The following is a 144,179-nucleotide window of genomic DNA, read 5'->3' as shown; positions in this document are numbered from 1 at the left end:
GGGATTGAGGTGGGGGGGCTGGAACCTAGGCTAGCTACAAATTTCTTTGACTGGGAGAGAACGGGTCTTGAGGGCACTCACGCTAGCTCGCCATTGCTTTCCTACGATTCTCACTAGTCTCTCGAAGACACCACACAAAAGCGGCTAGCTTCGATAGCCGATGACCAACAGCTACCTTTTGTTTGATGTCCCAAGTAGGCACCCATATTTGGCACACACACACACACAAAGAGAGAGAGAGAGAGAGAGAGAGAGAGAGAGATCTGCGGGAAGACCAAAATGGCTAGTGTGACCCAAAACATTGCACAATGAGACCCAAGTAAAATAGGAGAACAAAATCCTGTAGATTCTTTATTTCTTTGTAAGAACTATTGTATGGTTTCCTAACCTCACTCTTATCTTATTGCAGACATAGCGAGAACCATGAACATAATTGTCAATCCATGGGACGAAGCTCACTCGACTAGTGCATAGAGGCTACAAGAGGGTGTTAATCTCTTGGAAAACAACAAACAACTCGCATCTAATACAAGCTACACTCAAATGGCCTAAGTCATCAAAACCTAATCACTAATGGGCAAACAAAACACGACCGTTACATCATCAAAGGACATCCGAATGCTATGAAACTTCTAGGAAAAGTGTATAAGACCTAAGCAAACATGTTTATGGTCTCAAATCTCACTTTCAATGAAGTGCAAAAAATGCTATTATTAACAGGAGTGAGATTTTGACCTAGTCATTTCTGACCCCGAATGCATCTAAATGCTTAGCAATGATGCCCCAATACCCCGCCTATACTTCTTTTGTGATTTCCTAGCTTAAATTCCTACTTATGAAGAAATTAGGCTGCAGGTCAGCGATGTCAAAAGATACGATTTATCATGATATTGAGACGGTCCGGGGTGGGCAACAAGAGAGGCGACCTCTAAACACCCCTCAAGGCTCCCGTGTTGCTCAATTGGGGCTGGGGCAACCACAAGCACAAGCACAAGCACAACACAACAAAAAACCCACAACCAAATTCAAACAAGATAGGGGCACCACCTAGTTATGGTATGCAAACTAGGACGCAAGAGAGATTTTGTGACAACCAAGAAGATGCACCACAAAACACACACGACACCCTCACACCAAGACACACACAAAATGGACTAGAGAGAGGTAGAGCAAAGGGAAGAGAGAGAGGAATGGATCTTGCGTAATACCTTATTTGTAATTTGCAAATGGATATGGTTTGTTATGATGCTATCGTAGAGCTTGTACAAAACTAACTCAATGCTTAGTGAATGCTAAACATTACCAACACACACACACACTGTCTTAGGGTGTGCGAGACACACACGCACAAGTGGAAGGACGAAGATTTGAACATCAAATCACGCCTTTGATACACCAAACCTCAATTCATTGATGATGGAGGAACATATACAATAGTGGTTTTGAGATTTTGAACTCACGCTCTCTCACTTGTAATGTGTAGCTTGAAAGCTTCTCTCACACCAAAAGTGAAGCTCACAAAGCGGTTGCTCCACAAGTCTCTCCTCACGCATAGAGTGTTGGGGTGCTATGTGAGATATTGGGGGTTGTTTTTACAAGAAGGAGAGGGCCATATTTATAGGTTGGAGACTCGCATTAAGATTATTTGGAAATCCTAATTTACAAGCTACAAATCAAGATTATGATTTTTTTTTAATATCAAAACATTGCGGGCCTTCTTTGTCTGCTTGAGTCATGGATATGGGCTCAAAAGAGAGCATTGTTGATGGTAGATAAGGTGAAAGTAGAGTTTTAAGTAAGGAAGGAGAGAGAGAGAGAGAGAGTTACTATGCACATGTATTGAGGTGAGGTGTCTTTTATGGTTAGGTCAATGGCTATTTTGTGTTAGTATGTTAGTGGTTAGTGTTAGTAATCACTAGAAAGTTAATGATATATTTACAATGGGTAGAATGGGATGGATGGTTGAAGTAAGATGGTTGAATGAAGTGAGAAAATCCTTGTGATGGTGAAGCTTGAAGAAGTTTTTGACTTACTTGTGTAGGTTCTCAAAATGATTATCGATCTTCTTCTTCGGCTTCTCTTCTTTATGCCACTGCCGCCAAGGTTGATTATCGCAATGAAATGAAAATTTGGTTGATGAGATCTCTTAATTTTCAGAGGTTAAGCATGGTTTTACATGCTGAATTTTATGTATATAGAGAAGGGGTAAGATGGAATTGTAGTTTGGAAGTAATAGAGAGAGGCATAGAGATGGTGTATGTACATGGAGAGCTCATATGAGAGCTATGGGAGTAAGAGGGGAGGTTAATGGTGAAGAAGGTGAGAGAAACCATGAAAGGTACAGGTTTGAGTGAGGGATTGAGAGGAATGAGTGTGTGTGTGTGTGTGTGTGTGTGTGTGTGTGTGTGTGTGTGTGTGTGTGTGTGTGTGTGTAGAAGTGTGGAAAGAGGTGAGAGAAGACTATGGGCTACTTGTGAGAAAAGTGGGCAGATTGGGGTCCACTCAAAAAATCCTAGCTCAAAGGTGGTTGCTCCAAAATCACCAAAAAATTTGAGGTGATTATTAAGCTCTTAGTCCACATTTTCTCTTTTGACCACCGCTTGAAATTCGGAGTGGAGATGGATATAAAAAATCCCACCAAAATACCTATTTTTCTTCACAAAAAAGTTTTCAGTGGCCCCCCTTTTGTTGAATTTGCATATGGCTCCAAAGGTGAGCCTCTCCTTGCATGAGAGCATGACCTAATTGATTCTTAGGGGTTTGAAAATAGTCACGGTTGTGGATTATGCATAAATATAATATATGGAATATTATGAAAAAAACAGGTTAGTGTATAAACAATTCGTGGAATCTAGAATAGTGTCACCTATATATAAATATAAAATAAAAAAAAGAGATATATGAAAATATAAAGAATCAAATGAGGGGACCCTCATTTGGTTTTATTGAAGTATATTTATTTACAAGAGATAAGAAAAAAGTACCTCTAAGAAATAGGAATTTCGTGAAAGGCAACGACTGATGGTGAAAGGTATTTTTGAGGTTTTTCCTTGGAGTGGATTCTCACCAAAAATAAGATAAGCTTGCATGAAAATATATTTATATGGACTTAAGAGTATGTAAAATGGTAAGAAAAATTGTGATAATGATGAGTCAATGTACATAGCATACATAGGAAAATAACGCACACCTAGGTGAAATATTTTAATAAATACCAAAATAATTACGAAAATTCTCTATATTTAAGCCCTATATACAATGAGATATTTACACACCATTGGGTCATAATATACTTTGGATTTTGTTTTTATTTATTTTTTTGGCTCAACTAGTGTAGTGACTAGTTAGCTGAGGGTTTTAAGAAGATATGGAAAAAGTCCTCTAACTCACACACGCCTATGTACAATGAAAAGGTAAGAATAACCACAGTGTTTATGTGATTTTGGTAGGGTGAGGTAACTCACTATGGAAATTACGGAGAGCCAAAAAACAACTATCAATATGTTTACGTCAATGCGTAGAGCTCTTACATGTGGTTGCAACACAACAGACGACATTGCAATGTGACAACCGACAAGGGAGATAGAAGCATGAGAAGAAGAGAAGTGAGTGCCATAAGCTCACTCTGTGTATTTCTTATCCAAAGACTTAATAATAACTTTATAAGATTAGCTTTAATATCTTAGCCAAGGTTTCTTAGGTCAAAAACCAATCATCTGGGAGCTCTAACTAAGGATAAATTGATACAATTTGGAAGCTTATAGCTCTGGCTCATAGATTACAATATCCACTCGTCAAATAGGAGTTACAATATCCACTCATCAAATAAGAGTTACAATATTCTCGATTTATCAAAAGAATAAGTGTTTTCTGAAATAAAGCTCCCGAAAAATGTTACATGAGTTAGCTTGCTACTAACATTCCCCCCTCCTCGACTGTGCCGTCCCTTGACATAGTTTCATGGACTAAAATAGTCTTCGGGTTGACGGTTGACGAGACGGCCTTTAAGTGCTTGAAGCGCTTTTTGATATCTGATATGTCGTTCTTTCTCAAGGACTTGCAGAAACTGAATAGTAACTTTATTTTGGAGTTCTATGGCTAAATATCCAACGACCCTTGCTGTTAAATTGTTGATCACTGGTTTAAAAATCTTTACACGCCATGTGAAGAACCCAGTGTAAAAAGCTTCTTCAAATGCCAACATATTGCTTGATGGCAAGAACATGCATCTGGCATAGAAGCCATAAAGGAATTCTTCTGAAGGTTTCCCACTCAAATCATAGCATAAGTCTTGGTTACCTTCTAAAAAGCACATCCATGGGGCTCCTGCTTGTTCAGGCTCATGAAAAACTTGGATGCATGTGAGCAGCATTCTGCAAATTTTATAAATCATTGCATATGAGAGGTCAGGGAGGCTCCTGAAGAAGTTTGTGGCACTCGTTAGGATTTTCACCATGTATTCTTCAGTTGCCAGTTCTTGCTCTGGAGCTGGCAGTTTTGGGTAGTTGAGCCAAGTCGGCCTTTTCATCTTTAGTGTTCCATGTGCTTGCCATGTCCTTACCCTTGGTACAAGACATAATATTGGGTCCTTCTAAATTGATGTTGGTGTCCTTGTAAACAAGATGAGATACCTTGAGTTTTTGTTAAGCCAATTCTTCCTCCATTTGGGGTGGAGAGCATCTGACCCCTCTTCTTGCATATCCTTGTAGAGTCTTTCTTTTACTTGTAATAGCTTCACCTTTATCAAAGGATAAGGCAGCAAGTGTTGATGCCACTGAAAAATGATTTGATTGGGAGTGAGTTGTGTTACATTGACAGAGTGAAGAACCCTCAACTCCCAATACACAGCCGCTTTCCATTCAGCATGCACTTCATGAACAATCTGCTTTTTAAGTGTATCTTCTTCAGTTTTAGAGAGTTGGAGCATTGGAACTTGTTCCTCTTCGGTGATTGGTACGTGGAATTCAAAACCTCTTGTCTGCCCTTCTGTTGGTTGTGTTTCCATTTTTGCAAAGGAGACTGATGGTATCTCTAGATTTGGCTGATCAGATGTACATGTCTCCTCCTAAGCTTCCAAATTCCCTTCTCTCAACAACTGATTGGCTCTCTTAAATTCTTCTATCTCTTTAAGAAATTGCTCTTCTCTTTGTACATGCATTAGAGCGAGGGCCCTTCTTTGTGCTTGCTCCAGCTTCAACTCAAGTTCCAAGTCTTTGTTTCTCTTTTCCAAAGTCTTGTAAAATTCATATGTCCCCTTGAGTGAAGCTACTGTTGGGTTTTCTTTGATTTGCTTTAAAAATTCCGCTTCAAATCATTGATTCACTACTCTAAGTATTGCAAAGAGACATTCGCCATATGCAAATGTACCTGGAGCTTTTGTACTGACTGAGTAGTGCTCGTAAGTTTATTTGTTACTTCAGTCAACTATTGGTCCTTGGTTTTACAAGCATCTGATAACTTGGTGAGGAGCTTCCCTAATTCTTCCATCTCCTTTTGTTGCTTTTCCTTGACGCTTTGGTGTCATTCTGCTGCATTTTTGAGCCCTTTGATCTGGCCTTGAAGATTTTCAATGATATTCATCCTATCATCAAGCTCACCTTGGAGAGCATCAATCACTTCTTCCAGTTCTCTAGCTTTAGCATTGTGGCTAAGAGTTGTTGTTCGCATTTTCTCCGTCATCATCTGCATATGCTTTGCATATTCATTAACTTGCATGATAACTTGATCCGTTGTTCCCACTCTTCAGATTGTGCTTGAGGCTCTTTAGATGGTTTGGCGTATTCTGCTTGAGGCTTTTTAGAAGGTCCAATGGATTCTGCTTGAGACTCTTTAAAAGGTCCAGCCTTATCTTTGGTTCTTTCCTTAGGTTGTTGTTGATTTGCTTCCTCCTCTTTTTTCTCATCTCCTTTTATTTCCCCACCTTCATCTGATTGGTTAGTTGAAAAAGGGTTTGGACTAGGAAAAGGTTGATCTTCTTGTTCGGTATTGGGTGAGGGTGAGGGTGGTCTTGGAGACACCTCGGAGACATCTCTCCCTTTTCTTGTTGTGGTTCAATTGGTTTCCCAACTTCAGCTTCCTGTGGTTGTTGAGCAGTTGACTCTTCTCTGGCTTTTCTTTGAGCTTCCAAAGCCTCTTGTATCTTCAGGGCTTTGTCTTTCGCATACATCCTTTCTAGCAGGTCCCGGGGTTTTTGGTTCTAGGACCCTTGAATTCCCTTGGACTCCATAAATCCGGATTCTGTCCTACAGCTTGTCGACTTCGTTCATAAGATTCTTTTTCTCTCTCAAACCTTGCCTTTTTCTGTTGAGGTTCTTCCTAATGGGCGATGACTTCCTTTCTTTTCATTTCTTCTCTCCTTGCTCTTTTCTCCTCATTGTCCAAACTCTCTTCGCTGCTATGGACTTCAGGTGAGGTTCTCACTGACTCTTCATTTGATTTATAATTCCTTTCTTCTTTGATCTAGTGGCTCGTGGAGAGGGATGAGCTATGATTATCCATGTGTTCTGACATGGGGCTGGCGGCAAGTTATGGGCCATCCCAATAGCATGGTATGCAATTGGGGTTAGAACTTCTGGAGCTCCTATATATGTTACTCTTCCTTCCTTCTTTGTGCTCTTGAGTGTTGTAAGCACATACTGAGCATGATCTATTGATTTTCTTGTTGTTGACTTCAATACCTGCTTGAAGGTGGTTATTAAAAAAATCAAAGAAAATAATCAAATACACTACAGAGTAAATTGAAAGATCAATATTTAAGAAAATCCATTGAAAAACATCGTTTTATTACTTTTTGGTGGATTTCTCTATTTTTAAGCTCCAATATCAAGAAAAATTAATGAAAATAAAAAAGGCTATTTTTTATGTATATAATATATACACTATTTACACTCATGGGAGAGATGTTATCAGTTGAAATTCCCCTGTGATGATTTTTAAGGACATTATTAGGTAATTTAAAAAAAAACCACACGTTAACATCCAACTTTTTCTCCCTCTTCAAACATTGCCCTTAATTAATGAAGTTTCCTCTTAGATAGAGTACTCCAGGACGACTGTGTGCATGGGTTGAACAATCGTGTCTATGCATAGCCGTGGTTGGCTCTATCATGCTTTGAAGGTCACTGCAATTCAAACCAGTATACGCTGCAAGAGTTGGGTCTTGAGTAGTTAACTCAGGGGATTTTGTGGTCGAGATTTCTTGTTGATGTTTTCTAAATAGCAGATTTTGTAATTTATGTGCTCTTTGCTTGATTGTACCGTCTGGATGCTTTGGCACACCGATTTCCTCATCTGTAGGTATCAATGATGACGGTTGTTGAGATTTAACTCTCCATTGGTATTTTGGTTTTTCGTTGATAAATTGTTGTGGTGGAGTTTTTTGAGATTTAACTTTCCATTGATTCATCGGCTTTAAAGCTTGTGGAGAAGATAAACGCTCCTTTGGTTTCCAAACCCATCTAGTGTTGTTTTCTCTTTTGAAAGATGTTTTTCTTTGAGTTGTTAGATGTGAAACTTTCTTTAGTATGGTAGGTGAGTTTTTGGGCAGCCAAATTTGAGACCAATTGTCCTTGATTTGTGCTTTTGGTACCCAAAATTTTTTGACTCCTTGCATGCTACTTGTAGCATTTTCTTGTCTAGAGGTTGACGTAAAACTATGATTCCCTTGTTTCTTTTGTGGGTGACCTTTTTTCCATTCCCCTTTGCTCAGTGCAATTGGAACTAAGACTTGTCCTCCTTTAAGTGATAACTTGAGTTGATTGGTGACCCAATCTGGTACTGCCTTGTGTTGGGGTATAAAGCCCAATGTGGTCACCCAGGTAAGTGGGCGGGCCGCCAGGTATGTACACATATTCTTTTGTAAAAACCTAATAAGAACTCACTATGCTCTACACATTACAGTAGACCAAGCTCACCATATCGTCGTGATCTTCTTCTCGCACTCTCTCTCGCGTCGCACTTCCGCTCATACTCCTTCAACTGGTATCAGAGCTCAGATCGAGGCTCGGGGCAGCACTGCAGGAGGCTAGAGTCACCAACTCAGATTGGAGTGAAATTCGACAGGCGAAGACACGGCCCCAAATCTCGTGGGCAAGCCCAAAGGGCTTGGTGTTGTCAGAATTTCATTCTGAGGTCATCTCGGCCACCGTTCGGCTTCTATAAAGGTCTGTGCAGGCCATTTTCGACTACGTGGTCTCGACGGGTGCAGATCCGACTCTGCAAATTTGGGGTTTTTCGGCCTACGACTGCAGGTGCTGAGGATATCGACACTCCCAGAGTGTTGATTTGTGGCTATCTACACATCGAAGGACGGCTCACAGTTCTTGGAGGCGTGTCACATACGACACGGGCGTATCTACACACAGACTGTAGGCGACATCCACTAGTTCATCAGGTAGCTTGTGTTTGCTGCTTGATATTCCAGATTTCATCCTGACATTGCAGGTACTTCCACATGGGATGTATTGTCAGAGATGATGTATGTCTGTTGAGGGTTTGATGGCTGTGAGTCACGCAGCAAACAACCGCCGCAGTGATTACAACATACAGTGGGAAATTTGTGGATGTATGACTTTGTGGGAAGTCTATGTACTGTAAGATTTAATGCAGCCTTTGTTGAGGGTCGAGTGAGGTTTTATTGAGCTGAGGGATTCTCGAATGTTGAGATCCTTTCGGTGATACAGGTCTTGGAGCGATCCCTCGAGCACCCTTAGATAGGCAGCTAGGATGTATTGATTGTGAGTTAGACAGTTGGGATTGCATCTTTGCTTTACTGCCGTTGAGGCATTGTCGCAGTCTATGCTTACAGGACAGTCAGAGACAGTACAGGTGCAGGACAGGTTTACCCACAGCTTACAGTGTTAGAGAGACAGTGCTTTTTGGAGCTGTTTTTTGGTCTGTTTTTAGTACAACGGTGACATTTTACAAAGGAGACTCTGCCGAAATTTATGCAGAATATGAAGCTTTCTTGGTTCATTTGACAGGTTGATATTGGTTCAGAGGTCAGTTTACAGGGGAAACTCTGCCGAATTTTTCCAAGGAAAGTAAACTACTGTGAAGCGTAGCTATGGCTGGATCACAGGACACTGCTCTTTACAATATCAAGAAGCTGGATGGAACCAATTTCCCATTGTGGAAGAAGCAGATTTGGCACGTGTTGGTACAAAAGAAGCAAATAAAACCTATAAAGCTCAAGGGGATAAAACCAGAAGATATGGACGAAGATGAATGGAGCGAAATGGATGAATTGGCACTTTCTATCATTATGCTGACTTTGGCAGAAAGCGTTTACTTCAATGTAGAAGACGAGATGTCGGCTTACCAAGCATGGTTAAAGTTGAGTGATCTTTATGAGAAGTAGAGTGCAGCTTCACAGGCATACTGGCTTAAGAAGCTTGTTGACTTGAAGATGAAAGAAGGGACACCTATGTCCAATCATCTGAATGAATTCAACACAATCTACAGTCAGTTGTCAGCTCAAGGTGTCAAGTTTGATGAACCTGTTAGAGCTATGTTCCTGTTGATCACATTGCTAGAAAGTTGGGACACTTTTCGCACAGCTTTGAGTAATTCTGCACCTCCAGATGGTTTGAACATAGCAGGTGTAGAAGGAAGTCTGCTTACTGAAGAAACCAATAGAAAGACAATGGACAAAGGCAAAGGAACAGCCTTAGTCGTTAGGGGAAGGACCAAAGAAAAGTACAAAGGTGGAAAGAGGAATCAGTCTCGTAGCAAGTCCCGCAGTGCTAAAAGCAAGAGTGACATAGAATGCTACCATTGTGGCAAGAAGGGTCACATGAAAAGAGACTGCAGAGAATTTAAAGCAGAAAAAGGCAAAGAGAAAGCTGAAGACTATGGTGAGAAGAACAAGTCCTCACTGAAGATTCAAGAAATAAATGTGACAAACACTGTTGCAGAGGATGACAGTCTAGTGTCAGGAGACATCTACTTCTTTAAGAATACAATGGACTCAGCTCTTCTTACAGCATCTGATGGAAATGCACTGAGTGACCGGATTATAGACTCAGGGGCATCACTTCATGTGTCTCCAAACAAGGAGTGGTTTACGTCTTATGTGACCACTAAAGATCATGTTCGGCTAGGCAATGGGCAGACATGTGAGATCTTAGGTGTTGGAGATGTTCAATTGAAGTTTCAGAATGGCTCTTCTTTCACGCTGAAGAATGTGAGACATGTTCCCGCAATTACAAAGAGCTTGATCAGCACAAGTTTACTTGATGATGCTGGCTACGTCACCACTTTTGGACAGAACATGTGGAAGATATCCAAGGGTTCTATGACAGTAGCACATGGAGTAAAGTCTGGAGGACTTTACATGATTTATGTATCAAATGTCTCTAAAAATGTAATCAATGTAACCGAGCAACCGAACGTTTCTTTGTGGCATAGCCGGTTAGGACATATGTCCAAGAAGGGAATGGAAATCTTGTCTCGTTCTGGTTATTTGCCTGGATTTTCATTTAATGATTTTGAATTCTGTGAACATTGTCTGTATGGTAAGCAAACACAACATCCACATAAGCATAGAAGCAGTAGAAGAGATACACAGTTGGCAGTTGTTCATAGTGATTTGTGTGGACCTATGCCTAACGTATCTCTAGGGGGAGCTTCTTACTTTATGACATTTATAGATGATTACTCGAGGAAAGTATGGGTTTACTTTCTCAAGCACAAGGATGAAGCGTTTAGTGTTTTCAAAACGTTTGTGACACTTGTGGAGAATCAGAGTGGCAAGAAGCTTAAATGCTTACGCACTGACAATGGTGGAGAGTATGTTTCAAAGGCCTTTCAGGTTTTTTGTGAGTCAAAAGGTATAAAACGTGAACTTACTGCTCCTTACAATCCTCCTCAAAATGGTGTTGCTGAGAGGATGAATAGGACCATACAAGAGAAGGTCAGAAGTATGTTGTCTAATGCACAGCTGCCAAATGGGTTTTGGGCTGAAGCTTATCAACAGCTGTTCATCTTGTAAATAGATCTCCTAGCAAGGTTTTGCAGAAGGATTCAGTGCCAGAGATGGTATGGTCAGGCAAAATGCCCTCATACAAGCATCTCAGAGTCTTTGGCTGTGAGGCATATACTCACGTTCCAAAGGAATTTAGGAACAAACTTGAGCCAAAGAGTAGAAAGTGCATCTTTCTAGGCTATGGTAATTCTGGTGAGATGGGGTACAGACTTTGGGATCCCGAATCCAAAAAGGTTGTCCGCAGCAATGATGTTCACTTTAATGAATCCAAATATCATTCTAAACCAGAGAGGGTTGAGGAGATTAGAAGAGTTGTCTTCCAAGAAGATGGACCTGCACGTGCAAGACAAAATTTCAGGGCTCAAGAGGAGCAAGACCAGGATAGAGTGGAACTACAGGTTGTGGCTAAGCCTGAGCCACCTATTGTGCGTAGATCTGGACGTGTCACGCAACCTCCTGATAGGTTTGTTCCATCTATGAACTATGTCATGTTGACTGATTGCAATGAGCCTTCATGTTACAAGGAAGCAGTGCAAATGAAGGACTCCGGGAATTGGCAATTGGCCAATTCCCGGAGGAATTGGCCAGAGCCTTCATGTTACAAGGAAGCAGTGCAAATGAAGGACTCCGAGAATTGGCAATTGGCCATGCAGTCAAAGATGACAGCTCTGCATAAAAACAAGACATGGAAGCTAGTTAAATTACCACAGGGCAAAAAGGCTCTACCTTGTAAATGGGTTTACAGGTATAAGATCACCGCTCATGATAGTCAGCCAAAGTACAAAGCAAGGCTTGTTGCCAAGGGCTTTAAGCAAGAACAAGGCATTGACTTTGATGAAGTCTTCTCTCCGGTGGTCAAGATGACTACATTGAGATGCTTTCTTGCATTGGTTGCCATATTAGATTTGGTGTTGCACCAAATGGATGTCAAGACAGCGTTCTTGCATGGTGATTTAGATGTGGAAATTTACATGCAGCAGCCAGAAGGGTTTGTTGAGAAAGGCAAGGAAGATTGGGTATGCCAGTTGTTAAAGAGTCTTTATGGCTTAAAACAATCACCGAGGGAATGGTACCATAAATTCCACAAGTTTATGCTTTCTCAAGGCTACAAACGTAGTGAGTTCGATCACTGTCTATATACAAAGAAGGCTAAGGATGGTAGTTGGCTGATCCTTATTTTGTATGTGGATGACATGTTGATTGCTGGCAAGCACTTGGAAGAAATTTCAGCTTTGAAGTCAAAGATGGCAAAATCGTTTGACATCAAAGACATGGGTGAGGCAAGTCATATACTTGGTATGCGCATTGAGAGAGACAGATCAAAGAAGTTGATTTGGTTATCTCAAACAGAGTATATTGACAAGGTTTTGCAACGTTTCAATATGGAGAAGGGAAAGGCACTGAGTGTTCCATTGCCACCATATGTGAAACTTAGCAAACAAGATTGTCCTGTGTCTGAGGAAGAACATGCTGAAATGGCTAAGATTCCATATGCGTCTGCAGTGGGTAGTTTGATGTATGCAATGATTGCTACTCGCCCAGACATTGCATTTGCAGTGGGAGTAGTAAGTCGATACATGTCAAACCCAGGCAAGAAACATTGGGAGGCAGTGAAAGGAATATTGAGATACCTGAAAGCTACAAAGAGTATGCGTATATGCTATGGGAGTCAGGAGCTAAGTGTAAAGGGTTTTACAGACTCAGATTATGCAGGTGACTTAGACAACCGAAGGTCTACGTCAGGGTATGTCTTTACATTGGCTGGTGGAGCGGTATCATGGCGTTCTAGATTACAAGATTGTGTTACTCAGTCTACTACAGAGGCTGAATATGTTGCAGCATCAGAGGCATGCAAAGAATCAATTTGGCTTAATCGACTAGTAACAGACTTGGGAATCAAAGAAGAGTTGCCTGTGTTATATTGTGATAGTCAAAGTGCTATACAATTGGCTCGCAATCCAGTTTATCACTCAAAGACAAAGCATGTGGATGTGAAGTATCATTTCATCAGGGAAATGCTCGAGGATAAGCAACTTCAGCTTGTCAAAGTTCACACCATAGAAAATCCTGCTGATCTACTTACAAAAGGACTTCCCTCAGAGAGCTTTGCGCATTTTCGCAAGTAGTTAGGTGTAGGGTAGTACATCACTTCTCTACATCTCTTGAATATTAGCTTGTATAGTAGCTTCTCTCACACTTAAAGTACCACATTGGACTTTAAGTGGGAGGTTGTTGGGGTATAAAGCCCAATGTGGTCGCCCAGGTAAGTGGGCGGGCCGCCAGGTATTTCTTTTGTAAAAACCTAATAAGAACTCACTATGCTCTACACATTACAGTAGAGCGAGTTCACCATATCGTCGTGCTCTTCTTCTTGCACTCTCTCTCGCGTCGCACTTCCGCTCGTACTCCTTCACCTTGTATGTTCACATCCATAAGATTCCAAGAATCATCGTTTCATTCATATGTTCATCTATGCATATAAATTGATGAGGGCATGAAAATCCATTTACTATCACATTCAAGTTGACTACTCCCAGTGCCAATGTTGGGTTTTTGTTGCATCCTTTGATAGCAGATATTCCCGATGCTAAGGACTGATTCGTAGCTTTCTTGTAAATGGAATAACTGAGTGCATTCATTCGAGCGGAGGTATCTACTAATGCATTTGTGCTATGATTGTTCAATTGTATTGTGATGTGAAGGTCAATTCCATCTAATCATTCATCATCCATTGATACTGCATCATTCTGTGATTCCCCATAGTCTTTCATATGGGAATAGGTGTCTGTTGATTTCTGAAAGCAGCTTTCCTCTTGATTTCTCGAAGTCGAGCTTCCTCTTGAGCTTCATCAATAACCTAGCTAACTATAATCACCTTGCCCTCATATTAATTTCCTTGACTTGCTACATCACAAAACACATCATTTATAAGACTGTCAGGATATCAACATATTCATATCCCATCAACCTTTCCATCCATTCATGCATTGCATATAATATACCCCAAGGTTAAAAAGGCAACTGACCTACGGTTGCACATAATAAAATCCAATGATCTGGTGGGCTAGTTCCACATATAATTTGTCATGAAGAGTCATGCCTCAATAAGCGTAGCAGCTCTAATACATGGAATCTCTTTCCAAGGGATTGTTGGGATAGGTAAGGGCATGAGAAGTCCATGAATTTTACCATGGGGCCTCTTAACACATTAACAGACAATGCATTATGGCACAAATTGTGTGATATCATGCTTCACCAAAAGAGAGAATCATTACATGCAGAGTGAGTACTTTGAATTCTACCATGACACATGTAATTAGGTGTTGCATTTCATGGATAGTTAATTCTCTAAAATATGATGTGGCACAAAGCTTATTGCGATATAATAGATGACCATTGGGAAAAGAGCAATCATCAAGAGGCAAATAGTTATTAAAAATCCATAGTAGTCTCATATGCATCAATCATAACATCAAATGATTTAATTTCAACAATAGAAATCAGGTTAAGGTACACTTCTCAAACGTTATCAAATGTGTGAGACCAAAGATCAAGGGTGTTCTCATATTCAAGTCTACGGCTATGGGCATTGGCTAGAACATTAGCCTTATCAGGCTAGTACTAAATCATGGGATGAAAATTTTGAATCAAACTAGCTCATTTAATATGCCTATCAAAGGTGGTAGACTAAGAAAGGAGATGCTTAATAGCCTACTCGCCGGTCTTAATAAGGACCTCTAAACCCATGAGATAATGCTTCCGAATGTCTAATGCATGGACTACAGCTAGAAGTCCCTTATCATAGTCACTATAATTGGCCTCACTTAGTTTTAGTTTCCTACTCTCAAATGCAATGGGATAATCATCTTGCATTAACATAGCACCTATACTTGAGCCACTAGCATCAATGAAAACGACAAAGAAAGCTTGTGCAAAATTAGGTAATTGTAAAATAGATGCGTGTGTGAGTAAATACTTACTGTGTGTCGAATGCTTTTAGTTGACTTTTGTCCCATTTAAAAAATGTGCGCTTATGTGTGAGAATAGTGTGAGGAAGTGCAATCCGATAATAATTCTTAACAAACTTGCAATAGAACCATATGGTCAAGGAGAATATCTTCACTAGAGCCAATGTGACCTCAATACTCTATTTCATGTTGAAAGAAGTGACTCCTTTTAGGGTTAGCATAGAGTTCATTGTCACATGATAATTCGATTAGAGTGTGCAAATGCTTTACATGTTCTTCCTTTGACTTAACTGAAAATTAAAATGTCATTTAAAAAAGGCTAACAAAATGCCAGTGATCCACAAAGATCATCATGTGAGAGAATGTGACGGGTGCATTGGTGAGACTGAACTAAAGTACTACAAATTTGTATGCCCAAACTGCGTGTAAAACACTAAAATATCGTGTGAACCGTGCATGCAAGTTTGATTGTACCTCGACTTTAGGTCTATCTTAGAAGCACCTTTCAACTTGTGGAGTGAATCATCTACACATAAGATTGAGTAGCACTTCTTTATAATAACCTTATAAAAAACCCTACAGTTGATGCACATTGTAACATTTAACGGTCTAGTAACTTGTGTTTAGCGGAAAATAACATAGACATAGTGAGCATTTCATTAGAATAGATTTCCTACTGAGCATAGCAAGAGTGCTTGGATGGAGAGAGCAACAATAGCATAACACCTAGTTAGATAGGCATGAACAATACTTCAAAAAGGAGAGAAATTAAGCTATTGACAACAGTTGAAGACCGATTTACATGGAGCCGGTTCCCCCTCCAAAAGGCTTTGTATTATAGGTTTCCCCCATCAAGGGAGACATTGTACAATACAATACTTTGTGTTCCTTCAATAACTTGCTGGTGCAATGAAGATGGAAGCTTCAAGCACCAAGCTTTACACTTGAAAATACAACATCAATTCCCTCACAGTCTCAGACCCAAGACCTCACACACCTTCGAAGATGGTGAGAGCTAGCGGGGTATGAGAGTAGATCGAGAGGAAGAAGGAGTATTCTTACGAGAAAGAAGTATGCCTCCTCACATAATCACTCATAATAGCTTAGTAATTAGCATGGTAGAGGAGATGAGTATGCATTGGAGCTTGGATCTTGGTTGGATTTGTTTCACAAAGCCAAGAGTTCTTGGTGTAGGCCTCCCTTCTCACAAGCTTGGAGTAGATGATGAGCTTTCCATTAAAGCTTGAGAAGGACATATAGTCTTCTTTACCTAACACATGAGCTTGTGTGAGTGTGTATGTGATAATTCCTTGCAAAAATTTTAGCCCCCTCTTTCTCATGGTCGACCCCTCTTGCTATTTGCACATGCTTGCATTCTATTGGACCCTGCAAAGCTTAGCCAATGACAATCAAGAAGCGTAAGTGATAGCCTTGTGACATGTGTCCCCCTTTCCCCTTTTCTAAGTTCTGAGAGCTTTAGGTATTTAAATAATGCAATTAAACTCTCATTGGACCCCTTAGTCTTGGCCAATAGGAATCAGGCAAGCCATTGGGCTGCTGAATGCTCATTGGACCCCTTGGGAGACTGTCCAATAGTCTTCTAGAGAGCTTAATTTCTATAGGTTCTTTTATTAAGCGTTTTTAAATGAAGTAAACTAAATTTACTCTTACCCAATTCTCATTGTTCCACCTCTATGGCCATCCAATAGGATTTGAATGCACCTTCTTAGGGGCAACTGGGCTAGGGAGCTGACACGTGTCCACTATGCCCTTTGTGTAAAGGGAGCTTGCAAGCGTGTGTGTGCTTCTCTCTCATCCCCTACTAAAAGGGCTCACCCTCTCAAGGATAGGGATGTGGGAAGACTTTTGAATCTTCCCACAAGCATCCAATTTACCCGAAGCTTGACCATTGGACATAACTTTTGAATTTTGGAACCTTAGCATTTTGGAACTCTTAATGGGCTGAACCTTAGGGTCTTTGAAGCCCATTGTTGCACATTGCTCTTTTGCAGATGGCCCCTCCTTTGGATCCCTATTTTCCCTCCTTTGGATCCCTACTGTGACCGGTTTGCCAGCCTAACCAATATTCTAGCTTTTTCTCCCTTGGTACTTCCCCATATTAAACGATCAGTTTAACATGAGAAAATCATTTAGGAGAATTAGATATTAGTTATTATGACACACATATCGAAAGACTTATATTTCTTTTTAACTAAAAGTAATGGTGAACCAAATGATGAGGAGTGAGGCCTAATAAGTCCTTTTTTCTAGAAGCTCCTAAACTTGTCTTTGAATTTGGTGCTAAAGAAAAGGAGTATGACAATATGGCACGCAACAAGTTAGGATATGGAGCGAGCTTTTCAAAGTGAGATTTTTTTTTGGAGGGGAGGGCCATCTGTGCACCACTATTGTTGACCTCCTTGGCACCAAAGCCACCTACTCTTCTCTTCCACCACTCCACCTATCCCCTCTCATTTCTCCCTATCCTTTGTCCTCCACTCTCTCTCTCTCTCTCTCTCTCTCTCTCTCTCTCTCTCTCTCTCTCTCTCTCTCTCATCGTACCCATTCTTGATTTCATCCACTCCCTCAATCTCACCACCACCATGTTCTCTACCCATTATGTACCTTTGTCCTCCCTTGGCCTCCACGTGTCTTTTTAACTTACTTCTTTTCTCTCTCTCTCTCTCTCTCTCTCTCTCTCTCTCTCTCTCTCTCTCTCTCTCTCTCTCTCTCTCTCACACACACACACACACACACACACACACACACACACCTATTTTCTCTCTTGCCCTCCCTTGCATAATCCTCTTGTTAGGATAAGCCCACGCTAGTGGCATGACATGGGAAAAGTCCCTAGTCTACTAGGATGGATGAAATGATGAATTGGTCCAACAGGAAAGTGGTGCAATGTCTCTAGCCAATGAATGTAAATCACTATGTCTATATGAGGCTCTCTCGTGTACCCAATTTAAAAGAATGCATTATAGTTTTTCTCATATGGCTAGCTATCACTTTTATCCACAATTGGTATTAGAGCTGGTAAGGCACTATAGCTATCACTTTTATCCACCCTAGATCGCAAAACTGGTATCAGAGTTGGTAGGGCACTATTGCTCTTTAGTGCTCTCTTTTCCCTAGCTTTTAAATATCCCAAGGGGCATCGTTTTTGAATGGTCAGTAATTATCTTTAGCTAAAGGACAAACTTCAACTACAGTGCACACAAAATCTCCTACCAAATCCACCTTCTGCAGGTCCTCATTGTGTAGCCCATTCATCATCGGCTTGCAACTCGCCAAATTTTTTTTTTGGAAGCCTTTGTTTCCAACCTCAATAATAAGGGCGTTCCCATAGAGTTTGAAAGTTGACAATTGTTGTCTTCTAAAGCCTTTTCCCACATGCATTAACATTGGAGAGCATTTGAGTTCCTTTGCCTCCAAGGTTAAGAGGCTCTTCGTGTGCAGCTTCAACTATCCAAAGGCTCCACAACTTAGAGTTTTCACAAGCACTGGTGCTTATCCACTATAGAGTCCGAGTAGAGATAGCAACGGAAGAGGAATACCAAGTGTTTTGGGAAGCTCAAAGCTTACACATGTTTCTCATTTGAATTTGTACAAGCATGCATTTCGCTTCTGATGAGCATTATTGACCAAAAGGCATGTTTTATGTTATGTATGCCAGATCCATCATCCAAGGATGTACGAGGGCTAGACAATGCCTCTTATAAGGACAGTAAGACCTTCCTCCACACGAGCATGAGCACATGAATATGCACCACACTTTTGAAATGTATGCGTGGTTTACACCATTAGCCATGAAGGCCGCATCCTGGACAAAATGGACCAACAACTTTAGTGAAGATCCACATCAACATGAAAACAACGATGAAGATGAAGAGCGATGACCACAAAAAATTGATCAAAAGTTTGAAGGAGAACACATGAAGACCTCTTCACACACAAATGAACGAATGAATGAAATTTCTTGTACTACTTAGGACTACCTTGTAAGCCTAGGATGAGTACTATTGAACCATGGACGATGAATCCATTACGAGAACCGCCATGATAAATCATGTACTAGACCTAGATGTATCTGTAGAACCTAGGAGTACACTATGACATGAAGATTATGACATCTTTGTATTTTGCCCCAAGCGTTGGCTTAAGGGGGCGATTGTTAGGATAGGCCCACGCTAGTGGCATGACATGGAAAAAGTCCCTAGTCTGCTAGGATGGATGAAATGATGAATTGGTCCAATAGGAAAGTGGTGCAATGTCTCTACAAATCACTATGTCTATATGAGGCTCTCTCTTGTACCCAATTTGAAATAATGCATTAGAGTTTTTCTCATATGGCTATCTATCACTTTTATCCACCCTAGATCCCACCTCTCTCTCTCTCTATCTCTCTCTCTCTCTCTCTCTCTCTCTCTCTCTCTCTCTCTCTCTCTCTCTCTCTCTCTCTCTCTCTCTCTCTCTCTCTCTCTCTCTCTCTCTAAGAGGCTCTTCCCTCTTCCCCTTCCGCTAGCTCGCTGCAGAAGAGTTGTGGTGAGCATTCAATGGGTCTGTGCATTGTTCCTATCCCCTCATACCTCTATGGCATATACCGATGCTCCCTTTCCATATCCAATACCTTTGCCAATCCCTAATTCACCATGGGAGAGCATATCCATGGATTTTATCTTTGGATTGCCTAAGTCTATCCTTGGAAATATGGGAATATGGACGATAGTAGACAGGTTCAGTAAACAAGCTCATTTTATACCTGTCAAAAAGACTATCAAAGCCCATCAAATGGCAACCCTCTTCATTTCACAAATCTTCAAGTACCATGGCTTACCAATGTCCATACTGTCGGATAGAGATCCTAAAATGACTAGTGATTTCTGGAAGGGTCTCTTTGAGAATTTAGGAACAAGGCTAAATTTCTCTTCGGCCTATCACTCGCAAACGGATGGCCAAAGTGAAATAGCTAACCTAACAATTCTCGATCTACTACAAGCCTATATAACAAAAGTAGATCAAAGATACCAATGGGAGTATGCTTACAATAACACTGTACATACTTCCACTGGAAAAGCACCTTTTGAGGTAATAGAGGGAAGATAAAAAAGTCCCTTGCTACTTAAGGTATACGGGAAGATCTTCACTGCAGATGAGTATAGCAGAGACCTACAAGAATCTTTCCAAAAGATTAAGAATGTTATCTCTATCTCACAGCAAAGGCAAAAGGCTGCTACTGACTGTGAGACAAGGGGAACTAGAACCTAGGAGTCCACCACCCAACCACCCACTATATAGCATGTCCCCTGGCACTTTGCCCTAGTTGGACTCCCTTTCCACATTGCCTAGCCCAGCCTTGCCCTTGTCTAGTCTGGCCTTGTCGTTGTCTTGACATTACCCCCCCCTTAAAGAAGATTTTTCGTCCTCAAAAACAAAAGTGGGGAACTTCTTCTTAAGAACACTAATGTTTTCCCAAGTGGCACCTTCCTCAAGTGGTTCTTTCCACTTGATTAAGGCTTGTTGATGTACATGATGACGCGTACGTAACTCATGATAGTCGAGAACACGTTCAGTTCATCCGGTAAGGTAGGAGGTTTAACGAATTCAACCAAAATCTGTTGGTCAATGTCATTGTCGTCCACATGTAGCGGCTTACATGAAACACCGGATGAATACAAGAATGTGTAGGTAGCAATAATTTGTAGGCACGATCACCTACTTGCTTGAGTTTTTTGAAAGGCCCGTAATACTGGGGAGATAATTTAGGTGTTGGTCTAGTATTCAGACTTTCTGAATGTTCTGGCACACGTAAAAATACTTCCTCCCCTTCTTCGAGGATAACTTGCCGACATTGCTCATCAGTAGTAAACAACCCCACCATAACTAGTGTTCAAGGTTGAGAACTTGATTTATACATGAAGAGACTACTCTTAGTCGCAAACATGCTTTAACTGATGGTAAGCAGACTCCAAGTAGAGCAATAAATGCTTACTGATTGGATCGCTTGGTGCTAACATACGCACTTTGCATATCCTTCAGCACAAGATTACACTTTGTAATATGCCTATCCCCTTGGATAATTGACATTATTGAGGTGCGTTTTCCCTCACGGTTTACAGGAGTCTTCCCAGATGGCTAGTAAATGGGAATCACAATATCGTGTAACACTATTGAGGAATCAACAATGTCCGGAAGAACCATCGTGGTTAACTTGAAAAAATCCACAAACACCCAAACCGAGCCATGACCTCTATTGGTGATTAGTAGACCCAAAATTAATCTCATAGATACTGCACATAGAGTGCAAAATGCTTCATAAGCAACAACTTGAGGAATATGCATGTCGTTCCAAATCAGCCTTTGCTAAACACTAGGGCCCATAACACCTAGTGTGCATGCATTTAGCAAAAAACAAATCCGAACCTGTATATCCATGGTGATCCTTGCCAATACTTATGGCAAATGTGATGTGCGTAGCACACAGTAAAGAGGAATGTAAATAGTTCCGAAAAGAAACTAAATACTTGCAGTGGTAATCATCTTCAAGCCTTGCTGAAATGTTTGAACCATAATAGAAGATGAAACATTAATCACTTCTAGGGACAACAATGAAACTTTTTCATTAACCACTCAGAGCCTTGCTATATGTATAAACAACCATCTATAATGTTGTTTAGCAATACTTGTAGCTGATCAAGTCATTCTAAGTATCCGACAATTTTTGGCCACTGAAATTGCTCCTGATACATCGTGCTGAAAATGGTCAAGAAAACAGATTTGACCAGCACCTAGGGACTTGTCGTGACACATAAATGAAATAATGGCGTCAGTGTCAGTCCAGAGACTCATATTCTCCACATGTGGAATATGTCTCATGTAAGGATGTGTAAAAAAGAACATCCTTCAAGTACAAGATGTACTTGTGTGTGGAGGTAACTCTAAACACTTTGCGACAAGAGTGAGAGGACCCTCATTCATTGCTCCACACTGGCTAAACCGAACTCTTGAGTCCTTAGACCATGTTGTATCCCATGTGACAACATGTGCCAAATCGAATCCTACAAGTGGATTCATAACATCATAATGTACATTGGACATTACGGCCCAAAATACTTGTTTCGACATGCCCTTGGCATGGCCTTGGAGATTGAACTGAAGGTTCACTCACCCTTATTCAAATACAGAGGAGCACGTCGTCCACCTATGAAAAAACAGGCAACATTGCACCGGAAACCCTGGGTGTTGCCTTTGCAATCCAAACCCTTCGATTAGAATCGACGTAGTCAAACCCCTTGGTAAGACCCTTTGTAGAAACTGCTTGACTAGCAGGCAACGGTGACCGACATAGGCAACCGTGTACAGAATGAGTGGAATCAACTTTAGAAGTTGAATTCATATGCTACTGCGTGGTATATTGCGGATCGTTTTCCTTGAAAGTATAACGAGAATAGATCAAACTGTGATCCTCCATGATGATGGGGTGATTTAGAAAGCACCCACGGGGTCTTACCCCAAAACAATGCGTCCATAGACACTCGTAGTGCTAAGGAGAGAGCAGGAGATCCACATAAGTGGAAAGTGCAGGTCTTATGGACAGCCATGCTGTCGCAACGGTATGTTGCATCTAAAATCCATGGTAGAAATCAACTGAGTTGAGTTTATGGTTATCAAAAACTCGTCTCGAGTGTCGCACTGAAACTATGTTGTGGAGAAATGACACCATAAACATCCATAATGACAAGACGCTTGCTTGTCCATTAATGTTGTTGTGTAGTCCAATGGGTAGATCTATTCGATCTTAAGAACAATCACCCAAGGAATGCCAACAGTTGGTTCATACTCGAGATCTAACAATGACTCTTAGCCAACGTGCGTGGCTCCTAGCCCTTATGGAAATTAGTGTTCAATCGATGAACCAATGAAGACTAATGTGAATGGCATCTTGGCCAAGCACCTTGGCTGAAACTGACTCAAAAGCAAAACATGTATCAAAGAGCTTCTTAGAAAGTTTTCTTTATTCTTCGAAAGAGAGAGAGAGACAAGGAGAGAGTAGAAGAGCATGCTGGGCTGAGGAACTTTCCGTAAATTTCTAGAGTGGGTGCCCAATCAGTGTGCTCTTACACATCTTATGCCTGACTTGCAACTTATCCTATAGGCATGCAACAATTTGCCTGTATAATGCTCTCATTGAGAGAGGTAACAGAAAACACAAGCCACATCTTGACCTACTTACCATGTATGGGGTCGTGACTTTACAAAAATGAATTAAAAATGGCACTTTTCCTGTGAAAGAAGTCTAAATTTTCAGTTCTTTTTAGTGTTGTTGTGTGTTGACAGCAACCGACAATCAAATTAAACAATCCCTTTTTTAGTCTGTCCGTGAGACAGGGTTGCAAATGTGATAGCGGAAGCGTAATTCATGAGGCGGTAGAATTGAATCCACCCAAGTAGCATGCCTTGCATCCAGTATGGTAAGCCCTTGCTGAGAGTGATGGTCTCAATCGTGAGAACCAAAACCATGAGTGCCTTGCACAGTTTAGACTGGTAGGGATTCTGTGAGCTGATATTCCCTATTTTGCTAGTTCCCCGAAGCCTTTCTTCATATGAAATTGCCAAAGCACTTTGCTTTGCACAATGCAAGTAATTGCCAAGTAAAGCTTAAACAGGAAAAAACAAGAAAAAATTAAACTTGGCTAACCTAGTCGTTGTTGCTGCAAACAGTTGTCATGAAATTTGAAAGGAAAAACTCGTTCCAAAACAGCTTATAACCATATCTGCATAGACGCCATCGTATATCCTATACACCTGTTTGGTACAAAATGAAATAACCTGCAATATGAAATAATCTACAAACAAATTGCCTATTTCTTCCCAATTTTGTATGGTCATACCATATGCCAAACGTGGGGAGTCGCAATGCATATAATGTCATCTTGCCTCGTTGCCAACAAACGCTATTGGCGATAGATGTCATAGCAAAACAAAGTCGACCGTGTCGACCATTCACAAAAAATAGACCTTGTCCATTTGTAGATCTGCTGGAAAAAACGGAATTATGTGTGCAAAGTATGTGCATATCGTACATACTTTAAGTCTTATGAATGATACCCCTGATCAATCGTATACTATAGTGGTCAAGTACATGCTGAATAAACAAATATCAATTGCGTACCTCATTAAGTACACTTGCTGATGAAGCTTGTCGTCGGAAGAATCAAATGAGTTGCCAGCAAGAAGAAAACCAAGAAATGATTTTCCGGATACTGATGTTTGGTTCAATAGACATGGCCGACAATGGATTCAACTTCACCATGTCGGATTGCCTATTGCTTAAAATGAAAGAATGATCGGCCTTGCCAATCACCAATGCCTTATAAGGCACAAGCCATGCCTGAGCTGCCTTCACTACGAGACACTTGTGCATCTAGAAATCCGTGTAGAGGTTATCTCTATTAGAGCCGTGCTCCTTAGTCCAAGTCATGGTAATGACTACCAAAATTGGACGTAATTTGTTGACCTTGGTCATACTGATTCCGTTCGTATTCGTGTTGGAGGTCAACCACGTCCTTCGAATTCGTGTGCCGACTCAAAGTGCCCATAATAACAATGTCTCTTATGCTTTTCATATTGGTTTGGCTCCCTTTGAGCACTCCTAGCATGCCGTTTGTTGAGTCCTTTGATTCCGTGTGCCGACTCCAAGTGCCCATAATAACAATGTCTCTTATGCTTTTCATATTGGTTTGGCTCCCTTTGAGCACTCCTAGCATTCCGTTTGTTGAGTCCTTTGATTCCGACCATGTCGCTCCATTGGGTTTGTCCTTTGCTACAATCCATGTTTGTCTCAGCAGCAGTGAAAATCATAGGTTGTCAAAACTCGCAAAAATTTAGGTATCAATTTCTGTAATTGCCAGCTTGTGTCGGCCTTGCCAACTTCCCCTTCGACACTCGGTTTTGCCGCTCGGATGAAGGATGGGTGTGCCATGGGTGGGCACACTCCATTTGTAGCAAAAAATAAATGTCCTTGGGTGGCCGTTCGTGGGAAACCTGATGAAAAAAAAAGAAAAAGAAAAACTTCTCAGAGAAGCAATGATGGCATCGTTTGCAGGAGTGACAACTTCACCAAGGTTTAGGGGGTGATGTCGTGCTCGTATGCAGACGACACTGTGTCAAAATTTCCTCCTCTGGGCCTTGCGTACCCAACAAGAGCACTAAAGGTAGATTTTGCAGAGGTTGCGTGGAAGCGTGGTGTAGAGAGAGAACTCGCTTGGAGGTCACGGCCATGGCGTCCTTGCTACGCGCTGCGTATGGCAGCCCTCAGGGCAGCAAGCGGCAGATTTTGCAGAGGTCAGCTTTCAACCCGTAGGCAACCTTTCCCGCGGCTCTCCTTGTCTTCTCCACCGTCGAACACTTCTTGCTTCTGAAGACCCATCGGAGCTTGAGGACCAAGAAGAGGTGTTGCAGCCCGAGTCCATTCTCCGAAATGAAGACACGGTACTAAGTGGTAGTAAGACTATCCGACAATAGCTTATTAAGTTTAAGAATTATCCTTTTGAAGATGCTAGATGGATGCAAGGCATACAATTAAAGGATAACCTAAACCTTGTCAATGCTTACAATGCCTCCCCAGAGTAAGCAAATGTACAAATGTTAAAAATGAACAAAGTTTTTGTCTTATAAAACTCTCTTTTTCTTTATTGTACACAAATGTGAAGTAGTATGCATGCTTAGATCAAGTTTGCGGAGACGACATCTTCCGAACACCAAGTAGAGCTTGTCATTGTACTATGGAAGATTGATAGGACTAATGTGCAGACATGCTTGTGGCTCCTTAGGCTCTCAAGTGCCAAATGGACTAGTCATCCATTTTGGAACGAAGTCGTAGGGTAACATAGGGATCCTCTACTCGCTAGGAAAAAGGACTAATGAATATGCTTTATCTTCTCTACCCCATAGTTGAGGACGACTACGATTTCAAGATAGAAGTAATGTCATAATAATCAATATCTAATTCTCCTAAATGATTTTCTCATGTTAAACTGATCATTTAATATGGGGAAGTGCCAGGGGAGAAAAAGCTAGAATATTGGTTAAGCTAGCAGACCGGCCACAGTAGGGATCCAAAGGAGGAAAAATAGGGATCCAAAAGGGGGGCCATCTGCAAAAGAGCAATGTGCACTAATGGGCTTAAAAGACTCTAAGGTTCAGTCCATTAAGATTTCCAAAATGCTAAGGTTCCAAAATTCAAAGGTTCTGTCCAACGGTCAAAAGCCTAGGGAATTGGATGCTTTGTGTGTGTCCCAAAAGTCTTCAACCATCCCTACATAGGAGGTGGCGAGCCCTAGAAGTAGGAGATGAGAGAGAAACTCTCTCTCACACACACAAGCTCCCTTTACACAAAGGGAATGAGGGACACATGTCAACTCCCTAGCCCAGATGCCCACAAGGTGTACTCAATTCCTATTGGATGGCCTTGGAGGTGGACCAATGAGAATTAAGCTAGAGTAAATCTAGTTTAATTAATTTCGAAAACACTTAATAAAAGAACCAATAAGGATTAAGCTCTCTAGAAGACTATTGGACAGTCTCCCAAGGGGTCCAATGAGCATTCGGCAACCCAATGGCTTGCCTGATCCCTATTGGCCAGGAGGCAAAGGAGTCCAATGAGAGTTTAGTTGAATTAAATAATTAACTAAAGCTCTCAAAAGGGGAAAGGGGCACACACGTTAGAAGGCTATCACTTATGCTGCTTAATTTCCATTGGCTAGGCTTGGGGAGATCCAATAGGACTGTAGTGTGAGCATTTAGCAAGGGGGGTCGACCAAGAGAAAGAGGGGGCTGATTTTTGCAAGGCATTATCACACACACACTCACACAATCTCATGTGTGAAGCAGAGAAGACTCTCTCTCCTTCTCAAGCTTTAATGGAAAGCTTACCACCTACTCCAAGCTTGTGAGAAGGGAGGCCTACACCAACAACTCTTGGCTTTGTGATGCAAATCCAACCAAGAGCCAAGCTTCAATGCATGCTCATCTCCTCTACCATGCTAATTACTAAGCTAAGCTATGCTAATATGAGTGATTATGTGAGGAGATGTACATCTTTCTCGTAAGAATACTCTCTCTTCCTCTCAATCTACTCTCATACCCCGGTAGCTCTCACCATCTTCGAAGGTGTGTGAGGTCTTGGGTCTAAGACCGTGAGGGAATTGATGTTGTGTTTGATAAGTGTTTTGCTTAGTGCATGAAGTTTCCATCTTCATTGCACTAGCTAGTTTTGAAGGAACAACTTCTTAATCTCATTAGGAATCTATTCTAATGAAATGCTCACTATGTTCATGCTATTTTCCACTACACACAAGTTACTAGGCCATTAAACGTTACAGATTCTTCAAAAAGAGATACTTACATTAGGTTGGTAGTTACAATAGAGTGCTTTTAGAAGAATTTGTGTGTAGAATATAGAAAGCTCCACAAATGATACCTGCATTCATTATGAGAAAAAGAAAAAGTTAGTACTTCTCTCATAGACTGGAGGTGTCTTGTAAGTGGGGCACTTGTTATTAATGTCCACTATATGCTAAACACAAAGAGAAAAAAAGTATTTGTTTTTTTTGTTAAACTTGAGTAGGGAGATCCATGTAAAATTGATTGGTGCTGTAAGGCCCAATGAGAAAGTCCTGCAAGCTAAGAGCCTCAAGATCAAAGACCACCACCTTCATATATAGTTGAAGGTGCTCCATGCATGAGAATATTGACGAGGTTTGAAGGTAGTTATAATTGTAGAATGCGGCGGTGAAGGAGTGGGAGTAGTGGCAGGGGTCCGATATGCACTATTGCTGCACAATCTTATCACATCTGTGGCCTTGTAAAACTTGCTAGTTTAGCAGGAAGTAATTGGGGATCCAACAAGCTTCCTTCTCCCTCGGAAAAAGTGTGATATAAACACGGCCCTAAACCTTCGCGTAGCAGTAAGTTAGCTCTCTCTCTCTCTCTCTCTCGCACGCGCGCACACACACACACATGACGTCAGTTCTCCGCCGTATGCCACGTTTGTTGTCGTCAAGGTCAAGGCGCATGTTCTCCACCGAGCTCATGACGCCACAGTAAGCGAGTGGATACATTACAGTGCGGAGACTGCTGAAAGAATCCAAACAAGCCGAGGCAAGACTGCTGACAGAAGCCAAACAAGCCGAGGCAGAGAAGGGGTATCTTAAATGCCAGCAGGTAGAGCTTTCATTGGCTCTTGAGGACGCACGGAAGGAGCTACTGACCTACAAATATAAGTTACAGGTATGTTGTCCTGACATTGCTCTTTACTATCGGATAAACCTGAAAACCAGGCCAGAGAGAGAGAGAGAGAGAGAGAGAGAGAGAGAGAGAGAGTTGTAGAAGGAAGTCTGGGCTTCTCTGCCGCAATTTATTTGAAGAATGGAGGAAAGCTAGTAGAGCATGAGTTGGATACACATTAAAAATAGAAGTACAAATATATCATGCACATAATTACCATATCCTACAATCAATGTACTTCTATATATTGCATCTAGGGTTGATAGGTTACTATATGGTACTACTCGTATGCCATATCAATGCAACATGTTTTAGCTCTACATTGCAAGGCTCTTCCCACCTAGTACCTTATGTGTCCTACAACTATCACCATGGACATTCAATCTCAAAAGAACTCCAACTCATCAACGAAGAATATTCCTATGTAAAGCTCCCACAATATTATTGATCCCTGTCAATGCACGCAATCGTTCAATAAACAACTTTGATGCGTGTCAACTCACGGCCAAGTGTGACCAGCTCAACCTCCAAACTAAGGGAGCGGAGCGAAACCACAGCCCACTGCGGGTGATAGTACTAAATACAAAGGAGTGCGAGAGAGTACAACCTTGCTCCCTCAAGACCAGTTCTTTGAACTTGCACCACTCAAAACGTGCTCGCTGACCCTTCTTCAAAACATACAGCTCTCGGCGTCCCTTTTGGTCAGTTCGTAGCGTCCAAGACCCGTGCTGGGCATACTTGGAACCCTATAAGGGGCGATTGCACCCTGCTGTTTGACGAATGAAAACTTGTTGTCTGAGCTGCTCTAGGAACACGCAGGTCCTAGAGCAGCTCCTAATTCCCATTCACACGTAACTTACCACCAACGATGTTGAATAACTCAAGGGGCCTTGCCCACGCACTACCATCCATAAGCCATCTTCTTAGAAGACATGAATCCCGCACTATTGGTTCCTTGTGGGTTACGAGTGCTCGAGGCCTCGAGAGTCGAAATCGCATCAAAGGGCTGAGAGTTAGTGGAGGGTCTCGAGATGTCCTTTGAAAAGAAGACCCGTAACAGGCTATGAGCATCAAGAACCACACTACAAGGCTTTTGCATGCATGGCAATGGATGATACATGGTACTTAGAGGCTAAAGCTTTCGTCAAGGCAATCAAGCCAATCTACGAAGTTTTATGCATCATTGATATGGAGGGCAGCACTATGGGGTTGCTCTATGAGTACATGGACAAGATTGGAGAGGCTTTTGACAACAATGCCTCCCTTTCTCACTAAAAGTAAGCGACTTTTAAAGTTTATGGCATAGTTACCGGGGAACGCCCCCTAGCCGGCGTTCCGGCGTTCCGGGGGGCAGTTCCCTTCTCGAACGTTCTGAAACGTCCCGGAACGTTTGACGTTTCGGGTGGCCAGTGCAAACCGGTTCCGGAACGTTCCGGAAAGCCCCGGAACGTTCCGGAATTCCCTTGGAACGACCAATGGCTACAAACAAATTTGGTAAAAATTGAAAAAATTGAAGTAAATGTTTGGGCTTCTTTTTGAAGTGTGCAAGGCCTCAAGGACTCATAAAATGCACCCCCTCCCCCTTTCTCTCCACAAGCTAATCCTCAAGGCTCAAGCTCTCTCCCTCTCACACTCTCAAGATCTCTCCCTCTCAAGACTCTCTTTCTCAAGGCTCAAGGCTTTAGGCCTTCAAGCTCTCTTCCTCTCCCTCCCACTCTCTCAAATGTCTCCCTCTCCCTCTCACTCTCTCGAGTCTCTCTCATCATCTAGTCATAGCAAGGTTGAATGGTCTTCAAAACGAATTTTTTGTGAGTATTAAAGTCAAAGCACTCTAATACTCCTTGTATTTAAACACAAGGAGCTAAAAAATGCACTATTTGGGTGTTTTTTATACCTCCCGTTCCGCGCCGTTCCTGTTCCGGACCCCTAGCCGTTCCCCTGTTCCGCGGGGATCTCGTCGCCGTTCCCGTTCCGCGTTCCGGGTAACTATGGTTTATGGTTGTTGATTATAATTTATGTATAACTTATGGGCACTAACGATATTAGTGGGGATGCCGTGGTATTTAGTCAATACTATGCATGATGAATTGATGGTTATATTGTCTTGTGGGTGGCTACCATGTGTCTATACCTTGCGCTTTTCTTTAAGGGTGAATCTAGGCTTATCCTGATTTGTGAATTCATCTAGGTATATAATTTATGTAGAATTGTGTGTGTTTATGGTTACAAACTTATGGTTTATGTATTTTCCAATCTAGGGTTGAGGAGCTCTGATGTGTGTAGAACACAGGATGGGATTGGTTTCATAGACCAATCCATGGTGTCGCACATGTATTGCATCCGTTATGGTCTAGTCGAGAGCAATATCATAATGAGGAGCTAGAACATGGCAAGTGGAGATACGCAGTGCTACAAGCTTGGACACTCCAAGGGAGAATACAATAGCAACACACGAACACAAATTTAAAATCACCGAACTTTACTAAAAGAGAGAGAGTCGGCACAGCACAGCGGAGTTCCCCGCCCATTGCTCACATCAAGGTACAACTCCCGAGGGTCCTTTGCTCTCACACTTTGCATCTAGATGTTCTGCAGCGAGGCCCCAAGGGTTCTTTATAAACAATACAAGGGTTGCCTAAAAGTAGAGCCTCAAAAGCACTTTCCCAAGAGCACTAAACCCCAAAAGCTTTAGGTTCAAAGCACTTCATCCCCAAAAGCATTTGCTCAAAAGCTAGCGCTAGAAATTACAAAAGCAGCAAGTAAAAATTACGGAAATCCGTACAGCCTGCCAAGTGGCACCAACAGGGCAAAACGTGAAAATCCGTACGACCAACCACGTCAGCATGTGAGCGCAATTTACGAAAATCTCTCCAAAGTCCAAGCTTCTATCCTTTAGGGTTTTGGGTCCACGGCCAGTGCTTCATAAGTTCTTTCAGTTGGTCAGTTCAGTCTCTCTTGTCCACTCGGCTATTTCTCTTCTAGTTGGTCATGCCACATCATCACTCTGTGACATTCCCCCCTCTAATAATCGCCTTCAATTATGCCTGCAAAAATAGTCAAAGGACCGAAACTCTCTTTAGTAGATACTGACTCTATGTACTCATACACCAAACTCCACCAATCCAACACTTCTACAAAGACATCAGTCACTAATCAATCGCATTTTTGTCGAGGGTCTCAAATACAAATCCTGATCATTGTGACCGTTTAACAATCACATCCAGACCGCACTGATCTCTTCACAGATGTCTTGATCTACTAAATCTTGTTACTATCAAGTTTATATATTTTCATTTCACATTGCGACGAAGCAAACCATGCCCATGAACATCCCCAGAAGACAGTACATCCACATAGCATGCAATGCACAAAATCACACACTTCGTTCATAATGAACACCATGCTTCAATCATTAAATCTAGCCATCTCATTTTGTCCAAAACTCTTGATACACCTAGATCATTGTGCAACCATCTCATCCTTCCGGAACTCTTGATGCACTCACACTTGTATCTAGTTATCTCATCCAGATAGACATTTTGATGTACTTCAATTCACATTCAGTTCTCATCTACTTAGCCATCACATCCAGATCTCGTCGATCTCTAACAGATGTCTAGATGCACTTTATTTTCTCGAGTAATTTCTTTTTATTGAAATTAGGATATTTAGAGATGTGCACTTGAACCGTAAGGTTAGGAACTGTAGATCTACTTGATTTATTAAAAGCCATCAGGAACGAAAAACTCTGATGCGTCATATGATGGGTGACATTAAGCATCGCGAAGGGGTTTTTCCGTTAGTTCGGTAGGAAAGACCGAGAAACGAATAGTCCTGATGCGTCGCGTGATGGTGTCACGTGACACATCCCAACCCTATGTGTCCGTGGACAAGCTACACCATAGCAGAGTTCAATCAGTTCAATCAAGTCTAGATTAGCAATGATCTGACACTTTTGTGAGTCTATTCGTAGACCGTGCATGCCCCGTCACTTACATAGATGAATATCCTCCGGTTGCACACAACATGATCATTGGAATTCCCATCAGAATCCATTAGCATCACTTAGGGGAATTTTCCAGTGCATTTAACCTATTTTCCTATTTATTGGGATTTTCACTTATTATTTTTAAGTGACTTTCCAACAAAAGTAGGTAGGGCAATTTTGCTAAGTTAATATATAAGCAAACCCAAGTTAGCACTTTCTGGCAGAAGAGACAGCAGGAGCTTCCCGCTCAATAGGCAACTTCTCAGCAGTACCCCCCAGCAGTAGACCATCGCCATACTCCCACCTCTGGCGTTTCCTCTCTTGCAGTCATCGCCATCAACCACAGTGCCCTAGCGTTAGCAGATTCTTGCAGATCAGCCCCATCCTCTGTGTTTCCTGCGACAGAATCACTTCAGCCCTTAGCGTTTTTGCAGCAAATTACTAACGCCAGGATCTCATCTACAAAGCCTAGCATTTTTGGTTTTTTGAACCCAAAGCATAGTTACCGGGGAACGCCCCCTAGCCCCCGTTCCGGCGTTCCGGGGGGCAGTTCCCTTCCCGAACATTCCGGAACGTCCCGGAATGTCTGACGTTCCGGGTGGCCAATGCAAACTGGAACGGCCATTCCGGAACGTTCCGAAACGCCCCCGGACCGTTCCGGAATGCCCCTGGAACGGCCAACGGCTACAAACAAATTTGGCAAAAATTGAAAAAATTGAAGTAAATGTTTGGGCTTCTTTTGAAAGTGTGCAAGGCCTCAAGGACTCATAAAATGCACCCCCCTCCCCCTTTCTCTTCACAAGCTAATCCTCAAGGCTCAAGCTCTCTTCCTCTCACTCTCAAGATCTCTCCCTCTCAAGACTCACTCTCTCAAGGCTCAAGGCTTCAAGCCTTCAAGCTCTCTTCCTCTCCCTCCCACTCTCTCAAATCTCTCCCTCTCCATCTCACTCTCTCTCTCTCTCTCTCTCTCTCATCATCTAGTCATAGCAAGGTTGAATGGTCTTCAAAACGAGTTTTTTGTGAGTATTAGAGTCAAAGCACTCTAATACTCCTTGTATTTAAACACAAGGAGCTAAAAATTGCACTATTTGGGTGTTTTTTATACCTCCCGTTCCGCGACGTTCCCGTTCCGGACCCCTAGCCGTTCCCCGTTCCGCGGGGATCCCGTTGCCGTTCCCGTTCCGCGTTCCGGGTAACTATGACCCAAAGTGCCTAGCGTTTTTGGCATGAGAAAGACAGCATCAACATTTTTAACTTTCAGCCCTTAGCGCATCAGATCCACAGCATTTCTGGCACTACGACGCAGTAGAAGGACCACCCCAAGATGGTTGCAGATGCTCCCCCATTTTCAGCCATAAAAACGCAGTCAAAACAGTCATTTTCAGCCACTGAAACAGCCCCGAAATTCAGCGATTAGAAGATCTCAGATTTCAGCCACGAAGTCGCCGTCGTCATCACCGTCGTCGTCATCGGCATAGTCCCATTGCATCAGTCCATTGCATTCGCATTGTACACCTTTGTGCAATCAAAGTAGACCACTCTCGCCGACGAGAGTGGGGCCTTCAGAGGAGGGTTTTACAACCTCTCGGGTGTCGTATCTCTTCTCTCTCCTTCTCTCAGTCTCATTCACTTGCACGCACAATCCACTCACTTTGTTCGTGACCACAGCACTCTACAAGACGGAAAGCTCTCTCTTTCCTTAAGAACTAAAAGGAACCTTGAGCAATAAAGATCACTAATCTTGAGAAAATACAACATTCATTCCGCTGCACCTAACATTGGTATCAAAGCTTTGGAAGTGTTCTGCATTACTCAAGGAAAGAACCACAAGAACCACAAGATTTTTTTTTTGCTTGTTGCGATCGCACGAACCCAAGTTTACTTGGGCGTGGCGATTCCTAATCGTGTTTTGTTGAAGAGTGACAGGAATCCCAAGAAAGAAGGGCTTGTCAAGCCTCCCCTCGTGTCTCTTTTCACTCATTGAGAGCAGACCGTGCACTTAGCGGCCGGGCAATCGACGTGAGATGGGAAAAAGCAACCTTGGTGTGAGCGCAAGGCCGCCAAGGGGTGCGTCCTCAGAAAAGGGTAGAACTCGGGTGAAAAGAAGATCCTTTTCCAATGCAATTTGCAAACGAAAGAAAACCTCAAGAACCCCAAGAACCCAAGACCCTCAAGACTCAAGAACCTCAAGAACCCAAGATTCTCACGAATCAAGGACCTCAAGAACCTCAAGAACCCAAGTTCCTCGCGAGCTTAAGACCCCAAGATCATAGTGCATGGTCGTCACCCGAAGCGGCATGGATACTTCGCATTCAGGTGATGAGCATGAGAGAGGCGACGAAGGATTCTCCCCACCAGGAGATTTTTCCAACCCTCCCCCTTCGCCATCTACGCCAGACCCTATGGAGGCAATGATCAAGCAGATGATGGCCATGATGGATAGACAGGAAGACAAGCGCCTTGCTCACGACCGCGAGCGTCTTGCTCACGACCGCGAGCGCGACGAAAGAAACGCAAGATTTGCCGCACAACAAGAAGAAATCCGACTTGCTCTCGAACGCGAGCGCGCTGAATGAAATGAACGAAAAGCAGAAAAGGAGGCCGAGCGTGAAGCTCAAAGGGAGCTTCGCAATCAAGAATTATTGCCAAAATCCTAGCCTCGAAGACCGAACCACCCAAAGATCGTGGGAGTTCGTCCAGTGGCGCAAGCCACGACGTGGATTCCAACCATCCAGTTTACAGAAAAGTTGATTTTCAGTAAGTATGACGGTAAGATGGATGCTACAGTTATTCATTCTTGGTTGCATCAATTTAATGCTTATTTTGCGACAACTAAGAAGACAGGAAATAGCAAAGTTTTGACGGCAGCTATGTACCTTGTCGGTGATGCCATCAATTGGTACCACGCATGGCAAGAGGCACAGCTGGTCGCGCACCTAGAGATAGCCGACGATTTCACGCCCCTCTCTTTTAGTTGGGCTGATTTCCAAGACAAGCTTAAGGCGCGGTTTATGCCACCTCAGTACCTCGCATGTTGGTTATGTCTTTTTCTAATCGTGTTTTGCAGCTAGGTACCCAATTACGCATGTCGGATGATGAGCGTAAAGAGGATTTTCTCTTTGGATTGGACGAGTATATCAAGTATGATGTCGAGGTATTCGATCCAATCGATCTCAACAAGGCGGCAACGATTTCTCTCGCGCCGGAGATGAAGCACAACAAGGGAAAGCCTAAGGAGAACAAGACTTCCATAAGTACTTCACAAACTCCTCAGAACGGTAAGAATGATAACTCTTCTAACCAATCTTCCAACAGTATCTCAACAAAGAATTCTTCCAATGAATCTAAGGGTAAAGCTAACACAACTGCTAAACCTAAGCTTACTCCAGATGAAAAGGTAGCACAAGGAATTGTAGGAGGATACATCACTTCGGAAGAACAAAGCACTTATTCTAAAGAAGGTCATTGTTTTCATTGTCACATTAAGGGTCACATAAAAAGAACATGTCCTAAGCTTGAATCGAATGAATCTAAAGAACCCACAGCACCCAGTACATATGTGAATGCAATGAATGATAACACGATTGTGCCCAAAGTTTCTCAGGACCCTTCCATTGATGATTCTCTCATTAAATGTTATGGTCGTACGTCGGGGCACCGTTTTGTCATATTGTTTGACCCAGGTAGTATGCATGATGTGATCAGTTCCTTTCTTGTTGAGAGAGCCCGCCTCGAAGTTAGTCTGAGATCTCCTATCGAGGTCTCTGGCTTTCTTCCCGGTATGGACGCTCTCGTCATGGAGGAGTGCCTTGATGTGCTATTTGCAATTCAACAGACTGCCTTCACTAGAAGATTTGTTGTTTCTCCTCTCTCAGGATGTGATATGATTTTAGGCATTAAATGGTTTCGTGAGACTGATGCTGTCATAAAATTTGCGGCTAACACTATAACTCTCAATGCCGACAATGATTCTCCTACTTTCTTTCATGGAGTGGATACTTCTTCTTCTCCATCTCTCATTGCTAATATGCAGGACAAGATTGAAAGGATTCAGGATAAGGAGATTCTCTCAGTCTCTCTTTCTCCACAGCATGACACACAGGATTTACATGATTGTGTGAAGCATGATGGTGATTTGATTGACCATGATTTCCATGATGATTTGGATGATAAAGACAAGCATGATGAATTGCATGAACAAGATGTGATTGTTCACAAGGATGATGTGTTAGTGGATGCTTTTCCTAGCGAAGCTAACCTCGCTGTAGATTTGATCAATCATGAAGATCCGATCTTGGCTTTCGAGTCGAGGTCCAAAGAACCCCCACAGGACGATTCGATCATTCAGGACGAACTGATCTTGGCTCTCGAGCCTTGGTCCAAAGAACCATCACAGGAAGTATTATGTGTTCGCATGATTGATACGCACGCATTGTTCGAGTGTTTCATTCGTGAAGGTTTCTTGTATTTTAGTCAACATCGTTATGTGATCCCTTTTCCTAGGCATGACATATTGTATGTTGAGCATGTTTCTCTCATGGATGAGCACGAATGTATGCGGATTGTGCATGAAAAGCTGAAAAGTTTGTATGTAAGGAAGTCACATTCCATGTCTCTTCCTTGGCATGACACAGTTTCCGTAAGAGCACATGATAGTATGAGCACCAAGCATGGGCATTTCCATTGTGAATTGCCACAGTTGATTGATTTCGATCAAATAGAAAAGATTCGATCTCATTGTTTGCATGTGTTTCATGAACGGGTTGTCACTCCGTCTCTATGTTCATCTACATTGCATACACAGTCTTTAGCGAAGACAATATTTTTTTCCTTCACTTTACATGGAATGGGTATGTTCATGGTTTTGTGTTGGAGATTGTTTCAGGAATTTTCAGCCATGGAGATTCTTGAAGACGAAAGAAGCAGGACTCTAGACGAAGTTGAAGCACGAAAGGAGCCACATAAGACTTTGTGTCGCTTTTGGCGTGGCCCAAAGAAGCAAGCGTTGCATACCTTTATGAAGTTGTAAGGTGCAGCGGAATGAATGTTGTATTTTCTCAAGATTAGTGATCTTTATTGCTCAAGGTTCCTTTTAGTTCTTAGGGAAAGAGAGAGTTTTCCGTCTTGTAGAGTGCTGTGGTCACGAACAAAGTGAGTGGATATTGTGCGTGCAAGTGAATGAGACTGAGAGAAGGAGAGAGAAGAGATACGACACCGAGAGGTTTGTAAAACCCTCCTCCGAAGGCCCCACTCTCGTCGGCGAGAGTGGTCTACTTTGATTGCACAAAGGTGTACAATGCGTATGCAATGGACTGATGCAATGGGACTATGCCAATGACGACGACGATGACGATGACGACTACGACGATGGCTGAAATCTGAGATCTTCTAATCGCTGAATTTTGGGACTGTTTCAGTGGCTGAAAATGACTGTTTTGGCTGCGTTTCTTGGCTGAAAAATGAGGTTTCTTAAGGCTGAAAACTGATGGTCTTTATGGGCTGAATTTGCTACACTTTAGGTGAATGATGCCGGTCTTAATTTGCTGTTGAAATCCAAAAACGCGAGGGCTGAAATTGGTCCTTCTGTCGCCAGGGTTCTGCAAATGCAAAAACGCTAGGCTGATCTGCTGTGTCGTGATGACGCCGGGGCTGATCTGCTGTGCACAAATCGCCAAGGCTGATCTGATGCAAAAACGCTAGGTCTTCTGTGGAGAAAACGCCAGAGTAGTCGCGGGGGTTGGTCTTGCTGAGAAGTTGCCTGTAGAGCAAGGTGCTCCTGTTGCCTCTTCTGCCAGAAAGTGCTAACTTGGGTTTGCTTATATATTAACTTAGCAAAATTGCCCTACCTACTTTTGTAGGAAAGTCACTTAAAAATAATAAGTGAAAATAACCAATAAATAGGAAAATAGGCTAAATGCACTGGAAAATTTCCCTAACTGATGCTAATGGATTCTGATGGGAATTCCGATGATCATGCTGTGTGCAACCGGAGGATATGCATCTATGCTAAGTGACTGGGCATGCACGGTCTAGAATAGACTCACAAAAGTGCCAGATCACTGCTAATCTAAACTGACTGAACTGACGGAAACCTATGGTGTAGCTTGTCCACGGACACATAGGGTTGGGATGTGTCACGTGACAGAAGTTCAAGTACCGCTCGACCCACACAGCAGAGTGGGCCGGCGAAGAGTCCCTTCCAGGATTCGGGATGTTGTTGGCGATCTCCCTCGACGCCATACAGTTCGGTACAAATGACTCACTTTCAAAAGGAGGGGATGTCACGTGACACATCCCAACCCTATGTGTCCGTGGACAAGCTACACCACAGCAGGGTTCAGTCAGTTCAGTCAAGTCTAGATTAGCAGTGATCTGGCACTTTTGTGAGTCTATTCGTAGACCGTGCATGCCCAGTCACTTAGCATAGATGAATATCCTCCGGTTGCACACAGCATGATCATCAGAATTCCCATCAGAATTCATTAGCATCAGTTAGGGGAATTTTCCAGTGCATTTAGCCTATTTTCCTATTTATTGGGATTTTCACTTATTATTTTTAAGTGACTTTCCAACAAAAGTAGGTAGGGCAATTTTGCTAAGTTAATATATAAGCAAACCCAAGTTAGCACTTTCTGGCAGAAGAGGCAGCAGGAGCTTCCCGCTCAACAGGCAACTTCTCAGCAGTACCCCCCAGCAGTAGACCATCGCCATACTCCCACCTCTGGCGTTTCCTCTCTTACAGTCATCGCCATCAACCACAGTGCCCTAGCGTTAGCAGATTCTTGCAGAGCAGCCCCATCCTCTGTGTTTCCCGTGACAGAATCACTTTAGCCGTTAGCGTTTTTGCAGCAAATTACTAACGCCAGGATCTCAGCTACAAAGCCCAGCGTTTTTGGTTTTCTGACCCCAAACTGCCTGGCGTTTTTGGCATGAGAAAGATAGCATCAACATTTTTAACTTTCAGCCTTAGCGCATCAGATCCACAACATTTTTGGCACTACGATGCAGTAGAAGGACCACCCCAAAATGGTTGCAGACGCTCCCCCATTTTCAGCCATAAAAACGCAGTCAAAACAGTCATTTTCAGCCACCGAAACAGCCCCGAAATTCAGCGATTAGAAGATCTCAGATTTCAGCCACGAAGTCGTCGTCGTCATCGACATAGTCCCATTTCATCAGTCCATTGAATTCGCATTGTACAGCTTTGTGCAATCAAAGTAGACCACTCTCGCCGACGAGAGTGGGGCCTTCGGAGGAGGGTTTTACAACCTCTCAGGTGTCGTATCTCTTCTATCTCCTTCTCTCAGTCTCATTCACTTGCACGCACAATCCACTCACTTTGTTCGTGACCACAGCACTCTACAAGACGGAAAGCTCTCTCTTTTCCTAAGAACTAAAAGGAACCTTGAGCAATAAAGATCACTAATCTTGAGAAAATACAACATTCATTCCGCTGCACCTAACAGATGGGGTGACGGGAGCATCGGAAAGGGAATATCTTGTTGGTCTGGCAAGAAACCCGAACTTGAAAGAGGAATACGCGTAAAGACGCAAGCACAAGAATAAAGATGGGTTTTGAGAAGCTTTTCTTAAAAGGTGTTATAATTTAATGAGTTTTCTAGGTAGACCAGATGCTTGCCCATGAGGAATCTATGTCTGTATTGCATTTGTGTATGTGGTTGCATTTAGGGATGCCTGGGAAGTGTTGTGACAAGCATTGTTTTTAAATTATAATGTTTTATTGAGTTTTTGGGCAGGTTCATACCAATTTTAAAATATGTTGGCCGCCCACTTAATAATTGGGCAGCCACTTAGAAAATAAAGCAACAAAACCAGCCAGCGAATTCTCTCTCCCTATTTGGGGTATAACAACAAAAAATAAAAATCCGCCGCGATCTCTACGCGGAAGCCTCCGCTTAGTTATTCCTGCCGTGGCCAGGGAGCTATAAAAGCATCCCATGCCCTCACTCAGAGGAAGGAGTTGCCAGCGCCAGCAAGAGAAGACTCTGCTTGCCAGAAGATGCAAGAGATCGCGAGACTACGAAGCACAGAAGTCGCTTTTTCCGCACAAGATCGACAGGTATCTATTTTGGATTCGCCATACGAATTGTTGTCCTGTGTTTGTGTGTGTGTTTGCAGGTACTTCATTGCGAAGGACAAGTAGGAAGGCTTTGACCTACGCTTGGGAATTTCGGGAACGGAATACGAAAATTGTCTACGGAGTCTCGACTCCAAGTACAAACGGAAAAAGAATTGAGAGCTCGCCTCTTGGATTTCCCTTACGGGAAGGAACGACCATCGAGTCAGAGAATTAAAACGGAGGTGTTTTCTTCGGTTCTTGTGCTTGTAAAAAGATTCTCCCTAATAAAGGATTCTCTATAAGGGGGGGGGACTAGCCCATCTTCTTGTCCCAAATAGTGTGTCGAACTTCTCCCTCAACTTTGTTTAGTTGAAAGATTATTTATTTTCATCTTGTTGATTATTTGTGTGCGCTCCCATTTGTGACAATGGTATCAGAGCTTAGATTCCTCTCTTTCTTTGCAAAGGATGATGATTCCGAGAAGGAACGGAAAGAACCATGACAAAGTCTATCAGTTCATGCACTTTTTTTTTTTTTCCCCGAGAAAAAGATCCTTCTATTAGTTAATGAAAACTGCCCATAGGGCTACATCCACCTCTGCAGGAGAGGGCTACAACAAGCATGATGGGGAGACTCTCCCAATGAAAAAACAGCATATATACAATGGGGCTAAATCAAGAGATGGGAGGAGGGAAAAGCCACACAGGTGGACAGTAGTGCCATCTGAGCACCCCCTGGACCATGGTGTAAAAAGGCCCAGGGCGCCAGAGTCGAAGGAAAGCCTCTCGGCGCTCCCGCATGTGGTCGGAGCTGCCCTCTGAGAGTATGGATCAGCTCTAGCCAAAAGTCACGAACAATCTCTGCCGGTGGCATAGGGCGAGCCTCAAAGATGCGGAAACAGCGGGCCCGCCAGATGAACCAGAGAGCTAAGCCGCTGATGAGCTCCCAACACTCCTCCCTCTCACTGCTCCACTCCTGTGGAGTAAGATTTGTAACAGGCTGGAGTGTAGGTCGCCCCCCCTGTATCACTATCATCCTGCTGGTGGAAGATAGCTCAAACTGAAGTGCCGGGCCCGTGAGGGTGGACCAAGCTGCGGTCCCCCAAGTGTACTGTCGAGCCGTGGAGAGGGCAGGCATCAGCCGAAGAACTCGTAGCCACACCTGCTGGGCCGAGGGACAGTCCCAAAGACAGTGATGCTGACTCTCCACCAACTGGTCACAGGTTGTACATGCGGCCGAGAGACCACTATGCACAAGCCAGCTCCCAACTGCTGTGGCTCTGTGTGCAACCAACCACTAGAACAAAGTGACGCGCCTCGGTTGTCTGGAGTCCCACAGCCTCTGCCAAAAAGCTGCCAAGAACTCCACTGTGAGGCCCTCCTCCTGCCAATGACGTGCTGCAGCGGAGCGGGCCTCTCTCTGCGCTGCAAATATATGACGTCCTAGACAAACAGTGTACTGAAAGAAAGGGACTCCTGGGCGGTCTGCAGAAGAGAAGGGGTCCCTCCATAGCCACTCACCAGGATCCCACTGCACTCGTGCCAATGGACAACACTCCGAAGCCCATAGCCTCCAGTGCCCTGTCTCAAGAGCTGCTGGGTCAGGGTCTATGACGCATGTCCTCCCACAGATGCCCACAACACGGATCCTCTGGAAGCAGCACTCTGCTACCTGCGGGGCCTCTACTGCAACTCGCCGTAATCGTCCCCCACCCTGAAGCTCGAAGAACAGGGCTGGGACAGTCTCTGAACAGGCCCTGACTGAGATGAGAACCTCCAGTCGTGTGAAGGCTCCCATCCATCGGGGTGCTACTGGCTCGAGAGGTGTGAGCCGAAGATTCCTTGTGCACGGCGGCACTTTTCCAATCCTTTTCTTTCTGCGAGTTATTTCCAGACGCCCATTAAGTCTCTTCCTTACAGAATCAAAAAAAATGATTCACCTTGCGAGCATCAATGACGCCTTGCAAAATCTCAGGCAGATAGGATTCTAGTTATAGCATTTTTTGAACGTACATTCAAACCCGGTTCACAATAGAGCGAATCCTCTTTGATTCTCAGGGATGTTCTCCCATATGTAATTCTTACCATTTTGAAACGGTTGGCAAACTATATTCTTACGAACATAATAGTTCGAATTTATTCCAGCAACGTGTAAATGCTACTTGACCTGCTCATGGAGAAACATATACCGCAACCAAAAGTTGCTACTATAATGGTAAAGGCACATAGGGTACTCAATGATCAACGACCATCAAAAACCTCTTCTCCGTAGAGAAACTCAAATTCCTTCTACGAACACATCTCAAATAGAGATTCTCGTGTCGAAAATCCTTGCGCGCAAAGGCGCTCAAGAGAGTATAATACAAACTCCCGTCGAGTTCTTAAAAGGACATTGGTTCATCTTATTCCGTTCAGCAAAAAAAAATTCAACTGGTAGATGACCCACCTTGGCATAGGTCTGCATCTTCGTGTGTTATCCATGTACCCAAAGGTGTACATAATTCTTAAGTTGTGTTAGAGTTTTGGTGAACCTGGTAAATTACCTTTCCTTCGTAAGATCCTTAGAGCAAAGACGCTCAACTTTACGATCCCTTGGCTCGATCTTAGAGCAAAACCCGCTCATTAAATAAACTAGGATTTCAATCCTTGGATTCCTCGAGCACAGGCCGTAGTTGTCACTTGTTCCTTCCCTCGTAAAGAGAGTATTCATTCACTTGTGTGAAAAGCACTACCATGTCTTCCCTGACCGGGTAGGGAGTGTTGGTTCATAAGCTTAGTGAAAGCTTTTCTTGGTTGAAAGCTCGGAATGGTTCCTTACTTTCTGCCGTCCTACCCGCAATAGCAGCTAATTTGTTGGTGAACTACCGGATACGAGATCCGATAGTTGACCTTCCGATGGTTGAGCAAACTAATCCATCGCATAAAGCAATGTTTCAACTCAATTCTACTCTCATAAACACTCGAGAGTGATTGTTTGTTCTGGTTAGACACATGCATATCTCGTGTACAAAAGAAATACGCAGTTTATGAATTCCTTGAAGATTTAACTTTGATCAAAGACCCGCCCTCTCACTTAAAGTTTTGAGGGTCAAAAACTCATGAGTTAGATTGAATTCCCTTACTCCAAACTTTCTCCGGATAGCTATGTATCCTTCGAGGAGAGGTAACTAAAATTCGTTGTTTTTTGTGTTCAATGGTTCTCGTCCCACTGTGGGGATTGTATTCTATGTACACTAAGGTGTACACTTTCAGCTTTGATTGCTGACTCCACCATCTGAGCAAAGTATTTTGCAGATGCGTCTATAAAATTTGGACAAAAGTCCTTTGTTGAATTTCTTTATCTTTCTTTCCTTAGAGAGGATCAAGAGTGGAGCTACCTTGGCAAGAGTGAACCACTACTTGCTTTGACTCACTCGTGTTCCTATTGCGCAAACGGATCCCAATCTTCTTGGATGCCTTTCTCAAAGCGTAGAGGAAAAAAACTTTGTCGGAAAATTCAGCCTTGAATTGAATCCAAGTCTTGTTGTAAGTTCCTTGTAGAGCTTTCGTATACCACCAAGTACTTGCAATCCCCTTGAGATGTTTGGTCACATGCCTCACCTTGGAAGCTTCTCAAAAATTGCCGTTTGCAAAAGCAACTTCAAACTGTCGAATGAAAGCGGTAGCTTTCGGGGCATCTTCCGTTCCGTCAAAATTATCAAACTTGACCGGAGTGTTTCTGAGATTTAGAGACCTTCTTCATATCCTTCCCGGAATGACGGGATTTCATGGCTATAGTTCTGGAGTGACATTCATGGATATTTTTTGGATTCTGAAGGATCTCGAGCATTCCGCTCCTTGGATTCTCTAGGTTCTTGAGCATCATGCTCTTGTCGCCTTCTCAGAGAATCCCAAGTCTTGTGTCGACTTCTTGCAGAGAGAATTATTATTTTTTCCAACTCTGCAAGCTTTCCTACTCCCTCACGAAGAGGAAGTACACCTGCAATCAAATACTTAGAGATCATAACATGAAATCGTACGTAACGCAACTCTGTTCTCGAAAAAGAAATTCCCCGAAAGAGATCTCTACAACGAAAATCCTCTCTTCCAATCCTACACACAAAAGAGGTGTGTTCTCGGGTTCCTTCTAGTAAATCAGCCTCGTCTACGATGTTTATGGGCTGAAAACAGAGAAAAACAGCAGCTTGTCGCGATGGAAACACGCCCCGTAGGCACTTCTTTGCGATGGAACTCGCGCACTAGGTCTTGGCGACATCGCGTACAATTGGGACAGTCATGGGCATCACCGGCAAACGTCTTCTTTGCGGGTGAAGTCTGCAGCAGCATCTCCTTCTTGCAAAAAAAAAATGATCCTGTCCTCTGAGTGAGGGCATATATGCTTTTATAGCTCCTAGCCCCACGGGCATAAATAGCTGCTCGTGTAGAGATTGCGGCCGTGTTTTTTTTTTTTTTCTTTTTTTTTCGCTGTTCTCCAAAAAAAGAGAGAAAAACGCTGGCTGATCTGTTGCCTTATTTATCGGATGGCTGCCCACTTATTAAATGGGCGGCCGGCGTATTTTAAAAATAGTATGAATTTGCCCAAAAACTCAATAAAACCTTGTAAGTTAAAAACAATGCTTTCACAGCACTTCCCAACGTCCCTGGATGCAATCACACGCACAGTTGCAATGCAAACATAGACTTCCTCTCAGGAAAGCATCTGCTTTCCCCGAAAAGCAATCCTGCTTTCTCAGAAAGCATTTGTTTTTTCCTCAAAGTTTCCTTTGAACCCATCTTCATTCAAGTGCTTGCTTTTCCTTGTGCAGAATTCTAACACAGTTCGGAATTTCCTCTTGACTATGGATATCCCCTTTCCGATGCACCCATCACCCACCTTGTGACGCATCAGGAATACCCATCACCTAGTCCTTTCCTACCGAACTTACGGTACAATCTCCTTCAAGATGCTCTATGTCACCCATCCTATGACGCATCAGAGATGTCCGTTCTCGGATGGTCGGATACTTCTTTCCGATGCTCCCTGTCACCCATCCGATGTGACGCATCAGAAGTACGCGTTCCTAGTGACCTTACAGATATTCCCGTTCTCAGTGCTCCCGTCATTACTTTGAATGACGCACCAGGAATACTCTGTACTCAGATGTCTCCAGTGAGAAAAACCCTCTCACTTGAAATTCCAATAATTCATTTAGACTTATTTTTCCTGGTGTTCCAGGCGAGAAAACCCTCTCACTTATAAATCCAATTTAGCAACATCTGGTGTGTCTTTGTCAAGAGCATGATGTCTCCCCCCTCCATCACATCCTCCAGTGTCCCAGACTATGTCTAAAAAATCAATTATAGTTTGTTACTACAATGTGTACTTCCTGTGTTCAATGTAATGTCTCATAGGCCACGAGTCTCTAATGATTCGCCCGTCCTTGTAAAAGGCCCTCTTTCCTTGTCGCACCCTCGACATGCATGCTCTTCTATGTGCCACTTGCATCTTTGTGAGATCATCATTAAGAAAGATGGGGATCCCCTCCAAGCCTCGAAGGATAATCTTTTTTCTTTATAAAGATGGTTCTTGATGCCTCATCAAGGAGTGGTGGGAGTGGGGCACTTTCTCTGGTGGTGGGCTTTCCACGCCTTGGTGAAGGTGAGGGGATCATCTTGTGTATAACTAAGGTTTGTACACAAGGGGATCGCCCTTCAGAGTAGAGCCAATTTGCTTCGCGATGCCCATAATCGTGACATTGAGGCGACAAAGATTGTGCATATTGTCGTCTTCAAGGATATTAAGCACAATTTGAACGTCTTCCTTTAATTGTACTTCTTTGACATCCTTCTTGATGTTCTTCACTACTTCCACCCATCCTTCCTGTGTCACTTCCATCTTACCCTCAAGGGCTTCGTTGAGAGACTTCGTCAACTTCTCCGTTCTGGCTTCATTGTTTCCCTCTATAATCTCTCTATCTTCTCGGGTGGCGGCTGCATACGGAGGCCATTTTCTCCTTGAGAATGTCGCTTCCTCCCTCATCATCTTGCGGTCTTTCCTCTCTCCTTGGAGTGCCTCAATTTTTCCTTTGATCATTTCCCTGTCCTTCCATTCCTCTTATTCCTTCTTCCATGCCAACCTATGTAAGAGTGTTCTTGTATGTCATATTGTGTGTGCGTGTGGCACGGCTGGGGCTGCGGCTGAGGTGCAAGGTCGTGGCCTCCACCGTGGACAGCCTTCTCTAGGTGGCCCATCTTCTGCAAAGATGAAGCACTGGTTCGGGAGACCGAGTACTCCAACACTCTTCGAAACCAACCCCACTCATCCGAGGCAAGAGGATGACCTTCAGGAGGCGTGCGGGTATCTTCTGACCAAAACTACGAACACTGAAGGGCGATGCCATTCCGCCCTTGGCAGCTACTGATTTGCTAGCCGTTACGAGAGGTTCCTCGCAGAACAGTCCCGATGGCGGAGCCAATCCTGGAGAGAATGGAAGGTCTCCCCTCCGTAAACCCGGAAAGCAGACTGAGATGGGGGATGTCTGCCCCTCTCTACTAGCACATCCGAAGTCGGTCAAAACCGTTCCGCCACTGTCGAAAGTGGGCGCGTGATGCTCGGATAGCCAGTGGACTCATAGCTATGACCTTGGAGACCATCTCAGAAGTCTCGAACTCGATCTGGTAGTACCCCCATCCGAGGATCTGAACATCCAAAATCTTGCCCACCTCTGCGAGAAAGGCGGCCTGGAGAAGGTCTCGCAGCTCTCTCTCTGCTAGGACGGGTGCCGAGAACCTTGCAGATGACAGAAGTCGCCTGCAAGCGCTCTACCTCTGCGGCAAGGCTCGCTTGCTCTGTCGGCGAAAGAGCAAGTCGAATGGTGGGCTCAGCGGGGTCGGGCGAGGGGGCTTCATCCGAGTCCCTCTGTGGGAGCGGGAGGAGCCTCCATCTGTGTCTACTGCGAGTCGAAGAGGCGGACGGAGAAGAACAATCTGCAACCGAGGACGCCGAACACTTGTCTGAAGAACAAATGTTGCAGAGCCAGGCGCAAAAAACCTTCCGGGATAATGCGGACAAAGGGGGGGGGGGGCAGCGGGCGGGCTAGGGGGCAGCTAGGGGGGGAGGGCAGCGGGCAGCAGGTGGCGGGCAAGGCTGGGAGGGGAGACAGCGGCGCAAGGCGGGAGGGGGTGGGGGATGCAGCGCGAGGGCGAGGGGGGGGGGGCAGCGCGAGGGCGAGAGAGAGAAGGGGGGTGAGGGGAGGCCATGGCGCAAGAGGGGAGGGAGCGTGCTGCAGCAGCGAGCCCTTTTTCTATTGTTGGGATTTCATCAGTTCATGCACTTAAACAAGTCAAGAACAAATCAGTTTCATATGATCCGGAATTCCATTTCATAAAGTCATACAGCAGAATACTGTTAGCTCTCAGTATCCCTAAAGCTCAAAGAGACATCAGTGACTCTAGTATCAGAAATCGAGGCATCTGTTGACAAAGGAGCGGAGTAACTCCCCTCTTGTGCATACCCAGTTCACCAGATATCCGGCCAAGCTGAATTCGGGGTTCCATTTGGAATAGACTCTGCTAAACCAAAAGCTTCAAGGTAAAGTTTCACAATCTGAGGAGTATCTGCTAGGTCATCCTCCTCCATCCACTTCGCATCCAATGCAGGACAGTTCTTGAATTTATTTAATTGAATAAGACAATTGAAGAGCTACATGAGTGTGATGGAGAGGAGAAACACGTTTTCCAAACAATAGAATTAAGGAGAGGAAGCTTATGTTACCTGCCACCATCACCAAAACAAAAAACATGACAATGTTAGTGTTTACTTCCTACATTAGATGTCCCCTTAATTCATGTGCTTAAGAGCATACCTGATTAGAAGGATCCATGGAGAGTAAGGAGGTAGGTGTTGAGTGTTGAAGCTCCTTTGAGGTAGAGTGATTCTTACTTGCCCCTTTTCCCAGCATTGGATTTTTGTCTCCTATATATAGTCAGTGAAGCCACATGGTATTCACTCCAAAAAAGGTTTTAGTAAAATAAGGGTGGAGGCAATGTTTATGTCCATCAAGAAGGTATAGGGAGAGTGGGGAGTCAATAGGAATAAAGATATTCCTTGGGTGTTAACAACCAAAAGAAATATGCAGGCCCCACTTCTCTTATGAGGGCCCAAAGGCTTGAAAAGATTATTTTTATTAGCACAAGTCTTTTTTGGAGGGCTTACACCTATGAGTGAGAAATACAATGTAGAAAGAGAAGCCCTCCACCACCCACACTAGGACAATATGATATACCATTATTAGGGGCACTAGGCACCCCAAAAGGGGTCCTAATTCCATCCAATTATAATCAAATCCAAAATGAGTTGTGAGTTGCAAGAATGTGATGAAGGTGAGCAATCTCTAAGGTATCATCTAATGATTCTCCATAGCTTTGCTCTTTCAAAGCCATTTTGCAAAAAGCGTTAACTAGTGATTTTATGTTGTTTGCATCGTCAAGTGGGTAAATATTGCAAAAAAGGGTAGGTTTCAACTGGGACAAAATGTATTTATGGGCCTAACCCGATGGCCTATTACTTGCTCTTTTTTTAAATTTGATCGGGCTGCAAAGAAGGCCAATTTTCTTATTGATTAGATGTTTAGTAAGTTGGCCATTAGAGATGCATAGCTTAAGGTTAAAAAAGGTAGTGCAAGAACCTTCTATTTTCTCAATCGAGAGGCAATTATGATAGATTTTGTGGTGATCCAAAAAGTAATCAGAACCACTTGAGCTTATTAGAAGAATATCATCAAAGTATCGAGAAGGTGTACCAAGCTTGTTTGAAGTAAGATGCGATGCAGATAAGGTTAGGCTTTTTGCGAAGAAGTTAAACTCCAAGGAATGGAGATAATGGTTACACCATAAAGGGGAGCATGCCAACCCCATCGGCATCCCGACCCAAAACATTGTACAAACATGTTTATGATGACCCAAGTATTAAGCTCTGATACCCCTATTATCATAAAGGAAAAACCTAATTTGTAACGATGATTTGACCAAGAACCTTCCATGCATTTGGAGAATAGCTTTCCAAAAGACATGAATTCTTCTTGCTTTGCTAAAAAGGTATGGTTTATGAGTTTGTTGATGTAGGAAATCAATCCATTTTCCCCTAAATGAAGTATGTTTACATAGCACTTCTTTACATCTCCTGAGCATAGAGTGGATGCATTTTTTGGAGGTTGAGAATGCAAGAATCTACAATCCACCAAGATTGGAGGCATATATTATGACAAAGGATGGCTTTCTGGTTAAGATTCCTTCCTCTAGATTTTAGAGTGGGAAGGCATTCTTTTTAACAAGCATGCCATGAGTAAAGAAATCTCAACACGATAGTCCACAAGTGATCCATCTAAAAGATTCCTTATGGAGCTTGTAGATGGCAGTTAAGTAAGGTAGGGATCTGTGTAGAGGAGAAAAACGTGAAGTTAAAAAAGCATAGATAGAATCAAGCGTGTGTTCAATACCTAATTGAGAGGGTTTGAATTCCAAACCTTGTAAAGCGCTTAAGTGCTTCATCAGAGACAAACTTTTTGCAAATTAGAATTGGATTGTTTGCCGCTTTATCTATGCTGGTGATAAAGTACTGTTTTTCGACTTCCTCATTGTTTCCGCTTTATCTATGCTAGTGATAAAGTACTGTTTTTCGACTTCCTCAATCTCTTGTAAGAGATCACTGTAAGTGTCGTGTTGTCTTTTAATTGGTAAGTAATTAAGACATTAATCATACAATAACTTAGCGGCAATATGAAGAGAGAGATGATCAAGAAGAATAATAAACCCGAGTGTCACAATGGCATCAAATGCTTTGAGTAAGTCAATAAAAGCTTTGGGGAAGTAGGGTGGTTTTGTTATAATATGACCCAAGCCATTTCTACACATCGGAGCAAGATATGGATCCATGCAACCTTCAAGTGAGGTGTTTAAACATGCCCATGAAAGAAGTCAAAACCAACCAAATCAGAAGAACAAGAGCAATGATTTAAACGATCTGATGTAAAAATATCCTTTACATTACATAGGCTAAATTTTAGGCGGACATTAAATGACAAACAAAAGATACAATCATCCCAAGAGTGAGTTGTGCTAATGCTTAAGCCAAAAAGAACATACCAAAGAAAGCTTTGAGGTTTAACAATGTGAATTGTCAAGAAAAAACCTTTGTTTTTCACGTTTGGAACTAAATGTAGAGGTCCATGGCAATCCCTTGCAACCTGTCTCAATCACATGTTAGTGATTGAGCAGTGTTGGCGCAATTGGGGTTGAAGAGAGCGCGAACAAAAGGGGAGAAAGGGAAGGTTGGGTGAGAATTATAGGGAAGGTGGAGGTGGATTGAGGAGTGTGAAAACTCCTACCTAACTCAAAGGGTGGGCACAACTTTTTCTAGGGGATTGGGTTGAATTGGAGGAGCGTTGAGGTATAAAATGCATTCCTCTTCCTCGAGCTTGTTTGTTGTTATCTCCTCGAGCACACTTACGGTTGTCTTGCGCTTCTTTCCTAGGAGTGATGGCCTGCATGATAGACTTGTGTACTTCCAAGTTTGTGCTAGCTGACGGAGGAACTTGATTGAAGAGAATCGAGAATTTTATAGCTTCTTTTAACCTCTCCGTATGGAAGATGTGTACAAGGACTTTTAAAGCCTCTTGTGCCTCCTTTGAGATCCAACTCAAAAAGAAGATAGTTGATTTCTTTAGAGAGGAGCTTGGGAAGAAAAAAGGTAGATGATTTAGAACCATCCAAAGATCGTGATCAAAACATAACACATAGCGATCTTTACACTAATCACCTTGGCCAATAAGTTCACATCCACATTTTAAGAAGGGCTTATGAATATTCCATATTTGTGTGGTATAATTAGAGCCTCTACTAGGAGTGGAGATACGCCTTTTACCCCAATAACACACCCATAAGATGCCTTGCATGTATTGTTCTCAAAGCAAGACATAGTAAATGAGGTAGCCATGAGAGAGTTCTCAATGATGTTAGAAGAGTTAGAATCAACGATTTGTTGTAAACCATCTTTCATGGCTTCCTTGTCTATGCTATTGAGAAGGGTAAGGAGCAAACGTTGGGTGCCACAAGTCTAAAATTGTGAGGCATCTCCCAAGAGTACTTCCAAGAACCGACAAGGTATAAATGGGTCAGTATAAGTTTCAAAAGATTTCCTGTGGAGGTTGAGTAGAGGACTGAAGAGGGTGAAGCTTTGAATAGCTATTTCTTGCTCTTCTTCATCAAGGTCGGCATGTAAAAGAGAGCTACAAGTCTCTCTTGGAGGTGACATTCAAACATCGGATTAGTCGTGTAGAAGATGAATCTTGCATTGTCGCAACATTGCGCAATGTCTTTTCATGAGCATTCATGAAGCGCCTCATCACATTAGGTGATTGCTCCAACCAATCCTTGTGACCTCGTTCATCCACTAAAGTAATGGCTTTTAGGCTCACAGAGAACTCACGAAGCCGTGTCACAACCGCTTGAGGGTGCTTGCACGCCATAGAGTAAAGCCTAAACCATAGCATATGAAGTTATTGTAGAATGAGTAGCTCATTGTTTTCCTCACGAGCAAGGGCCCCTCCATCCAGCTCGATAAGAGTAGCATGAAATGCAAGGTCACTAACGCAAAGTAGCAGACCCTAGACGATGGGGGGTGGGGGCGAAAATACAGCTTCGCCCCCACCCCCCATCTTCTATATATATATATATATATATATATATATGCATTCTGTACATATATAGTATCATAGAATTGTGAAAATCAAACAAAATAAAAAAAAGCTTCAGACAGGATTGAAAACGGGTAGACCGGCTTCATCATCAAGCACTCCCAATTTGTAAACATTCCTTAGATGTAATGAAAATAAAACAAGAGAACTACTCTATACTTGCAAGATTATGAGGTTTTGTGTAGAAAGTACATCTGTAAGCCTGTTGTGCTATTGGCTTACAAGAACGCACAGGTTTCTATCGTTGGGGTAAGCAAGAAGGGGGATATGTCGATAGCCAAAGCCAGAAATAAATGCACTTTGCTTGTCAAAAGTTTGTCAATTGTACGCATGATTTTCACAACATAAGCAGTCTTTGGCAAACACATACAGTACCATAAGCATGAGAAAAGCTTAACAATGCCAAAAGAATGATTATGCTAATCAATACAGCTCTTGCACTTTCTACTACATTTAAGTAGGAAATCCAACAAGCATTCCATATATTCTCATCAAGCATAGCAGAATGTGCACAACACACACTATTTGTGACACAAAGCACCAAGATGCTGGGTGGGGAAAGAGGTGTACTAGCATGGGTTTCAACTGTCTGAGATCCAAGCAAGCCTTTGCGGTATGGAATTCATGAAACAACAACAGCATCATAGAGTTTAGAATTCACAATACAACAGAAGCTTTTGGATTATAGCAGAAGGTATCTTAGAATAGAGTGGAACCTAGCTATAAGCAACAAATAGATTGTTAACCATCTGCTTCTATGGAGTTGAGGAGTTGAACCATGACTTGAAAAAAAAGCCGTAGAGAAGGCCACAACTAGAACGACAAGCAACAGAGATTTGTAAGCAAATCGACCATCACTAGAACGAGGACAAGAACCATAACTGGAATGACAGGTAGCAAAGCTCTTTAGGCAAGCACGTCAGTGATTCACTCCTATGGAGTTCAAGAAACTTGCATCACTTGCATTGGTACCTTCACCTGCATATCAACATTTCCTCTTCTTATTCACACACATATGAGAGAGAGAGAGAGAGAGAGAGAGAGATTACCTGCTCTACTGGAAGAAACTACACCTTTATGTGAACCTCATGTGCCATGCAAGTAATGATCTCCTTGACACGAGGATCAAGAAGATCTTTTCCATCAATAAGGAACCTATCTCCGGCATTCACCATAGCATGATAGTACTGGTTAAACAAGTCTTGGGTTTTGCAAAGAAGGATAATACTTGACACGAGGATCAAGAAGATCTTTTCCATCAATAAGGAACCTATCTCCGGCATTCACCATAGCATGATAGTACTGGTTAAACAAGTCTTGGGTTTTGCAAATCCTTCTTTGCAAAACCCAATTCTTGTTTAACCAGTACTATCATGCTATGGTGAATGCCGGAGATAGGTTCCTTATTGATGGAAAAGATCTTCTTGATCCTCGTGTCAAGGAGATCATTACTTGCATGGCACATGAGGTTCACATAAAGGTGGAGTTTCTTGCAGCAGTAGGTAATCTCTCTCTCTCTCTCTCTCTCTCTCTCTCTCTCTCTCTCTCTCTCTCTCTCTCATATGTGTGTGAATAAGAAGAGGAAATGTTGATATGCAGGTGAAGGTACCAATGCAAGTGATGCAAGTTTCTTGAACTCCATAGGAGTGAATCACTGATGTGCTTGCCTAATGAGCTTTGCTGCCTGTCATTCCAGTTATGGTTCTTGTCCTCGTTCTAGTTATGGTCGATTTGCTTATAAATCTCTGTTGCTTGTCGTTCCAGCTGTGGCCTTCTCTACTGCTTTTTTTCCAATCACGGTTCGTCTCCTCAACTCCATAGGAGCGGATGGTTAACAGTCTATTTGTTGCTTATAGCTAGGTTCCCCTCTATTCTCGGTACCTTCTGCCATAATCCAAAAGCTTCATCGGACAAGGATAAACATGTTTTTCTAAACTCTATTATGCTGTTGTTGTTTTGTGAATTCTAAACTCTATGATGCTGCTGCTGTTGTGTGAATTCCATACCGCAAAAGCTTGCTTGGATCTAAGACAGTTGAAACCCATGCTAGTACATCTCTTTCCCCACCCAGCATCTCGGCTCTTTGTGTCACAAATAGTGTGTGCTATGCACATTCTGCTATGCTTTGATGAGAATATATGGAATGCTTGTTGGATTTCTTGCTTAACTGCAATAGTAAGTGCAAGAGCTATATTGATTAGCATAATCATTCTTTTGGCATTGTTCAGCTTTTCTCATGCTTATGGTACTGTATGTGTTTGCCAAAGTCTGCTCATGTTCTGAAAATCATGTATACAACTGACGAACTTTTGACAAGCAAGGTGCATTTATTTCTGGCTTTGGCTATCGAGATATTCCCCTTCTTGCTTACCCCAACGATAGAAACCTGTGCGTTCTTGTAAGCCAATAACACAACAGGCTTGCAGATGTACTTTCTACACAAAACCTCATAATATTGCAAGTATAAAGTAGTTCTCTTGTTTTATTTTCATTACATCTATGGAATGTTTACAAATTGGGAGTGCTTGATGATGAAGCCGGTCTACCCGTTTTCAATCCTGTCTGAAGCTTTTTTGGATTTTGTTTGATTTTCACAGTTTTATGATACTATATATGTACAGAATGTATGTATATATATATATATATATATATAGACGATGGGAGGTGGGGGCGAAGCTGTATTTTCGCCCCCACCCCCCATCGTCTAGGGTCTGCTACTTTGCGTTAGTGACCTTGCATTTCATGCTACTCTTATCGAGCTGGATGGAGGGGCCCTTGCTCGTGAGAAAAACAATGAGCTACTCATTCTACAATAACTTGATATGCTATGGTTTAGGCTTTACTCTATGGCATGCAAGCACCCTCAAGCGGTTGTGACACGGATTCGTGAGTTCTCTGTGATCTATGCTGGTGATAAAGTACTGTTTTTCGACTTCCTCATTGTTTCCGCTTTATCTATGCTAGTGATAAAGTATTGTTTTTCGACTTCCTCAATCTCTTGTAAGAGATCACTGTAAGTGTCGTGTTGTCTTTTAATTGGTAAGTAATTAAGACATTAATCATACAATAACTTAGCGGCAATATGAAGAGAGAGATGATCAAGAAGAATAATAAACCCGAGTGTCACAATGGCATCAAATGCTTTGAGTAAGTCAATAAAAGCTTTGGGGAAGTTGGGTGGTTTTGTTATAATATGACCCAAGCCATTTCTACACATCGGAGCAAGATATGGATCCATGCAACCTTCAAGTGAGGTGTTTAAACATGCCCATGAAAGAAGTCAAAACCAACCAAATCAGAAGAACAAGAGCAATGATTTAAACGATCTGATGTAAAAATATCCTTTACATTACATAGGCTAAATTTTAGGCGGACATTAAATGACAAACAAAAGATACAATCATCCCAAGAGTGAGTTGTGCTAATGCTTAAGCCAAAAAGAACATACCAAAGAAAGCTTTGAGGTTTAACAATGTGAATTGTCAAGAAAAAACCTTTGTTTTTCACGTTTGGAACTAAATGTAGAGGTCCATGGCAATCCCTTGCAACCTGTCTCAATCACATGTTAGTGATTGAGCAGTGTTGGCGCAATTGGGGTTGAAGAGAGCGCGAACAAAAGGGAGAAAGGGAAGGTTGGGTGAGAATTATAGGGAAGGTGGAGGTGGATTGAGGAGTGTGAAAACTCCTACCTAACTCAAAGGGTGGGCACAACTTTTCCTAGGGGATTGGGTTGAATTGGAGGAGCGTTGAGGTATAAAATGCATTCCTCTTCCTCGAGCTTGTTTGTTGTTATCTCCTCGAGCACACTTACGGTTGTCTTGCGCTTCTTTCCTAGGAGTGATGGCCTGCATGATAGACTTGTGTACTTCCAAGTTTGTGCTAGCTGACGGAGGAACTTGATTGAAGAGAATCGAGAATTTTATAGCTTCTTTTAACCTCTCCGTATGGAAGATGTGTACAAGGACTTTTAAAGCCTCTTGTGCCTCCTTTGAGATCCAACTCAAAAAGAAGATAGTTGATTTCTTTAGAGAGGAGCTTGGGAAGAAAAAAGGTAGATGATTTAGAACCATCCAAAGATCGTGATCAAAACATAACACATAGCGATCTTTACACTAATCACCTTGGCCAATAAGTTCACATCCACATTTTAAGAAGGGCTTATGAATATTCCATATTTGTGTGGTATAATTAGAGCCTCTACTAGGAGTGGAGATACGCCTTTTACCCCAATAACACACCCATAAGATGCCTTGCATGTATTGTTCTCAAAGCAAGACATAGTAAATGAGGTAGCCATGAGAGAGTTCTCAATGATGTTAGAAGAGTTAGAATCAACGATTTGTTGTAAACCATCTTTCATGGCTTCCTTGTCTATGCTATTGAGAAGGGTAAGGAGCAAACGTTGGGTGCCACAAGTCTAAAATTGTGAGGCATCTCCCAAGAGTACTTCCAAGAACCGACAAGGTATAAATGGGTCAGTATAAGTTTCAAAAGATTTCCTGTGGAGGTTGAGTAGAGGACTGAAGAGGGTGAAGCTTTGAATAGCTATTTCTTGCTCTTCTTCATCAAGGTCGGCATGTAAAAGAGAGCTACAAGTCTCTCTTGGAGGTGACATTCAAACATCGGATTAGTCGTGTAGAAGATGAATCTTGCATTGTCGCAACATTGCGCAATGTCTTTTCATGAGCATTCATGAAGCGCCTCATCACATTAGGTGATTGCTCCAACCAATCCTTGTGACCTCGTTCATCCACTAAAGTAATGGCTTTTAGGCTCACAGAGAACTCACGAAGCCGTGTCACAACCGCTTGAGGGTGCTTGCACGCCATAGAGTAAAGCCTAAACCATAGCATATGAAGTTATTGTAGAATGAGTAGCTCATTGTTTTCCTCACGAGCAAGGGCCCCTCCATCCAGCTCGATAAGAGTAGCATGAAATGCAAGGTCACTAACGCAAAGTAGCAGACCCTAGACGATGGGGGGTGGGGGCGAAAATACAGCTTCGCCCCCACCCCCCATCTTCTATATATATATATATATATATATATATATGCATTCTGTACATATATAGTATCATAGAATTGTGAAAATCAAACAAAATAAAAAAAAGCTTCAGACAGGATTGAAAACGGGTAGACCGGCTTCATCATCAAGCACTCCCAATTTGTAAACATTCCTTAGATGTAATGAAAATAAAACAAGAGAACTACTCTATACTTGCAAGATTATGAGGTTTTGTGTAGAAAGTACATCTGTAAGCCTGTTGTGCTATTGGCTTACAAGAACGCACAGGTTTCTATCGTTGGGGTAAGCAAGAAGGGGGATATGTCGATAGCCAAAGCCAGAAATAAATGCACTTTGCTTGTCAAAAGTTTGTCAATTGTACGCATGATTTTCACAACATAAGCAGTCTTTGGCAAACACATACAGTACCATAAGCATGAGAAAAGCTTAACAATGCCAAAAGAATGATTATGCTAATCAATACAGCTCTTGCACTTTCTACTACATTTAAGTAGGAAATCCAACAAGCATTCCATATATTCTCATCAAGCATAGCAGAATGTGCACAACACACACTATTTGTGACACAAAGCACCAAGATGCTGGGTGGGGAAAGAGGTGTACTAGCATGGGTTTCAACTGTCTGAGATCCAAGCAAGCCTTTGCGGTATGGAATTCATGAAACAACAACAGCATCATAGAGTTTAGAATTCACAATACAACAGAAGCTTTTGGATTATAGCAGAAGGTATCTTAGAATAGAGTGGAACCTAGCTATAAGCAACAAATAGATTGTTAACCATCTGCTTCTATGGAGTTGAGGAGTTGAACCATGACTTGAAAAAAAAGCCGTAGAGAAGGCCACAACTAGAACGACAAGCAACAGAGATTTGTAAGCAAATCGACCATCACTAGAACGAGGACAAGAACCATAACTGGAATGACAGGTAGCAAAGCTCTTTAGGCAAGCACGTCAGTGATTCACTCCTATGGAGTTCAAGAAACTTGCATCACTTGCATTGGTACCTTCACCTGCATATCAACATTTCCTCTTCTTATTCACACACATATGAGAGAGAGAGAGAGAGAGAGAGAGAGAGAGATTACCTGCTCTACTGGAAGAAACTACACCTTTATGTGAACCTCATGTGCCATGCAAGTAATGATCTCCTTGACACGAGGATCAAGAAGATCTTTTCCATCAATAAGGAACCTATCTCCGGCATTCACCATAGCATGATAGTACTGGTTAAACAAGTCTTGGGTTTTGCAAAGAAGGATAATACTTGACACGAGGATCAAGAAGATCTTTTCCATCAATAAGGAACCTATCTCCGGCATTCACCATAGCATGATAGTACTGGTTAAACAAGTCTTGGGTTTTGCAAATCCTTCTTTGCAAAACCCAATTCTTGTTTAACCAGTACTATCATGCTATGGTGAATGCCGGAGATAGGTTCCTTATTGATGGAAAAGATCTTCTTGATCCTCGTGTCAAGGAGATCATTACTTGCATGGCACATGAGGTTCACATAAAGGTGGAGTTTCTTGCAGCAGTAGGTAATCTCTCTCTCTCTCTCTCTCTCTCTCTCTCTCTCTCTCTCTCTCTCTCTCTCTCTCATATGTGTGTGAATAAGAAGAGGAAATGTTGATATGCAGGTGAAGGTACCAATGCAAGTGATGCAAGTTTCTTGAACTCCATAGGAGTGAATCACTGATGTGCTTGCCTAATGAGCTTTGCTGCCTGTCATTCCAGTTATGGTTCTTGTCCTCGTTCTAGTTATGGTCGATTTGCTTATAAATCTCTGTTGCTTGTCGTTCCAGCTGTGGCCTTCTCTACTGCTTTTTTTCCAATCACGGTTCGTCTCCTCAACTCCATAGGAGCGGATGGTTAACAGTCTATTTGTTGCTTATAGCTAGGTTCCCCTCTATTCTCGGTACCTTCTGCCATAATCCAAAAGCTTCATCGGACAAGGATAAACATGTTTTTCTAAACTCTATTATGCTGTTGTTGTTTTGTGAATTCTAAACTCTATGATGCTGCTGCTGTTGTGTGAATTCCATACCGCAAAAGCTTGCTTGGATCTAAGACAGTTGAAACCCATGCTAGTACATCTCTTTCCCCACCCAGCATCTCGGCTCTTTGTGTCACAAATAGTGTGTGCTATGCACATTCTGCTATGCTTTGATGAGAATATATGGAATGCTTGTTGGATTTCTTGCTTAACTGCAATAGTAAGTGCAAGAGCTATATTGATTAGCATAATCATTCTTTTGGCATTGTTCAGCTTTTCTCATGCTTATGGTACTGTATGTGTTTGCCAAAGTCTGCTCATGTTCTGAAAATCATGTATACAACTGACGAACTTTTGACAAGCAAGGTGCATTTATTTCTGGCTTTGGCTATCGAGATATTCCCCTTCTTGCTTACCCCAACGATAGAAACCTGTGCGTTCTTGTAAGCCAATAACACAACAGGCTTGCAGATGTACTTTCTACACAAAACCTCATAATATTGCAAGTATAAAGTAGTTCTCTTGTTTTATTTTCATTACATCTATGGAATGTTTACAAATTGGGAGTGCTTGATGATGAAGCCGGTCTACCCGTTTTCAATCCTGTCTGAAGCTTTTTTGGATTTTGTTTGATTTTCACAGTTTTATGATACTATATATGTACAGAATGTATGTATATATATATATATATATATATAGACGATGGGAGGTGGGGGCGAAGCTGTATTTTCGCCCCCACCCCCCATCGTCTAGGGTCTGCTACTTTGCGTTAGTGACCTTGCATTTCATGCTACTCTTATCGAGCTGGATGGAGGGGCCCTTGCTCGTGAGAAAAACAATGAGCTACTCATTCTACAATAACTTGATATGCTATGGTTTAGGCTTTACTCTATGGCATGCAAGCACCCTCAAGCGGTTGTGACACGGATTCGTGAGTTCTCTGTGATCTATGCTGGTGATAAAGTACTGTTTTTCGACTTCCTCATTGTTTCCGCTTTATCTATGCTAGTGATAAAGTACTGTTTTTCGACTTCCTCAATCTCTTGTAAGAGATCACTGTAAGTGTCGTGTTGTCTTTTAATTGGTAAGTAATTAAGACATTAATCATACAATAACTTAGCGGCAATATGAAGAGAGAGATGATCAAGAAGAATAATAAACCCGAGTGTCACAATGGCATCAAATGCTTTGAGTAAGTCAATAAAAGCTTTGGGGAAGTTGGGTGGTTTTGTTATAATATGACCCAAGCCATTTCTACACATCGGAGCAAGATATGGATCCATGCAACCTTCAAGTGAGGTGTTTAAACATGCCCATGAAAGAAGTCAAAACCAACCAAATCAGAAGAACAAGAGCAATGATTTAAACGATCTGATGTAAAAATATCCTTTACATTACATAGGCTAAATTTTAGGCGGACATTAAATGACAAACAAAAGATACAATCATCCCAAGAGTGAGTTGTGCTAATGCTTAAGCCAAAAAGAACATACCAAAGAAAGCTTTGAGGTTTAACAATGTGAATTGTCAAGAAAAAACCTTTGTTTTTCACGTTTGGAACTAAATGTAGAGGTCCATGGCAATCCCTTGCAACCTGTCTCAATCACATGTTAGTGATTGAGCAGTGTTGGCGCAATTGGGGTTGAAGAGAGCGCGAACAAAAGGGAGAAAGGGAAGGTTGGGTGAGAATTATAGGGAAGGTGGAGGTGGATTGAGGAGTGTGAAAACTCCTACCTAACTCAAAGGGTGGGCACAACTTTTCCTAGGGGATTGGGTTGAATTGGAGGAGCGTTGAGGTATAAAATGCATTCCTCTTCCTCGAGCTTGTTTGTTGTTATCTCCTCGAGCACACTTACGGTTGTCTTGCGCTTCTTTCCTAGGAGTGATGGCCTGCATGATAGACTTGTGTACTTCCAAGTTTGTGCTAGCTGACGGAGGAACTTGATTGAAGAGAATCGAGAATTTTATAGCTTCTTTTAACCTCTCCGTATGGAAGATGTGTACAAGGACTTTTAAAGCCTCTTGTGCCTCCTTTGAGATCCAACTCAAAAAGAAGATAGTTGATTTCTTTAGAGAGGAGCTTGGGAAGAAAAAAGGTAGATGATTTAGAACCATCCAAAGATCGTGATCAAAACATAACACATAGCGATCTTTACACTAATCACCTTGGCCAATAAGTTCACATCCACATTTTAAGAAGGGCTTATGAATATTCCATATTTGTGTGGTATAATTAGAGCCTCTACTAGGAGTGGAGATACGCCTTTTACCCCAATAACACACCCATAAGATGCCTTGCATGTATTGTTCTCAAAGCAAGACATAGTAAATGAGGTAGCCATGAGAGAGTTCTCAATGATGTTAGAAGAGTTAGAATCAACGATTTGTTGTAAACCATCTTTCATGGCTTCCTTGTCTATGCTATTGAGAAGGGTAAGGAGCAAACGTTGGGTGCCACAAGTCTAAAAGCCATTACTTTAGTGGATAAACGAGGTCACAAGGATTGGCTGGAGCAATCACCTAATGTGATGAGGCGCTTCATGAATGCTCATGAAAAGACATTGCGCAATGTTGCGACAACGCAAGATTCATCTTCTACACAACTAATCCGATGTTTGAATGTCACCTCCAAGAGAGACTTGTAGCTCTCTTTTACATGCCGACCTTGATGAAGAAGAGCAAGAAATAGCTATTCAAAGCTTCACCCTCTTCAGTCCTCTACTCAACCTCCACAGGAAATCTTTTGAAACTTATACTGACCCATTTATACCTTGTCGGTTCTTGGAGGTACTCTTGGGAGATGCCTGGCAATTTTACACTTGTGGCACCCAACGTTTGCTCCTTACCCTTCTCAATAGCATAGACAAGGAAGCCATGAAAGCTGATTTACAACAGATCGTTGATTCTAACTCTTCTAACATCATTGAGAACTCTCTCATGGCTACCTCATTTACTATGTCTTGCTTTGAGAACAATACATGCAAGGCATCTTATGGGTGTGTTATTGGGGTAAAAGGCGTATCTCCACTCCTAGTAGAGGCTCTAATTATACCACACAAATATGGAATATTCATAAGCCCTTCTTAAAATGTGGATGTGAACTTATTGGCCAAGGTGATTAGTGTAAAGATCGCTATGTGTTATGTTTTGATCACGATCTTTGGATGATTCTAAATCATCTACCCTTTTTCTTCCCAAGCTCCTCTCTAAAGAAATCAACTATCTTCTTTTTGAGTTGGATCTCAAAGGAGGCACAAGAGGCTTTAAAAGTCCTTGTACACATCTTCCATACGGAGAGGTTAAAAGAAGCTATAAAATTCTCGATTCTCTTCAATCAAGTTCCTCCGTCAGCTAGCACAAACTTGGAAGTACACAAGTCTATCATGCAGGCCATCACTCCTAGGAAAGAAGCGCAAGACAACCGTAAGTGTGCTCGAGGAGATAACAACAAACAAGCTCGAGGAAGAGGAATGCATTTTATACCTCAACGCTCCTCCAATTCAACCCAATCCCCTAGGAAAAGTTGTGCCCACCCTTTGAGTTAGGTAGGAGTTTTCACACTCCTCAATCCACCTCCACCTTCCCTATAATTCTCACCCAACCTTCCCTTTCTCCCTTTTGTTCGCGCTCTCTTCAACCCCAATTGCGCCAACACTGCTCAATCACTAACATGTGATTGAGACAGGTTGCAAGGGATTGCCATGGACCTCTACATTTAGTTCCAAACGTGAAAAACAAAGGTTTTTTCTTGACAATTCACATTGTTAAACCTCAAAGCTTTCTTTGGTATGTTCTTTTTGGCTTAAGCATTAGCACAACTCACTCTTGGGATGATTGTATCTTTTGTTTGTCATTTAATGTCCGCCTAAAATTTAGCCTATGTAATGTAAAGGATATTTTTACATCAGATCGTTTAAATCATTGCTCTTGTTCTTCTGATTTGGTTGGTTTTGACTCCTTTCATGGGCATGTTTAAACACCTCACTTGAAGGTTGCATGGATCCATATCTTGCTCCGATGTGTAGAAATGGCTTGGGTCATATTATAACAAAACCACCCAACTTCCCCAAAGCTTTTATTGACTTACTCAAAGCATTTGATGCCATTGTGACACTCGGGTTTATTATTCTTCTTGATCATCTCTCTCTTCATATTGCCGCTAAGTTATTGTATGATTAATGTCTTAATTACTTACCAATTAAAAGACAACACGACACTTACAGTGATCTCTTACAAGAGATTGAGGAAGTCGAAAAACAGTACTTTATCACTAGCATAGATAAAGCGGAAACAATGAGGAAGTCGAAAAACAGTACTTTATCACCAGCATAGATCACAGAGAACTCACGAATCCGTGTCACAACCGCTTGAGGGTGCTTGCATGCCATAGAGTAAAGCCTAAACCATAGCATATCAAGTTATTGTAGAATGAGTAGCTCATTGTTTTTCTCACGAGCAAGGGCCCCTCCATCCAGCTCGATAAGAGTAGCATGAAATGCAAGGTCACTAACGCAAAGTAGCAGACCCTAGACGATGGGGGGTGGGGGCGAAAATACAGCTTCGCCCCCACCTCCCATCGTCTATATATATATATATATATATATACATACATTCTGTACATATATAGTATCATAAAACTGTGAAAATCAAACAAAATCCAAAAAAGCTTCAGACAGGATTGAAAACGGGTAGACCGGCTTCATCATCAAGCACTCCCAATTTGTAAACATTCCATAGATGTAATGAAAATAAAACAAGAGAACTACTTTATACTTGCAATATTATGAGGTTTTGTGTAGAAAGTACATCTGCAAGCCTGTTGTGTTATTGGCTTACAAGAACGCACAGGTTTCTATCGTTGGGGTAAGCAAGAAGGGGAATATCTCGATAGCCAAAGCCAGAAATAAATGCACCTTGCTTGTCAAAAGTTCGTCAGTTGTATACATGATTTTCAGAACATGAGCAGACTTTGGCAAACACATACAGTACCATAAGCATGAGAAAAGCTGAACAATGCCAAAAGAATGATTATGCTAATCAATATAGCTCTTGCACTTACTATTGCAGTTAAGCAAGAAATCCAACAAGCATTCCATATATTCTCATCAAAGCATAGCAGAATGTGCATAGCACACACTATTTGTGACACAAAGAGCCGAGATGCTGGGTGGGGAAAGAGATGTACTAGCATGGGTTTCAACTGTCTTAGATCCAAGCAAGCTTTTGCGGTATGGAATTCACACAACAGCAGCAGCATCATAGAGTTTAGAATTCACAAAACAACAACAGCATAATAGAGTTTAGAAAAACATGTTTATCCTTGTCCGATGAAGCTTTTGGATTATGGCAGAAGGTACCGAGAATAGAGGGGAACCTAGCTATAAGCAACAAATAGACTGTTAACCATCCGCTCCTATGGAGTTGAGGAGACGAACCGTGATTGGAAAAAAAGCAGTAGAGAAGGCCACAGCTGGAACGACAAGCAACAGAGATTTATAAGCAAATCGACCATAACTAGAACGAGGACAAGAACCATAACTGGAATGACAGGCAGCAAAGCTCATTAGGCAAGCACATCAGTGATTCACTCCTATGGAGTTCAAGAAACTTGCATCACTTGCATTGGTACCTTCACCTGCATATCAACATTTCCTCTTCTTATTCACACACATATGAGAGAGAGAGAGAGAGAGAGAGAGAGAGAGAGAGAGAGAGAGAGAGAGAGAGAGAGAGATTACCTACTGCTGCAAGAAACTCCACCTTTATGTGAACCTCATGTGCCATGCAAGTAATGATCTCCTTGACACGAGGATCAAGAAGATCTTTTCCATCAATAAGGAACCTATCTCCGGCATTCACCATAGCATGATAGTACTGGTTAAACAAGAATTGGGTTTTGCAAAGAAGGATTTGCAAAACCCAAGACTTGTTTAACCAGTACTATCATGCTATGGTGAATGCCGGAGATAGGTTCCTTATTGATGGAAAAGATCTTCTTGATCCTCGTGTCAAGTATTATCCTTCTTTGCAAAACCCAAGACTTGTTTAACCAGTACTATCATGCTATGGTGAATGCCGGAGATAGGTTCCTTATTGATGGAAAAGATCTTCTTGATCCTCGTGTCAAGGAGATCATTACTTGCATGGCACATGAGGTTCACATAAAGGTGTAGTTTCTTCCAGTAGAGCAGGTAATCTCTCTCTCTCTCTCTCTCTCTCTCTCTCATATGTGTGTGAATAAGAAGAGGAAATGTTGATATGCAGGTGAAGGTACCAATGCAAGTGATGCAAGTTTCTTGAACTCCATAGGAGTGAATCACTGACGTGCTTGCCTAAAGAGCTTTGCTACCTGTCATTCCAGTTATGGTTCTTGTCCTCGTTCTAGTGATGGTCGATTTGCTTACAAATCTCTGTTGCTTGTCGTTCTAGTTGTGGCCTTCTCTACGGCTTTTTTTTCAAGTCATGGTTCAACTCCTCAACTCCATAGAAGCAGATGGTTAACAATCTATTTGTTGCTTATAGCTAGGTTCCACTCTATTCTAAGATACCTTCTGCTATAATCCAAAAGCTTCTGTTGTATTGTGAATTCTAAACTCTATGATGCTGTTGTTGTTTCATGAATTCCATACCGCAAAGGCTTGCTTGGATCTCAGACAGTTGAAACCCATGCTAGTACACCTCTTTCCCCACCCAGCATCTTGGTGCTTTGTGTCACAAATAGTGTGTGTTGTGCACATTCTGCTATGCTTGATGAGAATATATGGAATGCTTGTTGGATTTCCTACTTAAATGTAGTAGAAAGTGCAAGAGCTGTATTGATTAGCATAATCATTCTTTTGGCATTGTTAAGCTTTTCTCATGCTTATGGTACTGTATGTGTTTGCCAAAGACTGCTTATGTTGTGAAAATCATGCGTACAATTGACAAACTTTTGACAAGCAAAGTGCATTTATTTCTGGCTTTGGCTATCGACATATCCCCCTTCTTGCTTACCCCAACGATAGAAACCTGTGCGTTCTTGTAAGCCAATAGCACAACAGGCTTACAGATGTACTTTCTACACAAAACCTCATAATCTTGCAAGTATAGAGTAGTTCTCTTGTTTTATTTTCATTACATCTAAGGAATGTTTACAAATTGGGAGTGCTTGATGATGAAGCCGGTCTACCCGTTTTCAATCCTGTCTGAAGCTTTTTTTTATTTTGTTTGATTTTCACAATTCTATGATACTATATATGTACAGAATGCATATATATATATATATATATATATATATAGAAGATGGGGGGTGGGGGCGAAGCTGTATTTTCGCCCCCACCCCCCATCGTTTAGGGTCTGCTACTTTGCGTTAGTGACCTTGCATTTCATGCTACTCTTATCGAGCTGGATGGAGGGGCCCTTGCTCGTGAGGAAAACAATGAGCTACTCATTCTACAATAACTTCATATGCTATGGTTTAGGCTTTACTCTATGGCGTGCAAGCACCCTCAAGCGGTTGTGACACGGCTTCGTGAGTTCTCTGTGAGCCTAAAAGCCATTACTTTAGTGGATGAACGAGGTCACAAGGATTGGTTGGAGCAATCACCTAATGTGATGAGGCGCTTCATGAATGCTCATGAAAAGACATTGCGCAATGTTGCGACAATGCAAGATTCATCTTCTACACGACTAATCCGATGTTTGAATGTCACCTCCAAGAGAGACTTGTAGCTCTCTTTTACATGCCGACCTTGATGAAGAAGAGCAAGAAATAGCTATTCAAAGCTTCACCCTCTTCAGTCCTCTACTCAACCTCCACAGGAAATCTTTTGAAACTTATACTGACCCATTTATACCTTGTCGGTTCTTGGAAGTACTCTTGGGAGATGCCTCACAATTTTAGACTTGTGGCACCCAACGTTTGCTCCTTACCCTTCTCAATAGCATAGACAAGGAAGCCATGAAAGATGGTTTACAACAAATCGTTGATTCTAACTCTTCTAACATCATTGAGAACTCTCTCATGGCTACCTCATTTACTATGTCTTGCTTTGAGAACAATACATGCAAGGCATCTTATGGGTGTGTTATTGGGGTAAAAGGCGTATCTCCACTCCTAGTAGAGGCTCTAATTATACCACACAAATATGGAATATTCATAAGCCCTTCTTAAAATGTGGATGTGAACTTATTGGCCAAGGTGATTAGTGTAAAGATCGCTATGTGTTATGTTTTGATCACGATCTTTGGATGGTTCTAAATCATCTACCTTTTTTCTTCCCAAGCTCCTCTCTAAAGAAATCAACTATCTTCTTTTTGAGTTGGATCTCAAAGGAGGCACAAGAGGCTTTAAAAGTCCTTGTACACATCTTCCATACGGAGAGGTTAAAAGAAGCTATAAAATTCTCGATTCTCTTCAATCAAGTTCCTCCGTCAGCTAGCACAAACTTGGAAGTACACAAGTCTATCATGCAGGCCATCACTCCTAGGAAAGAAGCGCAAGACAACCGTAAGTGTGCTCGAGGAGATAACAACAAACAAGCTCGAGGAAGAGGAATGCATTTTATACCTCAACGCTCCTCCAATTCAACCCAATCCCCTAGGAAAAGTTGTGCCCACCCTTTGAGTTAGGTAGGAGTTTTCACACTCCTCAATCCACCTCCACCTTCCCTATAATTCTCACCCAACCTTCCCTTTCTCCCTTTTGTTCGCGCTCTCTTCAACCCCAATTGCGCCAACACTGCTCAATCACTAACATGTGATTGAGACAGGTTGCAAGGGATTGCCATGGACCTCTACATTTAGTTCCAAACGTGAAAAACAAAGGTTTTTTCTTGACAATTCACATTGTTAAACCTCAAAGCTTTCTTTGGTATGTTCTTTTTGGCTTAAGCATTAGCACAACTCACTCTTGGGATGATTGTATCTTTTGTTTGTCATTTAATGTCCGCCTAAAATTTAGCCTATGTAATGTAAAGGATATTTTTACATCAGATCGTTTAAATCATTGCTCTTGTTCTTCTGATTTGGTTGGTTTTGACTTCTTTCATGGGCATGTTTAAACACCTCACTTGAAGGTTGCATGGATCCATATCTTGCTCCGATGTGTAGAAATGGCTTGGGTCATATTATAACAAAACCACCCAACTTCCCCAAAGCTTTTATTGACTTACTCAAAGCATTTGATGCCATTGTGACACTCGGGTTTATTATTCTTCTTGATCATCTCTCTCTTCATATTGCCGCTAAGTTATTGTATGATTAATGTCTTAATTACTTACCAATTAAAAGACAACACGACACTTACAGTGATCTCTTACAAGAGATTGAGGAAGTCGAAAAACAATACTTTATCACTAGCATAGATAAAGCGGAAACAATGAGGAAGTCGAAAAACAGTACTTTATCACCAGCATAGATCACAGAGAACTCACGAATCCGTGTCACAACCGCTTGAGGGTGCTTGCATGCCATAGAGTAAAGCCTAAACCATAGCATATCAAGTTATTGTAGAATGAGTAGCTCATTGTTTTTCTCACGAGCAAGGGCCCCTCCATCCAGCTCGATAAGAGTAGCATGAAATGCAAGGTCACTAACGCAAAGTAGCAGACCCTAGACGATGGGGGGTGGGGGCGAAAATACAGCTTCGCCCCCACCTCCCATCGTCTATATATATATATATATATATATATACATACATTCTGTACATATATAGTATCATAAAACTGTGAAAATCAAACAAAATCCAAAAAAGCTTCAGACAGGATTGAAAACGGGTAGACCGGCTTCATCATCAAGCACTCCCAATTTGTAAACATTCCATAGATGTAATGAAAATAAAACAAGAGAACTACTTTATACTTGCAATATTATGAGGTTTTGTGTAGAAAGTACATCTGCAAGCCTGTTGTGTTATTGGCTTACAAGAACGCACAGGTTTCTATCGTTGGGGTAAGCAAGAAGGGGAATATCTCGATAGCCAAAGCCAGAAATAAATGCACCTTGCTTGTCAAAAGTTCGTCAGTTGTATACATGATTTTCAGAACATGAGCAGACTTTGGCAAACACATACAGTACCATAAGCATGAGAAAAGCTGAACAATGCCAAAAGAATGATTATGCTAATCAATATAGCTCTTGCACTTACTATTGCAGTTAAGCAAGAAATCCAACAAGCATTCCATATATTCTCATCAAAGCATAGCAGAATGTGCATAGCACACACTATTTGTGACACAAAGAGCCGAGATGCTGGGTGGGGAAAGAGATGTACTAGCATGGGTTTCAACTGTCTTAGATCCAAGCAAGCTTTTGCGGTATGGAATTCACACAACAGCAGCAGCATCATAGAGTTTAGAATTCACAAAACAACAACAGCATAATAGAGTTTAGAAAAACATGTTTATCCTTGTCCGATGAAGCTTTTGGATTATGGCAGAAGGTACCGAGAATAGAGGGGAACCTAGCTATAAGCAACAAATAGACTGTTAACCATCCGCTCCTATGGAGTTGAGGAGACGAACCGTGATTGGAAAAAAAGCAGTAGAGAAGGCCACAGCTGGAACGACAAGCAACAGAGATTTATAAGCAAATCGACCATAACTAGAACGAGGACAAGAACCATAACTGGAATGACAGGCAGCAAAGCTCATTAGGCAAGCACATCAGTGATTCACTCCTATGGAGTTCAAGAAACTTGCATCACTTGCATTGGTACCTTCACCTGCATATCAACATTTCCTCTTCTTATTCACACACATATGAGAGAGAGAGAGAGAGAGAGAGAGAGAGAGAGAGAGAGAGAGATTACCTACTGCTGCAAGAAACTCCACCTTTATGTGAACCTCATGTGCCATGCAAGTAATGATCTCCTTGACACGAGGATCAAGAAGATCTTTTCCATCAATAAGGAACCTATCTCCGGCATTCACCATAGCATGATAGTACTGGTTAAACAAGAATTGGGTTTTGCAAAGAAGGATTTGCAAAACCCAAGACTTGTTTAACCAGTACTATCATGCTATGGTGAATGCCGGAGATAGGTTCCTTATTGATGGAAAAGATCTTCTTGATCCTCGTGTCAAGTATTATCCTTCTTTGCAAAACCCAAGACTTGTTTAACCAGTACTATCATGCTATGGTGAATGCCGGAGATAGGTTCCTTATTGATGGAAAAGATCTTCTTGATCCTCGTGTCAAGGAGATCATTACTTGCATGGCACATGAGGTTCACATAAAGGTGTAGTTTCTTCCAGTAGAGCAGGTAATCTCTCTCTCTCTCTCTCTCTCTCATATGTGTGTGAATAAGAAGAGGAAATGTTGATATGCAGGTGAAGGTACCAATGCAAGTGATGCAAGTTTCTTGAACTCCATAGGAGTGAATCACTGACGTGCTTGCCTAAAGAGCTTTGCTACCTGTCATTCCAGTTATGGTTCTTGTCCTCGTTCTAGTGATGGTCGATTTGCTTACAAATCTCTGTTGCTTGTCGTTCTAGTTGTGGCCTTCTCTACGGCTTTTTTTTCAAGTCATGGTTCAACTCCTCAACTCCATAGAAGCAGATGGTTAACAATCTATTTGTTGCTTATAGCTAGGTTCCACTCTATTCTAAGATACCTTCTGCTATAATCCAAAAGCTTCTGTTGTATTGTGAATTCTAAACTCTATGATGCTGTTGTTGTTTCATGAATTCCATACCGCAAAGGCTTGCTTGGATCTCAGACAGTTGAAACCCATGCTAGTACACCTCTTTCCCCACCCAGCATCTTGGTGCTTTGTGTCACAAATAGTGTGTGTTGTGCACATTCTGCTATGCTTGATGAGAATATATGGAATGCTTGTTGGATTTCCTACTTAAATGTAGTAGAAAGTGCAAGAGCTGTATTGATTAGCATAATCATTCTTTTGGCATTGTTAAGCTTTTCTCATGCTTATGGTACTGTATGTGTTTGCCAAAGACTGCTTATGTTGTGAAAATCATGCGTACAATTGACAAACTTTTGACAAGCAAAGTGCATTTATTTCTGGCTTTGGCTATCGACATATCCCCCTTCTTGCTTACCCCAACGATAGAAACCTGTGCGTTCTTGTAAGCCAATAGCACAACAGGCTTACAGATGTACTTTCTACACAAAACCTCATAATCTTGCAAGTATAGAGTAGTTCTCTTGTTTTATTTTCATTACATCTAAGGAATGTTTACAAATTGGGAGTGCTTGATGATGAAGCCGGTCTACCCGTTTTCAATCCTGTCTGAAGCTTTTTTTTATTTTGTTTGATTTTCACAATTCTATGATACTATATATGTACAGAATGCATATATATATATATATATATATATATATATATAGAAGATGGGGGGTGGGGGCGAAGCTGTATTTTCGCCCCCACCCCCCATCGTCTAGGGTCTGCTACTTTGCGTTAGTGACCTTGCATTTCATGCTACTCTTATCGAGCTGGATGGAGGGGCCCTTGCTCGTGAGGAAAACAATGAGCTACTCATTCTACAATAACTTCATATGCTATGGTTTAGGCTTTACTCTATGGCGTGCAAGCACCCTCAAGCGGTTGTGACACGGCTTCGTGAGTTCTCTGTGAGCCTAAAAGCCATTACTTTAGTGGATGAACGAGGTCACAAGGATTGGTTGGAGCAATCACCTAATGTGATGAGGCGCTTCATGAATGCTCATGAAAAGACATTGCGCAATGTTGCGACAATGCAAGATTCATCTTCTACACGACTAATCCGATGTTTGAATGTCACCTCCAAGAGAGACTTGTAGCTCTCTTTTACATGCCGACCTTGATGAAGAAGAGCAAGAAATAGCTATTCAAAGCTTCACCCTCTTCAGTCCTCTACTCAACCTCCACAGGAAATCTTTTGAAACTTATACTGACCCATTTATACCTTGTCGGTTCTTGGAAGTACTCTTGGGAGATGCCTCACAATTTTAGACTTGTGGCACCCAACGTTTGCTCCTTACCCTTCTCAATAGCATAGACAAGGAAGCCATGAAAGATGGTTTACAACAAATCGTTGATTCTAACTCTTCTAACATCATTGAGAACTCTCTCATGGCTACCTCATTTACTATGTCTTGCTTTGAGAACAATACATGCAAGGCATCTTATGGGTGTGTTATTGGGGTAAAAGGCGTATCTCCACTCCTAGTAGAGGCTCTAATTATACCACACAAATATGGAATATTCATAAGCCCTTCTTAAAATGTGGATGTGAACTTATTGGCCAAGGTGATTAGTGTAAAGATCGCTATGTGTTATGTTTTGATCACGATCTTTGGATGGTTCTAAATCATCTACCTTTTTTCTTCCCAAGCTCCTCTCTAAAGAAATCAACTATCTTCTTTTTGAGTTGGATCTCAAAGGAGGCACAAGAGGCTTTAAAAGTCCTTGTACACATCTTCCATACGGAGAGGTTAAAAGAAGCTATAAAATTCTCGATTCTCTTCAATCAAGTTCCTCCGTCAGCTAGCACAAACTTGGAAGTACACAAGTCTATCATGCAGGCCATCACTCCTAGGAAAGAAGCGCAAGACAACCGTAAGTGTGCTCGAGGAGATAACAACAAACAAGCTCGAGGAAGAGGAATGCATTTTATACCTCAACGCTCCTCCAATTCAACCCAATCCCCTAGGAAAAGTTGTGCCCACCCTTTGAGTTAGGTAGGAGTTTTCACACTCCTCAATCCACCTCCACCTTCCCTATAATTCTCACCCAACCTTCCCTTTCTCCCTTTTGTTCGCGCTCTCTTCAACCCCAATTGCGCCAACACTGCTCAATCACTAACATGTGATTGAGACAGGTTGCAAGGGATTGCCATGGACCTCTACATTTAGTTCCAAACGTGAAAAACAAAGGTTTTTTCTTGACAATTCACATTGTTAAACCTCAAAGCTTTCTTTGGTATGTTCTTTTTGGCTTAAGCATTAGCACAACTCACTCTTGGGATGATTGTATCTTTTGTTTGTCATTTAATGTCCGCCTAAAATTTAGCCTATGTAATGTAAAGGATATTTTTACATCAGATCGTTTAAATCATTGCTCTTGTTCTTCTGATTTGGTTGGTTTTGACTTCTTTCATGGGCATGTTTAAACACCTCACTTGAAGGTTGCATGGATCCATATCTTGCTCCGATGTGTAGAAATGGCTTGGGTCATATTATAACAAAACCACCCAACTTCCCCAAAGCTTTTATTGACTTACTCAAAGCATTTGATGCCATTGTGACACTCGGGTTTATTATTCTTCTTGATCATCTCTCTCTTCATATTGCCGCTAAGTTATTGTATGATTAATGTCTTAATTACTTACCAATTAAAAGACAACACGACACTTACAGTGATCTCTTACAAGAGATTGAGGAAGTCGAAAAACAGTACTTTATCACTAGCATAGATAAAGCGGAAACAATGAGGAAGTCGAAAAACAGTACTTTATCACCAGCATAGATCACAGAGAACTCACGAATCCGTGTCACAACCGCTTGAGGGTGCTTGCATGCCATAGAGTAAAGCCTAAACCATAGCATATCAAGTTATTGTAGAATGAGTAGCTCATTGTTTTTCTCACGAGCAAGGGCCCCTCCATCCAGCTCGATAAGAGTAGCATGAAATGCAAGGTCACTAACGCAAAGTAGCAGACCCTAGACGATGGGGGGTGGGGGCGAAAATACAGCTTCGCCCCCACCTCCCATCGTCTATATATATATATATATATATATATACATACATTCTGTACATATATAGTATCATAAAACTGTGAAAATCAAACAAAATCCAAAAAAGCTTCAGACAGGATTGAAAACGGGTAGACCGGCTTCATCATCAAGCACTCCCAATTTGTAAACATTCCATAGATGTAATGAAAATAAAACAAGAGAACTACTTTATACTTGCAATATTATGAGGTTTTGTGTAGAAAGTACATCTGCAAGCCTGTTGTGTTATTGGCTTACAAGAACGCACAGGTTTCTATCGTTGGGGTAAGCAAGAAGGGGAATATCTCGATAGCCAAAGCCAGAAATAAATGCACCTTGCTTGTCAAAAGTTCGTCAGTTGTATACATGATTTTCAGAACATGAGCAGACTTTGGCAAACACATACAGTACCATAAGCATGAGAAAAGCTGAACAATGCCAAAAGAATGATTATGCTAATCAATATAGCTCTTGCACTTACTATTGCAGTTAAGCAAGAAATCCAACAAGCATTCCATATATTCTCATCAAAGCATAGCAGAATGTGCATAGCACACACTATTTGTGACACAAAGAGCCGAGATGCTGGGTGGGGAAAGAGATGTACTAGCATGGGTTTCAACTGTCTTAGATCCAAGCAAGCTTTTGCGGTATGGAATTCACACAACAGCAGCAGCATCATAGAGTTTAGAATTCACAAAACAACAACAGCATAATAGAGTTTAGAAAAACATGTTTATCCTTGTCCGATGAAGCTTTTGGATTATGGCAGAAGGTACCGAGAATAGAGGGGAACCTAGCTATAAGCAACAAATAGACTGTTAACCATCCGCTCCTATGGAGTTGAGGAGACGAACCGTGATTGGAAAAAAAGCAGTAGAGAAGGCCACAGCTGGAACGACAAGCAACAGAGATTTATAAGCAAATCGACCATAACTAGAACGAGGACAAGAACCATAACTGGAATGACAGGCAGCAAAGCTCATTAGGCAAGCACATCAGTGATTCACTCCTATGGAGTTCAAGAAACTTGCATCACTTGCATTGGTACCTTCACCTGCATATCAACATTTCCTCTTCTTATTCACACACATATGAGAGAGAGAGAGAGAGAGAGAGAGAGAGAGAGAGAGAGAGAGAGAGAGAGAGAGAGATTACCTACTGCTGCAAGAAACTCCACCTTTATGTGAACCTCATGTGCCATGCAAGTAATGATCTCCTTGACACGAGGATCAAGAAGATCTTTTCCATCAATAAGGAACCTATCTCCGGCATTCACCATAGCATGATAGTACTGGTTAAACAAGAATTGGGTTTTGCAAAGAAGGATTTGCAAAACCCAAGACTTGTTTAACCAGTACTATCATGCTATGGTGAATGCCGGAGATAGGTTCCTTATTGATGGAAAAGATCTTCTTGATCCTCGTGTCAAGTATTATCCTTCTTTGCAAAACCCAAGACTTGTTTAACCAGTACTATCATGCTATGGTGAATGCCGGAGATAGGTTCCTTATTGATGGAAAAGATCTTCTTGATCCTCGTGTCAAGGAGATCATTACTTGCATGGCACATGAGGTTCACATAAAGGTGTAGTTTCTTCCAGTAGAGCAGGTAATCTCTCTCTCTCTCTCTCTCTCTCTCATATGTGTGTGAATAAGAAGAGGAAATGTTGATATGCAGGTGAAGGTACCAATGCAAGTGATGCAAGTTTCTTGAACTCCATAGGAGTGAATCACTGACGTGCTTGCCTAAAGAGCTTTGCTACCTGTCATTCCAGTTATGGTTCTTGTCCTCGTTCTAGTGATGGTCGATTTGCTTACAAATCTCTGTTGCTTGTCGTTCTAGTTGTGGCCTTCTCTACGGCTTTTTTTTCAAGTCATGGTTCAACTCCTCAACTCCATAGAAGCAGATGGTTAACAATCTATTTGTTGCTTATAGCTAGGTTCCACTCTATTCTAAGATACCTTCTGCTATAATCCAAAAGCTTCTGTTGTATTGTGAATTCTAAACTCTATGATGCTGTTGTTGTTTCATGAATTCCATACCGCAAAGGCTTGCTTGGATCTCAGACAGTTGAAACCCATGCTAGTACACCTCTTTCCCCACCCAGCATCTTGGTGCTTTGTGTCACAAATAGTGTGTGTTGTGCACATTCTGCTATGCTTGATGAGAATATATGGAATGCTTGTTGGATTTCCTACTTAAATGTAGTAGAAAGTGCAAGAGCTGTATTGATTAGCATAATCATTCTTTTGGCATTGTTAAGCTTTTCTCATGCTTATGGTACTGTATGTGTTTGCCAAAGACTGCTTATGTTGTGAAAATCATGCGTACAATTGACAAACTTTTGACAAGCAAAGTGCATTTATTTCTGGCTTTGGCTATCGACATATCCCCCTTCTTGCTTACCCCAACGATAGAAACCTGTGCGTTCTTGTAAGCCAATAGCACAACAGGCTTACAGATGTACTTTCTACACAAAACCTCATAATCTTGCAAGTATAGAGTAGTTCTCTTGTTTTATTTTCATTACATCTAAGGAATGTTTACAAATTGGGAGTGCTTGATGATGAAGCCGGTCTACCCGTTTTCAATCCTGTCTGAAGCTTTTTTTTATTTTGTTTGATTTTCACAATTCTATGATACTATATATGTACAGAATGCATATATATATATATATATATATATATATAGAAGATGGGGGGTGGGGGCGAAGCTGTATTTTCGCCCCCACCCCCCATCGTCTAGGGTCTGCTACTTTGCGTTAGTGACCTTGCATTTCATGCTACTCTTATCGAGCTGGATGGAGGGGCCCTTGCTCGTGAGGAAAACAATGAGCTACTCATTCTACAATAACTTCATATGCTATGGTTTAGGCTTTACTCTATGGCGTGCAAGCACCCTCAAGCGGTTGTGACACGGCTTCGTGAGTTCTCTGTGAGCCTAAAAGCCATTACTTTAGTGGATGAACGAGGTCACAAGGATTGGTTGGAGCAATCACCTAATGTGATGAGGCGCTTCATGAATGCTCATGAAAAGACATTGCGCAATGTTGCGACAATGCAAGATTCATCTTCTACACGACTAATCCGATGTTTGAATGTCACCTCCAAGAGAGACTTGTAGCTCTCTTTTACATGCCGACCTTGATGAAGAAGAGCAAGAAATAGCTATTCAAAGCTTCACCCTCTTCAGTCCTCTACTCAACCTCCACAGGAAATCTTTTGAAACTTATACTGACCCATTTATACCTTGTCGGTTCTTGGAAGTACTCTTGGGAGATGCCTCACAATTTTAGACTTGTGGCACCCAACGTTTGCTCCTTACCCTTCTCAATAGCATAGACAAGGAAGCCATGAAAGATGGTTTACAACAAATCGTTGATTCTAACTCTTCTAACATCATTGAGAACTCTCTCATGGCTACCTCATTTACTATGTCTTGCTTTGAGAACAATACATGCAAGGCATCTTATGGGTGTGTTATTGGGGTAAAAGGCGTATCTCCACTCCTAGTAGAGACTCTAATTATACCACACAAATATGGAATATTCATAAGCCCTTCTTAAAATGTGGATGTGAACTTATTGGCCAAGGTGATTAGTGTAAAGATCGCTATGTGTTATGTTTTGATCACGATCTTTGGATGGTTCTAAATCATCTACCTTTTTTCTTCCCAAGCTCCTCTCTAAAGAAATCAACTATTTTCTTTTTGAGTTGGATCTCAAAGGAGGCACAAGAGGCTTTAAAAGTCCTTGTACACCTCTTCCATAGGGAGAGGTTAAAAGAAGCTATAAAATTCTCGATTCTTTTCAATCAAGTTCCTCCGTGAGCTAACACAAACTTGGAAGTACACAAGTCTATCATGCAGGCCATCACTCCTAGGAGAGAAGCGGAAGACAACCGTAAATGTGCTCGAGGAGATAACAACAAACAAGCTCGAGGAAGAGGAATTCATTTTATACCTCAACACTCCTTCAATTCAACTCAATCCTCTAGGAAAATCTGTGCCCACCCTTTGAGTTAGCTAGGAGTCTTCGCACTTCTCAATCCACCTGCACCTTCTCTATAATTCTCACCCAACCTTCCCTTTCTCCCTTTTGTTCGCGCTCTCTTCAACCTCAATTGCACCACCACTGCTCAATCACTAACATGTGATTGATACAGGTTGCGAGGGATTGCCATGGACATCTACATTTAGTTCCTTGATGCCTTTGGAAAATTATTATGAAGGCAATCTCGAAACCTTTTATTGTGAAATATAATCTTTTCCCATATATCTTTTAAGTACTCAACCTGATTTTTTTTTGTTGAATCGCCGTTCACTTTTTGTTTACTGATAAATATTTTCATGATGCCCAGTACCTACAAACAAATTTTTGTTAAATAATCTCTCTCTCTCTCTCTCTCTCTCTCTCTCTCTCTCTCTCTCTCTCCACACTGCCCTGCGTGCTGCTTGCTACTTGCTCTGCTGAGCATGCCACCTGTACGCTGCCCTGCTGAAGCACCTGCATGCTGCCCTGCTGAAGCACATGCGTGCTGCCCTGCTGTTTGCTGCTGCGTGTTGCACTTGCACGCCAACCCCCTGCACCAGTAAACCCTAATCCCCCTCCCCCCCACAAACACACACACACACACACACACTCCCCATGAGCATACCACATTGAACCGCCCCCCTCGAAGTGCTGACATGCCGAAGAATGCTTCGAAGGAGGAGACGACCAAGCCGCCGGAGATGAACAAGCCGGATGAGAAGAGACAGAAGGAGAAAGAAGAATGGAAGAAGGAGAAGTTGGAGGAGAAGCATGGAAGAAGGAGAAGTTAGAGGAGGAGAAAGTAGAATGAAAGAAATAAAAAGAAGAGATTAAGGAGCAAATCAACCTCCTCCGTGCTTCTATCGCATCCCTCACCCCCGAAGAAGGAGAGATCAAAGCGGAAGCCATGGAAGCCCGCAAAGATGAGATCACCGAAGCTCTCACGGCAAGCATCGATGACAAATTGGAGGCTACCAAGGAAGGATGGGTTGAAGTAGTCAGAAGCGCTCATCATACACACAACCATTGAGGAACAGAAGATGCGACAAGTCTGCAGCCTCAATGTACAAGTGACTAGCATCAAAGAAGAGGAGGGGTCCACACCCGAGAGTGATAGGAAAGCCCTATGCATGAAGCTCGGGTACAAAGAAGACGAGGAGTCACCCTTCTCCAAAGCTTGGAGAGCCAGGAAAAGATCCACAAAAAAGAGCCCTCATCCTCCAATTCACTTCCGAGAGTCTCCAACATCCTTCATCCAAAACAGGGTTATCCTGAGAGAACTCGAGGGGCCCCCTATCTATCTTGAGGACGACCTCACCAAGATGCAACAGGACCACTGCCGAGCATGCATGCCTAGAGTCAAGAAAGCTCTTAAAGAAGGGAAAGGTGGTATACCGATATGGTAGGGTCATCATTGATGGCAAGACCATCGCATAGGGACTCGCGGCCTATGGGACACATGAGGAGATCCACCTCGTGGTTTGGAACTGCAACGGGGATCTATGGACACACCCAGAGAGACTTCAAGAGGTGATGAGAGGACGGGCCATCTTTCTTCTAACAGAGACACTTGAGAGTCCAGAGCGGAGTCTACCAAAGATCCAAGGCTTTCGTAATTCATTGGGAGTCCTCACATCGAGAGAGCACCCACCAGCACACCACAGAAGGGTCGGGAGGGGTGGTTGTACTCTTCAGACGGGGATTCTGGAGCAGGATACAGATTGTTGCACGATACCCACAGGCCCGTTACCTCTGGATCCGTTTTGAGCTATCACAGGCCACCACTATCTACATCGCCCTCTACTACTTCGCCCCCTCAGGCTCCAGATTCGCTACCACAGAGACAGCAGGGGAGAGGGAGGAGAGACCATCCCCATCCACATGCTCGTCAGATGAGATTATGGAGTACTCTACACTAGGGAAAGTCTTCCTTATGGGAGACTTCAACGCCAAGACAGGTAGGAATCAGTGTGAGACATACGACACAGAGGACCCGGTGGCCCTGTTCACCATACAAGAGGAGGCCACCATGAGAGAGTCAGCAAACACAGCTCGCACCACAGAGTACAACCATCATATGCTCAGATTAGGCTCCCAGCATTGTCTCGTTATTTATAACAGGATGGCACAATGGCCTACTTCAGGAGGACTGACATGTATACCACATGGAGTTGCTATCGGGGGGGGGGGGGGGGAGCACCGTGGATTACATCTTGGGACCTAGAGAGGCCACCCACCTACTTAGCTCTTTCACCATCCCACCCATACCAATTGGAACTGACCACACCTATCTTGCACCCTCCTTCACTAGCGACACCACACCACACACACCCATGAAGCGTTCCCCACACACCATGATCCATGTCACACATGATCTAGCTCCCTTATACTCTGCAGAGGTCGAGAAGGGACGACTCCTACTCCACCCCTCTACACCACTACCTATGCTTGCCTCTCACATCACATTTGTTCTTCAAACATCAGCCATACAGGTTTATAGAGTGAGCACCTCATTTATGCAGCCGCCACGATAGTCCCGTTGATTGCACATGCATTCAACCGGGCTATAGGGGAGGCCTTCCCAGAGGAGTGGACCAGGCACACCGTTGTGCCGATCCAAAAGACTGGAGACACTTTGGACCCTGGGAATTAAAGGAGTATCATGATCGGCCATACAATGCCCAAGCTATATGGGGCAGTTCTTGAGGCTGAGCTTAGTTCTTACGGGGAGGCTGAGGGCCTAAGGGCTCATGGCCAGGCAGGGTTCAGGCGGACCTTTCTCTACTATCGACCACATCTTCGTTCTGCGCTGCCTCATTGATTGGACAAAGGTGCGGAAGACGAGGCTTTACTGCTGCTTTGTGGATTTCCGCAAAGCATTTTACACGTCCCCACCGGAGAGGCTACCCAGCCAGGCTCAAAAAATGACCGGCCGGACACGTACTAAAAGTGTCCGCCCATGCAATCTACATGATGTGCGATGGGTGGCCAACCCGGGACAATCACTAGCCATACAAAATGGCGAAGCAACGTTGGTGTAACTCTAACAATACGCACCATCCCACCCGTTATACCCTCACTCGGATTCCCTCTGTAGCATCTGCACACACATACGCGTACACGCACACACAATATGACATACAAGAACACTCTTACATAGGTTGGCATGGAAGAAGGAATAAGAGGAATGGAAGGACAGGGAAATGATCAAAGGAAAAATTGAGGCACTCCAAGGAGAGAGGAAAGACCGCAAGATGATGAGGGAGGAAGCGACATTCTCAAGGAGAAAATGGCCTCCGTATGCAGCCGCCACCCCGAGAAGATAGAGAGATTATAGAGGGAAACAATGAAGCCAGAACGGAGAAGTTGACGAAGTCTCTCAACGAAGCCCTTGAGGGTAAGATGGAAGTGACACAGGAAGGATGGGTGGAAGTAGTGAAGAACATCAAGAAGGATGTCAAAGAAGTACAATTAAAGGAAGACGTTCAAATTGTGCTTAATATCCTTGAAGACGACAATATGCACAATCTTTGTCGCCTCAATGTCACGATTATGGGCATCGCGAAGCAAATTGGCTCTACTCTGAAGGGCGATCCCCTTGTGTACAAACCTTAGTTATACACAAGATGATCCCCTCACCTTCACCAAGGCGTGGAAAGCCCACCACCAGAGAAAGTGCCCCACTCCCACCACTCCTTGATGAGGCATCAAGAACCATCTTTATAAAGAAAAAAGATTATCCTTCGAGGCTTGGAGGGGATCCCCATCTTTCTTAATGATGATCTCACAAAGATGCAAGTGGCACATAGAAGAGCATGCATGTCGAGGGTGCGACAAGGAAAGAGGGCCTTTTACAAGGACGGGCGAATCATTAGAGACTCGTGGCCTATGAGACATTACATTGAACACAGGAAGTACACATTGTAGTAACAAACTATAATTGATTTTTATAGACATAGTCTGGGACACTGGAGGATGTGATGGAGGGGGGAGACATCATGCTCTTGACAAAGACACACCAGATGTTGCTAAATTGGATTTATAAGTGAGAGGGTTTTCTCGCCTGGAACACCAGGAAAAATAAGTCTAAATGAATTATTGGAATTTCAAGTGAGAGGGTTTTTCTCACTGGAGACATCTGAGTACAGAGTATTCCTGGTGCGTCATTCAAAGTAATGACGGGAGCACTGAGAACGGGAATATCTGTAAGGTCACTAGGAACGCGTACTTCTGATGCGTCACATCGGATGGGTGACAGGGAGCATCGGAAAGAAGTATCCGACCATCCGAGAACGGACATCTCTGATGCGTCATAGGATGGGTGACATAGAGCATCTTGAAGGAGATTGTACCGTAAGTTCGGTAGGAAAGGACTAGGTGATGGGTATTCCTGATGCGTCACAAGGTGGGTGATGGGTGCATCGGAAAGGGGATATCCATAGTCAAGAGGAAATTCCGAACTGTGTTAGAATTCTGCACAAGGAAAAGCAAGCACTTGAATGAAGATGGGTTCAAAGGAAACTTTGAGGAAAAACAAATGCTTTCTGAGAAAGCAGGATTGCTTTTCGGGAAAGCAGATGCTTTCCTGCGAGGAAGTCTATGTTTGCATTGCAACTGTGCGTGTGATTGCATCCAGGGACGCTTGGGAAGTGCTGTGAAAGCATTGTTTTTAACTTACAAGGTTTTATTGAGTTTTTGGGCAAATTCATACTATTTTTAAAATACGCCGGCCGCCCATTTAATAAGTGGGCAGCCATCCGATAAATAAGGCAACAGATCAGCCAGCGTTTTCTCTCTTTTTTTGGAGAACAGCGAAAAAAAAGAAAAAAAAAAACACGGCCGCAATCTCTACACGAGCAGCTATTTATGCCCGTGGGGCTAGGAGCTATAAAAGCATCATATGCCCTCACTCAGAGGACAGGATCATTTTTTTTTGCAAGAAGGAGATGCTGCTGCAGACTTCACCCGCAAAGAAGACGTTTGCCGGTGATGCCCATGACTGTCCCAATTGTACGCGATGTCGCCAAGACCTAGTGCGCGAGTTCCATCGCAAAGAAGTGCCTACGGGGCGTGTTTCCATCGCGACAAGCTGCTGTTTTTCTCTGTTTTCAGCCCATAAACATCGTAGACGAGGCTGATTTACTAGAAGGAACCCGAGAACACACCTCTTTTGTGTGTAGGATTGGAAGAGAGGATTTTCGTTGTAGAGATCTCTTTCGGGGAATTTCTTTTTCGAGAACAGAGTTGCGTTACGTACGATTTCATGTTATGATCTCTAAGTATTTGATTGCAGGTGTACTTCCTCTTCGTGAGGGAGTAGGAAAAGCTTGCAGAGTTGGAAAAAATAATAATTCTCTCTGCAAGAAGTCGACACAAGACTTGGGATTCTCTGAGAAGGCGACAAGAGCATGATGCTCAAGAACCTAGAGAATCCAAGGAGCGGAATGCTCGAGATCCTTCAGAATCCAAAAAATATCCATGAATGTCACTCCAGAACTATAGCCATGAAATCCCGTCATTCCGGGAAGGATATGAAGAAGGTCTCTAAATCTCAGAACACTCCGGTCAAGTTTGATAATTTTGACGGAACGGAAGATGCCCCGAAAGCTACCGCTTTCATTCGACAGTTTGAAGTTGCTTTTGCAAACGGCAATTTTTGAGAAGCTTCCAAGGTGAGGCATGTGACCAAACATCTCAAGGGGATTGCAAGTACTTGGTGGTATACGAAAGCTCTACAAGGAACTTACAACAAGACTTGGATTCAATTCAAGGCTGAATTTTCCGACAAAGTTTTTTTCCTCTACGCTTTGAGAAAGGCATCCAAGAAGATTGGGATCCGTTTGCGCAATAGGAACACGAGTGAGTCAAAGCAAGTAGTGGTTCACTCTTGCCAAGGTAGCTCCACTCTTGATCCTCTCTAAGGAAAGAAAGATAAAGAAATTCAACAAAGGACTTTTGTCCAAATTTTATAGACGCATCTGCAAAATACTTTGCTCAGATGGTGGAGTCAGCAATCAAAGCTGAAAGTGTACACCTTAGTGTACATAGAATACAATCCCCACAGTGGGACGAGAACCATTGAACACAAAAACAACGAATTTTAGTTACCTCTCCTCGAAGGATACATAGCTATCCGGAGAAAGTTTGGAGTAAGGGAATTCAATCTAACTCATGAGTTTTTGACCCTCAAAACTTTAAGTGAGAGGGCGGGTCTTTGATCAAAGTTAAATCTTCAAGGAATTCATAAACTGCGTATTTCTTTTGTACACGAGATATGCATGTGTCTAACCAGAACAAACAATCACTCTCGAGTGTTTATGAGAGTAGAATTGAGTTGAAACATTGCTTTATGCGATGGATTAGTTTGCTCAACCATCCGGAAGGTCAACTATCGGATCTCGTATCCGGTAGTTCACCAACAAATTAGCTGCTATTGCGGGTAGGACGGCAGAAAGTAAGGAACCATTCCGAGCTTTCAACCAAGAAAAGCTTTCACTAAGCTTATGAACCAACACTCCCTACCCGGTCAGGGAAGACATGGTAGTGCTTTTCACACAAGTGAATGAATACTCTCTTTACGAGGGAAGGAACAAGTGACAACTACGGCCTGTGCTCGAGGAATCCAAGGATTGAAATCCTAGTTTATTTAATGAGCGGGTTTTGCTCTAAGATCGAGCCAAGGGATCGTAAAGTTGAGCGTCTTTGCTCTAAGGATCTTACGAAGGAAAGGTAATTTACCAGGTTCACCAAAACTCTAACACAACTTAAGAATTATGTACACCTTTGGGTACATGGATAACACACGAAGATGCAGACCTATGCCAAGGTGGGTCATCTACCAGTTGAATTTTTTTTTGCTGAACGGAATAAGATGAACCAATGTCCTTTTTAAGAACTCGACGGGAGTTTGTTATACTCTCTTGAGCGCCTTTGCGCGCAAGGATATTCCGACACGAGAATCTCTATTTGAGATGTGTTCGTAGAAGGAATTTGAGTTTCTCTACGGAGAAGAGGTTTTCTGATGGTCGTTGATCATTGAGTACCCTATGTGCCTTTACCATTATAGTAGCAACTTTTGGTTGCGGTATATGTTTCTCCATGAGCAGGTCAAGTAGCATTTACACGTTGCTGGAATAAATTCGAACTATTATGTTCGTAAGAATATAGTTTGCCAACCGTTTCAAAATGGTAAGAATTACATATGGGAGAACATCCCTGAGAATCAAAGAGGATTCGCTCTATTGTGAACCGGGTTTGAATGTACGTTCAAAAAATGCTATAACTAGAATCCTATCTGCCTGAGATTTTGCAAGGCGTCATTGATGCTCGCAAGGTGAATCATTTTTTTTGATTCTGTAAGGAAGAGACTCTAATGGGCGTCTGGAAATAACTCGCAGAAAGAAAAGATTGGAAGGAAGTGCCGCCGTGCACAAGGAATCTTCGGATTGGAACCGTCCGCCTATGTTGAGCGACGGCCCGGAACAAGAACCTTCTTTAAGGTGATCGCAAATTGTGAAAGAAAGACATCAAGCTTAATGCTCTATGACTTGGGCATTCCCTATGTGGGAGGACACAAGAGGTTTAATATCCTCTAGACTAACAGCGCAGGATTATGCGGAAGGACATATACCTAGATTGATTTCTAGGAAGATTATTCTTCTCGAATTTGAGAAGACGGAATCAAGTTAACAGAGTCTCGGATAAGGAAACTTTGGATCAGAACAATTGGCCTACCCAAAGCAAAGGCTCCGGAATAAAAACTTACTTTGGTAAGATGGCACACTTTGTCTGCCACCACAGGAAGATTCACATGAGCTTAATGCTCTCGACATGCCCTATGCGGGAGGACAGAAGAGGTTTAATATCCTTAGGACTAATAGGGCAAGGTTATGCGCAAGGACATAGACCTAAATTGATTTTTAGGAGGATTATTCTTCTCGGGATTGAGAAGGTGGAATTGAGTTAACAGATTCTCGGGAAGACGCGAATGACGAGTTCTTACATGGCTCGTAAGGTTCATGAATGGTGAAGGATATCCTCGAGGTACTAGAGGAAGGACATGAACTGGTAAGGTAAGTATTGAATTATGATTTTTTTTTCTTTAATGTACTTTTAAGTTCTCTACTGAGAAAGGACCAGCTCAACTCACCATTGAGCAAGATTTGGAATTTTTTTCGGTTTCTCCCAGGCAGTTCAGTTGGACCTCTACAGTTGAGAACAAATGTTTATAAGTGAGAGGGATGTTGCTAAATTGGCTTTATCTGACATAAAAATAATTCTAAATGAATTATTGGATTTATAAGTAAGAGGGTTTTCTCGCTTGGAACACCAGGAAAAATAATTCTAAATGAATTATTGGAATTTTAAGTGAGAGGGTTTTTCTCACTGGAGACATCCGAGTACAGAGTATTCCTAGTGCGTCATTCAAAGTAATGACGAGAGCACTGAGAACGGGAATATTTGTAAAGCCACCAAGAACGAGTACTTCTGATGCGTCACATCGGATGGGTGACAGGGAGCATCGGAAAGAAGTATCCGACCATCCGAGAACGGACATCGCTGATGCGTCATAGGATGGGTGACACAACATCGTGAAGGAGATTGTACCGTAAGTTCGGTAGGAAAGGACAAGGTGATGGGTATTCTTGATGCGTCACAACGTGGGTGACGGGTGCATCGAAAAGGGGATATTCATAGTCAAGAAGAAATTCCGAACTGTGTTAGAATTGTCCACAAGGAAAAGAAAGCACTTGAATGAAGATGGGTTCAGAGGAAACTTTGAGGAAAAACAAATGCTTTCTGAGAAAGCAGGATTGCTTTTCGGGAAAGCAGATGCTTTTCCGCGAGGAAGTGTATGTCTGCATTGCAGCTGTGCATGTGATTGCATCCAGGGACGCCTGGGAAGTGTTGTGAAAGCATTGTTTTTAACTTCTAAGGTTTTATTGAGTTTTTGGGCAGATTCATACTATTTTTAAAATACGCCGGCCGCCCATTCCAGCGTTTTCTCTCTCTCTTTTTCTGGCGAACAACGAAAAAAAAATGAAAAAAAAAAAAAAAAACAGCCGCGATCTCTGCGCGAGTGCCCGTGGCTAGGAGCTATAAAAGCATCATATGCCCTCACTCAGAGAAGAGGATCAGTTTTTTTTGCAAGAAGGAGATGCTGCTGCAGAGTTCACCCGCAAAGAAGACGTTTGCCGGTGATGCCCATGACTGTCCCAAGTGTACCCTATGTTGCCAAGACCCAGTGCGCGAGTTCCCTCTCGCGACAAGCTGCTGTTTTTCTCTATTTTCAGCCCATAAACGTTGTAGACGGGGCTGATTTACGAGAAAGAACCCGAGAACACACCTCTTTTGTGTGTAGGATTGGAAGAGAGGATTTTCTATGTAGAGATCTCTTCCGGGAAATTGCTTTTTCGAGAACCGAATTGCGTTACATACGATTTCATGTTATGATCTCTAAGTATTTGATTGTAGGTGTACTTCCTCTTCGTGAGGGAGTAGGAGCACAGGAAGGCATGAGCCTCTGCAGGAGAAAAGCGCTCTGAGGAACTAGAGCCAGATCATCCCAAGGGTTTCGTACCCAAGTTTGGGAAGCAGATCCACGAATTGAAGAGAGGTAGACTCTCGAGATGTAATCCGGAAGTTGAAATTCCCAAGGGAAGGACTTCGTGTCCAGGAAAGCAGAGTTAATCTGCATGAAGAGGACTCTGGAAAGAGAGTTAGAAAAGAGTTGCAGGGATGTCATGCCCTGAGTCTGGAAGGTGAGATCCAGAGGCGAGAACCTTGATTCTTGAGGATTTGGAATAAGGAACGGAAGTTCCTTGGAATAGGGTTTTGCCGTAGGAATAGGAAGCCAAGGCTTCCAGGAACCATCAAGTCTATTCTAGAACGAACGTGGTAATATGTTCGGTTCAAATGCTTGTATAGACTTCTCCTCAGTAATAAAGATACTATTACATGGGGGGACCATCCCATCTTCTGGTCCCCAGTATTGTGTCGATCTTCTCACTCTCTATCTGTTTCTCGCTATATCCTTGGGCTTCAGTAATAAGTGATAAATTCTATTTATCCGAATGTATTTTATAAAGGACTACACAATAAGGAACCTGTAGTGGATCTAGAGGGGTGACAGTCCTATACAAACGAGAGCTACAAGGATAGTTGAGAGTATTGGCATAGGACAAAGAGGCATGCCACATATTGATTAGTTTACAGCTCTCTAAGACTGCCACAACTTATGTTACTCTATGCTACTTCTCTCCCTACCGATCCACACATGTTCTTGTTTTGTTCTAGGAGTTGGGGATGGGTGCCCTCTGTCGTCTCTCCATAACAAAGCAAAAAAATAATGTATATACAAAACAAACGGAAGGGAAATAGACGACAGAGACTCCAAGTAAACCCAACCTCCTAGGGCAGACGCTTTTGTCACTAGTTTCCGCTCGACTACGTGACGCTTCACTTCTCTAAGAGACCAAATCATCTACTCTGAAAGCAGAGCCCTTAAGGAACTGCGCCACAGGGACATGCCTTGCAATTCCATTCCTCTAGTGCGGATCATGGCGTACCCAGAAGGGTGTCCACTTCCCGCGAGCCTCCCCACCAAGGAGGATAACGGTCATCTCATCCGAGTCCACCGGCGGGTCGATATCATTGAGGGTGGAGCTGAATTGGTTAGCCATCGCCCCCTAGGACCATCAAGCGCCGAGCAAATCGTCCGGACACTAGATGCCCGTCTCAACGATGTAATGTCTGCACTGCACTTGCGCCATGTGGACAAGCTTCTGCTATAGTCTAGTGTCAGTTGTAGTCTAGCTTACGACCTAGCCTAGCACCTTGTGAGCCTCTAGCAAGACGTGCATGTTCAGGCAGGGCATAGTCATAGTTGCATACCCTCCCTTGCATAGTTAAGTCACCTAAGTGTATAGGCATACAAACAGACACTTCAGTCAGTTTATTTATAAGTGACAATCTAGCATTAATTCAAAATCGTGGAGTCTCATTTATGACTAGTATTATTTGAGTAGATAAGTGAGATGGGGTTCATCACTTCAGGCAAGAAGCAGTAGAAGAAGTCAGGACAACAGCACCAAGAACTAAAGTACCCGCAAGACCCAGCGTTTTGTAGCCTCTCTCTCTAGCGTTTTCAAACAAGATCACCAGCTTTCCTCACCCTCATCACCAGCGTTTTTCAGCCCTAAGCACATTTAATTTCAGTCAATCAGCAATTACAGATTTTAGCCCCATTATTGCCAGCAATTTGCAGATTTCTGCCTTGCTCCCTTGGCGTTTTCATCATTCAGCGTGAGTCCTGCAATACCACCTGCCCATTGCAAGTTTCCCTTCAATATCCTCGTAGTATAAAGTATCCCTAGCAAGCAACCCTCAGCATCGTCACAGTACCAAGCATCTCTAGCAAGTACCCGTCAAACATCTCAGCATCTAGGATCATTGTAACAGCATAGTGAAAAAACCTATAGCTGGAAATTCACCACTTCAAAACAATCCACGACTTGGTAGCTAGAGTGCTCCCAAGTAGACAATGAGGCCCTGAAGGCCCCATAGACTAGCGCCCCTATCGGTATTTCTTTATTCAATACCAAATAAACCACCCAAACACTTACACCAAAATCTCGACAAGCTGTCCAAACCTATCAAGGGATGAAATTGCAGGTTTTTGACCCAATTTTGGCAGTATAACAATGCCAAAACCTTTTTAGGTTAAAAGTACACATCTAGGACAGATTCCCTTGCATTTTAGAAGCTTTCCGATGAGCTGTATGTCACTTCCAACATTGTAACAGACTTGGACACTCCAAGTCAAGAATCAATCACGACAGCACCAAATAACCACTTCAAAAACAGTTCACGGTTCACAATAGATTTGCATTGGCCCGGCGGAGTACCATGCCTAGAGATATTGGCCCCACAGACTGGCACCCCAATCGGTATTTCTTTATGTATTAATCAGTTCAAAGTACAAGAGTGGATCGGGTCTCACTCTCATACTCTGCGTCCAGATGCTCTGCAGAGTGTGAGCCCTCACCACTTATTTATTTCATCTATCAGTTCCTGCACTTATAAGAATTCAAGAACAAATCAGTATCATAATCAGGAATTCATTTCATAAGGTCATCCAGCAGAATACTGTCAGCTCTCAGCATTCCTGAAGCTCAAAGAGACATCAATGACTTTAGTATCAAAATCAACGCATTTGTTGACAAAGGAGCGGAGTGACTCCCCTCTTGTGCATCCCACTGCACCAGATCTCCGGCCAAGCTGAATTCTGAGTTCCATTTGGAGTAGACTATGCTAAACGAAAAGCATCGAGGTAAAGTTTCACAATCTGAGGAGTATCTGCTAGGTCCTCCTCCTCCATCCACTTCGCATCTAATGCAGGATAGTTCTTGAACTTAACCAAGAACCACCTTCGCACTTTACCTTTATTCTTCATATCCTTATGTGTCAAAATCTATTCAGGAACAAGGATCTCCTCGTTTCTTCCACTTCGGGTTGCTCATTAGGCTCCCCATCATCAGGCACATCACCTTTGAAAGGTTTAAAGAGACTCACATGAAATGCAATGTGAATCCTCTAAGTATTAGGCAGTTTCAGTCAGAAGGAGACATCATTTATCTTTTCAGTGATCTGGAAAGGTTCGTAGCATCGCATACAAAGCTTTGTAAAAAAAGCCTCTTCTTTTCCTTTTTCTTTCTCAGGCATGCCTTCTCAAAACGTAAGAGCACCCAATCATCCTCCTACAATTTCAAGTCGCGACGATGGCGATCCGTTGCCTTTTTCTGTCGTTTTCTCAGATTTCTGCAAAGTCTCGCGAACCTTGGCAAAAGCCATATATAAGTCTCGCGTATATTCATCCGCTTCAAAAATCTTATCTTTCGTGCTTAGGAAGGGTGGAACCTTCGCAGCACCTTCAACAATCTCAAATGGCGCCTTCCCTGTCGAAGAGTGTATCGTGTTATTGTAGGCAAATTCCACCAAAGGTAAGTACTTTTCCCATTGGGTCTTCTGATCCAAGATAGAAGACTTCAATAAATCTAAAACCACTGAATTGGCAATCTCAGATTGCCCGTCAATTTGCGGGTGGAACGATGACAAGTACTGCAACCGCATGCCAATGGTCTCCCAAATTGCCTTCCAAAACAAACTCGTAAATCTGCGGTCCCTGTCGGAGACAATCGTCTCAGGTATGCCATGTAATCTGAAAATCTAGGCCACAAATAGTCTCGCTAAGTGATCCGGCTTGACTGTTTTCTTCACTGGAATGAAATGAGCCTGTTTGCTCAATCTGTCAAGAATAGTCGATACCATCGTGACCACTCTGTGTTCTCGGGAGATAAAAAATGAAATCCATTCCAATACTTTCCCAGGGGCGGGTGGGTACAGGTAAAGGCTGTAACAATCCCTGTGCTTTATGAGTGTCACACTTGACCTTCTCGCATACTAAGCAAGTGCGCACAAACTCTTCCACATCCTTTTTGAGTCTTGGCCAAAAGAAGTATCTCTCTATCCCTTTCATGGTGGTAGCAATGTCGCGGTGAATCGTAAAAGGTGGATAGTGGCATTCAGTCATAACCTTTTCCCTCAACGACTGTGTAACGCACAACATGGTTTTTCTCATCAAGTAGCCATCCCGAATGGAATATCCCGCTATTGTCTCCCCATCCCGTATCCGAGTGAAAACATCTGAAAAATCTGTATCAGTGGCATACTGGTCGACCATATCCTCGAGCTCCTATGATGTATCGCGAAAATAGCCAGAACCAACGGCTCCTGAGACAAAGCATCTGCCACCACATTCTTCTGTCCCTGCACATGGACAATCTGGAAGTGAAATGTGACAAGATGTTCGCCCACCGCATCTTCTTTTCCGAAAGTTGCTTCTGTGACAAGAAGTAGCGTAAACTCTGATGGTCTGTAAAGATAGTAAAATCTACTCTGAGTAGGTAATGTTGCCACTAAGTAAGAGCATGGATAACCGCCAAAATCTCTCTCTCATAAATCCTTGAGAACAATCGGCTCTCGTAAGCAATGACATGGCCTTCTTGCATTAAGACCGCACCCAAACTACGACCACAAGCATCACGATATACTTCAAATGACTTCTGCAAGTCTGGCAAAGTCAAAACTGGTCCCGTAGTCGATTTCTCTTTCAATGTCTGAAAGGGAGTCACCTCTGTGGGTCCCCACAAGAAAGGGACTCCTTTCTATGTCAAGATATGCAAAGGGGAAGCAACCTCTGCAAACTTTTGAATGAACCGCCTGTAGTACGAACACAGTCCCAAGAAGCTTCTAACTTCATGGGCCAATCACGGATAGTCTCTATCTTGGCCGGATCCATTTGCACTCCTGCTGCTGAGACGATGTGTCCCAAAAAGTGTATCTCTGGTAGAAAAAATTCACTTTTCTTTGCATTAATCACTAACTTGTGATCTCGTAATGCCTGAAAGACCTGAAGCAAATGATCTCTGTGTTCTGTCTCATTCTTGGAGAAAACAATGTGATCGTCAAAGAATGTGCCAACAAATAGCCTTTACTCTCGAAAAATCTTGTCCATCATCCGGTTAAATGTCGCAGGAGCATTGGTTAAGCCAAAAGGCATCACCAAAAACTCAAATAACCCAAAAGTCGTCTGGAAAGTGGTCTTGTAGACGTCTCCCGGCGTAATTCTGATCTGATGATATCCACTCTTCAAATCAATCCTGCTGAAGCACGAGGATCCCTGTAATCTGTCGAGTATATCATCGATTCTAGGAATCGGAAATCTGTTCTTGATGGTGATTTTGTTGAGAGCTCTATAATCGATGCACATTCTCCAAGATCCGTCTTTCTTCAAAACCAACAATACTAGAGAGAAATACGGTGAAGTACTAGGCTGGACAAGACCCTTTTCCAAGAGGTCTTTCACTTGGTTCATAATCTCTTCATTCTGTGCTCGGCTCACACGGTGAGGTGGCCGATTCGGTGGTGTGCTTCCAGGTATCAGATCAATGGTATGATCTTCAGGCCCTCTAAAAAGCTATCGGCATGAGTGTGGAGAAAAATCTTGGCGTTCTATTGTTCATGTCAAAACATATTCGATCTTTATCCATCGTTCAGTTCTCTCCCAAAATAATGAGTAAAGAAACTGAAGTTCATCAAGTACAATCTCTGAGCCCTTCATTTGTCAAAGTCGCTTTCTCGGCCCAATGGTCAACCACCGCGTAGTTCTTGTGGTACCAAGGGATTTCGAGTAGAACGTCACTCGCGTACCCTTAACACCCCTGTCATTGCAAATGAAGTTTGCCAATGCTCGGTGTAATGGCAACATCCCGTCGGGGTACCAGTCGAACTACCTCCGCCTGTGGCCTCAGCCTGTCGAACGTAATTCCAAATTGAGCCGCCAATTCCAAGTGAAAAGAAGTTAGACTTGGCTCCTTTAAAAGAGCTTCCTAATCCTTCACTTTGCCCTAAAAGCGGCAAAGTTTGTACTTTTATTCATTTCATCCGGTTCAGGTCCCACGCCATGTGGTACCAATTCTGCTTTTTATTTGCCTTTTCTGCAACGTCTCTCAGCTGCTTTAGAACTTGCTGGCCTTTCTTCGTCTTGTTCATTCGGTGCCTTGTTAAGGCACTTCGCGGAGATATGTCCATGTTCCCCACATCCAAAGAACTTCCCCTCCCTGATGAAGCGAGCTCTCTCCTCAGGAGTAAGCTTGGGTCGTGCATCCTTCTTTTCTGGTTTGCTCTTTTTCTTTCTACTTTCATTCGCTGAAGTTTGTTCGTCTCATTGTGTGATGACCGCAATGGTGGGGTAGGTCAGACTGCCAGAGTGAATGGAAAAGCCCAGCTTTGCATGACTCATCAACTCCTGAATAGAAGCTGACTTTTGTTCCAAGCAGTGATCTCAGATCTCTCTAGGTAGACCCAAGGTAAACTGCTCAATCTGTTCTCTGAACGAGATCTTCTTGAATGAACAGGTGGGTAGAAAAGAGCTCCAGAATCTCTCGCAATAAGCATCGACTGTACCTCTCTTGGTCATCCGAAGATGGTTCCAAGCAGCTCGTATATCGCGTTCATACTCTTGAGTCAACCAAGAAGAAATAAAAAGCTTCTTAAATTTCAGCCATTTAACTGGCCGAGTCTTGTTTAAAAGAAGCGTGGACCACCAAGTTCGAGCATTCCCCTTAAAATAAGAGACAGCTCTCCGAATCTTGGAGTGCTCTGAGTAGCGTCCTCCCCGAAAGCGATGTCAAATTGCTATATAAAAGACAAAGCCTTTGAAGCATCTTTATATCCTGAAAAAGTGTCAAATTTGATCGATTGTCCACCTTTCTTAAACTCACGGACTTTCTTGCTTTTATCTTCCAAAAAGTCATACTGGTTGGCTTTATAAAAATTCTTCTTGTTCGCATAAAAATTGCCGTCATCAGAATCTGAACTACCTGTAGACGAGTCCTCTGTAGAATTGTCACTCACTGGGCGAGATTTAGACTTCTTTGTCTTTTTCTTGCCCTTTCGGAAGCGTTGTTTCTTGCTTCACTTTTTGCCTTTTCTGTCTTCTTCACTCGAATCTGAAGAGCTAGAAGAACTGTCAGAAGAAGAAGTAGAAGAAGAACTAGGTACTCCTTCAAATCGAACACACTTCTTCTGTTTCTTTGCCTTATCAAATGTCGATTGACGACCCAAATAACCGTGGAAGTCAGTGCCTTTCTTCTGCTTTTTGCCATGCTTTTTGGCTTTCTTCAGCGCGTCAAAAAGTTGAGCAATCCGTGCATTAACCACCTCTTCTAAATCCTTCACTGAATATTGCTTGTGAGCAGAATGTTTTTTGAGAGCGGGTTTCAGGGGTGGTGTTGTGGTTTTCTGCCACTGCTCGTGCACATCGTGAAAAGAAGTGTCGCTCATATATTTTGCCAATTTCGGGTCCTTTGCAAAACCGAGCATCATCTTTGTTGCATCGCCGATCAATTGACGATGCTTCATCTCTTGTTGCTCCGTTTGAGTAGGCCGAGGCGGGCCATACTCTCTGTCGGAATCTTCGTTGTGATCTTGCCCGCAACTCCAGATGCAGAGGGAGTCGACTGATCCTTGCGTGAAGCCATACGTGCCGCGGAAAAAAAATTTGGGGATCGGATTTCCCATAGAAGAGAAATCGGTCGTGCTCTGATACCACTGTAACAGACTTGGACACTCCAAGTCAAGAATCAATCACGACAACACCAAATAACCACTTCAAAAACAGTTAACAGTTCACAATAGATTTGCACTGGCCCGGCGGAGTTCCGTGCCTAAATATTGGCCCCAAAGGCTGGCGTCCCTTTTGGTATTTCTTTATGTATTAATCATCTCAAAGTACAAGAGTGGATCGGGTCTCACTCTCAGACTCTACATCCACATGCTCTGCAAAGTGTGAGCCCTCACCACTTATTTATTTGTTTACAAGGGATGACAAAAGCAGAGCCCCAAAAGCTTCAGATCAAAAGCCTAAAAATAAAAGCAAAATCTCTTTCCTCTCTCAAGCTCTCTTGAGCTTTAGGAAAAGAAAGCAAAAAGTATTCTCTCTCTCTCTTTCTCTCTCTCTCTCTCTCTCTCTCTCTCTCTCTCTCTCTTTCTCCAATTGCGTAGAGAAAAGCCGGCTGCTGGCTGTCGTGAATTGCGTCGCTTTTTCCGGGCCCTGCTGTACGGTGCCACATCAGCATCAACACTTTTTCACTTCTACCCTTTTAGGGTTAGGGTTAGGATTAGGGGTTTTGCAATTTTTAGGGTTTCTGGAAGATTTTAGGGTTAGGGTTTGCAGATTTAGGGTTTTCAGCAGCAGTCAGGGTTTCCTCTGGGGCAGCCACGTCATCACTTTGTGACAAACATGCTCTAGTTTCCTATTTAGGTCACTATCAGGTGCCCAAAGCCTTGCAAGTATAAGCACCCCAAGACTTCCCTGAGGCTCCTTTTGTGTTATCTTGCAGTTTAGGTGCAAAACCTTAAACCTATAAAAAAACACAACAGGCTATAATTCTCTATTTTGGTTTTCTCACGTGACACATCCAACCCTATGTGTCCGTGGACAAGCTGCAGCACGACCAAGGTTCAATTCGGTCAAGTCGGTCTAGAATAGGAAGTGATCTGGCACTTTTGTGAGTCTGTTCGCAGATCGTGCATGACCAGAAACTTAGAGTAGATGCATATCCTCCGGACACAGCATGACCATCAGATTTCCATCAGAATCCATCAGGAGTATTTTAACAGTGCATAGACCTATTTTCCCTATTTTTGACATTTTTCACTTATTATTTATTAAGTGACTTTTGTTGGAAAGTAGGTAGGGCAATTTTGCTAAGTTTGTATAAGTAGAATCCTAGCGCTACCACTTTCTGGCAGAAGAAGCAGCAGGAGCATCGCTCACAGGCAACTTCTCAGCAAGACCACCGGCAGCAGCAGAAGACAGAAACCAGCTCTAGCGTTTTTACACCACAGCATAAGGGCTAGAGTGTTTTGGACAAAGAACTCAGATCAGCCAGCGTTTTTGCTTCTCCAACAGCCTGGCGACAGAACCACAGCAGATCGGCCTAGCGTTGTGCATTGCAAGACCACCGGCAGCAGTAGAAGACAAAAACCAGCCCTAGCGTTTTTGCATCACCCTGGCAGGCCAGCGTTTTAGCAGATCTTCGCGACAAAATCCCCACAAGCATTAGTGTTTCAGTTTTCAACAGTCAGTACCCACAGTAGAATACCCGAACCTCGCAGATCTCACCTTCCTGCAGCAAATCCTCGCCGCACGGTCCGATCCAACATCGTTCACAGTTTCGGCCCAGAAAACGCAGCTTTCAGCATCTGCGTTCTCAGCGCGTCGTCGTCGCATCATTGTCATCGACATAGAGTCAGAATTCAGCAGATAAAGATTTGCAGATTTTAGCGCTTAGCGTTTTCAGATTTCAGCCCGTCTCGTCGTCGTCGACAAGTCCAAGCATTGTAGAGATTTGTGCAATCAATAGTAGACCACTCTCGCCATCGAGAGTGGACCCTTGGAGGAGGGTTTGATGACTTCCCGGTGTCGTATTCTCTTATCTCTCTATCTCTCAAACTCAGCACCTTCACTCACAGTGTCCATTCACTTTGCTTGTGTCCATTGCACTCTCTCATTAAAGAACGGAAGGCTCTCCCTTCCGTAAGTAAAAGGAACCTTGAGCACAGTTCGGCATTCATTCCGCTGCACCTTACAGGTTTCTTTTGAGTGGAGCAAACACGTCTATGTGTATCTAAGGAGCTCTCGCATGCAATGCGGCAGTTCCCCTTTGATTTGGACAATTTTTCGTGCATAAAAACTCTCCGTTTCTGCAACTTGTCGCGATGGAACTGTGCGCACCTGTGGGCGATTAACAATTAACTAATCCGGTTCCTGTTTAGAAAGCTCTTGCCTTGGCAAGTGCTGTTGGAGTGCACGGTTCTCTAGGGTCGACCGGGAAAGCACCGGGCCTCTGGCTGTAGACAGGAGCTTAGCACAGGCTCAAACTCGGATAAAAGAATGAAGATAGACATTAATCAAACGGAGCCGTCTAGAGTAGTTTACTCAGCACATCAAGCACTACCTTTATAAGCAGAAACCAACTCTTCATTCCTTCTTCACTTGTCAGCTCAATTGGTTCACTTTGGTCTATAAAAAACCACATAATGTATACATTCCTGCTAATCTAATGCTATAAACAGTTCTAACATACTTCATAGATTTGTCAAAGTTCATAGATACAAACAAAACTCTGTTTTTCAGCTTGTGCATGCAAAGCGGCACGACAGCGCGCACAAAAACCCAAAGCATTATACATGGTCATCTGAGTAGCCCAACTAGTGGGGTATTACTATATTTGCAAAGGGGAGAGAGAGATGCATGAGAACACGTCATAGTGCTACATGAGACAAGAGAAGAAAGCAAGCTTTTGATTAGAGATTCACCCCTAAAAATCCACTCAAAGAAGCTAAGAATTCAACTTCCACACTCATATTGGGTGCTCCCAGCTCAGATTCAACGATGTGGATGGTGTTTTGACCTGCAAGTTACTCTCCTACTGCCATGTGTCCAGTTTGCCCCATTTGATTCTATTCCTAACCCCTCCAATTTATAAAGTCTTGCTGAGAGGCCTAAGAGACTTTAATTGAGAATAGCCACTTCTCTATTAGTTAGATTCCAGTGCCGATCGGCACGACCATCTAGTGGCTACCTGGCCTTGACTCCTGCATGTGAAACTCTTGGCCAACGGCCATTTCACACTGGCCATACAATTTCTGGCCATTTGTGATTTCAAAAAGAGTCCCAAAAATTATATAAAAATCAAGGGAAGGAAACCAACAAATAGAGTTAATATTTGTCACAGTCTCATGACATACCCCCCTTTGGCAATCGCAAATGTCTCCTTGATTGCATGCATTCTATACACGCCACAATTGTTTTAGTGTAACTAGCACCCTTTTATCATAGCATGTATCGACAAAAAATATTATCAAACATGTGTGCAAATGACTTTTGTCGTTTCTGTCTATCATAGAAGAAAGCATATGAAACGAACGGGAGGAGTCGATCTCCTGGCTACACGGACCGCCTACAGACACGCGTCGGTCGAACCACCCAACCATAGCAACCATCCCACGGCGTCCCATACCACCCGATCGGCGGGTCCTCCTCGAGGTGACCTCGCGCACTCCTAACCTCGCGGGCTAACCACTCGCACTTTGCCAATGGGGTTCGATAACTGCAAATGAGGCCTTGGCCTCCCTTTTATAATAATGGCCGGCCACACTGGCCGGGTTCACACTACATCCACCCGAACACTGGACGCCCATCCGGACAGCGTCTGGGCTAGATCCCCTCTCCTGTAAGCGAGACATAACATGCTTCCCCCCTTAAGAACCATTGATGTCCTCATCAATGAAGTGGGGATACTAAGCTTTCAAAGCTCTAACCGATTCCCAAGTAGCAAACCTTTCAGATTGACCCTTCCATATAATTAAGTACTTGTCATAAGCCTTTTGGCCTGAATGATGGGTACGATGATCTAAAACTGCCTCTGGCTCTCGAGGAATATACTCAATTTACATATCTTGCCATACAATTTTCTCGATAGGCACAACAACGTCGGCTTCGCCCAATTTTACTTTAAGGCGGCTGACATGAAACACTGGATGCACACTAACATCCAAAGGAAGAGCCAGCGTATAGGAAAATTGGCCAATTTTCTTTGTGACTAAGAATGGACAACAATATCTAGCTGAAAGCTTATAATGCTTTCCCATTCGCATGGTCTTGGAATCTTTGGTTATCTTCGGATAGACCCACTGTCCCACCTCTAGAGTCTTGGGAGATCTCTTTTCATTAGCATAAGTAGTGACTCGATCTTGAGCCGTTCTTATACTATCCTTAGCCAGTTCGAGCATTTCTTGCATGTCATACACGAAATCACGAGCTTGGCGTTCCTTGACTTTGTCTAAGCCAATAGCAATCGGGGATTTAGGCTCAAATCCATACATCAGCATGAATGGGCTAAATCCACTAGAAGAATGCTTGGTACTATTATAGGCAAACTCTAATTGTGGAAGATACCTTTCCAAATCAGACTGTCGGTGAGAGGCATAGGCTCTCAACATGTCCTATAACGTCTGATTCATCCTCTCAGTTTGTCCGTCGAACTCAAGATAGTAAGAAGACGACATACTCATCTCGCCAAAATCGGCCAGTGAGCTTAGTATCTCGATCACTCACGATATCCTCAGACAGACCATACAGCTTGTAAAGCTGATCGACAAATAAAATAGCCAACTCATGGCTTTTTACTGTCAACTCGTTGGTATAAACTTCGCTATTTTTGTAAGTCTATCGACCACAACCCAAATGGCGTCACTGCCCCGGCTAGTATTTGGCAAACCAATGATGAAGTCCATGGAAATACTCTGCCACTTGGCATCTGGGATTTCCAATGGCTGTAAGCAGGCCAGCTTTCTTAAGACGCTCTGCCTTATTCACCTGACACTGAGCGCATCTATAACAGACTTGGACACTCCAAGTCAAGAATCTACCGCGACACCAGAAGAAATCACTTCAAACAGTTCACAGTTCACAAATTGATTCGACACTGACCCGGCGGAGTTCCGTGCCTAGAGATGTTGGCCCCAAAGACTGGAGCCCCTTTCGGTATTTCTTTTTATATTAATCTGCAACTCAACGTACAAGCGAGTTGGAGGCGGGCTCGCTACTGCTGCTCGCCCCCCCCTTGCTGCGCCATCGCTACCCTCCCCCCCCCCCCACCACCACCCGCTGTTCTGCAACTCAACGTACAAGCGAGTTGGAGGCGGGCTCGCTACTGCTGCTCGCCCCCCCCTTGCTGCGCCATCGCTACCCTCCCACCCCCCCCCCCCCCCCCCACCCCCCACCACCCGCTGTCCCTACACTGTCCCCCCACCCCCTTCAGCCCACCCGCTGCCCCCCCTATCTGCGCGCTGCCCCAAAGGCTGCCTGCAGCCCGCTGCCCTCCTCTCGCTTTGCCTTCCCCCCGCTCGTTGCTACTTGTGCACCCGCACATTGCACGGCTGCCCTATTCGTCCTTGCCGTCCCCCCCCCCCCCCCCCTCCCCCCCCCCCCATCCTGTTCGCTCCCGAAGGCCCTTTGCACCAGGCTCGACAGCACTTTCTCTTCGGAAAAAGTGCCTGGCTGACTTGTTTGCAGGTTTTTTCTTCACCGCCTGCTTCTTCGACTCAGTAGTAGACACAGATAGAGGCTCCAGCTTCACCATAGAGGGACTCGCCTGAAGCCCCCTCGCCTGACCCCGCTGAGCCCACCATTCGACTTGCTCTTTCGCCGACAGAGCAAGCGAGCCTTGCCGCAGAGGTAGAACGCTTGCAGGCGACTTCTGTCATCTGCAATGTTCTCGGCACTCGTCCTATCAGAGGAGAGCTGCGAGACCTTCTCCAGGCCCGCCTCCTCGCAAAGGTGGGCAAGATCTTGGATGTCCAGATTCTCGGACGAGGGTACTACCAGATTGAGCTCGAGACTTCCGAGATGGCTTCCAAGGTCATAGCTATGAGTCCATTGGCCATCCGAGCATCACGTGCCCACTTTCGACAGTGGCGACATGGTTTTGACCCGACTTCGGATGTGCTAGTAGAGGAGGCGGACATCCCCATCTCAGTCTGCTTTCCGGGTTTACGGAGGGAGTACCTTCCACTTCTCTCCAGGATTGGCTCCGCCATCGGGACTGTCCTGGAGACACCACGTACGGCAGCATCAGTAGCTGCCAAGGCGGCTGGCATCCCTTCAGTTCGAGTTTTGGTCAGAGATACCCATACGCTCCCGAAGGTCATCCTTCTGCTTGGGTGAGTGGGGGTTGGTTTAGACAGAGTGTTGAGTACTCGGGTCTCCCGAACCAAGGCTTCATTTGCAGACAGATGGGCCACCTAGCGAAGGCCTGTCCACGGAGGAGACCACGACCCGCACCTCAGCCTCAGCCCCAGCCTGCCAAGGCTGGGCCGCAGCCACATCCAGTGACAGCGCACAGATTCTGAGCCACCCTCTGAGCCTGGGGCTCCAGCGAAGGAGGGGTGGCAGCAGGCCCGTGGCCGTCGACGCCAAGGGCCACAGCGACAGCCTGGCACTCAGAGTGGCCCTCAGGTGCCTACTCAGCAGCAGTGGGTTCCCACGGGGAACGGCTTTGGTCCTCTTGACCAGGAGGAGCCCCCTACGCCAGTCTCCACCTCCGCTTCACTCTCGCCAGCCGCTTCACCTTCCGATCTCCCCTCCTCCTCCTCATCCCCTCCCCCGCCCTCTGCTCCCGTCCACTCCCCACCTCGCCCCCCCCATGTCTCTGTCGCCCCACCTCGTTTCTCTTCTCCCCCGCCCCCCCCCCCCCCAGCCCCTTCTCCCCCTCCTCCTGCTTCAGTACCACAGTCGGCTCAGGAGATTGGTCCCTCGCCGACGGCTAGGAGATCTCTTGGCAGCGCCTTTGCCACGAGTCGCCTAGCGAAAGAGGGTCAGCCCTTCATGCGCCCCCCTCTGCAGATTCAGACATCTTCTCTTGCAACTATCCCTCGTGGTTTGACGAGCATTGACCTCCGACGCCGCTGGGATTTCTTCGATTACGGGTTCACTCGCTTTCTCGGCGATTCCGCAGCAAACCACGAGGCAGCCTGCTTCAGAGTCCACGCTCTGTTCCTCGTCGCTAGGGGGACAGAGGCCTTGGACTCAGCAGTTGGTTTCTCCTTCCCCCTCTGTGGTAGGACTGAGACAGAGTGGTCCCTCGACTCAGTGGTGGGATGGTTGCATACTCAGGTTCTTGAGTTCTCTCACCACATGGGAGAACTTGGCATTACAGACTTGCTGCAGACTTTGTGGCCACTGGCCAAGTTTGCGGTGACACCGCCAGACTCAGCAGGATGTAGACACATTGTGGTGTACTTTTTTGCTGATACGCAGTGTTTGCCTTGCGATGTATACATCCATGAGGACTCCTGGACAGAGGAGGTTGCTTTACGCACGGCTCGCTCTGCTTGGGCTTGGACCAGGCACTCACTGCGGTCTCGCCTATCTAGAGGACTCTCGGATGCGGATTACTCCCCATCCAAGCCAGCCTCAAAGATAGCTCATCTTGCTGCTGCGGCAGCATCTGTTCTCTCTCGCTCCCCATGATGATCGTCTCGTGGAACGTGCAGGGACTAGGTGGGCCCCAGTTTCAGCGACAGTGGGGCCGATTGCGTCAGCAGCTTCAGCGTTGCCTTGTGGGAGGACAGATTGATCTCCTTATGCTTCAGGAGCACCATTTGTTTGAGAGCCGCATTCGGCGATGTGGTCAGATTTTGCGTGGACGCTATGATACCTTTTGGTCAGCTGCTTTTGGACCTAGAGGCATCCTGCGAGGGGTATGTATGACTATTGTGGACTCATTGCAGCAGGCCATTGTGGGCAGAGGGATTATTGTGCCAGGCAGGGCTCAGTGGATTACTATGCAGGTTCAGGGTGGCCATGTGGGTTTCCTGAACATCTATGCGCCCAATATGGCGAGTGCTCGTGCAGAGTTTTGGTCACAGATTGTTGAGTCTTTGCCACAGGCTGACCAATGGTGTGTAGGAGGGGACTTCAACATGTTGGAGGACCCTTATGACAGGATCGGAGGCAGCCATGCTACTGTGCATGGAGTCGAGTTAGCAGCTTGGGAGAGGTTGTGTATGACTTTGAGGGTCTCAGATACATGGCAGCATTCAGGCTTTGTGAGGCCTCCAGAGAGTCTTTCCTTCTCTAGATCGGACCGAAGAGTGGGAGGAGTGAATCTATCCCGCATAGATCGCTTCTACACTAGTGACCACTTCAGTGAGTTGGGGGGATCAGTGGGCATCCTAGCAGGGACATCCTACTCGGACCATGCACCAGTGATCCTCACAGTGGCAGACAGGCAGAGGAGTGGGAGCACGATGCTTCGCATCCCAGAGCGGGTCTTGTTGGACTCAACACTCAAAGAGAGGGTCGAGGTTCTATGGACAGAGGGCAAGGACAACCAGGCTCCACCTGCAGACAGAGTGGCTTCAGGCCTAGCTCGGCTTAGCCACTTCTTTCTCCAGGAGTCTCTGGCTCGACGAGCTACAGCGAGAGAGGAGGAGCAGCGTCTCAGACGAGGCATTGCTTCACTACAGAGGATGCAGGAGCAGCATCCAGATAGCCCATGGTTGGAGGAGCAGTTACAGCAGGCTCGATAGGAGCTTGCTTGCAGAGAGGAGAGGCGCCATGAGTTTGCCTTTCGCCAACAGGCATCCCAGTGGACTCAGGTGGGTGACAGAGTGACAGGTGCTTTTTTTGAGACAGTGGGACCTCTGCACTCGCATGCCAAGGTCAATCAGTTGAGGAGACCAGATGGGTCAGTTGTTTGTGAGCCAGAGGATATGCGTGCAGTTGCTACTGAGTTTTACCGTGAGCTACTGTCGGCTGAGCCCGAGTCAGAGAGAGAGGTTGCAGGCAGGGAGCAGGTTTGGGCACAGATGCCTTGTATTGTGACTGAGGAGATGCGCCAAAGGCTAGAGATACCTCTTCAGCTTCAGGAGCTGCACACGGCTCTTAGGGCCCTCCCTCGTGGTAGCTGTCTAGGTGAGGATGGGCTGACTCCCAGCATCTTCTTGGAGTACTGGGACCTGCTTGGCCCAGATCTTTGTAGTGCCTTTCAGTACATTCTGCACACAGGAGTGATGCCGGATAGCAGGAGTGAGGGACTGATTTACCTCATTCCAAAGGAGGGTGGCTCCTTGGATGAGATTCGACAGTGGCGCCCCATCACCATTCTCAACTCAGCCTACAAAATTCTTGCCAAGGCTCTGAGTTTGAGGATTCAGCCACTTTTGGAGAGCCTTATACATAGGACTCAGACAGGTTTTGTGAAGGAACGCAGTATCCTTGACAACATCTTCACTTGTTGGGAGGCTTCTGCCCTTGCACGGCTCCGTGGGGAGGACCTTGTGATTCTTCTTCTCGATTTTGAGAAGGCATTCAACAGAGTTGACTGGGACTTTCTAGAGGGCACGCTACGCAGGATGGGCTTCTCAGATGCTTGGATCAGAGGGGTGTCAACTTTGTACAGACAGGCTCAGAGTCACGTGCTGTTGGCATGAGGTAGAGGTGAGCGCTTCATGCTCACACGTTCGGTCAGATAGGGTTGTCCTCTTGCCCCTTTTCTCTTTCTGTTCTATGCGGAGGCGATGAGCAGATTTTTGGTGTCACAGCAGGTTGGTTTGAGAGGCTTAGCACTCCCTATACGGGGAGATGAGCTTCTGGACGCTAAGTTTGCCGACGACTCAGCCTTGTACTTAGAGGGCCAGGAGGCCAATCTACACAGATGTGAGCAGGCTTTGGAGACCTTTTGCTGTGCATCGGGCGCATTGATCAACTGGAGAAAGAGAGTGGCTTTCTCGGTTGGCAGTGCTCCTGTGCCAGATTGGATGCCAGGAGAGGGTTTCAGGTGGATTCCTCCAGGGATTGCAGTTCGGTACTTGGGTTGTCAGGTTGGTTTGGACTTGTCCCCCGAGCAGCAGATTGCTCCTCTTCTCCTGTCCATCAGGAGAATGCTGTTACCTTGGAGCTCAGCACGACTTTCGCTGGCTGGTAGAGTAGTAGTTGCCAACCAGGTGTTGTTGGCGACTATGTGGTACATCACTTCTTGCTGGATCTTCTCGAGTTCTTGTATCAGCCGGGTAGAGAGGCTGATCAGGAACTTCCTTTGTTCATGTCGCGATACTCAGATTGCCCGAGCCAAGGTGGCTTGGTCGGTCATCACACTTCCTTGTTCTCAGGGAGGGCTTGGGATCATTGATCCTGCACAGCAGAGCAGAGCCTTTCTTGGGAAGTTTGTCGTCAGAGGACTTCTTCCAGGCGAGGAGCCCTGGAAGGAATTCTTGTTGCAGAGGCTTCGTGCCAGGGTGCCTCAGTCAGGAGGTCCCTGGCAACCTTCGACCAGATGGATCTTCTCAGAGCTGCGCCGAGTTGGTTTGAGCAAGAGACTGGGGGACAGATTCGCTGTGAGTTTGCTTCGATCTTGCGAGCTCTTACGGCGTGGCCTAGAGTAGAGACAGCCGACGTGCACGGAGGAGCGCCTACGGCAGCCCCTTGTCTGGAACCCCATGGTTAGCACTCAGAGAGGCCACTTGGTTGGGAGTCGGCCTCATGTTTCTTGGGGTCCCATTGCGGCAGGTCTTGCGCGTGCTCTAGGTGACTGGCTAGAGTTCACAGGTTTGTCAGAGGAGGTGCAGGCTGTCCAGCTGCTGGGCATGAGAGGGGTGCAGAGCATGTGTCGGGACATCTCAGAGTCAGTTCCAGCTAAGTGGTTCACGCCTCTCGAGCCAGTAGCACCCCGGTGGATGGGAGCCTTCACACGACTGGAGGTTCTCATTTCAGTCAGGGCTTGCTGAGAGACTGTCCCAGCCCTGTTCTTCGAGCTTCAGGGTAGGGGACAATTACAGCGAGTTGCAGTAGAGGCCCCGCAGGTAGCAGAGTGTTTTTTTTAGAGGATCCGAGTTGTGGGCATCTGTGGGAGGACTTGCGTCATAGACCGTGACCCAGCAGCTCTTGAGACTGGACACTGGAGGCTATCGGCTTGGGAGTGTTGTCCACTGGCACGAGTGCAGTGGGATCCTGGTGAGTGGCTATGGAGGGACCCCTTCTCTTCTGCCGACCGCCCAGGAGTCCCCTTCTTTCACTACACTGTTCAGCTTGGACGTCATATACTTGCAGCACAGAGAGAGAGGCCGGCCCCGCTGTAGCACGTCATTGGCAGGAGGAGGGCCTCACAGTCGAGTTCTTGGCAGCTTTTTGGCAGAGGCTGTGGGACTCCAGACAGCCGAGGCGAGTCACCTTGTTCCAGTGGCTGGTTGCACACAGAGCCACAACAGTAGGGAGCTGGCTGGTGCATAGTGGTCTCTCGGTCGCATGTGCAGCCTGTGACCAGTTGGTGGAGAGTCAGCGTCACTGTCTTTGGGATTGTCCCTCGGCCCAACAAGTGTGGCTACGTGTTCTTCGGCTGATGCCTGCCCTCTCCACGGCTCGACAATACACTTGGGGGCCAGCGGCTTGGTCCACCTTCACGGGCCCAGCACTTCAGTTTGAGCTATCTTCCACCAGCAGGATGGTAGTGATACAGGGGGGGCGACCTACACTCCAGCCTGCTATAGAGATTACTCCACAGGAGTGGTGCAGTGAGGGAGGAGTGTTGGGAGCTCATCAGTGGCCTAGCTCTCTGGTTCATCTGGCGGGCCCGCTGTTTCCGCATCTTTGAGGCTCGTCTTGTGCCACCAGCAGAGACTGTTCGTGACTTTTGGCTAGAGCTGATCCATACTCTCAGAGGACAGCTTGAGGGACTACAGGGCAGCTCCGACCGAATGCGGGAGCGCCGCAAGGCTTTTCTTCGACTCTGGCGCCCTGGGCCTTTCTACACCATAGTCGAGGGGGTGCTCAGATGGCACTACTGTCCACCTGTGTGGCTCTTCCCTCCTCCCATCTCTTGATTTAGCCTCATTGTATATATGCTGTTTTTTCATTGGGAGAGTCTCCCCATCATGCTTGTTGTAGCCCTCTCTCGCAGTGGTGGATGTAGCCCTATGGGCAGTTTTCATTAACTATTAGAAGGATCTTTTTCTCGAAAAAAAAAAAAGCGAGTTGGAGGCTCTCACTCTCAGACTCTGCCTCCAGATGCTCTCAGAAGTGGGAGGCGTGCCCACTTATTTAAAGGTTTACAAGGCATGCCAAAAGCAGAGCCCCAAAACCTGAAAATCAAAAGCCTTGCCAAATAAAGAAAATTCCGCCACAAAACGAGGGCGTCACGTGTCAGCCAGGCCACAAATTCTGGAGGGTTGTCCGTATGGTGCAATGTAATAGACTTGGACACTCCAAGTCAAGAATCAATCACGACAGCACCAAATAACCACTTCAAACAATTCACAGATCACAATAGATTGCACTGGCCCGGCGGAGTTCCGTGCCTAGAGATATTGGCCCCAAAGACTGACACCCCTTTCGGTATTTCTTTTTGTATTAATCAATCATCAAAGTACAAGAGAGCGGTTAGGGTTTCACTCTCAGACTCTGCGTCCAGATGCTTTAATAGTGAAGCCCTCACCACTTATTTAAAGGTTACAAGGGATGCCCAAAGCAGAGCCCCAAAAGATTCAAAATCAAAAGCCCTGAAAGCAAAAGCTCTTTTCCCTCATTCACAGAGAGTTTCTGAAAGCAAAAGAAAATTCTCTCTCTCTCTCTCTCTCTCTCTCTCTCTCTCTCTCTCTCTCTCTCTCTCTCTCTCTCTCTCTCTCTCTCTCTCTCACAATGAGAGCAATAAAAAGCAATTATGCTTTTTTGGCCAAAGGTTGAGATTTGCGTCGCTCAAAAATATCCCAAAAAAATAATAATAATAAATAAATTATAAGAGACCTCCGCGATTTTCGGAAATTAGGGTTTGTGGCAGAAATTAGGATGTGTAGGTCTTTTTAGGGTTTTTGGCAGAAATTAGGGTTTTTGTTGTCCACCACGTCATCAATTTGTGACATATCCCCCTCTTGAAAGCATTGTAATCGACCGCGATTACGCCTGCAAAACCGACAAAAGCCATAAACCGTCTTAGCAGACACTGACTGTTAGTACCTATGTACTAGGAACACACATCTAGCACATGTACAAAATCGACAGTCACATCACACGACATCACAGGACATCACCAGACATCACAGGACATCACAGGACATCACCAGACATCACAGGACATCACATGACATTCAACATTCATTCGGATCTTAGAGCATGATTTATCGGCAATGTAACTAGCAATCACATCTAGGTCCAATCGGGACCTCATCGATGTCCGATTGACTAAGCCCTATTGCAACCATGTCTATTCGAGATCAAGTAGACCAAAATGCTGCAGTCATTTCGGCTATCAGTTCCTGCACTCAAAAGAAGTCAAGAACAAATCAGTATCATTATAAGGAATTCCATTTCATAAAGTCATCCAGTAGAATACTGTTAGCTCTCAGTATCCTTGAAGCTCAAAGAGACATCAGTGACTTTAGTATCAAAATCAAGGCATCTGTTGACAAGGGAGCGGAGTGACTCCCCTCTTGTGCATCCCACTGCACCAGATCTCCGACCAAGCTGAATTCTAGGTTCCGTTTGGAGTAGACTATGCTAAACCAAAACATCGAGGTAAAGTTTCACAATCCGAGGAGTATCTGCTAGGTCCTCCTCCTCCATCCACTTCGCATCAAATGCAAGAAAGTTCTTGAACTTAACCAAGAACCGCCTTCGGACTTTACCTTTCTTCGTATCGTTATGTGCCAAAATCTGTTCAGGAACAAGGATCTCCTCGTTTTCTTCCACATCGGGTTGCTCATCAGGCTCCCCATCATCAAGCACATCACCCTTAACAGGTTTCAAGAGACTCACATGCAATGCATTGTGAACCCTCCAAGTATCTGGAAGTTTCAATCGGAAGGAGACATCATTTATCTTGTCAGTGATCTGGAAAGGTCCGTAGTATCGCATACTAAGCTTTGGAAGAAGCCTCTCCTTTCCCTTTTTCTTTCGTAGGTGTGCCTTCTCAAAACGTAAGAGCACCCAATCATCCTCCTTCACTTTCAAGTCGCGACGATGGCGATCCGCTGCCTTTTTCTGTCGTTCTTGAGACTCCTCCAGAGTCTCGCGAACCTTGGCAAAAGCCGTATCTAAATCTCGCGAATATTCATCCGCTTCAAATATCTAATCTTTCGTGCTCAGGAAGGATGGAATCTTCGCATCACTTTTAACAATCTCACATGGTGTCTTCCCCGTCGAAGAGTGTATCGTGTTATTGTAGGCAAATTCCACCAAAGGTAAGTTCTTTTCCCGTTGAGTCTTCTGATCCGAGATACAAGACTTCAAGAAATCTAAAATCATTGAATTGGCAATCTCAAATTGCCCGTTAGTCTGCAAGTGGAACGATGACGAGAACTACAACTGTGTGCCAATGTTCTCTCAAATTGCCTTCCAAAACAAACTCATAAATCTGGGGTCTCTATCGAAGACAATCGTCTCAGACGTGCCATGTAATCGGAAAATCATTGTGATCATTCTGTGTTCTCGGGAGATCAAAAATGAAATCCATTTCAATACTTTTCCAGGGGCGGGTGGGTATGGGTAAAGGCTTTGACAATCTCGGTGCCTTATGCCTGTCAATATTGACCTTCTGGCATACTAAGCAACTGCGCACAAACTCTTCCACATCCTTTTTAAGTCTCGGCCCAAAGAAGTATCTCTCTACCCCTTTCATGGTGGTAGCAATGCCACGGTGACTCGTAAAAGGTGGACAGTGGCATTCAGTCATAACCTTTTCCCTCAACGGTTGTGTAACGCACAACATAGTCTTTTTCATCAAGTAGCCTTCCCGAAGGGAGTATCCAGCTACTGTCTCCCCATCCCGTATCCGTGTGAAAATATATGCAAAATCTCTATCTGTGGCATACTGATCGACCATATCCTCGAAGCTCCTATGATGTATCGTGGAAATAGCCAGAACCAACGGCTTCTGAGACGAAGCATCTGCCACCACATTCTTCTGTCCCTGCTCATGGACAATATGGAAGTGAAACTGTGACAAGATGTTCGCCCACCGCATCTGCTTTCCTGAAAGCTACTTCTTTGACAAGAAGTAGCGCAAACTCTGATGGTCTGTAAAGACAGTAAAATCCACTCCGAGTAGGTAGTTCCGCCACTGAGTAAGAGCATGGATCACTGCCAAAAGCTCTTTCTCATATATCTGTGCTGTCATCTCCGGCCTAGAGAACGATCGGCTCTCGTAAGCAATGACATGGCCTTCTTGCATCAAGACCGCACCCAGACTACGACCACAAGCATCACAATATACTTCAGATGACTTGCAAGTCCGGCAAAGTCAAAACTGGTCCCGTAGTCAATTTCTCTTTCAATGTCTGAAAGGCAATCACTTCTGTGGATCCCCAGGAGAAAGGGACTCCTTTCTGTGTCAAGATATGCAAAGGGGAAGCAACCTCTGCAAACTTTCGTATGAACCGCCTGTAGTATAAACACAGTCCCAAGAAGCTTCCAACTTCATGGACATTCTTCCAATCGGGCCAATCACGTATAGTCTCTATCTTGGCCGAATCCATTTGCACTCCTGTTGCTGAGACAAAGTGTCCCAAAAAGTGTATCTCTAAAGCAGATGATCTGTGTGTTTTGCCTCATTCTTGGAGAAAACAATGATATCATCAAAGAAAGTGCCAACAAATAGCCTGTACTCTCAAAAAATCCTGTCCATCATCCGATTAAATGTCGCAGCAGCATTGGTTAAACCAAAAGGCATCACCAAAAAACTCAAATAACCCAAAAGTCGTCCGAAAAGCTGTCTTGTAGACGTCTTCCGGTGCGATTCGGATCTGATGATATCCACTGTTCAAGTCAATCCTGCTAAAGCACGAGGATCCTTGTAACCTGTCGAGTATATCATCGATCCTAGGTATCGGAAATTTGTTCTTGATGGTGTTTTTGTTGAGAGCTCTCTAATCAATGCACATTCTCCAAGATCCGTCTTTCTTCAAATCCAACAATAGTGGAGAGCAGTAGGGTGAAGTACCAGGCTGGATAAGACCCTTTTCCAAGAGGTCTTTCACTTGGTTCATAATCTTTTCAATCTGTACTCGGCTCACACGGTAGGTGGCCGGTTCGATGATGTGCTTCCAGATATCTGGTCAATGGTCTGATCTTCAGGCCCTCTGAAAAAGCAATCGCCATGAGTGTGGAGAAAAATCTTGGCGTTCTTTTGATCAGGTCAAAACATATTCAACCTTTATCCATCGTTCAGTTCTCTCCCAAAAGAATGAGTAAAGAAACTAAAGTTCATCAAGTACAATCTATGAGCCCTTCATTTGTCAAAGTCGCTTTCTCGGCCCGGTAGTCAACCACGGCGTAGTTCTGGTGGTACCAAGGGATTCCGAGTAGAACGTCACTCGCTTGCCTTGAATACCCCTATCATTGCAAACGAAGTTTGCCAATGCTCAATGTAATGGCAACATCCCATCCGGGTGCCAGTCGAACTACCTCCGCCTGTGGCGTCAGTCTGTCGGGTGTAATTCCAAATCGAGCCGTCAATTCCAAGTGAAAAGAAGTTGGCCGTGGCTCCTTCAAAAGAGCTTCCTGATCCTTCACTTTGCCCCAAAAAGCGGCAAAGTTTGTACTTTCATTCATTTGATTCGGTGCAAGTCCCACGCCATGTGGTAGCAATTCTGCTTTTCTATCTGCCTTTTCTGCCACGTTCCTCAGCTGCTCTCGAACTCTCAGGCCTGTCATCGTTCTTATCATTCTGTTCTTTCTGTGCCTTTTTAGGGCACTCCACGGAGATATGTCCATGTTCCCCACATCCAAAGCACTTCCCCTCTCTAATGAAGCGAGCTCTCTCCTCAGGAGTAAGCTTGGGTCGTGCATCCTTTTTCTCTGGGTTGCTCTTTTTCTTTCTATTTTTATTCCCAAAAGTTTGTTCGGCTCGTTGTGTCATGGCCTCATCTGTGGGGTAGGTCAGACTGTTAGTGTGAATGGCAAAGCCCCGCTTCGCATGACTCATCAACTCGTGAATAGAAGCTGACTTCTATTCCAAGCAGTGATCTTGGATCTCTGTAGGTACACCCAAGGTAAACCGCTCAATCTGTTCTCTGAACGAGATCATCTTGAATGAAGACGCGGGTAGAAAAGAGCTCCAGAATCTTTTACAAGCATTGATTGTATCTTTCTTGGTCATCCGGAGATGGTTCCAAGCAGCTCGTACATCTCGTTCATATTCTTGTGTCAACCAAGAAGAAATAAAAAGATTCTTAAATTTTAGCCATTTAACTGGGCAGTCTTGTTTAAAAGAAGAGTGGACCACCAAGTACAAGCATTCGCCTTAAAGTAAGAGGCAGCTCTCCGAATCTTCGAGTGCTCTGAATAGCGTCCTCCCGCAAAAGCGATGTCAAACTGTTGTATAAAAGACAAAGCCTTCGAAGCGTCTCAGTGCTCGGCAAAAAGCAGAAGAAAGGCACTGTCTTCCCGGGCTATTTGGGTCGTCAGAGGACTTTTGACAAGGCAAAGAAACAAAAGAAGCGTGTTCGATTTGAAGGAGTACCTAGTTCTTCTTCTTCTTCTTCTTCTTCTTCTTCTTCTTCTGACAGTTCTTCTAGCTCATCTGACTCGAGCGAAGAAGATCGAAAAGGCAAAAAGCGAAGCAAAGAGCAACGCTCCGGAAAGGGCAAGAAAAAGGCAAAGAAGTGTAAATCTCACCCCGTGAGTGACAGTTCTACAAAGGACTCGTCTACAGACAATTCAGACTCTGATGACAGCAACTTTTATGCAACGAAGAAGAATTTTTACAAAGACAACTAATATGACTTTCTGGAAGATAAAAGCAAGAAGGTCCGAGAGTTTAAGGAAGGTGGACAGTCAATTAAATTTGACACGTTTTCGGGATATAAAGATGCTTCGAAGGCTTTGTCTTTTGTGCAGCAGTTTGACATCGCTTTCGCGGGAGGGCGTCACTCAAAGCACTCTAAGATTCAGAGGGTGCTTAAAATGACTTCTGTAAGTCTGGTAAAGTCAAACCTGGTCTTGTAGTCAATTTCTCTTCCAGTGTCTGAAAGGCAGTCACCTCTATGGGTCCCCACTCTCATAGACAATGTGTCCCAGAAAGTGTAGTCTGGTAGGAAAAATTCACTTTTCTTCGCATTAATCACCAACTTGTGGTCTCGTAATGCCTAAAATACTTGAAGCAAATGTTTTCTATGTTCTGTCTTACCCTTGGAGAAAACAATGATATTGTCAAAGAAAGTGCCAACAAATAGTATGTACTATCTAAAAATCCTATCCATCATACGGTTAAATGTTGCAGGAGCAGTGGTTAAGCCAAAAGGTATCACCAAAAACTCAAATAACCCAAAAGTCGTCCGAAAGACTGTCTTGTAGACATCTCCCAGCGCGATTCGGATCTGATGATATCCGCTCTTCAAGTCGATCCTGCTAAAGCACGAGGATCCGTGTAGTCAGTCGAGTATATCATCAATCCTAGGAATCCGAAATCTGTTCTTGATGGTGATTTTGTTGAAAGCTCTATAATCGATGCACATTCTCCAAGATCCGTCTTTCTTCGAAACCAACAACACTAGAGAGCAATACGCTGAAGTACTAGGTTGGACAAGACCCTTTTCCAAGAGGTCCTTCACTAGGTTCATAATTTCTTCGTTCTGGGCTTGGCTCAAAATCGCTTCTCTCGCTCGATAGTCCACCACGATGTTGTTCTTGTGGTACTAGGGAATTCCCAAGGGGACATACAACCTTCCAAAGGTATTATGTAGAAGTCCTCGTGCCCCAAATACCCCTGACAATGCAACCGAAGTTTGCCAATGACAGGTGTAATGGCTACGTCCCTACCGGGTGCCGCTAGATTTGCCTCTGCTAGTGGTCTCATTTGATCGGGTGTGATCTCGAGCCGCGCCGCCAATTCAGGTGAAAATGAAGTTGGCCTTGGCTCCTCCATCAAAGAAAATTAGGGCTTCTTGGTCTTTCACTTTGCCCCAAGCTCGGCAAAGTTTTGTACTCTCGTCAGTCGTGCTTAGGTCAATACCCATGCAATCTGGAACCAGTCCTGCTTTCATCTTTCCTTTTCATCCACATTCCTCAACTGCTCTCGAACTCTCTGGCCTATCTACATCCTTGTCATTCTGTTCTTTCGGTGCCTTTTTAGGGCACTTCACGGAGATATGTCTAGTTTCCCCGCATCTGAAGCACTTCCCCTCTTTAATGTAAAGAGCTCTCTGTGAAAGAGTAAGCTTGGGTCATGCATCCTTCCTTTCTTTTCTGGGTTACTCTTCTTCTTTCTACTTTCATTGCTCGAAGTTTATTCATTCCTTTGTGTCATGATTTCATATGTGGGGTAGGTCAAACTACCAGAGTGAATGGCAAAACCCCATTTCAAATGACTCATGAGTTCCTAAACGGAATCTGACTTTTGCTCTAAGCAGTGATCTAGATCTTTGTAGGAAGTACCAAGGTAAACCGCGCAATCTGCTCTTTGAACGAGATCTTCTTAAATGAAGAGGCCGGTAGAAAAGAGCTCCAAAATCTCTTGCAATATGCATCCAAAGTATCCTTCTTGGTCATTTGAAGATGGTTCCAAGCACTTCGTATGTCGCGTTCTTACTCTTGAGTCAGCCAAGAAGAAATTAAAAGCCTTTTAAATTTCAATCATTTAACTGGCGCTTTCCTGTTCAATAGAAGTGTGGACCGACAAGTTTGAGCATTTCCCTTAGAGTAGGAAGTAGCCCTTCGAATCTTGGAGTGCTTTGAGTAACGCCCTCTAAAGAAAGCTATGTCAAACTGTTATATGAAGGCCAAAGCCTTCGAAGCATCTCGAAAACCAGAAAACGTATTAAATTTAACTGATTGTCCACCTTCTTTGAACTCTTTGACTTTCTTGCTTTTATCTTCCAGAAATTCATACTGATTGGCTTTGTAAAAAATCTTCTTCTTTGCATAGAATCTATGATCGTCGAAGTCCGAACTATCTGAAGACGAGTCCTATGTAGAACTGTTCGAAACCGGGTGATATTTTGATTTCTTTGCCTTTTTCTTGCCCTTTTGCTTTTTACTTCGCTTTTTGGGCTTTCTGTCTTCTTCGCTCGAATCGGAAGAGCTAGAAGAACTCGAAGAAGAACTAGGTAATCCTTCAAACCGCACACGCTTCTTCGGCTTTTTGGCCAAGGCAAAGGTAGACTCCGAACCAAATAACCAGGGAAGTCAGTTCCTTTCTTCTGCTTTTTGTCGTGCTTTTCTGGTTTGTTCTGTGCGTCAAAAAGCTGAGAAATCCGTGCATCGACCACCTCTTCTAATTCTTGCTCAATAAACATCCTTTGGGTAGGAGGTTTCTTGAGTATTGGTTTGGGGGGTGGTTTAGCAGTCTGCTGCCACTGTGCATACACCTGGTCGAAGGAGATCTGAGTCATAACTTTTGCAGATTTCGGATCCTTCGCAAAATTTAACATCATCTTCCTCCGTCGTCGATCAGTCATTGACGCTGCATCTCTTCAAGCTCCGCCGGAGTAGGCCGAGGCGGGCCATACTCCTCGCATGAATCTTCTTCGTGCTCTCCTCCCGCATCTCTGGATGGAGAGGGAGTCGACTGCTCTTTGTCTAAAGCCATAAGTGCTACGTAAAAAGAATCGGATTTTCCGGTAGAAGAGAAATCGATTGCGCTCTGATACCACTGTAACAGACTTGGACACTCCAAGTCAAGAATCTACCACGACACCACAAGAAATCACTTCAAACAGTTCACAATTCACAGATTGATTCGACACTAGCCCGACGGAGTTCCGTGCCTAGAGGTGTTGGCCCCAAAGACTGGCATCCCTTTCGGTGTTTCTTTTTATATTAATCTGCAACTCAAAGTACAAGCGAGTGGGAGGCTCTCACTCTCAGACTCTGCGTCCAGATGCTCTGAGAAGTGGGAGGCTTGCCCACTTATTTAAAGGTTTACAAGGAATTCCAAAAGCAGAGCCCCAAAAGATGAAAATCAAAAGCCTTGCCAAATAAAGAAAAAGCTCTCTCTCTCTCTCTCTCTCTCTCTCTCTCTCTCTCTCTCTCTCTCTCATGAGAGAAAATAAAGCAAAGCAAAAGAGCTCTCTCTCTCTCTCTCTCTCTCTCTCTCTCTCTCTCTCTCAAATTGCGTAGCCAAAAAGCATAAAGCAAAAATTGCCGCAAGCTGCCCTGCTTTTCTGCTGCCGCAAATTCCGCCGCAAAACGCGGGCGTCCGTACAGCCTACCACATGTCAGCCAACCCATAGAAAGCGCCGCAAATTCCGGAGGGCTGTCCGTACGGTGCAGCCACGTCATCATTCAGCAAATCTGCCATGTCAGCATTTGTGGGCAAGTGTGGGTGTATGTGAGTGTGCACTGGGCAGCCACGTCACCATTTTGTGACAGCATCTCTTCACATAGCTCTCTATGTAGGAGGCATTCTTGGCCAATAGAAATATCTCTTGACCAAAGCTAAAGTTCTCTGGATGCCTGGGTGCCCAGTGCTAGGAACATCATGGAATTCAAACAAAATCCTTTGTCGAACCTCATCGATTTCCAGTACACAAACTTTTCCTTTTCTGAACAATAGTCCACCGAATGGAATATTGTCACATCTCCTCTATCCAGGTGCATGATGTGGAAATCCAAGTTCTCTTTGTAATCAGCTAGCTCAAGCAACAAATCTGGAACCATCCGATTCCATACGTCTGTATCCTCGCCACGAGACTTCTTCACGGGATACTCATGGTCATCGTCCCGCCTCCGCAGGCTCAGTTTCTACACCAATTTTGCATCCATAAAATTATGTGAGCTTCCATTATCAAGGAGTATGGTCACGTCGTGGCCATTGATCTTCCCGGGGAAACGGAGAAGATCGTGCTTATAAAACACTTTGGTGCTAAAAGTACAATTTGTGCATGAACTGTGCGCTAAATGATGGATTTCAACTTGAATGACATCAAAGTTACCTGAGATCTTGTGAATCTGAACCAAAGGACGACCTTGCGGTTTCTTTGTCTTCTTCTTGGGGAAATCCTTGATTTGGTGACATGTCTGACCACATCCAAAGCAAATCTCCCTTCTTCTCTGTGTCAGCAACAACTGAAGAATTTTTGGCTTTCTTCTTCTCTTGAGAAGATCTCGGCGGTGATTTGGACTTTTGCTGGAATCGGGGTCACTTCCTCGAAGCGTCGTCACCGGATCGATGGTCTGAAGCTCTTTTCTTCTCATAGTTCACTCCAATCAAATGGAACGTCCTGGCCTTTGCCACTTCATCCTCGACGTCAGTCGGGGCTTTGTCCTTGATTAAGACCCAAGGGTAATCTTCATGTAATTGCAGCAGGTACATGCGCACAGCGTGCGTGGAATCCACCTTGCAGGAGATGAGCGCTTCTTTGAAAGCCGCTCTGTACTTATCAAAAGACAGAGCTTTCATCGAAAGACTCTGCATTTTGGCGTAAGCTTTCAAAGGATCCATTTTGGCGAAATCCTTCTTGAATTTTACACAAAAATCAACTCACGTTGTAGGCTTCTCAGTCATATCACGCCACCAGGTTAGCGCCTTGCTGCACAAATAAAGAGGAATCATCTGAATCTTCCGTTTATCATGCTCTCCATGGAGATCAAAGTACGTGGTCCACTGGTAAACCAGTTATTTACGGCCAGTTCCATATATTCCTTCTCCTCCCCTGAAAAATTTGTAGTTTTGTACGGAATCGTGGCATTTGGACCACCCTGTGAACGCCCAAAAGTAGCAATCTGCGTCCGCAGCTGCTAGAGATGGGTTTCGCCCTCGGAAATACGCGCAGTCGTCGATTGAGCCATATTTTCCAAAGCGGTAAGTTGAGAACTAAGCCCTTGCACAGCCCCTTCGAGAGAGGCCAAGCGAATGTTCGTCTGAACGTTCGCGGTTTCCAAAGTGGTAACTCGCTGATCAAAGCTCTAGAAGGTGCTTGTAATCCATGTGTATTGAGCATGCATGAACGGAATTTGATCATTACCTGACGCATCGTCATGCTGCGCATCTGAGCTGGAGGAATCCATGGCGAAATCCATGAGAAACTAGAGGTTTCACGAAAAATTGGGCCTTTTCTGCACTTTTTGGTCGCGAAAAGTTGAACTTTGAAGAGCGCTATGAGTCGGCATACGCGTCCGAAGGCAAGCAGGTGATGGCGGGAGCGTAGGAGTGCAAGTGGGTGAGAGAGAGGAGCAGTAGGAGAGAAGTAGAGAGCTGAAAACTGAGTCTTTCTGCCAAAAAGTCGCTCTCTGTAAGTGATTTTAATGAAACACAGGTTTCATACTTAACTTTAAATAGTTAAAAGTGTCCAGGCCACACTTAAAAAGTCACTAGGCCATTTAATAAAGGGAAAATTACCAAAATACCCCTCTAATTTGTGGAAATTCCCAAAATACCCCTCAAATTTCAAAAATTCCCAAAGTACCCCCATAATTTGTCATAAATTCCCAAAATGCCCTTCCAATTTTCCAAAATTCCCAAAATACCCTTGGTTGTGAGAGTAAATTTCTTGAAAAACAAAAAAACTTGTAGCTTTTCATAAGAAGAGTGATTGTCTACCATACAGGATGCTAAAACTGAATTTTGAGCTGGTTATGTAGGCTTTGAAGATGAATTCCTTCATTATTTTTAGACATAATTGCCTTTTTTTTGGGAGGTAATTTGCAAAAAATTACATGCTAAGCACTCAAAAACCGATCTCAATTGTCAAACAAGAATAAAGATTAGAAAATCTTGAAGATCCAACAAAAATAGATACAAGGGTATTTTGGGAATTTTTGAAATTTGAGGGGTATATTGGGAATTTCCACAAATTAGAGGGGCATTTTGGTAATTTTCCCTTTAATAAAATGCAACGAAGAGCAAGAAAAGCATAAAAAATTTAACGCTGGCTGCTCGTAATGGTGCCGCATGGGTTCACACACAGGCATCGCAGGTGTAAACTTGGGAAGGAGCACCACTTTCGCACACCCGTGCCACACACGCGTCCCCAGCCTCCAATTCAGCACCCACGTTGGGAAGATGAAAATCCAGGCTGGCAAATTGCCATGTGCAAGGATTCTCTCTCTCTCTCTCTCTCTCTCTCTCTCTCTCTCTCTCTCTCTCTCTCTCTCTTCGATTCCACCCAGGAGGCAGCAGAGAAGCACAGAGTGCACAGAGAAGGAGAGCCAACTCTCTCTCTCTCTCTCTCTCTCTCTCTCTCTCTCTCTCTCTCTCTATATATATATATATATATATATATATATATATATATATATATATATATATATATATATATATATATATATATATATGCTTCGCATAGAGAGGTTTTTAAAAGGCATATTGTATGCTGAATTTGATCTAAAATCAGCAAGTTAATGAGAAATACACTAATTTTCATCGAAAAACAGTAAAATTAATAAGTAATCCTCCCAATTTTCAACACTTTCAGCTGCCAATTTGCTGATTTTTATCAACAATCAGCAACCAAACATTATTTTTTACGTGCAAACATGCTCATGAGAAGAAGATAATCAATTAAACGGTTATTTCATCGAAACTTGCATGAAATAGTGATTATCCGACCCTAACCAGCCCATAGGTGTGCACACGGTCTATTCTGTAGCCAAGCGGGCCATAAAACAAACGGGAGGAGTGGATCTCCCGGCTACACGGACCACCTACAAACACGCGTCGGACGAACAACCCGACCATAGCCACCACCCGGCAGCTCCCCCGTGTCGGAGCCAGCGTCCGAGGACGTAGGCGTGCACCTGTAAGACAAGGCGTCCCATACCACTCGGCTTCACCTCCTTGAAGTGACCTGGCGCACTCCTAGCCTCGCGGGCTAACCACTGGCACACTACCAGTGGGGGTCGATAACTGCAAATGAGGCCTTGGCCTCCCTTTTATAATAATGGCCGACCTTACTGGCCGGGTTCACACTACGTTCGCCCGGACACTGGACGTCCATCCCGACGGCGTCTGGGCTAGATTCCCTCTCCTGTAAGCGGGACATAACAACATAGTACCTCTCCTGTAAGCAATGTACACTTCTATTGCACTGAATCCGTATGTACATGAAAAGTGCTAGCTCCAAGATCACCCCCGTATTAAGCATGTGGCAAAGCATTTGCTCTTTGCTCCATTGAATTGATCCGAGTTCCAAAATACATGGGTCGTAAACAAAAGGCTTCAAGGTAAAGCTACAATACATTCGGTGACTCTACCAGTTCACTTTCTTCCATCCGCTTTGCATCCATAGGTGGATAGTGTCACAAATTGTTGACATGTCAAGCCACTGAAGAACGTAGCCAACCTTCAGATCCCGGCCAAGGGGCCAAAACCCTAAGAAGAAGCAGCAGAAGAAGAAGAAGAAGTTTTATAGATTTATAAAGTCTTGACGAGTGGCCTAGGTTTAAAGAAGAGTTCCCACCAACTTACGGGACCCCGTCCGATGGGGTGCAAGTGACATAAAGGAATTAAAAATAAAGCAGAACACACTCAAAAGACTTTGCACAGTAAAATATGATGACGTGGAACCTGTACGGACGTTCCCTAATTCGCGGCGGATTTTTAGGAAAAATCTTGAAATTTTAGGAAAGTGTTTTTTTTGGGCCAGTTTTTCATATTTGATGCTTTTAGGCTTTGGGCCTTCAAATATGAGCCTTGGGGGCCCTCTCTGGCACTCTGCAGTGCGCAGCTTGCAAAGGAGGTGCTCCTTGGCTGTTGTACTTTGCGAATCAACAATAATAAAGAAATACCGAAAAGGGCGCCATTGTTTGGGGCCAGTGTCTCTTGGGGTGGAACTTCGCCACTCCCTGTCTTGTGTCGTGCTCACTCTCTCTCTCTTTCAATTCGGTTGTTATTGAAGTGCTAAAAGTTTGTTTAGTCTATTCTTTTATACTAGTATGTGGTGCCCGTCTTGTGACAGTGGTGTCAGAGCATCACGTGTGTGCTTTTCTGAAAGCATATCGGTCCCACAAAAGAGCAGACAGAGCAAACTAGAGGCTACTAGAATTTTTTTTGAAGTATCTTCGGGTCCCGACCCCAGGCTTATTAGTCACTCCCACCCTTATTTCATGGCACGTCGAGCGCGCTTCCGTCTTTACCGCTCATGTCTTACAAGGCATAAGCTATAAAGATCACTTGCAAGAGAAGGATCGAAGATTTGTTTCAAGTTGTTGTTTTTCTCAGAGGCAGTGCCATGCAGTGGTGGAAGTCTATAGCTTCCAAACCGCACACTCCAAGGACTTGGCAAGCTTTCAAGAAAATTTTTGCCAGAAGTTATATGGTTTCTAACATCTTCCTTCGGAGTGCAACTTCTGGCAAAGTGGGGTATCCTGAAATGCTTGCCGCGGAAACCCTAGCAGATTCAGACTTGAAATTTTTGGACATCTCTCACCAGGTGTCTCTTCTCAAGCTGATAACCTTGGAGGTCTAGTTTGATTGGTATATCTTGCAGCTACCATCACCGCCACAGGAACACTGTCTGTCGAGGCTTGTTTTGACTATTCAAGCGCTTGTGGACCATGTTGTGGTCGGCTACGACCTTATGGAAGGAACCTAACCCTAATTGTTGATGCAGGTTTCAAGATGAAAAGTCAATCGACTTTTCGAGCTTGACTGATGTCGAGATTGCTTTTTAAGTTTGAGTTCTGTTTGAGAACTTGTTGGGTGACCCTGTTTGAAATCGATGGTATCGGTTTTAAACTTGTCTTGGTGCTGATTTGAATTGTTTGACTCTGGTTTTAGTACTAGTTTTAATGATTGGTAATTTTACTCCCGGGTAGAGTACTGAGAAATGATATTTGAGAACCTTGTGGTTATTTGCGGAGGGAGTATTGAAATGTTTGAAAAGTGTTGTTTTTACTTAGTGTTTTTTTGGGGCCAGCTTTTCATATTTGATGCTTTTAGACTTTGGACCTTTATATATGAGCATTGGGGGCCCTCTCTGACACTCTGCAGGCGCGCATTGTAGAGGAGGTGCTCCCTAGCCTGTTCTACTTTGCGAATCAGTAATAATAAAGAAATACCCAAAGGGGCGCTGCGTTTGGGGCTAGTGCTCTCTTGGGGTGGAACTTCGCCACTCTCTCTCTCTCTCTCTCTCCCTCCCTCTCTCTCTCTCTCTCTCTCTCTCTCTCTCTCTCTCTCTCTCTCTCTCTCTCTCTCTCTCTCTCTCTCTCTCGCAGTTCGGTTGTTATTGAAGTGCTAAAAGTCTGTTGAGTCAGTTCTTTTCTACCGGCACGTGGTGCCCGTCTTGTGACACATAGTTTATGTGTAACAGACTTGGGCACTCCAAGTCAAGAATCAATCACGACAGCACCAAATAACCACTTCAAACCAGTTCACAGTTCACAATAGATTTGCACTGGCCTGGCGGAGTTCCATGCCTAGAGATATTGGCCCCAAAGACTGACACCCCTCTTGGTATTTCTTTATGTATTGAGACCCGAGTACAAGAGTGGATCGGGTCTCACTCTCAGACTCTGCGTCTAGATGCTCTGCAGAGTAGGAGCTCAATCCACATGTTTATTTTACAAGGGATGCCAAAAGCAAAGCCCCAAAAGCTTCGATCAAAAGCTCTCTCTCTCTCTCTCTCTCTCTCTCTCTCTCATCATCCACAATCTCTCACTTTTAATAATATAAAAGTAAGCCCAACATAGCCAAAAAGCTGCCGCAATGAGATCTCTACGCAAAAAGCTGGCCTTTCCGTAATTCACGCCGCAAAAAGCGGGTTCTGCCATACGGTGCCATGTTATTAGGTCTCCGCAATTTCCGGGATTCAGCCCTGCTGCTATTAGGGTTAGGGTTAGGGTTTTTGGCAAGTTTTAGGGTTTGCAAGTTTTAGAGTTAGGGTTAGGGTTAGGGTTTTTGGCAGATTTCACGGTTTGCAGGTTTTAGGGTTAGGGTTTTTGGTAGATTTTACGGTTTGCAGGTTTTAGGGTTAGGGTTTCTAGAATTAGGGTTTTCAGTAGCAATTAGGGTTTCGGCTCTCGGGTAGACTCGTCATCACTTTGTGATATCATGAACTTCATTAAATAACGTTTTACAACTTTTCCCTTTACTTTTATGTCTTTATATGCCAAAATCTACTCATGACCACATATGAGTGAATATGCACACATAGCTTTTCAATGATGGGAGTTACACACTCTGAATGGCCAAGACATGCCAAACCTGCCACAATTGTGTACCCCATCTCTTCAGCTTTAATGCCCTACTTGATAGCCAACTCTCGTGAGATAAAGTTTGCCTTTGCACCGGGATAAAAGAAAATTACGCGTTCTTTGATCCCTGACTTTACCCCACGCTCTACATAGCCTATTGGCGTCATAATTTGGCTTATCCCCCACCATATCTGGCACTAAACCGTCCGCAAATTTGGGCTTCTTTCCTTTCCTTTCCTCTTTGTCATATGGTCCTCTTCTTCTTTGGACAATCCGCAGGAAAGTGACCAGGCTGCTCACAGATAAATCAATTACCCTCAACCATTAAAGCCTTCTTCTCCTACAAAGGCTTATCCACAAAACGCTTTTTCCCGATGCCTTGGATTCCAATGTCTTCTCCTTTCAACAAGCTGAAAGTAGAGCTTTACAAAACTTCCGATTGTACTCTTCCAAATTTTTGCACTAGCCGCATTGAATTGGTGCCAATCTGTCATAACATCAACTTGAAACTCATTTGACAACCATGCAAATGCAAAACTCTATTTGAAATAAACCCATGTGGACGTTGTTTGTCCTTGTATTAATAAAGTTCTCCACCATTGACGCGCATTTTCTTTTAAGAAAGTGGTAGCTTTCCAAATCATGTAAAATTCCCACCTAATATGCAGTATCAAATTGTTGGAGGAAGATAAGAGCCTTTGAACAAGGATCGAATGATAGTGCATCTCAAGGTTCCGCCAATTGAAACTGACGTGCCAATGGACACGGGAGGCTAGCGAGGCTACCCAAAGGTCCTAGTGCATAAGGACAGAAAGGAAAGGGAATCAATTAATAAATCAAAGAATTCCACAGATCTAGATTGAGGTGCCAAGGATGGGGAGGCCAAAAGGGCTACCAACAGGTCCTAGGACACGAGAAAAGAACAGAAAGGTAAGCTAGGTCCACCGGATAATTTCGTCAAGGGTACTTTTTGGCCCTCGATACAAAGTGGATGGAGGAAGAGAGCCTCGCAAATTCTCTTCATAGAGAGGTGTACCTTGAAGCTTTTGGGCTATTAGCAATGTCTATGCTAAAGGTTACTGATGAATCAGAAGGTTGAATCAGGTGCGGTGCAGACTGCACAAGAGGGGAGCCACTCCACTCCTTTGTCACAGATTGTCTAGATTGAATAAAGTCACTAATTTCTCTTTGATACTTTAGAGCATTGCCAAGCTGACAGTATTTTTCGTAATAACTTTAAGAATTTTGTGCGCCAAATTTAAAATTTCCTTGATTGAATGGAAAACATGTGCTCTTTTATGTGTGTATTGTTAGAGACTGTCACAAATGGAAGCGCACACAAATAATCAACAAGATGAAAACAAATAATCTTTAAACTAAACAGAGTTGAGGGAGAAGTTCGACACAGTATTTGGGACCAAAAGATGGGCTGGTCCCCCCCCCCCCCCCCCCCCCCCCCCCCCCTTAGAGAGAATCGTTTATTAGGGAGAATCTTCTTACAAGCACAAGAACAGGAGTAAACCCCTCTGTTCTAATTCTCTGACTCGATGGTCGTTTCTTCCCGTAAGGGAAATCCGAGAGGCGAGCTCTCAATCCTTTTTCCGTCTGTACTTGGAGTCAAGACTCCGCAGACAATTTCCGAATTCCGTTCTCGGAATTCCCAAGCGTAGGCCGAACCCTTCCCGCTTCTCCTTTGCGATGAAGTACCCGCAAACACACACACAAACACAGGACAAGTATTCGTACGGCGAATCCACGATAGATACCTGTCGCTCTTGTACGGGAACAGCGACTTCCGTGCTTCGTAGTCTCGCGATCTCTTGTGTTTTCTAGCGGCAGAGTCTTCTCTTGCTAGCGTTGGCAACTCCTTCCTTTGAGTGAGGACATGGGATGCTTTTATAGCTCCCTAGCCACGACAGGAATAACTGAGCGGAGGTTGTCCGTGTAGAGATCACGGCCGATTTTTTTTTATTTTTTTTATTTTTGTTGTTCTACCCGAAATAGGAAGAGAGAATTCACTGGCAAATTTTGTTGCTTTATTTTCTAAGTGGCTGCCCAGTTATTAAGTGGTCGGTCGGCAAATTTTAAAATTGGTCTGAACCAGACCAAAAAGTCAATAAAACCTTATAAGTTAAAAACAATGCTTTTCACAACACTTCCCAGGCGTCCCTGGATGCAACCACATGCACAAATGCAATGCAAACATAGATTCCTCGCGGAAAAGCTTCTGCTCTTCCAGGAAAACTCGTTAAAATATTCCTCTTTTTAAGAAAAGCTTCTCAGAACCCATCTTTATTCTTGTGCTTGCGTCTTTACACGTATTCCTCTTTCCAGTTCGGGTTTCTTGCCAAAGCAACGAGATATTCCCTTGCCGATGCTCCCATCAGCCCATCACGTGACGCATCAGAAATATTCGTTTCCCGGTCTCTCCTACCGAACTAACGGAAAAACCCCTTCGTGATGCTTAATGTCACCCATCATATGACACATCAGAGTTTTCCGTTCGTGATGGCTTTTAATAATTCTAGTAGATCTACAGTTCCTAACCTTACGGTTCAAGTGTACATCTTTGAATATATTAATTTCAATAAAAAGAAATTACTTGAGAAAATAAGAAAATAAGAAATTAGTCCATTTAGCAACATCTCTCTGGCTTCTAAACAGTTGTCCTCAATTGTAGTGCTTGTACATATCCTTCCAGAATCTCGGGATAGGATTCTAATTCCTGCTCGATCATCCACTGAGCATCTAGAGTAGAATAATTCTTGAACTTTACCAAATACTTTCGTGTAATCTTCCCGAACTTAAGTGGCCGCTCGTGATGATGCATACAACTTTGGTGATCTGCTCTGGTTGGAGTATTTCTTCCGTTTCCTCAACCTCGGGAGGTTCCTCAGCAACAGGCTGACTTGGAGGCGGTCCCACATATGGCCCGAGTAAACTAACATGGAAAGCATTGTGGATGTTCCACTTAGATGGTAAGTCTAATCGGAACGTCGCATCGTTCACTTGGTCAATTATCTTAAACAACCCATAATAGCGATTGGAAAGTTTTACCACTTTCCCTTTATGAGTCGCTTGTTTCTTTAGTCTTGCCTTCTCAAACTTGAGTAAGACTAATTGACCAACGGTTAAGTCTAGATTCCTTTTGTGCTTGTCTGCAGCTTTCTTATGTTTTTCGTGAGAGCTGAAAATTGCTCTCTTAACTTCCCCGTAGGCCGTGTCTAAATCCCAAACAAACTCATCTACTGCAAAAATATTATACGCAAAGGCTTACCATAGAGAATCCCCGTAGGCCGTGTCTAAATCCCGAACAAACTCATCTACTGCAAAAATATTATACGCAAAGGCTTACCATAGAGAATCTCAAAAGGTGCTTTCTCCATAGACGAATTCACGGTATTGTTATACGCGTACTCAACAAGAGGCAAATACTTCTCCCAGTCAGACTGCCTTTCTGACACATAAGATTTCAGCATATCCAATACTGTGGAATTAGTGATCTCACTCTGCCCATCCATTTGAGGATAATATGCAGAAGAAAAATTCAACTTTGTGCCAAGGTTATCAAACAAGGCACGCCAAAAGTTGCCTGTCATGCAAGGATCTCGATCACTCACGAACAGCTCATGATGCTTAAAGATCTGTGCTAGAAAAATTATAGCCATATGGTCTGCTTTGATTGTTTTCTTGACTGGAATAAAGTGAGCTTGCTTGCTAAATCTATCCACGATGGTCCAGATCGCATCATTTTCGATTTGAGTCTTTGGGAGATCCATAATAAAATCCATGGCAATACTCTCCCAGGGTTGATCAAGCACAGGTAAATGTTGGAGTAACCCAGGCGTCTTATGCCGATCATACTTTACTTTTTGGCAAACGAAGCATTCCCTAACATATTGATCAATGTCTGCTTTAAGGCTTGGCCAAAAGAAATATATTTCCAATGCTAAGGTCGTAGGGAGAATTCCCCGATGATCCGCATATGTTGAAGCATGTGCTTCTTCCATGATTTTCTTTCTCAATGGTTCTGCCACGCAAATTGATTGGTGATGATAGAGGTAACCATCCCGAATAGAATAGGGATATTCATCCTCTCTGTTGTTCTGGAACTTATTCCAAGTGGAGGAGAAGTCTGGGTCATTCGGATACAACTCTGGAAGTGATTCGAGTTCTTGGTGATACACAGAAGTAATGCGTTCACCCTAGGCCGTCTAAACAATGCGTCTGCAAACCACATTCTTACTCCCAGCCATATGGAGCATCTGGCAGTGAAACATGGACGAAAAGTTGGCCCATCTCATTTGCCTCTCAAATAATTTCCATTGCGTAAGAAGATACCACAAACTCTGGTGATCGGTTTTGATCACAAAATCCGCTCCTAGAAGATAATGCTTCCAGGTAGACAAGGCGTGGATCACAGCCATAAGTTCCTTCTCATAGATCGAAGCATGCAATTCTGCATCCTTAAGTCGTCTACTTTCATAAGCCACTGCATTGGCTTCTTGGTTAAGCATTGCACCGATGCAATCACCTGGAGCATCGCAATGAACCTTGAATGGTTCCCTTAAGTCTGGCACTATGAAAATAGGTCCATGCCTAATAGGTACTTTAGACTACCAAAGGCACGTTGTTGTCTTGATCCCCACCTGAAAGGGATCTTTTTCCTTGTTAGGTCATGAAGTGATCCTGCTACTTGAGCAAAGCCTCGGATAAACCTCCGATAGTAAGAACATTATCCCAAAAAACTTCGTACATCATGTACCGTAGTGGGAGTTGGCCAATCTTGCACGACTTGGATCTTTGCTGGATCCACTTTCACTTGGTTTTGTGAGACTATATGGCCGAGATAGTGTATCTCAGTGATGAAGAATTCACTGTTTTTTGCATTCACATGCAACTCATACTTTCGCAATTCCAGAAACACTATATCCAAGTGCTTCCAATGTTCCTCCTTGGTCTTTGAAAAGACGAGTATGTCATCAAAGAACACTCCTATGAAAGCTCGGTGTGGGCTGAAAATTCGATCTATCATTCGATTGAATGTGGCAGGAGCATTACCAAAAATTCATAAAGTCCAAAAGTTGTGCGAAAGGTAGTCTTATGGACATCTTCAAGGGCTACGCGTATTTGATGATACCCGCTTTTTAAGTCAATGTGACTAAAGATGCTTGCTCCATGCAACTTATCGAGAATATCATCAATCCGGGGTATTGGAAAGCGATTCTTGATAGTGATCTTGTTTAGAGATCGATAATCTATGCACATTCGAAAAATGCTGCCTTTCTTCTACACCAGTAGAACTAGAGAGCAGTAAGGCGAAGTACTTGGTCGTACTATACCTTTTCCTAGAAGGTCATTGACTTGCTTCAAAATTTCCTCTTGTTGAGCAAGACTAACCCGATAAGGGGGTAGGTTTGGGGGAGAGCTACCGGGTACGAGATCAATGCGATGATCTTCCAAACGTTCCGGAGGTAGCTTGTTTGGTAGAGTGTCCGTGAAACAATCTTTATACTTTTCAAGAAATTGAAAACGTTTAATTTCCAAACTAGAGAGCGAACCCTCATTAGTTTTATCTCTTGCACGTGCAAAAATCAAGTAAGCAAAAATGCACTTCTTTATTTCCTTCTTCATGGAGATATCCCCTGCATCAGCAAAAATTTTAATGTTCTTGCCCTCATGCTCAAAAGCGAGGGTCTTTTCTACATAATCAAGGACAGGTTGGATATGGTAATGCCATGGCATACCCAAGATGATATCACATCCCTCGATAGGTGCCATCAAAAATCATTCGTTGTCCTTGTATTCACCAATCCGAGGATTGAGTTGTCCTTGCACGGGAGTTTGCATTGGTGGTCAACCCCTCGAATGCCGATCCGGAGTGACTGGAGTTCCAAGCTGAGCTGGTGTAAGGCCCAAGCGTTCTGCAGTTTCTCGTGAGATGAAGTTGTCCGTTGATCTAGGGTCGTAGAGGATCAACACCCGCTAGTTATTCACAGATCCCTAGCCTTTAAGGAGCTAGCACTTTTGTTTCTCGGTTTCTGTATTCTTTTGCACATCAAGAATGGAATTCAAGCTCGGTGGAGCGGGTTCCTTCTTTGATTGTTCCTTCTTCGAAGATGCTTGTACCTGCCGTTGCTGCCGAACAGGGCAGTCGGGCTTCATATGTCCTTTTTCACCACAATAGAAACACTTTCTTTGTTCTTTAAAGATTTGTACTTGGTTCGGTGTGAGATACTTAAGCCGTTTTTCGGTACCCTTTGGCTTCTTAGGCTCATCTGGGTCCTCTGTGGAACGCTTTTTGCCTTGGTTGCCATGGTCATCATAGACCGCTCTTTGCCTTGCACGGTATGTGCTATGTTCTTTCCGTCTGGGGGTACCAATGGAATGTAAATCCTCGGCAATGATTGCTGACTCCATCATCCGCTGAAGGGTGTTGTGTGGGTACACCTTCATTCTCTTCCGAAGCGGTGGTTGAAAACCTGCTTCAAACTTTCGCATCTTTTCCTCGTCGAAAATCTTCATAAAAGGCGTAACTTTCAGAAGAACCAACCAAAACTTGTCAACATAAGCGGTGTCTTTCTCTTGTTCCTTCTGGGCAAGCCAGTCCCATTCCTTCCAAATGTCCTTCTTGAAATCAGGTGAAAGAAATTGTTCATAGAATTCAGCTTTGAATTGAGCCCAGGTTCTGGCTTGAGTACCTTCCAGAATTTTGGCTAGCCACCAATTGCTTGCAGTCTCCTTGAGATGCATCCCAACATGACGCAACTTGGATTTTTCAGTGAAGTTTCTGTTGGCAAAAGTTTCAGTGAAGTCTCCATCCTGTGTAGTTATCAAACTTCACATCCTTGACACAAGATTTGGAAATCCGCATCTTGCGGTGACGTCTTGTCACAACTCGGTGTCGTGGCTGCCCAGTACACACATTCTCTGGCAAGGACTCCCGGGTGCAGCCAGGAGTGATGATGTGGCTGCCCTGTACGGCCGCTGAAATGCTGACGTGGCAAGGCAGTATGGACACCACCAGGCAAATGCAAAACTCCTGTCATGAGGTAGGCATTAGGGACGTCCGCTTTTTGCGGCGCTTTTTACGGAAATTCGCTGGCAGCTTTTGGTTACGTAGAATCTACGCCATGCCTGAGAGAGAGGGAGCTTTATTTATTTAAAGCTTTGTTCTATTTCTTCCCAAGGCTTGTGAGAGAATATGCTTTATTTTAAAATCTTTTAATTCTCAGCTTTTGTGGCTCTGCTTTTGGCATCCCCTTGTAAACCTTTAAATAAGTGGGCAGGCCTCCCACTTCTCAGAGCATCTGGACGCGGAGTCTGAGAGTGAGAGCCTCCCACTCGCTTATACTTTGAGTTGCAGATTAATACAAAAAGAAATACCGAAAGGGACGCCAGTCTTTGGGGCCAATATCTCTAGGCACGGAACTCCGCGGGGCCAGTGCCAAATAAATTGTGTACTGTGAACTGTTTTGAAGTGTATTCTTGTGGTATCGTGGTAGAATCTTGACTTGGAGTGTCCAGGTCTGTTACAGTGGTATAAGAGCACGGCCGATTTCTCATCTACGGGAAATCCGATCCTTTTTACACAACACTTATGGCTTCACACAATGATCAGTCAACTTCCTCTGCATCTGGAGATGCGGGAAGAGATCACAACGAAGATTCACGCGAGGAGTACGGCCCGCCTCGTCCTACTTAGGCGGAGATCGAAGAGATGGAGCGTCGACGATTGATCAGCGATGCAACAAAGATAATGCTAAATTTTGCAAAGGACCCAAAATTTGCGAAATTTATGAGCCAAACCTCCTTCGACGAGGTGCATTCTTAGTGGCGGCAGACCACTGAACCACCCCTCAAACTGGCCCTAAGAAACCTCCTACTCCAAGGATGTATACAGAGCAAGAATTAGAAGAGGTGGGTGATGCACAAATTGCTCAGCTTTTTGACGCACAAAACAAAGCAGAAAAGCACGACAAAAAGCAGAAGAAAGGCACTGAGTTGCCGGGTTATTTGGGTCGTCGGTCTACATTTTTATTGGCAAGAAAGCAGAAGAAGCGTGTTCGATTTGAAGGAGTACCCAATTCTTCTTCTTCTTCTTCTTCTTCTTCTTCTGACAGTTCTTCTAGCTCCTCTAACTCAAGCGAAGAAGGCAGAAAAGGCAAAAAGCAAAGCTTCGGAAAGGGCTAGAAAAAGGCAAAGAAGCCTAAATCTTGCCCTGTGGTTGACAGTTCTATAGAGGAATCGTCTTCATATAATTCGGACTCTGACGACAGCAGCTTTTATTCAAAGAAGAAGAATGTTAATAAACCTAACTAGTATGACTCTCTGAAAGATAAAAGCAAGAAAGTATGAGTGTTTAAGGAAGTTGGACGGTCAATTAAATTTGACACATTTTTTGGTTATAGAGATGCTTCGAAGGCTTTGTCTTTTATACAACAGTTTAACATAGATTTCTCAGGAGGGCGTTACTCAGAGCACTCCAAGATTCGGAGGGCTGCCTCTTACTCTAAGGGAAATGCTCGAACTTGGTGGTCCACTCTTCTATTAACCAAGACAGCGCCGGTTAAATGGTTGAAATTCAAAAGGCTTTTTATTTCTTCTTAGCTGACTTGAGAGTATGAACGCAACATACGAACTGCTTGGAACCATCTTTGGATGACCGAGAAGGACACAAAGGAAGATTCTGGAGCTCTTTTCTACCCACCTCTCAATTTAAGAAGATCTCGTTCAAAGAACAGATTGAGCGGTTTACCTTGGGTCTTCTTACAGAGATCCGAGATCATTGCTTAGAACAAATGTCAGCTTCCATTCAGGAGCTGATGAGTCATGCGAAACGGGGTTGTGCCATTCACTCAAGCAGTATGACCTACCCCACAGATGAAATCATGACGCAAGGGCCGAACAGACTTCGAAAAATAAAAGTAGGAAGAGGAAGAGCAACCCAAAAAAGAAAGAAAAGGATGCACGACCCAAACTCGCTCCTCGGGAGAGGGCTCTTTACATCAAAGAGGGGAAGTGCTTTGGATGCGGGGAAACTGGGCATATCTCTGCGAAGTGCCCTAAAAAGGCACCAAAAGAACAGAACGACAAGGATGAAGAAAGGCCTGAGATTTCGAAAGCAGCTGAGGAACGTGGACGAAAAGACAAGATGAAAACAGGAGTGGTTCCAGATTGCGTGGGTACTGACCCAAGCACGATGGACAAGAGTACAGAACTTTGCCGAGCTTGGGGCAAAGTAAAAGACCAAGAAGCCCTGATCTTCTTTGATGGAGGAGCTAAGGCCAACTTCATTTCACCTGAATTGGCGGCGCGGCTCGAGATCACACCCGATCAGATGGGACCACTAGCAGAGGCAGTTCTAGTGGCACCTAGCAGGGACATAGCCATTACACCTGTCATTGGCAAACTTCGGTTGCATTGTCAAGGGTATTTGGGGCATGAGGACCTCTATATAATGCCTTTGGAAGGTTGCGATGTCCTCTTGGGAATTCCCTGGTACCACAAGAACAACACTATGGTCAACTATCGAGCGAGAACAGCGACTTTGACTACACAGAACGGCGGAACCATTGTACTAGATGTAAAACTTAAGGACGAGTCTATCCCTATTCTATGAGAATCGTCCATTTCAAAATTAATGAAATCCAATCTGTTTGTTTACTCGATCTTCTTGAGAGAGATGAATGATGAGAATTGGACAAATATGTCTGAACTTGATAAAGAACGCCAAGATTTTCTCCACACTCATGTCGATTGCTTCTCAGAGGGCCTACCAGGCGAGTTACCACCCTCTCGTCCTGAAGATCATACTACTGATCTGATATCTGGAAGCACACCACTGAACCGGCCACCTTACCGTGTGAGCCGAGCCGAGAATGAAGAAATTATGAACCAAGTGAAAAACCTCTTAAAAACAGGTCTTGTCCAGCCTAGTACTTCACCGTACTGCTCTCCAATGTTGTTGGTTTTGAAGAAAGAAGAATCTTGAAGAATGTGCATCGATTATAGAGCTCTCAACAAAATCACCATCAAGAACAGATTTCCGATTCCTAGGATCGATGATATACTCGACAGATTACAGGGATCTTTGTGCTTTAGCAGGATTGATTTGAAGAGTGGATATCATCAGATCAGAATCGCACCGGGAGATGTCTACAAGACAGCCTTTGGAACGACTTTTGGGTTATTTGAGTTTTTGGTGATGCCTTTTGGACTAACCAATGCTCCTGGGACATTTAACCAGATGATGATGGACAAGATTTTTCGCGAGCACAGACTATTTGTTGGCACTTTCATTGACGACATCATTGTTTTCTCCAAGGATGAGGCAAAATATAGAGAACATCTGCTTCAGGTCTTTCAGGCATTACGAGATCACAAGTTGGTGATGCGAAGAAAAGTGATTTTTTCCTACCAGAGATACACTTTTTGGGACACATTGTCTCAGCAGCAGGAGTGCAAATGGACTCAGCCAAGATAGAGACTATTCGTTATTGGCCTGATGTGAAGAATGTCCATGAAGTTAGAAGCTTCTTGGGCTTTTGTTCGTAGTACACGCGGTTCATTAGAAATTTTGCAGAGATTACTTCCCTTTTGCATATCTTGACACAGAAAGGAGTCTCTTTCTCGTGGGGACCTAGAGAGGTGACTGCCTTTCAGACTTTGAAAGGGAAATTGACTACAGGACCAGTTTTGACTTTGTCGGATATGCAGAAGTCATTTGAAGTATATTGTGATGCTTGTGGTCGTAGTCTGGGTGCGGTCTTAATGCAAGAAGTAATTCAAGTGTTGAAGTCATTCAAGTGTTCTACAACTGAACCACTCTCTACCATTTTTAGATGGACTTATTGCTTCATGAGAAATACTTTTCTAGATGTTGATGGTTTCTTGTAGTGGTCGTCAAGGGACATACTTTGTTGGACGCTGATGGTTTCTTGTAGAGGCCGTCAAGGGACTTCATCAAGTCCTCAATGGTCTTCTTCTCCAAAATGTTGAAAGCCACTACTGAGACCAAGAATAGCCAAATTGTTTCCAATGATTCCCGGGTTGGCCATCCATCGCACATCATGTAGATTGCATGGGCAGACACTTTTAGTACGTTTCCGGCCGGTCATTTTCTGAGCCTGGCTGGGTGCACACATTTTTAGCCATTTTTAGCATGTTATGTTTTTTGCACCAGTTACACCTTTTTGCCCTATGTCAACCTAAGATACTATAATAAGAATGCTTAGGGTCTTGTAGCTCGTGGACGTCGTCGAGCACTGCTCGCCTCAGCCTGCTGTTTGAAGGGTCACTCCCCTTGGTGGGTTTGGAAGTCGGAGGGGTATAGCTCTTTGAAAGAAATCTGTAAGTTGTGACTGTCTCCCCCCCCCCCCCCCCCCCCCCCTCCCTTCCTTGGTATTTATGTAGGTGGCTGCAGAAGTGTGTCCCTGTGCCTCTATATCTCTAGCAAGTAGCGCCCCAACTCTCTCTGATCTCGAGAGTGCATGATATCTCTGAAGGTAGGCTACCCTCTGAATAGGGGCTCGTATTGACCTCTGGTACCTGCATAAGCTCTGCATCTGCAAACAAAATGCTCATCGCTCTCCACTCTCTTTCTGCATACTCTACGCACTCTCCTCCATGGGAATGTCATGAGCTTGCCCCACCTCGATCTCTAATCCGTGTGATGACACTCTGAGCTAACCAATTGCCACCCGTGAGCTGTGGGGCATGTGGGTGTCCATATAGCATGATCGTTGTATGAACCCATCCTCTCTATAGTGTGACATCTTTGGCCGGAGGGTGGATGTGATCCAAGTTTGTTTGATATAGAGGTACCAGAGAGCGTGTCGGATCACTATTTTTCTCTCAATGTGCGAGATATGAAGTTTGGGGAAGTGAGGGTCGTACAGGAAAGGTGACAAACTCTCCAAGTCAAGGCCGTGTGCTCTGAACCATGCTCCAATTTGTGTGTACCATGCTCTGTCGTATCCTGTCTTTGATATCTGTATAGCTGACTCAAATGCTCATTGTGTGAGTCTGTCGGTCTGGAGCTCTCGCACTCTCTGGATGAAGCATACCGTCTTGAAAAGTGCCTCCACTACCATGGGGGGGTGGCAAGCTCTGCCTTGATGATGTCTGACGGCACCGTGTGCTTACCTTGAAACATGCGAGAAATCATATAGATCTGTGGTCTCTCAAATCGTGCCCATTGGCTATCTGTCAAGGTGCCCATACTGTTGCCACATACATCAGGGTGGAGTGACTAATGTGTCGAATAGCCACCCCTTTGTGCGAGGCTCCCGAAAGTGTGCTCAACGGCCACTCCGCTCTAATCTAGCATGGCGAGTGCTGCATATCCTCTGATGAGTCTGCCAATGACGGCCTGTGCCATGGAGAAGGGCCCATGTCTGCTGGTGAATTTGACTCCCAGGTAGATGTAGGAGGTGACCACCTCTACTAATCCTCCTGCTGCTGTAAATTTGGCTGCTCGTCGAACTGCTCTAGAGTTGTGGAAGATCATGGTCTTGGTTTTTCCAAGATTCAGTATGAGTCCCCTGTCTATACAAAACTCATCCAAATGGGTCTATAGGCCCTCTGGTGACTTTGAAATCAATAAAATGTCCTCAACATATAGCATAATCTCGACTGTGGTACCTGCTAGGTCCGCTCATGTCCCTCCTGCTTGTAGGATGGGGTCGGAGATCTCGTCGATCTAGAGTTCGAAGAGGGTTGGGGAGAGGGGGCATCCTTGCTTAACACCAATGATGTGAGACTCTGACGTACCTAGTGCGCAACGAACTCTTCCAATCACTCTCTCATAGAGAGCGTAGATGGCCCATATCATCTGCGAAGGTATCCCCAAACTCTGGAGTCGTCGAAAGAGCCTCTTCCGTGGGACAATATCAAATGCTTTGTGGAAATCCACAAAGCAGTAGTAAATCCTCTTCTTCCGCACCTTTGTCCCATCAATGAGGCAGTGCAGACTGAAGATGTGGTCGATAGTAGAGAAGGTCTGCCTAAAAGGTGCGTGGCCAGGAGCCCGTAGGGCCTCAACCTCCCCCACCTTCATCTCTAGTCTGTGTGATGACACTCTGAGCTAACCATTTGCCACGCGTCAGCTGTGTGGCATGTGGGTGTCCATATAGCATGGTCGTTGTATGAACTCCTCCTCCAGTATGGTAAGAAAATGGTATTCGTAGTGTGACATCTTCGTTCGGAGGGGGGATGTGATCCAAGTTTGTGTGATATAGAGGTGCCAGAGATCCTGTCGGATGACTATGTTTCTCTGTAGGGTTTCCATGGCAAGCATTTCAGGATACCTCACTCTGCCAGAAGTTGCACTTCGAAGGAAGATGTCAGAAACCATATATCTTCGGGCAATTTTTATTTTTATTTTTTCCTTGAAAGCTTGCCAAGTACTTGGAGTATGCTGCTTGGTAGCTGTAGACATCAACATCTGCATGGCACTGCTTCAGAGAACAACAGTGACTTAAAACAAATCTGGATCCTTCTCTTGCAAGTGATCTTAATTGGCTTATGCCATGTAAGACATGAGCGGTGAAGACGGGAGCGCGCCCGATGCGCGATGAAGTAAGGGTGGGAATGAATGGCTAATAAGTCCGGGTTGCAGGGTGAAGATACCTCGAATAAAGCTTTGTCTGCTCTTTTGTGGGACCGGTATGCTTTTAGAAAAGCACACGCTTGATGCTTTGATACCACTGTCACAAGGCAGGCACCACGTGCCAATAGAAAAGAACAGACTGAACAGACTTTTAGCAGTTCAATAACAACTGAAAGAGAGAGAGAGACGACACGTGAAACGGAGTGGTAGAATTCGACCCCAGAGAGTATTGGCCCCAAACCTTGGCGCCCCTTTCGGTATTTCTTTATATTGCATCAACACAGTACAAGCTGGTACTCCAGACTCTGCACCTTCGCCAGGAAGCATGCCAGAGAATGAGCCCTAGCCTCATATTTAAAGGCCCTTGGCCTAAAAAGCAGTTTACATGAAAAGCTTTCAAACTCAAAAGCTTCTGGTCCAAAAAGCAATGCCAAAAGCTGCCAACATAAATCACGAAAATCCATACAACCTGCCACGTCATCGGCTAGCGCAAAACGCGGAAATCTCCCTACTGCCCTTAGGGTTAGGGTTAGTGTTAGGGTTTCTACAGTTAGGGTTTTTGGCAAAAATTAGGGTTAGGGTTTTTGCTCTCAGGTAGGCACGTCATCACTTTGTGACAGTTTAGGCCCCTCGGCCACATCTGTACGTTGGCTCCATTCTTTAGGCTTGACACGTTAGCAGTTTGTTAAAAAGCAGTTTACATGAAAAGCTTTCAAACTCAAAAGCTTCTGGTCCAAAAAGCAATGCCAAAAGCTACCATCGTAAATCACGGAAATCCATACAACCTGCCACATCATGAGCCAGCGCAAAACGCAGAAATCTCCTTGCTGTCCTTAGGGTTAGGGTTTCTACAATTTTAGGGTTTTTGGCAGCAAAATTAGGGTTTGTAGGTTTTAGGGTTAGGGTTACTAGAATTAGGGTTTCAACAGTTAGGGTTTTTGGCAAAAATTAGGGTTAGGGTTTTTGCTCTCGGGCAGCCACGTCATCACTTTGTGACAGTTTAGGTCCATCTGCCACATCTGTAAGTAGGCTCCATTCTTTAGGCTTGACACGTTAGCAGTTTCTTACAGCCACCTCTCCCGATCCTCGTGTGGTGTGCTCGTGGGTGCTTTCTCGATGTGAGGACTCCGAATGAATTACGAAAGCCTTGGATCTTTGGTAGACTCCGCTCTGGACTCTCAAGTGTCTCTGTTAGAAGAATGATGTCCCGTCCTCTCATCACCTCCTCAAGTCTCTCTGGGTGTGTCCATAGATCCCCGTTGCAGCTCCAAACTGCGAGGTTGATCTCCTCATGTGTCCAATAGGCCGCGAGTCTCTATGCGATGGTCTTGCCATCAATGATGATACTACCATATCGGTATACCGCCTTCTTCCCTTTTTTACGAGCTTTTTTGACTCTAGGAATGCATGCTCGGTGGTGGTCCTGTTGCATCTTGGTGAGGTCGTCCTCAAGATAGATAGGTGGCGTGCAGATGCAACACGCAGTAGCAAATAGCACGGTAGCACGCAGAGGTGTAGCAGTAGCAGCAGGGCAGTGCGCAGGTGCTTCAACAGGGCAGTGCGCAGGTGCTTCAGCAAGGCAGCGTGCAGGTGGAGTGCCCAGCAGCAGCAAGCAGTTGCAGCAGCAGGGCAGTGTGCACAGAGAGAGAGAGAGAGAGAGAGAGAGAGAGAGAGAGAGAGAGAGAGAGAGATTATTTAACAAATAATTTGTTTGTAGGTACGGGGCATCATGAAAATGTTTATCAGTAAACAAGGAGTGAAAGGCGATTCAACAGAAAAAAATCCGGTTGAGTACTTAAAAGATATATGGAAAAAGATTATATCAAACAATAAAAGGTTTTGAAATTGCCTTCATAATAAGTTTCCAAAGGCATCAAGCGAAGATATTATAAGCCTCCTTTGCAAAACCCAAGACTTGTTCAACCAATACCATCATGCTATGGTGAATGTCGGAGATAGGTTCCTTATTGATGAAAAAGATCCTCGTGTCAAGGATATCATTACTTGCATGACACATGAGGTTCACATAAAGGTGGAGTTCCTTGCAGCAGCAACAGCAGCATGTAATCTCTCTCTCTCTCTCTCTCTCTCTCTCTCTCTCTCATATGTGTGTGAATAAGAAGAGGAAATGTTGATATGCAGGTGAAGATACCAAGGCAAGTGATGGTACCAATGCAAGTGATGCACGTTTCTTGAACTCCATAGGAGTGAATCACTGACTTTCTTGCCTACAGATCTTTGTTGCCTGTCATTCCAGTTATGGTTCTTGTCCTCGTTCTAGTTATGGTTAATTTGCTTACAGATCTCTGCTGCTTGTCGTTCCAGTTGTGGCCTTCTCTGCTGCTTTTTTTTCAGTCACGGTTTATCTCCTCAACTCCATAGGAGCGGATGGTTAACAGTCTATTTGTTGCTTATAGCTAGGTTTCCCTCTATTCTCGGTACCTTCTACTATAATTCAAAAGCTTCATTGGACCAGCATAAACATGCTTTTCTAAAATCTATTATGCTGCTGTTGTTTTGTGAATTCTAAACTCTATGATGCTGCTGTTGTTTCGTGAATTCCATACCGCAAAAGCTTGCTTGGATCTCAGATAGTTGAAACCCATGCTAGTACACCTCTTTTCCCACCCAGCATCTCGGCTCTTTGTGTCACAAATAGTGTGTGCCGTGCACATTCTTCTATGCTTTGATTAGAATATATGGAATGCTTGTTGGATTTCCTACTTTAATGCAGTAGTAAGTGCAAGCGCTGTATTGATTAGCATAATCATACTTTTGGCATTGTTTCATGCTTATGGTACTATGTGTGTTTGCCAAAGACTGCTTATGTTCTGAAAATCATGCGTACAACTGACGAACTTTTTACAGGCAAGGTGCATTTATTTCTAGCTTTGGCTATCGAGATATCCCCCTTCTTGCTAACCCCAACGATGGAAATCTCTGCGTTCTTGTAAGCCAATAGCACAACAGGCTTGCAAATGTACTTTCTACACAAAACCTCATAATATTGCAAGTATAGAGTAGTTCTCTTGTTTTATTTTCATTACATCTAAGGAATGTGTACAAATTGGGAGTGCATGATGATGTAGCGGGTCTACTCATTTTCAATCTGTCTGAAGCTTTTTTGGATTTTCTTTGATTTTCACGGTTTAATTGTACTATATATGTACAGAATTCATATATATATACTATATATAGACGATGGGGGGATGCAGGCTTCAGACACACATTCTCTACTGTGGACCAAATCTTCACTCTCAGATGCCTGATAGAGCAGTCACGAAGCCGAGGGAGACGCCTCTATTGTTACTTTGTGGACTTCCGCAAAGCCTTTGACACAGTCCCCAGAGAGAGACTACTACAGCGACTCATATCTCTTGGGATACCCCCGGACATGATATGGCCATATATGCTTTGTATGAGAGAGTGTCAAGCAGGGTCAGATGCCCAGGAGGACTATCAGATAGCATCACTAGCACCATTGGGGTGACACAAGGGTGTCCACGCTCCCCTACTCTATTTGGTCTGTACATAGATGATATGGAGACCTACATCCGACAAAGAGGAGGATCAGGCGCCGACCTATCAGGCACTCAAGTACATATTATGCTATATGTTGATGACACTATTTTACTCGCAGAGTCACAGGAGGATCTCCAACTCCACATACATGCTCTAGAATTATTTTGTACACAGAGAGGAGTGGCAGTGAACCTTGGCAAGACCAAGGTTTTGATATTCCACACATCAGGCATTATTTGGAGGAGATAAGTTTTTCCTTTTGAGGGCAGCCAGATTGAGGTAGTAGAGTCATATGTATACTTGGGCATCACCTTTATAGCCAGGACTAGCCGCTTCTCTATGGCACAAGCAGCCCAAGATATGGCTATTTGACACTTTGGTGACACCAGCTCTTGTATACGCTGTCCCAGTGTGGACCGCAAGATTATCATAGCAGGCTTGGAGCAGGCTCGAGAGGCCACGGATATTGCTGCTTGCCAGGATGATCCGGAGCAAGCCATCAGTCCCACATGACATTGTGAGAGCAAAGTTCGGTGCCCCACCCATGGTAGTGGAGGCGCTATTCCAGACAGTGGGATACCTCCACAAGCTGCGACACATGATCCTTGCTCTTGCGCTAGCAGACTCTTGGGATGAGAGATCATGGTACGCGAGTGTGACTAACTGGCTTCAGACATACGGCTACTCTATGGACAGATTGCCTCCCTCACAGTATGATCCAGATGCACCGCGCCAAGCCCTCTCACACACTGAGAGGAACACAGTTGTCACATATGAGCTCATACAGAGACATGTAGAGCATACTTGGCTCACACCTTCGGGGCCATTGGCCACGAAGATGGCATATTACAAAGATCATTTCCTTATGCTCACAGAGGACAGGTTCATACAGAGGCCCCACTACATGGATATATACCTACCACATGGCATGAGAGTAGCCATCAGACAGCTCAGAGTATCATCCCACTAGCTTGAGATTGAGAGCGGCAGAGCAGCACGGGTCCCACGCAAGGCCAGGATATGCAGATTATGCAGGCAGGAGGTAGAGTGTGAGCCACTTCTTATGCAGATCCCTCACTATGCGGGGATCAGATCACGGTACCCCACTCTATTTGACAGGCCAGAGGTCTCATTACAGGCAGTGATGACATCATTAGATCAAAGATTACTTGAGAGACTCTTGGTGGATATGCACCAGCATAGAGAGAGAGCCCTCCAGACGGGGAAAGGTGGAGGATCGGACAAGCAGACACACCTTACAAACTACTTCCTGGCTAGAGTACCCATGCAGCCACAACCACCCACACATCAGGGGATGACTTTGATACGAGCTGAGGAGGCCAGAGCTAGGCGGCGACCACGACTACCAGGATATCGCTCCAAGGCCTCTCAGAGGCACAGACCAGAGGTCCACGTCATCAGGGATCGACATACAGCATATATTCAGAGGAGGGCAGAGCAGACACTAGACATGGCGTGCATAGCCAGAGTCCTCATACAGGCTCACGGATGTACCAGATACTACACCCTGCCATCACTACTGGATGGAGCTGATGTACCACACCACCCCCCTCCCTCCTCCCCTCACTCTCACTACACAAATACATGCCTCTTTATGTACATCGAATGTTTTGTTATTACCCGGTCACCCCCACATCTGCACACCGGATGCTTTGTTATTACCCGATCACTTACCACACTACACTTTGTACACCGGATGCTATTATTACCCAGTCATTTTGCACATACCAGATATCCAGAGGATATTCATATTTTTGTACATGGATCTGTCTCATTGGCCAGTTCTCTTTGGCCTTTTGAAGACGTACTTAATATCTCTCTCTCTCTCTCTCTCTCTCTCTCTCTCTCTCTCTATATATATATATATATATATATATATAAAATCGGCAAGTTAATGAGAAATACACTGATTTTCATCAAAAACCAATAAAATTAATAAGTAATCCTCCAATTTTCAACACTTTCAGCTGCCAATTTGTTGAATTTTATCAAAAATCATTATTTTTTACCTGCAAACATGCTCATGAGAAGAAAATAATCAATCAGACGGTTATTTCATAGAAACTTGCATGAAATAGTGATTATCTGACTCTTACCAGTCCGTAGGTGTGCACACGGTCCATTCCGTAGCCAAGCCGGCCATAAAACGAACGGGAGGAGTGGATCTCCCAGCTACACGGACCATCTATAAACACACGTCGGACGAACCACCTGACCATAGCCACCATCCGGCAGCTCCCCTGTGCTGGGGCCAACGTCCGAGGACGTGGGCATGCACCTGTAAGAGTGGGCGTCCCATACCACTCGGCTTCACCTCCTCGAGGTGACCTCGCGCACTCCTAGCCTCACGGGCTAACCACTGGCACTCTGCCAGTGGGGGTCGATAACTGCAAATGAGGCCTTGGCCTCCCTTTTATAATACTGGCCGGACTTACTGGCTGGGTTTACACTATGTTTGCCCGGACACTGGACGCCCATCTCGACGACGTCTGGGCTAGATTCCCTCTCCTGTAAGCGGGACATAACAACATAGTACCTCTCCTGTAAGCAATGTACACTTCTATTGCATTGAATCCGTATGTACATGAAAAGTGCTAGCTCCAAGATCACCCCCCTATTAAGATGTGGCAAAACATTTGCTCTTTGCTCCATTGAATTGATCCGAGTTCCAAAATACATGCGTTGTAAACAAAAGGCTTCAAGGTAAAGCTACAATACATTCGGTGACTCTACCAGTTCACTTTCTTCCATCCACTTTGCATCCATAGGTGGATAGTGTCACAAACTGCTGACATGTCAAGCCACTGAAGAACGGAGCCAACCTTTATATCTCGGCCAAGGGGCCAAAACCCTAAGAACAAGCAGCAGCAGAAGAAGAAGTTTTACAAATTTATAAAGTCTTGACGAGTGGCCTAGTTTTAAAGAAGAGTTCCCACCAACTTACCGGACCCCGTTCGATGGGGCCCAAGTGACATAAAGGAATTAAAGATAAAGCTGAACACACTCAGAAGACTTTGCTCAGTAAAATATGATGACGTGGAACCTGTATGGACGTTCCGTAATTCGCGGCAGATTTTTAGAAAAATCCTGAAATTTTAGGAAAGTGTTTTTTTGGGGCCAGCTTTTCATATTTGATGCTTTTAGGCTTTGGGCCTTTAAATATGAGCCTTGGGGGCCTCTCTAGCACTCTGCAGTGCACAACATACATAGGAGGTGCTCCTCGGCTGTTGTACTTTGCGAATCAGCAATAATAAAGAAATACCGAAAAGGGCGCCATTGTTTGGGGCCAGTGCTCTCTTGGGGAGCAACTTTGCCACTCCCCGTCTCGTGTCGTGCTCTCTCTCTCTCTCTCTTTCAATTCGGTTGTTATTGAAGTGCTAAAAGTTTGTTTAGTATGTTCTTTTCTACCGGCATGTGGTGCCCTTTTTTTGACAGTGGTATCAGAGCATCACGTGTCTGCTTTTCTGAAAGCATACCGGTCCTACAAAAGAGCAGACAGAGCAAACTAGAGGCTACTGGAATTTTATTTGAAGTATTTTCGGGTCCCGACCCCGGGCTTCTTAGTCACTCCCACCCTTATTTCATGGCGCATCGGGCGCGCTTCCGTCTTTACTGCCCATGTCTTACAAGGCATAAGCCATAAAGATCACTTGCAAGAGAAGGATTGAAGATTTGTTTCGAGTTTTTGTTTTTCTCAAAGGCAGTGCCTTGCAGTGGTGGAAGTCTATAGCTTCCAAACCTCACACTCCAAGGACTTGGCAAGCTTTCAAGAAAATTTTTGCCAGAAGTTATATGGTTTCTAACATCTTCCTTCGGAGTGCAACTTAGAGTGGGGTATCTTGAAATGCTTGCCGTGGAAACCCTAGCAGATTCAGACTTGAAATTTTTGGACATCTCTCACCAAGTGTCTCTTCTCAAGTTGATAACCTTGGAGGTCTAGTTTGATTGGTATATCTTGCAGCTACCATCACCGCCACACGAACACTAT

The 144,179-nt window shown here is 43.9% G+C and overlaps 1 protein-coding gene across 1 annotated transcript; it reads left to right on the top strand.

Moving 5' to 3' along the window:
- Positions 1-27,856: 27,856 nt before the first annotated feature.
- Positions 27,857-139,147, top strand: LOC147458141 (uncharacterized). Its single transcript, XM_086512876.1, has 3 exons — positions 27,857-28,245; positions 138,366-138,711; positions 138,791-139,147. Exons 2-3 carry the CDS (start codon positions 138,588-138,590, stop codon positions 138,865-138,867), a joined length of 201 nt encoding a protein of 66 aa, XP_086369002.1. The 5' UTR covers positions 27,857-28,245; positions 138,366-138,587; the 3' UTR covers positions 138,868-139,147.
- The last annotated feature ends 5,032 nt before the right edge of the window (positions 139,148-144,179 follow it).

This window comes from Adiantum capillus-veneris, chromosome 5, assembly GCF_014529385.1.
Source record: "Adiantum capillus-veneris isolate H3 chromosome 5, ASM1452938v2, whole genome shotgun sequence".
NCBI lineage: Eukaryota > Viridiplantae > Streptophyta > Polypodiopsida > Polypodiales > Pteridaceae > Adiantum > Adiantum capillus-veneris.
This window is presented reverse-complemented; position numbering and strand designations above follow the sequence as displayed.

Excerpts from the sequence above, each read along its gene's own strand:
- LOC147458141 (XM_086512876.1), top strand. The coding sequence starts at position 138,588 with ATGGTGAATGTCGGAGATAGGTTCCTTATTGATGAAAAAGATCCTCGT. Across the intron at positions 138,712-138,790 it reads TGCAGCAGCAACAGCAGCAT|GTGAAGATACCAAGGCAAGT; the intron begins GTAATCTCTCTC and ends GTTGATATGCAG.